This window comes from Cucurbita pepo, chromosome 16 (assembly GCF_057944985.1).
Source record: "Cucurbita pepo subsp. pepo isolate OVF chromosome 16, ASM5794498v1, whole genome shotgun sequence".
NCBI lineage: Eukaryota > Viridiplantae > Streptophyta > Magnoliopsida > Cucurbitales > Cucurbitaceae > Cucurbita > Cucurbita pepo.
In genome coordinates, this window is record NC_141813.1 from 1891826 (window position 1) to 2034621 (window position 142796).

The following is a 142796-nucleotide window of genomic DNA, read 5'->3' on the forward strand; positions in this document are numbered from 1 at the left end:
TTTGAGGCGTCATACGCCTTAGAATTACAAAAGGAAAAACACTAGAATGAAAAGACATGACAAGGGTTTGGCTTGTCATGGGCATGCGGCTATGGGCAACACGCCCTGGACAAGCATGACCGTGACAGCTGGCACTCGTTCCTTTCTCCAGTTGATGTGGGACCGCCACCAAATCTACCCCCTTTGGGGCCAACGTGTTTACTAGCACACAGCCTCGTGTCTACCCCCTTCGAAAAACAGCGAGAAGGTTGACACATCGTCCAGTGTCTGCCTCTGATACCATATGTAACAACACCGAAGTGAGGTGGATTGTAATGTTCCACATTGGTTAAGGAGGAGAACAAAACACTCTTTATAAGAGTGTGAAAACCTTCCGTAGCAGATGCATTTTAAATCCTTGAGAAGAGGCCCAAAGAGAACAATATCTACTAGCGATGGGTCGGGGTTTTTACAAAAACTTTTTAAAGTTTAAGAATACAACCGTCAAATGACTTCAAATTTTCTTACTTAACAAAAAAAATACATATTTTACTATTTTACCCTTATAATTTTGAAAATTTTACAAAGACAACATGAATTTAAAAATAATTGCAATATTTTGTTCCAATATTTATTTATTTATTTATTTGAAGAAAAAACACATTAATATTTGTTTGTTTTTTTTTTTTTTTTTTTGTAATAAAAATGGTTTTATTATTTATAAAAAAAAAAAAAAAAAAAAAAAAAAAAAAAAAAAAAGAAAAAAAAAAAGAGGGAAAATTGAATGGAGTTTTTATTGCTCTCAGGCGGAACTTAACAAAACCTTTCTTCTCCTCTCCAACTCTTTCTAGGGTTTTGCCGTGGGTTTTTCGCCGTCGGTATCTCCATCGAAGCCGGTCACCATGCACGCTCCAGTTCTCGTTCTCAGTTAATCCCTTTCCCGCATTTCTCTTTTCATTTCCTTGCATGATCTCGTCTTCTGTTTATTAGATCTCAGATCAAATGAGGATTTTACCTGATGTTTTCAATGTTCTCCCAACATTTCGTCTCTTCGATCCATCTGTTTTCTATTTTTCTGTCTAACTGTTTTGTATGTTCGTCAATTGAGCAGAAGATTCTTTAAAACGCGAGTCTGGAACCAAGGTTCACCATGCTAATATCCAGGCTTCCAAGGTTTGTGTTATTTGCTTCTTACGCTTTACTTTTCTCTCAAATTCTTACCACTTCATAGCATTTCCATTTCCACTTGTCCTGCAGGCTGTTGCTGATATTATTCGTACCACGTTGGGGCCGAGATCTATGTTGAAGATGTTACTTGACGCTAGTGGAGGTGTTTCTATTCTTTCCCTTTCTTTCGAGAAATCAGAACTTCATAGTCATATGAAAAAATGAAACTATTTTGATATTGCCGTCACAAGTTTATAATATTCTGTCACTTTTTAACTGTTTCAAGTAGCGTCAACACGGTTTTGTTCATTTTGTTTTCTGTACTTCGAGTCAGTTTCTGACTACTCTCTCGGGATTCAACAGGGATCGTTGTCACCAATGATGGAAATGCTATTCTCCGGGAATTGGATATTGCACATCCAGCGGCAAAAGCATGTTTTCTATCAATGTTCTTTTTCTCTATTTCTTACTATTTTCCTTTTGTATTCTTCTTTGAACCTGTTATTTCCCTCCTTTTTCACTTTGCTGTTTAATGCATTATCGATATGGCATGATATGACTTTTTGCTGCTGGCAGTCGATGATTGAACTTAGCCGGACACAAGATGAGGAAGTAGGAGATGGAACTACATCAGTTATTGTGCTTGGTATGTGTTGGACCAGTGTATAATGCTTTATTTTTGTAACAGAGCATCAACAATTAACCGTTGCCCTGAATTGGTTTCAAATTTGTTTTCTTGTATGAGGGATTATTTTGGAATGTCGGGTGGGAAGCTTTTCTTTATCATTTTTCTTTTTAAATTTTTTAGAACTTTACATTAGTGATCAAGTTGGTCCATTGAGTTGATTCTCTCTTTCTCACTTTCGTTCTTTTCTAAATTTTAATTCTTAATTCTCAACATTGAAGCTGGTGAGATGCTCCATGTTGCTGAGGCCTTCATTGAGAAAAATTATCACCCAACAGTCATTTGCCGAGGTACTTTACTTTTTCCAGCCAGCAGTTTCATCTTGGATATTGTTCATAATGTGATCCTTACGAACTTAAATGTGCTTTGTTATAGCCTACAATAAAGCTCTCGAAGATGCACTTGCTGTGCTTGATAAAATAGCAATGGACATCGATGTGAAGGATCGTAAGTTGAACTTAGACATCAGATGCCGTAGTTACTCAATATCAAAACCAGATAAAAGATTGTTGCTTCAATATATTTCCTCTAGAACAATTACTGTTTTTTCTTCGTCAAAGCTAATGTAATATTAATTGGAAAAATCTCTACCGTACTAATGAGTATCATGTGGCAGGCACTGCTATGTTGGGGCTGGTCAAAAGCTGCATAGGCACCAAGTTCACAAGTCAATTTGGAGATTTGATAGCTGTAAGAATCTTAACTCATCTACCTTCTTGACATTGTTTTGCAATTACATTTGTTTATATATTTTCTACCTTATATGTGACTCATGATTAGAAATCTGGATAATGCTTATAGGCCTTCGTGGATTAGTTGCAGTAGAAAACTTAAAATATTGATTGTTTGGTTGTTCCCTGTTCTTCTCATTCCATAAGGATACTAGATCTTTAGATTCAATGTTAAGATTTTTAGAAGGTAGTTTCAGAAGATGACTTGAATCACTGATTGTTTGGTCGTTCCTTGATGTACTTATTCTATAAGGATGCCCGATCTTTAGATTCAATGTTAAAAAATTTGTTGGGGGGATTTGTCTAGACCTGTTGCTTGATTTATTTTCATTTCGTGTTATATATATAGGCTAAAGGAAGTTAGAATCTTATTTGTAGATAGTGTAAGTTTTCTAGTGCATTTTAAACTTAGTTATTTCAAGGGTTTCCTTTTTAATGGTATTGAAGATTAAAGAACGTTTAGGCTGTTACTCATAGATAGTGTATAGGCTACAGGCAGTTAGAATCTTATTTATAGATAGTGTAAGTTTTCTAAGGCATTTCACATTTTATTATTTGAAGGGTTTATTTTTAGTAGTATTGAAGATTAAAGAATTTTTAAGCTGGTTGAGTTCATTCACCCACATAAGCTTACACTTATAACTAGTGGAATGCTGAGGTGTTGTATATTCAGCTATGTCATTGTTCAACTTCCAGGATTTAGCAATTGATGCCACTGCAATTGTCGGTGTTGATCTTGGCCAAGGCTTACGTGAAGTAGACATCAAGAAGTACATAAAGGTTGAGAAAGTTCCAGGTGGTCAGTTAGAAGATTCAAGGGTTCTTAAAGGAGTGATGTTTAACAAGGATGTCATTGCCCCCGGAAAAATGAGAAGAAAGATTGTCAATCCACGTATTATTCTTCTCGACTGCCCCCTAGAGTACAAAAAAGGTGAAAACCAGACAAATGCTGAGTTGGTCAAAGAAGAAGATTGGGGAGTTCTTCTGAAAATGGAAGAAGAATACATTGAGAATATCTGTGCACAAATAATCAAATTCAAACCTGACCTGGTTATCACCGAGAAGGGCCTCAGTGATTTGGCTTGTCATTACCTGAGCAAAGCTGGTATCAGTGCAATTAGAAGGTTGAGGAAGACTGACAATAACAGAATAGCCAAGGCATGTGGTGCTGTAATTGTGAATAGACCTGATGAGTTGCAGGAATCAGATGTTGGCACTGGTGCTGGATTATTTGAAGTTAAGAAGATAGGGGATGAATTTTTTGCATTTATAGTGGATTGCAAGGACCCAAAAGCTTGTACTGTGCTCCTAAGAGGTGCTAGTAAAGATCTTTTGAATGAAGTGGAAAGAAATTTGCAGGTAACTTAATGATATGATGTTGGGGAGGATCTTTTTCATGTTTTTCCCCATACTGAGCATGTCTGTTATTTTTTCGATTCAGGATGCCATGTCTGTAGCAAGGAACATAATAAAAAATCCAAAACTTGTTCCTGGAGGTGGTGCTACTGAGTTGACTGTATCTGCTACGCTGAAGCAAAAGAGTTCTTCGGTTGAAGGCATAGAAAAGGTAATCGTAAATTCTTCTGTCTTTTCATTTATTTTTTTTGAAATGTGGAATACTCATAATGTTCATTCTTGGTACCCTTATAATAGAAAACTGTCATTGATTGTTCGCTGTGGATTAATTTGGACCCACCCTCATACCAAGTGGGTTCATACTTCTGCCAAATTTAAGGAGTCGTTGTTCTTCACATGATTTATGGCATGCCCACCACAAGATTTTCTTGGTTAACTGCGATCTTGTTTGCTGCTGCCTTACGTTTTGCGGCTAAATTGAAAATTTTCCAATTATGTGATTGAAACAGTGGCCTTATGAAGCTGCTGCCATAGCTTTTGAAGCCATTCCCCGAACTTTGGCTCAGAATTGTGGGGTGAATGTAATAAGAACCATGACGGCATTGCAGGGAAAGGTATTGAAACTTTGAGTAAGATGCGATATGTTAGAAGCCTGGAGGCTTCATTTCTGAGAAGAATTGTGTTGATTTTTCCTATTTCCTGCCATTTTTATAGCACGCCAATGGTGAAAACGCATGGACAGGCATAGATGGAAACACCGGTGAAATCACCGACATGAAAGAGCGCAAGGTATGATTTTTTTTCCCCTGGCCTATAATTCTCCCTTTACCTAGAGTATAGCTTTTGTAATGTTATATAATCAAACCTCTCGATCGTCCTTTGTCCAAAAATTGGAACCAATTCACGAGGTTTGAAAATTGTAAATATAGTTAGTTGTCATTTCAACTTCTTTGGATGGAAATATATGCCTCTTTTTTTAGAGGTCGATGACCCGAACACTGCAACTAATGATATTTAGTAGTGTGACCAATGTTTTCTTGTGCTGTTGAGTTTGAGAAGTGTAAAAATATCTTGCTCGAGTTTAATAATAAATCCAGAAGATAAGTAATTCTAAAATAGTTCGATTTTTCTCATATATCTGTGCTGTTCTGATGATTACAGTTTTTGAATTGTTCTTCACTAGGACTGAGCTAACTTTACACTTAATCATGTTGCTTTATTCAGATTTGGGATGTGTATAATGTAAAGTCGCAAACTTTTAAGACGGCTATAGAAGCTTCCTGCATGCTGCTGAGAATTGACGACATTGTTAGCGGTATTAAGAAGAAACAGGCTCCGGGCGCAGGTCCATCAAAGCCACAAATCGAGACGGAGGCCGATGCCGATAATGAGCAAATGATCCCAGAGTAGATTTTTGGTTCAAGTGCAGTTTAACTTGAAGAGTTGTGCCATGTATTTTGAGGTTAGTTTTCTTCGCTCTCAATTGTGTTATCGAGCTAGCTAGGGCGTTCGTGTGGATTCGATTCTTCAGAACTTAAAAGGGATTCCCATGTGTTTTCTTAGGATATGGGACTTCGAAATATGGTTAGCAGATGAACACAATTTTGTTACCACCGTTTTGTTTTCAGGTTAATGTTTGAGTGTAGTGATTTAAATTTTCAATTTATACATGTGCTGATGATTCCTGAGATATCCTAACTTTTATTAATCTACTAGTTAGAGTACTTGCATGCATGTAGTGAAAATCCATTCTCTATCTTACTTATAAGACGATGAGTCGAATTTGATCACGTTTATAAAGTGTCATATTGATTATATTTAGCCATAACTCGAGATTACCCGTGTGTCGAATTTGGCATCATATAGAGCAGCTTCCTTCTGTGTTTAATATTGTTTTTTCTTTCATAGAACATAGGCTAAAAGAAAACTATTGATTAAGGACCAAAATTTTCAAAACATGTATATTTATTTGAACCAATTATATATATGCCCATTTATTTATGCGTCTCATCTCATCTGAATTTCAAGTAATTGATTTTAAATATATAATTAGGCTAACCCAATTATTATCATTATTATTTTTAATTTTGTCAATCTTTTAGAAGTTTCATTTTTCATCCTTTTTGAAGTGCTGATTTTCTGTTCTATCCAGTTAAGTCAGATTTAATTGATAAAAGAATGAAGTAATTTTGAATTACATTTTATTAATTTAGTTTAAAATACTTTGTTTCATTTTCATGAAATAAAATACCATTATTTCATATGACTTAAAGTATTAAAATTAGATGTAATTAAAACATGTAATTTAGCATGAACACAATACTCTCTATAGGACGGGTTTAAAGTATTAAAATTAGATTATTCTATTTCATATACCTCACGAATGTGAGATGTGTAAATGATATTTTGATCTGTGATGATCTCTTGAATCAAAGAATTCACAAATATAATATCCAACTCAACTAATTAAGATGTTATACTAATCAACTTTTAATTTTAATTTTATTTAAAGGTACAATTGGAATTTATTTTTTCAACCTATTTGAGTAATTTCATTTAAATTTATAATTATTTTAAAATTAAAATTAATTAATGAACAATTTATTATACTTATAAATATATATAAGAATAAGATAAATATGTTAAAGGAATGTAATAGACTTGAACAGGAAAATTTCAGGAATATTTATTTATACTTCGTGTTTCCTTTGGTAAAACATTAATTTCGTGTTTCGTTCGACAAAATATTAATTTCTTGGCATTGAAAGAAATAAGGGTGATATAATTTTATCGTATTTCGTATTTTAATAAATCATTAACTTTTATGTTAAGCATAAAGTTAAACTCCTACTCAAAATCAAAATTCAAGAACCTATTAGAAATTTTTAAAATCAAAGAAACCGATTAAAACTTAACATTGAACAGATGTATAATAGCAAATATGGATCCCAATTTCAACCAAAACACTATTAAGGGCAGAGTCGAATTACACACTCACAAAGTTGTTAAATATAACAAAACAAAAGGAAAAAGGCAGCAGTAATAACAATTGCTTGCTTGCAAGAATCAGGTGTAGCATTACATGACACTTCACACGTAACTGTCTATTAGCGACTTCCTCATTTCATCAACAATGGAGCTTGGTTGAGCCTCCCTCAATTTGAAAACGCTCTCGATCACCGATAACTCAGTGGCAGTCGTGTCTGAACCACAAAATGCAGTCCAGTCATTTGCTATCAATCCAGCAGCAATCACTTCACTTCCACGATTCACTGTTCCAGCAACTAAAGGGACCTGAAGAAGGGTTGATAGCTCATCCAAATCTTCAATGGACGTATGTGGATGAACCTGTTGAATATTTGCACAAGTCCCAACTTTCAGAGAATTTTTATGTACATGAAGTTGAAGGAAGGTTCAATATGGAGACTACACTTGGTTAAAAAGGAGCAAGGAAGGTGAACATTACCAAGCCACCCCTATTCGTGAAGCTACAGTAGCTTCCCACGAGAACGTTGCCCGCTACCGTCTGCCTAAAGACCTCTACTCCAAGAACATCAGCAATGAGCTCTTCAGTTTCCTGATCAATGAGAGAATAACATATTTCTTTTAGTAGACAAAGAGGAATGGATGAGAGAAATAAAGCAGTCTTGCGTTCCATAAGTACATTTGCAAAAAGTTAATTTTATTTAGAACACTCCAATCCAATCAACGAGTCCATATTCTGCACCATGTCCTGTAAGACTAATTTTGAGACTCCGTTCAAAAAAGATTACGAACACTGCTCAAAGAAGACATTGCTTCCTTGGCGGGTACGAGTTATTTCCTAGAACATTTTCTAGGAACTGGATTTGAAATTTCCAGATTGAAATGGGAGAACAAGATTGCAAGCTAAACAATCCGATGGTGATGTAGAAAGTGCCACTAGAAGCACAACATGAAGCAGGAAGGACAAGTAAAATACCCGGTCGAGATCAGTATGTGTGAGAGCAACATGATCATTACAAGAAATTGTATTCCCCAGAGCAGACAGTCTCTCTTGTATACGTTGGACAACAACTTGGTCAGGTAGGCTGTTTCTCAAGTGCTGAAGTTCTTCAAAAACGCAAAGAATTGGAACATAGTGTCAGTTAAGTAATTTGGCAATACACATCATTACATATTAACATAAATTAAAGAACATCAAGAAGAGTTTCGTGCAAGGATCAAACTTAATTTCATGATGCGTCCTCACTTGAAACTTGTATAGACACAAATTTAATAATGCTAGTGCCGACAGTTACAGGCATCACGTGCAAGACAATGAATTCATTATATGCATAATGGTGTAGTCTCTGAATTCATAAACTTATAGATGACTATTCGAATCCTTACTGCAAACAAAATTATTATTATTTTTATATAGAAAACAGTAACATTTTATTGACGAGATGAATTATAAAAAGGGGAATATCTTATCCAATGAATTGCAAAAAGAACAAAACAAAACAAAAGAAAAAATCTCTGATTTGGTAGGTAACAACTAAAATTACATAGAATACTCATACGCTTCATCGACAGCACAAAATAGAACTTCCAACTCGACATACGGAATTTAATAATTCGAACTCACAAAGCAATCATAAATGACAATAACCTGAGTCTCTTGTTGATCAAGGTGGTAACCATTTACAATTTTATCATGTAAATGGCAAGAGTTGGATATCATTAGTATAAAAAATAGAACAAACGACCATTTGAACAGAATTTTAACAGGAAGGCATATTGTTTTTAATTACATTAGCTTCAATTCAAAACTCTCTCACTTGATAAAGAGAGATACAAATATATTCAAAGAGATGTAGTACTGCAGGCATGCACCCCAACTATGAAACTAAAGATGTAATGTAACAAGAAGATAGAAAAGAAGCTTGCCTTGATCAGTAGTGGTGTGTGGTACAAGAAGCCCATTTTTGTTTCCTGCAGTAAGAAATATGAAAAAGAAATACAATGTTATGGAAACATGAACATAAGTTGTTTGGGCGTCACATCATTAATGGGTATTCATCATACTTTGAAGGTGCAGAAAATAATCAAACAAAAGAATAAAAGTTTTACAAACCAGCACATAGACGACCAATAATGCGCGTGCCATCGATGGATGTTTTAACGACCGGAATGACACCGCCTAATTCAGATTCAAAGGCACTAAAACATGGAAAATATTCATGAGAAATTGCTTCCAGTTCAAAACAAGGTCAGGAAACAGGAAAGGGAAATAAAGAACCTGTAGAAGTTCTCAGAGCCACCAATTGCAACCAAGCAATAAGCATTTGTGAGCTTGGAGAAAACCCCAATTTCACATGAGTTCTCAAACATAAGCCCTAAAGAATCGAAGCATGTGAGAAATATTGTAGTTGACACAAACCCAAAGAAAATCCTTAAGAAACATATATAACAAAAGTAAAATGAAGGAACACAAAAAATGGAGGGAAAGGCTTGGTGAGATGAGACTTACTGGTCGCCATGGTAGCACAAGATAACCTTCAATTAACAACTACCTTCCTCGACGATAAATTCAAAATCCCTTGCAACCCCTGCAGAGTAAAAGAAAGTTATATGTGCCTCCCTGAATTTTTTATGAGAAAAGAAAAACAAGAAATTACGAATCAGTTTGCAGTTCGAAATCTTGTGTTCTTTGTATGCCAATTGATTATGCTGTTCTTTTTTAAGAAAAGATTGATAACAACGCCAACAAGTTGTTCATTGCCAGCCTACAACCTCTGTTCATCTTTTAAAACAATTATTTCTTCTTTATTTATTGGATTCCGATAAGAATGATACATTTTTTGTTCTTATTTATCGACTCAATCTGTTCTTCATTTTTCTAATAAGAGATGGATACATTTCTAGTTTTATGTTTTCATTTACACAAGTTGAACAATTGTTGAAGAACTCAACAGTAAAAAGAACATACTCTTGAAGTTCCTCTCCATGAGTGAAAGAGAATAAACCAACATAACAAACGAACAAAACAAATAAAAAATTGGACCTAGGGGATCCGAAAATGAGCGGCAGCGGCAGCGGCAGCGGCAGGATCCTACGAATGGCGCGGATTAGGGGCTGAACCACCCTGTTTCTGAGAAAATAAACTAGAGAGAAGTAACTCCGATTGCTGGGAGAGGCTAGAGAATGGGAGAGGGATTGCAGCGTGCGGCGGCAGCCGCTGAGACGGCGTCCGGGGTGGGGTGGGGTGGGGGTGCAGCGACTGGTAATGGGAGGGAGGGAGGGCTCTGAACGTGAAATAGGGTTTAGAGAAAAAGGAAGCTTTGAATGATATGATTGCTACGTACGTAAGATGGGAAAAATGAGATATTTAATTTCAATTAATAATAATAATAATAATATATTTAACTCAATTTTAAATGAAAATGGGTACCGGTGAATCGTATACGGATGCCTTGTCTTTACCCGAAATATAAGAGTAACACAGGACTTGAGTATTTTAAAAAATACTTAGTAAGTGACCCCACTATTCACGTTAGGGAAGGAAATATACAATGTGAATGAGACCTATCGTTTAAAATCGTATTCTCCTAGGCAACTTTCTAATTCGGATAATTGGATGTGTATTTACTACTCTACACACGACCCACACGTGCGAGCACCCTCCAAGTGGTTTGCACAACTCCTGGGCATCCTGCTGGTCGGGCTAGCGTCTCTGGTGTTGTTGTCGGACACCCAGAAGGAATAACGACCGTAGTACCATGTTAAACATGATGATCATTTTTCTTTTCATAACGTACGTGTTTGTACTCATCATAATGGGAAGTATCTCGATGCAGATGAACATACATTTATGCATGAGGTCCCAACATTTTTCATGGTAAACAAATCATGCAAGATGACCTCATTTTTCAACTTCATTTCATTCATAGCATAATCTTTAAAACATATATCACGGATTTTACATCATAAATTTCCTTGTCTCAGACATTTCATCGCATGATACGACATTCATTCATATTTTAATGTTACTTGGCATACTTAGGCACACCATATCACAAACCATATCATATCATAATACATAACAAACGTATCAAACATATGACACGTACAGTGCCACTGGGCACGTGTCATTATACATAAGACGACTCTTCCAACCATACTAATAGTAGAGTCATTTATTTGGTTGGTCTACGCCGAAGCTACTATGACCCCGCTTTAAGGTTGTTCTCTCAAATTTAATTCTACCAAAAGAGTCCCACAATCATAAATTCGAATTCTAGCATGCGAATTGATTTAACTAATTTTGCATAAAATAATTTAAACTTAACTTTAAATAATTTAAATAGCTCTACTTAATTTTGTATAAAATAATTTAGACTTGACTTCAAATAATTTAAACTAGTTAAAAGGTAGTCATACTAACCTTAAACGCTTCTGAGAAGTTGAAACTAGTAAGAAAAGATTCGAGCATAGCAGACTCAAGTCAGGCCAAAATGTTAGCCTAAAGCCGTTAGAAAATATATTTTCCGACTGGATTCGAATCGTTCAAGTGGACTGAAAGAAAGTAAGAGACCTCCTTTTTGTAGTTGAACACAACTCCCACTTCCTCAACGTATCTAAGTGAACGAACTTCATCTTTTATTCGATGGGTGAGAGGGGTAGCTATCTTGAAGAAGTCCTTAACAAATCAATAGTAATAGCTTGCTAGGCCAAAGAAAGTCACCTACTCATGCCAAAACTCAAGCATGGAGACTTGGCATGCAATCCTTTTACTCTAATAGTAGTCGAACACTTTCTCAGACGCTCATCAAGTTCTTCGTCTATCTTAGAGTATACTAGGATATCGTTGATAAAAACTATTACAAATATATCTAAAAACTCCTTGAATACTCTATTCATCTGGATTATGAAGACGGTCAATGTGTTTGTTAACCCAAACAACATCATGTTGAACTTGTATTGTATGTACCTCATTCTAAATGTTGTCTTGGGAATGTTTTTCTCCTCTATCCTCAGCGGATGATTTCTTGATTATAGATGAATTTTAGAAGAATATTGTCGTTGCGTGTATGTTGAAGATTATTGAGAGTGAGTCCCACATTGGTTGATTTAATGGAAGATCGTAGGTTTATAAGTGAGGAATACTATCTCCATTGGTATGAGACGTTTTGGGGAAGGCACAAAGCAAAGCCATGAGAGCTTATGCTCAAAGTGGATAATATCATATGTAGAGATCCGTGATTCCTAACATGGTATTAGAGTCATGCCCTAAATTTAGCCATGTCAATAGAATTCTCAAATATCGAACAAAAGAATTGTGGGTCTCGAAGGTGTAGTCAAAAGTGACTAAAGTGTCGAACAAAAGGTATTGGGAGAGTTATAGTATACTTTGTTCGAGGGGAGGATTGTTGAGGATTATTGGGAGTGAGTCTCACATCGATTAATTTAGTAGAAGATCATGGGTTTATAAGTGAGGATTATGCTCAAAGTGGACAATATCATACCATTATGGAGATCCGTGATTCTTAGTGTAGTATTAAATAAGTAATCAATTTGTTGAAGTGGATACTTTATTTTTGTAGCTTCCTTATCCCGCTCGCTCCTGATAATATATGCATATATACATTGACTCATCTTTCTACTTAACAAACAGTATTGGTGCTCCCTACGATAGAACCCTCAAACGTATGAAGCCCTTGTTTGACAGTTCCTAGAGATGCATTTGTTAGTGTCATTCTATAAATTATCCCCAACTCAAGCTCAATATTAAATTCATCCTCACATGTTGGGGGTAACCCTATGAGGTCATCTGGGAACACATTAACGAATTTCCTAACTACCGACAACAAGGTTATGCCAGCCTCAATACATCATGTGTTGGTCATTCTAGCCAATATACCCCAAACGTTTTAGTGGATCGGCTTCATTATCTTCAACGATGAACATAATCTCCGTATGAAAACAATCTATACTGGTGTAGTTTTCAATTGATCAATCCACGCTCAAGATGAGATCAAAATCACCTATCTCCAACACAACCAATGTCACATCTATCATGTGATCTAGCACCAACACCTATCAAGCTTTCACCCACTCACGAGCCCACATGCTAAGCTACACAAAACAATCATAATAATGTTTGTAGTCCATAAAGTTTGAAAAAAGTAACCTTAAAGATAAGAATGCCAAGTTGCCAAATTTCAAGTATAAGAAACAGGATAAGAGAGACCAAAGACAGTGACATGGTGAGGGAGAGCCAAACAGAGACAAGGAATTGAATTTTCTACTCATTGTGGGGACACCAGCTGCTAGTGGAGGAGACGACTGATGACTGAGAACTTCAGCTACACTTTGTGGTCTAGGACAAGAACAATGGATAATGTTTTAAATTTAAAAAAAATAATATTATGTAGAAATGAAATATTATAGTCCGCACTCCTTTCTTTCTTCCTCCCGTCCTTGTTCCATTCCGAACATAATACTCAAAGGACAAAGGCAAGTAATGTGATGGAGCATTTTTGAGCAGGTTGTGAGAATCCACATAAGAGAATAACAAAACCGTGTGGAAACTTCTCCTTAGTAGATGCGTTTTAAAACCATAAGAGCGATACATAACGGCCTAAAACAGACAATATAAACTTGGGGTATTACAAATGGTACTAGAGTCAATCACGCCAATGTGCCAACAAAGATACTAGCCCCCAAGAGGTGGATTGTGAGATCCCACATTGATTGGAGAGGAGAACAAATCATGGGGTGTGAAAATCTTTCCCTAGTAGATGCATTTCAAAACTGTGAGACTATCGACGATACATAACGGACTAAAACAGACAATATCTATTAATGGCAGGTTCGAGCTGTTAAACAGGTAATGAATGGTTAGACGGTGGCAAAATACAAAGGGAAGATGGAAGAAGTACAATAAACATATTCCAAGTGTTTCACTTGGGTAGAGGAAGAGCAGCCCCCAAATTTAATGAACCTTGTTGAAAGCTGCACAAAGGATTTTTGAACAGCATCATATATTATTCAGAGCATAAACAAAAAGTGAAGCTGAAGGCTAAAGTGGCGTAACGAGAGGAAGGCACTGTTTCATTCTCATTTTACTCATCATATACATTTCTCATAAATAGAAGTCTTTGAGAAAAGAGCTAATTCAACAAAACTGACATAATATAGAGAGGTAAGAAAAAACGGCAATGGAAAACTTTGCATTTACTATTCTTCTTTACTTGTGAAAGAACAAAACTCTCTTTCTTCCTTTCCTTCTCTCGCCAGCCTGCAAAAAAGCACAGTACAACTTCAACCACATTCACAAGACTCTCCAGAAACGCAGAAGATAACGAAGCAGCTAAAGATTAAAGCGTGTCCGAAAATAGTGAACGCTCATACACTTTAAAGTAATTATGACAAAAAGAACGGGACTAAACCACATTGGGATAAACTGATATTCCGTTTTCGATAACGACGAGATTTAGTAGACACTAATGAAAAATTGGGTGTAAACTAGAAATTCCTAGTGTAATGTGTCCGTGATCGCATGCTCATCCCAAACCTTTTATCTTACTTTCTTTGTATGACTTTCCCTCTAAATAGTTATATACTTTTCTTGTAATTTTTTTGGTGTATGATTCCTATCCATTTTTTGATGTTTACACCGGCCAAAGGCAATATATCCAGAATGGGTTAGTGTAGACACTTGGGAAAGACTGAAATGAGAGCATCATTCACAATTTTTCCAGAATGCTGTTGGTGAGGAAAAAAATTAAGGGAATTGAAACACACGGTTAATATTCGAGGAAGACGAAGTTCTACTTTTTGCCGAAGAATTGAAGTAGGGCCAAAAAATTCTCTTCAATCTATGCTATAACCAGTAGCTTCAAAAGATAGCAACAAACACATTGATTTCCGGGATGAACAATCCTACCTTACATCAGTCGTCTATCACTATGAAAGTTGAATAAAAAACAACTCATCTTGTAAAGTTCAAGGTACAAATTAAATTTTCCTCCTATTTTTGGTTCAGTAACATTATACTAAATAGGGTGATTATTAGATTAACATATCCTCGGAAGAGAAAAAAGTAAAAGGACATGCTCATGAATGGGCTGCGGGATAGGTAGATGACTCGTTTAAAAGAGTGACAATGGCCATTACACGAAGGAGGGAAGATCCATGCGTGAAACATTGTAACCAACTAGAGAAACATGAAAGTATAGAACGGTTATAGAAAAAGTGAATTAAAGAGAACTCATATAAGGATCTTGGAGTTTTCTGGAGAAACTTAAGTAAGAAAAAAATGTGTCAAAAGAAGGCTAAACAAGAGGCAAAAGATAATCTAGGCTCTCTAGAAACTAGACTAAAATGCGTGAATAGCCCTCTAACTAGACCTAGTTTCTCAGGCTTGATTGCACATGGGGGAAGTTGATTCAGGGCAGAGGAAATAAAGAGCTATTGATCTTCCTTTGGTCGGTGATCAAGCAAAAAATTCGATCATAAAATGAATGTTCGGCAATAATTTACATTTCTAAAACTAAACCTTTAATGCACTTCCACAGATATTAATACGTCCAAATATAATGGTTCAAGTGGGTACCTATAATAAATAAAAGGTTTCACCAACAAAAAGAAAATAAAACAGAAGTTACATCCCGTTCTTTTTAAGCAAAGAATTGGATACAAAAAATGAGAAGACATACCCTTAGAATGAATAATCTCAAGGTTAGCACAATGGTATCTCTCAAACTGCAGTGAAAAGAAAGAAAGAAATAAATAAATAAATCACTGAAGACAATGAAATTGAAAATATTACATTATAAAATGAATTGCATTCTATAATCAGAGTCGGAACTTCATCTAATGAAGTCAAGATAACTTCCCTAGTTGATAATACAGTAAGGTCAATTCGAAGTCTAAATTTTCTTCACTCAAAAAAACTTTGGGTCACTAGTCCCAATTCAGCATGGTTCCGAACAGTGGTCGGTTCAAACTTTTGTAATATTGTCTTCATTTCATAATAATAAATCATGATATATGAACTAAAATGTAAGAAGCATTTCTTTTCAATCAAACGCATTTTATCAATTCCGAGAAGTTTCCAAAAAAAAAAAAAAAACACTCCAACTAGTATTAATCACAGCAGGTTACTTATTGAAAAGTACAAAATTTGCGTACACCTCTTTTTTTATCAGACTCGAGAAAAACCCATCTGATATTCACTAATCCTGATACAAGGCTCCAATAATTTCTGCTATGACCCGAATGTAAATATATATATGAATACATTCCTCCTTTTTCCAACAAAGAACACAACATGTAGGATTTGGTCTTCTGCATTCTATATGTAATATTCGGAGGTTAAAAAAAATGACTACAAGAAAATTGTAACAAACCATTTTCTCAGAATCAACTTAGTGGAAAATGTCCCATATATTCTAGTCTCCACACTCTTTTATAGGCTCATGCATAAAGAACTGTGGGTTACACTATGATGCTATTCAATAGAATAAATTCTCCTGGCGCAAGCAGCAAGACTTTGCATCTAACATCATGAACATCTAATTATAAGTAACAAAAATTTTGTATATTTATACTATGCGTGTAAGTTTACATTTCTCATAAAAAAACGCTTTTACGTGCAGTTACACATAAAAGGTGTAATGATCATGAAAATAGCATAATGATGGCTCCCCTTCTAAAGAAACTCGGCAACTTAAAATTTGTTCTTAAATATTAATGCAAAATTCCTCTTATTTTCTTTCCCCTTTTTCCTCCAGTGGGCAAAGGGTGGGGATCTAAAATCAAAGGAACAAAATAATTTGTGAGAAAATACATTCCGATTCCCTACTCACCAGGTAAAATCAGCAGGATTGTTGTCCACTCGCAACTGATGCTCAAAATTGTTACCAATTATTATAAACCCAGAAGTATTTCCAAATGGAATTGAAACCTACAAGGATGAAAATATACGTATATATCAATATAGGAAAGAATAATCAATGTGAAGTATATTATTTTGAGATCAGAAATAAAGGTGTTGACTAAAAGTGACTGTAAAGAAGAAAGAGGGATTAGATGACGACTCTATCACAAGGCAGTAAACCTACCCAAAAGAAAAGTAATAAAATCAAAATCTCTTGATCATAAAAGCTAAAAATAAATAAATTGAGGTACACGGCTGAAAACTTTCAGTCAAGAAATTATAATGAAGAACATGATTGTAACTTTCAGTTCCCGAGTGCAAATGAAAAAAGTTGGGGGAATTATGATCCACTAATCCTGCGTGACAACTGCTACACAGGCAGACTACCATTCCACCAATTCTTACTGTAATCTATTAGATGCCTTTATCATTGACAGGGATGCAGAATTACTGCAGCATAACAGTTTTCGACAACTGAATATGGCTTAGGTTTTCTTTATGGTCTATGAGAAATAGATGAAACAAACTACAGATACCGTACAACTGTATTTGGAGAAAACTTTTCCGTGATGACATCACCACTAGCCCCACTAAATTTTATACTGTATCCTTCCCTCTTGATGGACAGTGTAGCCGCTTCCCATATATCAAGAAATCCAGTCTGTCATGGAGAAAAAACATAGAACACAATCAGGACGGTTAAGATTCTTTATTAATTTGAGGCCATATGCATGCATGTGTGCACGCAGACATGCATTTACGAACACAAATAAAACAAGTATTGTAAATAACACCATGTTATTGATATTTTTTACATTTGAAGCATACCGACATGGATACTTTATATGATGCATGACCGCTGTAAAGAGTCTTCTCTATCTGGTTCAGCATTTCTGGATCTGTTGAGACGGAACGATAAGTAACAGTAATTGATATTACAAGGAAACTTATGAGCTATTACGAGAATCGCCGAAGGTTCTCAACAATCTTTATTTTCATAAAAAAAATGACAAATTTAATAGTTGTAAGAAATTAAAAGACAATTTTAATGATGGAAAAGAAAACACAGAATTTATGATAACTTTTCACACATCAATGAAAAGTTCTGTTCCTATATATACATACAGAGAACCAATGATCAAAAAGATAAAAACCTCTTTGACTAGAACAAGCATGTGCTGGGAAAGAACTACAGTGCCATAAAAAAAATCCAAGAGGCAATCTTTTTTTTTTTTTTTTTTTTTTTTTTTAAGGAGAAACAGAGGAGACAATCTTAGTTGATTTATGCTAGGAGTACTGGTGGAGATATGTCAGTCATGGCATATCTGCTATTACTAGATAAGGAGGTAAGCATTGAGTGTTTATAAATAGAGTTGAGTTCTCATGATTTGGGGTCATCATCTGCTTTGTGTATTTTGTTCTTCACGTCGTCTTTTTTTTTTTTTTTCTAGGGGTCTTGTTAAGGTCTCTGATGCCTAAGATGATAAAAAGCTTAACACCTCTAATTCTTATTACTTTTTACTATTTTATATGGAAAAAAAATGAGGGTTTCAGGATTTTCTTGTATTGGTTTTCTTTCAGAAGTGATGGAGGGTAATGATTTTTCATTTCCTATAAAATTTTTTTTGTAAACTTTGTACGTTTGTGAACTGATTGTAACTTTTCACATCTTCTGAGAAGCCCATTCCCTTTAAAAAAACAAAAGAACAGAAAGAGAGAGAGAGAGAGCCTAACACTGGGTAATTTCCGTTGATGTTGGAGAATATATTTTGATTCCCATTTCCACTCGCTAGTTCTGGTTCATAATACAATCCTATACTAAGTATAAGAAAACACATGGACGCCTATCCAAGATTAACCCAATACCTTGAAAACTATCTTAAAATCACTCACAACAATTTTCGAACACTACTAGTAAAATATACAAAATTTAGGTATAGAAAATCTGCATCGCTAGTTTTTTTTTTTTTTTTTTTTTTTTTTGGTGAAAAAAAAAATTAAGCATTTATCCAGATCTAAAGTCTGTCACCAACAAACTTACCACAAGTAATCTTTTGGTGGTCATTGGCAAAAACCTTTACAAGCTCTCCCTGCAATGGCAAAGAATGCAAGTTATTTATACATCAAAAGGTAAAATGTAGGCAGCCTCCAACTCATGGCTCCCTGACCATGCACATCTCTCTCATTGGCTTGGGCTACGCAAATGAAATATGATTTACTTCCATGCAGTTGAACTTAATAGCACGTTTACAGGTGAAAGAAATTTTTGTTGCATAAAAAACAGTATTGTGTTATCAATAAATTTGTATGAATTTTCTAAACAATCCAAAAGATCACTAGCCCCTCACCCACAATTGCTGACTGATTCTGGATCCTACCACGAAACAGAGAAATTGAGGTTCCTTCATACACATAAAATGAACTCAAGAACTAACATCCAAGTGTCTGCCCAAGGCCAGGAGTGGTAGAGGGAAGGACGTGTGGATTGGACAATGTATTTTGGTATTTTTTTTCTTTTTCCTTTTTTGGTAGAAATCAAGCTTTCATTCAGGAGAAATAAAAGAATACAAAAGGACAAACAAAAATATCCCCCATAAACGGAGCTAAAACAGAACCTAAAGATCTAACAAAATAAAAAAAGGGTTCAATCAAAAGCAATAAGATCGAGGTAATAATACCAACAGCCTTTCAAAACGGACGTCCAAATAGAAGAATTAAACTTGGCAAGAGCTCATACCACTTCCACGACCTCTTACCCCTATAAAAGATCTTTCATTTCTCTCTAGCCAAATGCTCCATTAAACTTGGTGGTACTTCAGATTTTTTTTTAGAAAGGGTGAACAAGACACTATAATTTCAACAAATTATATTTATTTTAAATCAGAATCAGATACAGCACCTTGCGCCTTCTGTTGTCCAAAGGCTGGACTTCAATAGCCAGATAGGTGTCAACATCATCCGCAGTAACACGATAGTTTGGTTGCTTCGCTCCTATTATTATTTAAAACACCATAAGATTTAGGGGGGAGGGGGCATTAGGAACAAAATGTAACACACACAGAAGCGATACCTTCAATGTAATTTACAGATCCATCTTCCAAGTGGCGTACCCACTGCAATTTGAAACAAGGACCAGTCGTTACAAAACAATAGTTAAGTAGCTCAGCCATAATTCTTGAGGTCTGCAGCCTCATATACTTCACGGGTTTTGACATTCCTAAATTGCAAAGTAACGAAAGTACATCCAGGAGAATATTGAAAAATCCCATGCATGGTAAGGAGACAGGGTGAGAACTTTGACTAGTTGATTCGAATTTTGAATTTAATATTTTTAAGACATGGAGGACATCTTGAACTCTTTTCTTTTTTTCTTTTTTCTTTTTTTTTTTTTTTTTTTTTTGAGATTAGAGTTACTATGTTGATAAGAAATGTAAAAAGGGTGGAATAGAGAAGATCATCTCAAACTCGCATCTCGTAAGACTAAGGATGTCACAAGTTTCTTGCTTGTAAAATTTCCCGTTTTGTAGTAAATTCAATTTCTGAAAATGATAAAAGTTAAATATTTTATGAAAAGAAAAGAAAAGAAACACCAGAAAAGTTACAAAAATATAGTAACATAATACAAGAAACTCCCTTACGAGAATAAGCACTAATTCTCTCTGAAAAGTCAGAAACTCTCCACCCAAAAAAGTTACAAAAATGCTTCCCAATTGAACGAATTCCGTTAAAATCATAACAGTAAATGAACTTGAAGTTTCACACCATAAGGAACCATGAATCTTAAATAGATCAACTCTTCATACCATTCTAAACATTTCCTTTCAAAGATTCTTGGATATCTTTAATTCCACATGCCCCACACTAAAGCTTGTTTGGCATTAACCCATAAACTCTTGCTATACATTCTAGTTTCACACCACAAAGAAGCTGGAAAATACTTCCCTCTGACTTTATTAAAATCCCAAGAACTGCTTGATCTGAATATCTCATCCCAAAATGTAGACAGGGAAAGGTTGTGCATTTAAATATTTTTAGTTACTCACAGAAGTCACTTTTCGTTACAGTGTAGTCACCAGAATTCCAGTTAACATGAGCAAAAATTGATTACAAAAAGATAGAATATTGAGCTCATGAAAATGGACCTCAAAATTACAGCTAGTTGTTCCATTAATCGAGTATCCACATGCTTGGAGTTCTTGTCCCGGAAAAGCTTCGCCAGATATTTGAAGGGCCTCGATAGCAGGTAATGGATCATCATCTGCAGCCAAGAGTGAACCCCGTTCAATATGAACTATTACTGACATGCTAACAACATAGACCGAATAAATATATTTGCCTTCAGAAAATGAAGGTGAAGGTTCCTCAAGGACTGGAGGCAAAGCTGGAGAATGAGAAGAGCTTGGCTCATCGAGAGTGGCGGGAGGAGGGGATTGCCCAGAACTCCAGTTGGTGATAGGTTCTCTCTCTGCTTGGTGGACCACATCCTGGTCATCAATCTCACTATTGCTCACAGGCTCACGAAATGTCACCTGTTTGTTTGTTCCTTCACTGTTTGAACCAAGTAAAGTATCAAAAGTAAGTTTGGGAGTAAGTGTGAAGAACATCACCAGGAACATAAGCAATGAAAAGCCATGTTATTAATAGCAACAAAGCATACAACAAATGTTGAAAGAGTAACTTGTATTATTTGTAGCAAAAGTAATTTGTATTATTCTCCTAGAAGTATATAGGCCTATTTATAATAAAGACAAGCTAACTAATCCTTTGGGGGTTAGGAAACATTATAAAATATGAAACCTAAATGAAAGCAAACAAATCCTCCAGGGAATAGAAGACAAAAAAAAAAAAAGATAAATAATCCTCTAGGGAATAGAAAACAATAGAAAAAAAGAAACCAAAAATAGGCTAATTCCCTTCTTAAGTAGGATTACACCAACCTTCCTCAAATTAAGGATATTCCTTCGACACTCCCCCTCAAGCTGAGGAATAGATATCATTCATTGTTTAACTTAGATACTAACTCATGAAAGTGAAGTCCTTTTGTTAGCACAACTATCAATTGAAGTCGTTGGCACATAACCCATGCATACTACCCCCTTCTTTTAACTTTTCCTTAACAAATGCCTAATGATTTCAATATGCTTTGTCCTATCATACTGGATAGAATTATGGTCAATATCGATAGCTGAATTATTGTCGTAGTACAACTTTATCGAGCCATTTCAAGTCACCAAGGCTTATCTTCAACCATAAAATCTCACATAGTCCTTATGCAATAGCTTGAAATTCGGCCATATACGTCGCTCGTATGTGTATTTTCCTTCAATTGTGACTTTAACCAACTTTCCTCTACTATGTCAAGTTCTAAGGCTCAACCTTGCCTCTAATCTAGGTCAAGATCCTTCAAGTTGCATCTCATTTCATCATCTAGGTTCTCAACAACATGATCCACTTGCTTCTACATCGATCCAGAACTCCATCAGGATGGTTCAGACCCTTTGTTGGCGCACAAGAACTTCTAGCTTCAATTTGGTTATCTTGCATCAAGTTATATAAAAAGTTATACAGGCCTCTGCCCAAGGGCTTTGAGGGTGTTAAGCCAGGACCTTCAAGGTGTCAACTTAAGTAAGAAGACCTTTAGTTTGGTGACAAACACAATAAACCGCTTGAATTACCCGGTTCAAAGAGAATGGATTTCCAAGATATCAATCAGACTTCTCTGTGAAATATAAGAAAAAATGAAACATTGTGTGCACAAATTAGATATCCTACCAAGAAACATTGTGGAGATCTTTTCTTTTGTTCATTGAGAAAAAAAAAAATGTAAGAATACAAGGACAAATAAAAATTGAGCCCACAAAAGGAAGCAGACTACAAGAAAGGCCTTCAATCAAATAAAATAAGACCAAACAGATAATTACAAAAATGCTCATCAACCAAAGTCCACAAAGAAACCTAGAATCTACCGAGGGACCAAACATCACTTGGAGATCTCTCAAGCCTACTAAAAAACTTGTTGTTCCTCTTCCCTCAAAGCTACAACAAAATATCACTTGCCCCACTTCCACAAAAACTTTCCTTTCTCGCTAAAAGGAGGGTGGAGACGGACCCAATCATCTCTATGCAACCCCTATGTCCAGTCCAACCAAGCCCGAACTTTTGTATGATGTGTTGTATTCTTTTGAGGAAGGTAACTGAGGAACTCGGTCATATTCTCTGGAGCTGTGATTAGGGGCCAAAGAAATCAAAATTTTTAACGGACAATATTTCTTGGGGCAGAAGGAGGTCATCTGAAAATATGGCCAAAGATGAAGTTGAATCCATAGGACCGTACTCTATTTTCCTTCTGACAAAAACTAATATCTTCATTTTTTTTCCATGAGAATTCAGTTCCCATGGCTAGAATGCTCTGTCTATGGAGTTAAGAATAAGTGGGGTCAGACAGTTTCAACCCTAAAGCTATGAAGGTACGAGAAAACATGTGAAGCTAATAGGCTAATGTAGTTTGTGCACTCTTATGGAAGCTGGGGCTTCAGTGAAATAATAATGTTTGTGGGAGAACCTAAAAAGGATGAACGTTTTTGGTTGTTCGTTGATTGTTGGCATATAACAGAAAGCATAAAATGTTAAAATACCTCATAACTGAATAAATACTAAAAATGGTGGTACTGTTGAAGTGAGAAAGATGACCCAAATCAATAATCAGAAATTAAGATCGCTACTCCTGAGAAAATTATTAGAATCAAACAAAAGATGATACGAGGGGTTCCAAAGCATAATGAAATATGTCATTCATGAGATAAGTAATGTTGTAAATCAACATTCATCTCCGGACAATACTAACACATTTGGCATGCAACATAAAATATGCAATGAAAGCAGAACGCACCAACAACGGGATGGTTGTTATTGTATTCAGTTCAGTAGCAGTCTTCATGTGACCAGGCTCACCTGCTTGCATGATGTGAATACCTCCCCAAATCATCTGGTTCCAACTTTTTTGCAACACCAACACCTAAACCAATCTGATGATGAGTTGGTAGATCCCAATCAGCTGTGGTCTGAGCATCAGAAGAAGAAACTGGCATCTTCCCGTTCCAGTATGGAGGTTGAGGAACCAGTTCGAGCCCATTTTTATTCTGGCATAAAATTTAGAAAATTAAGAGAAGGAGATTATTCAAAAATGAGGGTATAAGAGAGATGTGAGCATACTGAAGTGGTCAAGGTTGCACCAATTGAATGAACGGGTGACTGTGGTGCAAAACTTGAGTGGCTTGCATCAGAGCGCCAAGGTGTTAATTGATACTGGGACTCCTTCAATTTTGTCTATCAACACAAGGAAGTTACGAGAACAATGAAGAGAAGAAAAGAAAATGAATGTTTAAATTACAGTTTCCCTAGCTATCATTAATCTAATAAATTATCAGTACCTCAGTGAGAAGAAGCTTCTCCTGCAAGTGCTTAAATAGAATCTGCAAGAATACATAAACACCCAAGAGTTACCTTTCCATTTATTTTAACAGAACAGACTAAAATTGTTTTGAGATTATATTCATCACGTCTTTTTTGGATGCTCATCCAGTTTGAGATTTTCAACCTCATTGGGTATTTTCCAAAATTGTCAGAAGAAATATATCTCAATTACTCATTCATCCTCTTTTGAATTCCAAGGCAAAGTTGCTTTGGTTCAACACTGTGAGCTATATTTTCAGAATTGTGGCCAGAAAGAAACCAGATAACTTTTCAGGAAAAGAAATTTCCTTGGTTCGATAGTTTTGAATTAACTCGTTTGAAGGCTTCATCTTGGTGTTTCCTCTTAAAGCCTTTAGTGGAATTTTCTCTACAGGGAATTTGTCTCAATTGGAATGCCTTAATCTTCCTTTATAGTTTTTATATTTTATTTTTGTTATATTTTTGCTTTTATTGCTCCTTTGTAAAGCTGGTATCTTTTGAACATTAGTCTTGTTTCATTACATTGGAGAAGTCTCATTTCTTGTTTTAAAGAAAACAAATTAAAAGCTTATATAAGATTTATTAGAGTAATTACACAAGTCTGACAGGATTATGAAAGAAGAGAGCATACATTAGTCATTTATTAGTGCATTCATCTGAGTAAGGGCCATTATATAGAGTGATTCGGGGGTTTAAAAATAGGCAAATGTTTTTTTTGGTAAGAAAAATAGGCAACTTCAGGAAGTTATTTGGAAAAATAAAGTCCGTGAAATATTTAGCACATCATTGGTAATTTCTTCTTTTAGCCGTAATAATAAATTAATCTTTTTCCTTTATTCAATGAAAAGTTTCGTCTCATGTTAAAATAAATAAATTCATTAGATCAAGGATAATTATTTGGAACTTGAATTGAATTTTCATGGCATTAATATTGTATTAAAAATCGAATCTAGACAACAATGTTCATCTACTATAAATTTTAAAAAATGCACATCAGTAAGACAATTTTTTAGGAAAATCTCTCAGCTCTCACTTCGTCAAAGACCAAAAATCTATCAATGTGAGACAAAGTGGAAGCTTCTCTATTACAAGACCAGGTGAACCTGCCGTTTTGGAGAGGGATATCCCTAAGGCCAACGTTTTCAATGAATAAATTAAAGAGCTTCATATTCCGGTGGGCAAAGAGTAGGTAATTTTTTGCTAGGCCATCAAGTAACATTGAAATTACCCCTAGAATCCAAGGGTCACGGGATGAGAAGGATAAGATCTCAACAAAATTAGGCTCCATGTATAGTGATAGGGAGGGATCATTCCCAAGGATTAATACGCCACCAATACTCATAGGAAAAGTTTGAACAACCTTCAACAAAAGAAGACACGTAGTGGAAACCATCACAAGTGGATAGGTGTTAGATAACTCTCTCTAAGAAACTCAGCAAAATAGACCCTAACTCTGGAAGAAAAGGTGCCTCCTCTCACAAGAGTTGTAGCGACCAAGAGGAGCCAATAGTGTTGAGAGATTACCAACCAATGTTCCTAGAGATCCAATTTGACTTGATGAATCTAGTGTTGATAGAAGATAATTTAGTCTCATGAAGAATGAACAATGATAATAAATCTTTGATGAGGGTTCTCTTCTTTCAAGAGCCCACAACCCTAACATCCCAGGTTATGAAACTTATCAAGTGGTGATCAACATGTCCTTAACTAAGTCAGTCTTAGTTGACGATAGGGTGTAAATTTTGAAGCTCCCCAATGACTTTATGGTAGTTTATTTGTAATTGCACTCTTCTTCTATTGGATGGATTTGGCATGATGCAAAAGCCATGTGTTGGTGAGCCAAGTGAAGAAAAGGTGGAAATAAGTTGGGTTAATACCTGTTGAGTGGGGCAGAGACATAAATGCATAGGAGTCATAATGAGCAAATGAGTGAAGGTATTGTATGTTGGGGTTAAACGTAAGGATTTGAGTAAGAGGGGGCAAAGAGAGCATATTGAGCTAAAAAAAATGGGCCGAAATGAGATTGACCATGTTTTTCACAATAAAATTCTTTAAACCCTTCTCAAACTTTTAAAAATATTTTTCATTCTTCCTCCCTATTAACGCTCGTATTGTTCCTCTCTCTAAACTCTCCCTTTTCTTACTCCCTCTCCCACTCACGTGTTTAGTGTCGCCGCTCCCCTGCCTTCTTCCCCTGGTGATGGCGACCAGGATGATATTCTCTCTCAACAATGCATGAAGGCACAACCTGGTGGCAATATATGTGACACTAACAACGTGCAGCGTCTAACAAACCCACGTGCAAGGAGAGCATGAGAGAGCAAAAGCCACAAGTGGGAGGGAAAAACCATGAGTGAGAGCAAGAACTATAAGGGAAAAGAGAAGAAAAGATCCACAAAAAGGCTTGGTGACAGGCAACAAAAGGTTAAAAAACTTTGTTTCGAAAAAGTCAACCAAACCACAAATCTTTAGGTCATCCACACAAAAACTGGAGCAAGTTTAAGGACAACTTGTTCAGTGGGTTTGGTGCTCGATGGTATGATTTTATGGGAGTGCGCGTAGGATCTCCCAATACGATGAGCAAACGTGACTTTGCCCTTTCATAAACTTAGGCACACACTTGTACCTCTATTAATGAGGATTGGGGTTGATTGCCATGGACGTTGGTCAAGTAGCCGATAATAGTTTGACTTCAAAAAATGGATCGATTTGGACTATCAATGGCGAGGATGGAGGTATCGGAAGATGTAACACAGCTGATAGGAAGCTGAAAGCATTCTCCTCAACTTTAATACTAACTTCCATCATATTTGTTAAGGATAGTGCTTTCTTTGAGGTCTCCATATATCCTACATGCAAGGCTCCAACACTGGAAAAAGTTTCAATGCACCTCGATGGGGAAGTTCTTAACTCTGATTCAATCTCTATGATTTCACCTCCCTGCAGTATGCTTATAGAGCAAGGATTACTTGTCAGGATGCAATAAGCTAATTGAGCTGAAACCAAATGCTCCTTATTGAAGAGATCTTAGGGAAGTGTTGGCTAAGGATAATGATGATGAGCATAGGTTGAGAGATGCCAGCTTACAAGAAATCGTGAGCAATGCTTGGGTCTGTGTGAGATCTCACATCGGTTGAAGAGGGAAACGAAGCATTTCTTATAAGGGTGTGGAAACCTCTCCCTAGTAGAAGCGTTTAAAAACGAGGAGAAGCCCTTAAAGGGAAAGTCCAAAAAAGACAGTATCTACTAACGGTAGGCTTGGGATGTTACAAATGGTATTAAAGCCAAACACCGGGCGGTGTGCCAACGAGGACGTAGGCCCCCAAGGAGAGATGGATTGTGAGATCTCACATCAGTTGGAGAGGGAAACGAAGAATTCCTTATAAGGGTGTGGAAACCTCTCCCTAATAGACGCGTTTTAAAACCGAGAGGCTGACGGCGATAAATAACGTGCTAAAACGGACAATATCTACTAGCAGTGGGCTTGGGTTGTTGCAGTCAATCTATTGTTTCTTCGGTTGGTTGGTGTAAATAGGCTTTTTCCTTTGACTTTGGACATTGAAAGCTTCTTTATGTGATGGATTGGCATGAATGGGGATTTGTTATTGAGCCCTGGGTTTTTGAGAAGAAAGGGAATTGGTCCATCTGAATTCATCGACACCAACCGATAAACTGAGCTTATTAGGCCATCATTAACACCAAGCTTTACTATTTTCACAGTATCTTTTGCAATTCAAAAAATTGCTTTATCCATAAGACATTCATCCACTCTTGATTCCTTGAAAAAAAAATTGGTTGAGGGGCTTCTAGGAGGGAAGAGAAACTAGTAATCAACCATGAAACGGATCCCTGGTTTAGGGAGAGTGAAAAACCGATCACTTGAGTGTTCAATGATGCATATGTTTCTTCCTACTTCGACAGAGAAGGTTTTTTCTGTTGATGGAGAATGATTGATGGGATAGTCGACAGATCATTCAAAAAGTTGAATTCAAAATTCCAATGAGCTAACATAGGAGGCATGGACATCAAATATTGAGATGAATTGGTTTGCTTCATTGGATTGTTGATGAGCTTCAAAAGTCCTTTTCGGTTGTACTATTTTGCAACCATCAAAAAATCATTCCAGTGGTGGATGATTTCTTACTTCTTTCCACTTTCTATTTTGAACTCGAGAACAAATTTTTTAAGAGAGTGGGAATTGCCCGAGTAGTTAAGTCAATTCTTGGTTTAAGCTTTTTAGTTTTTTTTTTTTTTTTTTTAGTATTTTTAGAACATAGCTTGTTGTTAAATACCCTATAATAGAGGGTTTATATGTTGTACTAGACACTATGGAATCATACTAAAAATTGAAGGTTAAACGTCTAGGGGAGAGCTATCCTTTTATCCTCACTGTACCACTATCATAGTCATATCCCTCCAGTAAACTTGCAAAGTTCTAAGGTGATTCATACAAATCCACATACTTAAAAGGTTCACCTTGACATTGCTGATGATGGACTGAGCATCAGGCACAGGAGGCTGAAGTGAATATTCCGCAAGAAGAGGTAGTAGCGATGATACAAATGTGGTTCTCTCTTGTTGTGCTTCCTGATATAACCAGATTAGAGTCGAGGAGTTCATTAGAGTTCATATTAGGAAAGAAAATGCAATTTTCATTTTAATAGCTACTAGATTTATATCAAACTAGCTAACGGCAACAAAATTGAGCATTCTGAAAAAACCAGAAGCCACGTCAGAAATGGCATAGGAAGGAACGAACCTGCAATGCATATGTAAGACGAATATTTTCCTCAATTATTTCTTGTCTATACGAGAGAGCTTTAGAAGCAGCATCAACAAGATCTTGTTGTTGTTGATCAAAGGCCTAACGAAGAACACCAAGAAGGAAAAGAAGTCCAACCGCAGAGAACCAATCAGAATGGAAACGATGAAAATCATAAAATTAAGAAGTTTAAGGAAGGCAATTGAAATTGAATTCAAAATAAAACCCTGCTTACCAAACGCATATAGGCAATTCGTTTTTCCAGAACGTATTTTTCATTTCGTATTTGTGCCTCCTGTTACAATAAGAATTATCATCGTCTCCAAGTAAAATATTTCCTAACAAAAATGGATAGAACAATCAAATCAAAGTCATCAAAGCAATGGACTAAGATATTCCATACGATTCATTTTACCTTGATAGAATAATCAGCAAGATGCTTCCGCAACTGCACAATTTCATCTTCATGTTCCTGGACTTTAACAACAAGGTCCTAAATATGAAACATAGATCAGAGTGGCTTCATGGTAAATATATGGAAAAAAAATAGTGCTAGAACCAACAGATATGTACCTGCTTCCAGAGACTGTTGGGATTATTTGCATCAGACTTTGGCATCATGCCATGTCCAGACAACTTAATCCGTGGATCATATTCTACATCCACTGTAAACCTGAAAAGTCCCAAAATAGTTTACATGTTCAATATTTTATGCAAACAAATAACATAATATCATTTCACCAGTAAGGATGAATGACATCCTTTTTTACTTGCCTGCTAGCAGATAAAGATGTTGTAGATGGTGATGAGAACTGCGAGCAACCAGCATTATCAACTGGAGGCAGAACACTGGGAAGAGCTTTTACCATCCTGTCCGACTTGCTGTCCTCAAAGCGAGATTCTGTATCAACTTGCATGGAAACTTCATCTTTGTGCTCAACATCTTGATGGACAACTAGCGTTCCGTGTGAATCAACAACAGAAACATTATTCTTAAATCTATGCCTTTCGTAATCAACTGAACTATCTGATTGATGATCCCCATTAGATTCATGATGGACCTTCTCATTCCATTGGTTTGAGGAATGAAACCTTTGAGCCAAAGGTTCATCAACCTTCTGTCACATTCGATGAAAAAATGATAGCATGTCAAAAACAAATTATTAGATACAATTGAGAAATATGTTGTACGCAAACAATAACAAAGAGCAAGCTCAATATCCACGAAAGGGATATTCATAACACCTAACAATCATAGTACATCTATTTCATATTTCCAAGAAAAAGGTGTCTTGTTTCATATTAAAAACAAACAATCAAGTATGAGTAAGAAGAGATATTTCAAGTACCTGCATCGCATATAAAGATAACTTGGCGAGCTAATGAACCTAATTGCAAACGAGCAGCAATCGTAGATGACAATCAGCATAAAATGTATGGAAGAGATCCAACCCATTGCTGATACTGGGATACATCAAGAAGTTGCAAATGGTATCCATATTAACTTAAACCAAAAGCTATTTTGCGTTGGATAAATTTGCCTGATTGGGCATAATGGAAGACTACAGTCACCTTCTTATGGAATATAATAGGTTTTTAATTGAAAAAGTAATTGGAAAGAAAGGTTTAACTTAACAAAATGGTTTTTAGTTTCTTAGGACTCAAGGACACGGCAGCTTTAGGGGAAAAGAAAAAATCCTTTGGAGAAACGTTACAAGTGTTATTCTTTGAAATGTACATTGCATTTGCATATATTGTGTCCTCTACTACCTCGAGCCCCCTTAGGTTGTTACTTTTAGCTTCTCGTTGAATGTCACTTATCCAAATATATCTATACATGTATATATATATATACAGAGAGAGAGAGAGAGAGAGAGAGAGAGAGAGAGAGAGAGAGAGAGAGAGAGGCTTCTTCAATTTCTGTTGTATCCTTGAGAGTTTCATTGTTTGAAATCAACCTCAGCCGAGGACATGTACATCAATTTATGGTACGATGCCAAGACTAACAACAGAAACAACAACTAACCAACTAACTAGAACACATAAGGAAAAGCTACTAGTGGTCAAACCTTAACCAACCCAACGGCTAGTTAGGCCACATGAAAAAAGAAAGAATTTCTCCACCTCAAAAACAACTTGACCTTGAGTGAATAAGGAACCAAAGAGAACTCATCCCCAGCATGGTAATCATAAAGATTAACAATATTAAATGTTAAACTGATGTGTAAATGAGAATAGCTATCAACAAGGTACGCTCTGGTGACAAATTTAGCAAAGATGTTGAATGGCCCAACTTATTGTTGATTAGTTTGTTGAAGGAACCTGCCGGCAATCTTGATTGTTGGAGGAGGACCATAACTCAATCCCCAATCTTAAAGTTCTTCTCAGGCCTATGAGCATTTGTGGACTCCTTGTACGAAGTATTAGACTGCTCCATGTGATCCTTCACCTTGAGGTTCAATTACCTCAACCTCCAAACTTAAATCAATGGAAGAAAGTAAATTATTTAGATCAATAGGTAATCTACAAAGCTTAGTATAATCAATTTCGGAAGGAGGCTTCTATATTAACCAGTTTTTTCATGTGGTTGAATGCAGATCCCATTGAGTTAGCTAATCCCCACAAAGGCATCATGTAACGGCCCAGGTCCACCGCTAGTAGATAATGTCCTCTTAGGGCTTTCCCTTTCGGGCTTCCCCCTCAAGGCTTTAAAACGCGTCTATTTGGGAAAGGTTTCCACACCCTTATAAATGGTGTTTCGTTCTCCTCCCCAACCAATGTGGGATTGTGTCCCCAACCAATGTGGGTTCTCACAATCCACCCCCCTTCGGGGGCCCAGCGTCCTCGTTGGCACTCATTCTTTTCTGCGATCGATGTGGGACCCCCGCCAAAATCCACCCCCCTTTGGAGTCCAGTGTCCTTACTGGCACACCGTCTCGTGTCTACCCCTCTTCGGGGAACAGCGTCCTTGCTGGCAAATCGCCCGGTGTCTGGCTCTGATACCATTTGTAACGGCCCAAGTCCACTGCTAACAAATATTGTCCTCTTTGGACTTTCCCTTTCGGGCTTCTCCTCAAGGCTTTACAACACGTCTGCTAGGGAAAGGTTTCCACACCCTTATAAAGGGTGTTTCGTTCTCCTCCCCAACCAATGTGGGATTGTGTCCCCAACCAATGTGGGTTCTCACACATCATATAAGATTGCTAAGGATTTGACTAATAACCTCCATTGACCATCCATTTGGGGATAGCTTGAAGTGCACACAAGCTAGTACCAAATTGCCTCAAAAATTTCTTCCAAGCTCATGAACTTAATGCCAAGATATGATACTAGTCTTAAGAATCCCATATAGGCAAACAATTTTTTGGAAGAAAAAATTAGCAATAGTCAAAGCATTTGTGGTTTTCTTACAAGATGTGACATCTTACTAAATAAATCAACAACAACCAACACTGAATAACATCCATTTTTAGATCTATTGGTAAATCCTCCAATTCTTACTCATCCATTACGTGTTCCATTTCACTGTCTTCTTTAATAGCTAGGGTTCATGTGTGCGGACATTTGTTGGTTAAGTGAAAGGTGCATTAGAGTTTATCCTATAGTTACTATATGGTTAAACTTTACCCTTTTGTTGAAGTTAGACTTTTACCAAATGGTTAGTATTCGTTTTTTATTTTGTTGTGTTAAGTCTTACCTATGGGTTAGCTACGTTGTTGAACAAGCTCCCTATATAGAGCTTGTCTCTTAATATTGGCTTATTTTCTTCTTCATTAAATACTTCGACAAGAATTTATTTTACATCAACCTTGGTATCAGAACAATCTTCATTGGAAGGGGTTGAAATGGAGAGAAAGAAGAATCCCTCCACCACCATTGAAGGTGTCACTTCATCTAATCACAAATCTTCCAACCCTCTACTCACTCTTTTACCTTGAACCTTGTCGATCCAAGTAATTTCCATTGAAGAGCACATAATGGAAATGTGCCTGACAATGGGTGTTATAGCTTGGCAGCTTGAATAGTTGACCTCCCAATTCCAACTCCACAGCCACGATGCCTCAACAGGGACAAAAAACCCTACAAAAATTATCCTTGTAACAAAATCAATAGAAGCCTGTCAACATGGGTCAAAGAAGCTCCAAGATACACAATTGATCATTTAAGATCCTCCAAGAAACACTCCTCCTTAAGCCAAAAGACGTAACTTACGTTTTGATTTATCAAGACCACCCAAATGGGGCAGATCCAATGAAGAAGAAATGCCTGAATATCCTCCTTTCCAAGAAAACAAACGAATCAAAGCCTATCCTCGAGAGCTCAAGCACTACGGTAACATCAATGATTAAATGATGAAGGTGGATTGACCAACTTTAAGTGAGAAATTAGATCTTGAATTATTCTCAGATTGGGTCAAGGATGTCAAGAACTTTTGTGTGTATGTCAATACTCAAGAGGATAAGAAGGTGAAACTGATAACGTTTAAATTGAATGAAAGAGGTGTCGTAGCCTGGTGGGACCTGCTAAAAACCAATCACTGAAGGTATGGCAAGGGTCCAATCTACACATGGCCAAGATGTTGAGGCTGATAAAAAATTGGTTACTTCCCGTTGATTATGAACAACTTTTGACGAACAATCAATACCTACTCGGCCAACAAGAGGATTAGAAGGGAAACAAACCAACAACCAACAAACAATAATCTTTACAATTGGCCTACCTTGGGTAAATGATTTCATGTGGTCAGCAATGTCATTTGTCCAATGAATGTCCTTGGCAAAGCTCAATGGCAACTCTCGATGCTAACAATGATGAGGAACCGACAGAACAATTATTTTGAGTTGCAACAGCTCCTCTTAGCCCCCACAAATCATGTACATCTCCAGCAACATGCTCTTTTTTTAACCCAATATACTATTAACGCTGAAGTACAAGGGATAATAGAAGCAACATGCTTGTTTTAACCCAGTATACCATTAACAGAAAAGTAAGTGATAATAGATAGTGGTAGCAATGAAAACCTTGTGTTTAGGAAGTTGGTTTAGTCTCTTAAACTCAAGGTTGATCCCCATCCGTGAGTTGGATCAAAAACGTTGGGGAAGCCCAAATTCACGAAATTTGTACTGTCCCATTGCAATTGGCGATAATTACAAGGAACAAATAGTATGTGACATCCTATATATGGATACTTGTCACATATTATTGGGAAGGCCTTGGCAATACAATGTTCAAGCCTTGCACAACGGGCCCGATAATACGTATAAGTTTTATTACGCGGACAAAATTTATCTGGATGCCTATGAGTAGACAAGAAAATGTTGACAAAGGAAGTATCAAGAAGTCTAGTCCTCTTTTTACTATCCTTAGTGGAAAGGAACTACACCACAAATGAATTGTGAGGGTCATTGCCTATGTCTGATCCAGATCCACTTGACAATTAACATCACCAAGAAGCCTGACAAATTCTTCAAGAATTCCTTGAAATCACAAAAGAACCTCATGGATTACCTCATTCATGCAATATCCAATGCCACGTTGACCTAATTCTTGGTTCCAATTTATCAAACCTCCGACATTATAAAATGAACCCCAAAGATTATATCATACTCCAAAAACAATTGAATAAGGGCCACATAAGGCTGATTATATGCCCTCTTACAGTCCCTGCCCTCGTTACTCCAAAAAGGCCGTCTTCTGTTCATCGTGCATGAGTAGTAAGATGCTTCCACATCGGTGTTGGTTGAGCTACACCTAGACCCAACGCATCGAACTGGCTAGCTATCAAGCCCTTTCTCACGATGCTCTGATAACAATATGAGGTATCCTTTAATTTGGAGTTTTATTAAGTTTTTCAATCAATCCTCAACTGAGTACATGTAGATCAACTTACAAGCCTTGGCCGAGACTAACAACTAACCAACTAACCAAAGCAGAAAAGGAAAAGCTAGGTAAGAATTAAAACTTAACTAACCCAAATAGCTAGTTTGACCACAAGACAAAGGACATAAAAGTCTATTAAACCAATTTCTCCATTTTGAAATCATTTTGATGTGCTTCCCAGTTTTATGTCTTATCTCCTTGCCTCATTTTGCATCCCCTTGGTGAATGAAGTCTTTGGCCTCTCATGAAAAGAAAATATATAACATCAATAAAAAAAGAAAACTTAGGGCAAAATAACCAAGGAATTGTCTGTTTCTGAACCTTATCTTGCATGTTCAATTCTTATTAGACTAGGACCACAATGAAGAGTTTGGTCTTTTCAAGTTTTACCTTCACAAATAAACTTAGATGCATCCAATAGCTTAGGTTAGATGCAATTCCCCAACTGGGCCTTATCCCCTCAGTTTGCTGTCTTCGAAATAAGGATGAAAAATCTTTGGAGTGTCTTTTCCTTCATCATCCTTTTGCTTCTAAGGGCTGGTCTTTTCTTTTGAATGAATATGATCATTCTGCGTGTCTACCTAGAAAGATGATGATTGGCCAAGTCCTTGCAGATTGGAGGTTTAGAATCAAGGCTAAGATTTTATTGAACTTTCTTAATTGGCTTTTGTGAAAGGAAAACAAGGGGTTTCAAAGAATTTTTTGCAAATAGTATACAACACATCGTCAACCACAAGAATTTATTTTAAGTTACAGCTCTCTCTTGATTATTTACCGTTACAATGTTTATTCTTTTGTAGCTCCTTTGGTAGGAGATTCCTCTAGCCCAAACTCCTAGGCTGTTTTCTTGCCTTTTCTTTGTTCTTTATAGCACCATATCTCAATTCTTATCCCCCCCCCCCCCCCCCCCCAAAAAAAAAAAATGAATACACAAATAGGTTAGATGTTTTTTTAAGCTGAAACTTAATCTGCAAGAGAAGAGGCCTGAACTTCCATACAACCAACAAGCATCTAGGTTTGATAAATATTTTCCACCTTAAGAGTTAGCAAATCATTTCTTCAGGCTCCTAATCATTCAAGTTCTCACTAATCAAATTTCCAAAAGGGAAAAAAACATGAAGGGGTAATATATCTGATTTAACAGAAGCCTTTTTTAGAAAAAGAATCACTGATTTGATCTTTCACAGTCGGTGATTGAAAAAAATATATTTAGGAAGCAAGAATAAAAATCCATAACAAGTTCCAATTATTTTCAAACTGATATGCATACTGTATAACATCTGGACTGAATGCAAGAAGTGAAAATAATTAAAGAAGCGTGCAAAAATCAACCACAATCAATTTACATCCAAAAGAACACATAAGATTTTGGGTAAATTCAACTTATAGTACTTACACATTTCTCAAGTTCCTGAATCTTTTTCTGAAGTTCAATCCTCAGTCGATTATTTTCCTCCACCTAATAGTATTTAAATACACTCATATCAGCATATAACATTAAACTATGGAGGCTGAGCTGTAGCCACAATATTTATAGTATAATTTAGTCAAATGTTCGTGGCGTGATATGTAAAACGGTAATGGGTCATTAAAAATGCAAACTAGGATCAGGAACAAGCAGGTGAATTTTCTGGTATGGATAATTGCACAGAAAGGGTGAACAGATTTTCGATGAAGTAAAAACGTTCGGGTCCTGCAGCACGTCTCTCTACATTCCTACAACATTCTTAATGAAGGAAATAATACTCAATTAACGGTACATTATGTTGAAAATTGAAAACGTGAAATGGGTTTTAGAAAGAAAACGTGAGGAAGTAATAATGAAGTTGGGATGCTGGGAGAAAGGAAATGAGAGGGAGGAAGGACAATTCGTTGCACCTGTTGCTTGATGGTAGCCTCCGCTGCTTCAACAGCTTTCAAAACCTGAAACAAATTGCTATCGTTGTTGTTATCGTGATTGTTGGATGAGAGGGAGTTAGATTGCTCTGCTGGAGCAGCACTGACGCCCAACTCCGAGAATTTTTCAGCCAATGATCTCCCCTCGAAACCATTTTCCATCTTCTACTTCTAGCTCAAATTTAGCTCAAAACAACTAATAGAGGAATGATCCGAACCAGAATGGCCCTGCGTCTCAAACCGGCGTTAAATTCAGCAGCAGAATTGGGTCGTAGGCGTGCCACCTCCCACTTTTGGACATTTAAACAACTCAGAGGCAGTGAGAGTAAGATGGATGTATAAATATAGAGTGAAACCCAAAAGAAAAACGGAAAAGAAAACCCTAACCCAGTGGGGGCAGAAGAAAGATGACCTATAACTTAAATCCCAATTATCTATCTGTCCCGTAATGATTCACAGATGGATGATGGGGTCTCGATGATTTCTTCGAATAAACAAACAAGAAATGAAGATTACAGATAAAAGGAAGAACTCAACTCTTGCTTGAACTTTAGCTCGAACAAATCCACTCTTTCGAACCCGAATGAAAGAATGAATCAATCAATCAATCAATCATGGAAGCAATCAGTCAAATCCACAGTGCCGTGTGCAGATTGAAGTCGGTTCCTTCGCCCGTGCGCTTCAGTTCTCCGAAAGTCCGAGTGAGTGAATTACAGGACGCTCGTCGCCATTGTTTATTATGCATTTCAGGTCCCTTCCTCATTTGACCTTTTCTCGGATTTTCTTTGCTCAGTAACAGAAGCCTAACAACAATTTTAATTAATAAAAATATTATTAAATTTTATACTTTATTTCAAAAAAAAAAAAAAAAAAAAAAAAAAAAAAAGCCTTTAAAATTTTAAATATTTCAAAAATACAATTTCAAAAAAAATATTTTTACGGTTAATAATTTTTTAAAATATCCTTGAATTTTAAAATAAATTCTTTAATGTTATTTAACTTTTTTTTTAATTAAAAAAAAAATGTCTGGCTGTATTTAAAAAATACCCATAAAATTTTAAAAGTAAGTTAATTGCTGTCAATATATGGATAGGACTGTTTATCTACACCTCATAGCTCATTTCCTAACTTTTTAATTTTGATATTAATTTTAAAAGTTTAGAAAGTAATGTTTTTATTAATTTAACCTAAAAATTATATGTTTAATTTTTTTTTAATTGATGTGAGATATTTTAATCAATTAAATTATATGGGTCGACGTATATTTGAGTTGACAAGCGCTTTTAAAAAATATGTAATTTTGTAAAATATGAACATATTTGTGTATAAGATAATAAGCGGTTTTAATTGGCTGTACTGTTGAGAGATAAACGACTTTCTCCAAAATACATAATAAAATTATTTAACCATCGCAAACTTTTTGACGAGTGTAAGAGAGGGTATTAGATTACTGTGTTTTTTTTTTTTTTTTTTTTTTTTTTTTTTTTTTGCACGGTTTGATTTACGGAGAGGGTAAATTTGTAAATATATCTTGAATTGGTATGCATTTTTTTTTTATCTATGTTGGATGATGAAAGTCTCATTTAGGGAATGATCATGAGTTTATAATCCAATAATATTCTCTCCCTTGACATGAGGTATTTTGGGGAAGCTCAAAGAAAGCCATGAGAGAGCTTATACTCAAGGAGTCCAGCCTTGATTAAGGAGAGGTGTTGGATGATGGAAGTTTGGACAACACCTTTTACATACTTACGTATATCAACACCTTTTTGCAGCTTGCAAATGCAACTCAGTTGGACGTGCCATAAATCTGGTATTGAGACACATTACATACAAACACATCGGTATTTCGAGCTACCAAAGCAATTATTATTCTAATAGTATGTCACCTAGCCACAGGTGCAAACACATCGGTACAGTCTATACCATGTTGTTGTGCATACCCTTTTGTCACCAACCTTATACTTGTCAACTTCCGAGTCTCATATCTTTCGATGACTTATGTCTCCAAGTCCATTGCAGCTCTCTATTTTGAATTTTGAACCGTTTCTTCAAAGTTAGTTGGATCTGTAGTTGAGGTTAATAGAACTAAATTGTTGTATTCAACTTTACATTTACCTATAAAATACAAATGTAGCACGTGGCTTGAGTATTTTATAAAATACTCAGTAAGTCACTCTAATGTTGAAGTTAGTAATACAATCACACACAATACATAAATGAGTCCTATCTTTTAAAACCGTAACATGACCTTAGGCTCTTTCTAATTTCGGGCAGGGTTGGATGTATGATACTTCTCCACATACGGCCCACTTACGCGTACATGGACCCACCAGGCAGGCTCATATACGTACCTCTAGGCCTGACTTGGTCGTGCACAAAGCATTACACATCACCTGACGTCTCAGAAAAAGAAAAGACTCGCATGATATCACGGTAAACATAAATATCAAAGGTACACACCCTTACTAACATTGCATAATGGGGAAGTATCCCGATGCACAAGACATACATACATGCATGATTCACAACATAACATTTATATCATTTCCTTTCTCCTTTCCTCCGTAACGTATTTCATATATGCATCATGTACACATGATAAATATCACGTAATCCATCACATAACTTTACATGTAAGACATAACCTTTCATACATGACATTTCAATTCATTCGTAATAGTGTAATGGATATAACACGCATTCTTGATATACATCATATGACAATACAAAGAACACATAAGCATCACATAATCTAAGTATTACACATTTAATATGGTACATGCAGAAGCCACATGACATGTATCATCATACATCAATGAATTAGTTAACTCTAATAGCAATATCACGTACTTCGTTGGTCTTCGCCAAAGTTACTAATTACTTGTTAGCTGCTTCTAAACTATGCTTCCAACATTCAATTTTCACCTATATCAATTCACATGACATATACGAGACATCTAATATTTTAGCTTAACCAAATATGACGATTATTTCTAACATAAGTCCTAAAACTAACTAAACTTAGGTAAATATGAGTCATACTAACCTCAAATGTCTTAATAAAAAATGGCTTCAAGAGGGTTGGAGACCTAAGAAATGATACATTATTTGTATACCGAGCCGCCTAAGCCGAGAAGTCGAGCCGCCAAGTCGAGTCAGAGTAAGCCACAAAATTGAGTTGACGGAGACGTGAGCCAAGATGATTGAGCTATCACACACGCCAAAGCCAAGTCACAGTTAGAAAGATCACGTGTGCAGCCGAAGAAGGCGCGGGTCATCACGAGTACACAGGTTGTTTGGTTAGGCTGGACCAAGTGGACTCAGACTGCTTAGTTGGGCTGGGCTGTAAAGAACTCGGGTCATGAAGGTTGGGTAAAAATTTACCAACAACACAAATCAATCTATAATCATTAAAAAAATAAAATATTCATTAATAAACGAAAATTATTACATAGATTAATGTTGTCTTAGAACTAAAGACAACTAAATATCAGACAGTAATTATAAATATTTGACGGACTCTATTAAAACTAAAATTATAATTATTTCAAGGATGCCACGTAGGAAAAAAAATCCTAAAAAATATTATGAATATAATAAAATTAAAAAAATAAAAGAAAAAACTATTCGTTGAAAACGAAAAGAAAGCTTATATAAGTCGAAGATTTACTTTTAGAAGGGAATTTTGTGTAGAGAGTCCGAATCGCTATTTGTTCATACACCTGCCATTGCGGTGTTCATCAAAATCTCGAACAAGGAAGTAAGGAGAGGAAGCATGATGATGAGCCTGACGGTGGATGAATCCCGGACTCTCTACTCTTTGCTAGCAGGAGGAGATCACCGCTCATTTCTGGATATCATCTCCGATTTTAACTCCAAGATCCCTCGCACTCGTCACTTTGTTGCTTGTTATTCTCTCGTTATTCTGTTGGAGGTAATTCAATTTCTCTTCCCGTCAACTTTCTTTCTTTCTCTTAATTTCACTCTTGTATGATTTGTGCTGATTTATTTCTTTACGACCGGCTTTAGGGTTGTACTTCATTTGCAAATCTCGTAATTCAATCTTCTCGTAATTCAACCTGTAACTACATGCTTCCGTGGCACCGTGCTCGAATACACGCTAGGGATGTATAACCTGAATCGATGTGATTGTGACCGCATAAACTGTGTTGCAATTGTAATATGCACTTTTTTTTTTTTTTTTTTTCGTTGGGTCTATTTTGAGGCCACAGGAACTGTGTCGAAATAATTTTCCAATCTCCATCCGGTAAATTATAACAATTTCTTCAGTATTCAACCTCGGTCCATCTCTTTTATTCGAGTCATCTTGACAACGTCGGTTATTGTTTTGCACTAATGCAATTGTATAAAAGAAAATAGAACTTTTACAGCGTAGCAGAAGATTTTGTTCACTGAGTTTCATACAAGCGAGAGGTATCTTAAATCATCAATAGTTTTCACGCTGTGTAGGAATTTTTCTCATCTACTTATTTTGTCATTTTAGTTTAGTCTTAGATATTTTGGGTTTTCTTGGAAGTGGGGTTTTCGCTTATGCATGGTTTTAGTTTGCAGTTCTTTTTTAGACATAGATTGCTATGTTTGGTAGTAACCTTTTGTTTTCTTTGTAGTTTTATCATTATTATGGAGCCTTTCTTTTTCACTTGAAAGAGGAATGCTAGGATTTGTGTTCTTTTGTTTTTGTGCACATTGTTGTTCTTTATGTTAGTGTGAGCTGGTGAGACAATTAGAACACGAACTTCATCTCCCTGTGGATTTTGGACCGTTAGACCAAGTTACTTCATCTCCTTGTTCAGAATTCCTGTTGGGGTTAGTAAGAAAATTGAGAGCATGATGAGAGACTTCGCTTGGGAATAGACGGGTGAGATGGGGGTTGAAGGTAGTTTGTGAAGCCCTTATAAAAGCCTCTGGAAAGCTATCTCTTATGGGTTCCGTTCCCTCTATTTCTCAATTTCTCACTTATTCTGTTGGGAAAAGTTCATAGTTTATTCTTGGGAGGATTGATGGATGGGGAGGAGTCTCTTTATACCCTGGTTCCATAGTTGTACCGCCTCTCGAATAAGAGGTTATATTTGGTAGCCTCTATGTTACCTTCTCAAATCCTTCCTCCTCCATCTCCTTGGGTTTCCGAAGACCTTTGACGAATAGTGAGGTAGCGGACATGGCGCTTCTTTCCCTTTTTCAAGCTAAATTCACGTTCTTGGGAAAAGGGATGTTAGGTTTTGGGCCCCAGACCCTTTAGGGGCTTCTCTTGTCATTGCTTGTTTCATCTTCTATCTTCTTCTTTCCCCCCTACCGTTGATCCTTTTTTGCCTCTCTTTGAAAGGTTAAAATTCTAAAGAAGGTCAAGTTTTTTGTATTACAAATTTTACATGACAAAGTCAACACCATGAATCGTGTTCAAAGACACGCTTCCCTAGTGTTGTTCCCGTATTGGTGCATTCTCTATAGGTGGTATGAGGAGCATTTTGATAATATCTTGTGAGGGCTGTAAGTTTGCTCACTTTCTTTGGAGTTGTTGGTTGAGATTGTTTGGGGTTTGTCGGAGGTAGCATAGAGGTGACAGAAATCAGATGGAGGAGGAGGTGCTCTTGAACACTCCATTGAAGGAGAAGAGGTACAGTTTTGTGGCAGGACAACTTTTTTGGTATTTTGTGGTGCATTTGGAGCGAGAGGAATAATATAATTTTTAGAGAGATTCAGCGATGGAATGAGGATGTTTGGGGGTTGGCTAGATTTAATGCTTCCTTACGGGTGCCAGTTACTAAACTTCTTTTTCAATTATGAGCTTAATCTTGTTCTTCTAGATTGGAGTCCGTTTTAGTAGCTTGTGTCGAACTCTTCCCTTTTTGTCGGGCTTGGTTTTTTTGTATGCCCTTGTACATTCTTTCATTCATCTTAATGAAAGTGTGATTCTTACCAAAACAAAAAGAACAATTAGGATATAGTCTTGATTCCCGCTATAGAAACATGTTTGCATAGTGATGCTTGAATTCTTGCATCTTTGGTGTGTTTATTTCCATTTGTTTTTCTTATATTTTGCATGAAGTCATTAAATGTTGAAGGCTTGACTGCTTTCTCTTTATGGATTATTGGTTAATGGGTCTAAAATGCAGCGGAAGAAGTTGCTACATGCCACACACCGTTTGGTGGGATTTTCCATTCTTCACCAGACATATTCCTCGCAGAAATCATCTTCCAATCCGTTTATATCTTTTATTGTGAATGTAAGTATGCTTCCTTATGACTCGTCACAGCATGTTATTTTTGAGTTCCTTCTCTCTATACCTTTTGACTGAAAAAACTTAATGTCATTCAGTTTCAAATTGGTGTTTAACAATTTAATTCTTGTTAACTGTCAACAGCTTGACACCATTGTATATGTATGCTATTTTACACCTTGGGTAGGAAAACCTAAACAATTTAACATAGTTGTAAACTATGGACAAACTTACCTCTGAATTGGAACCCCTTTTGTAGATTTATAGTACTTATTAACCTTTTGAAACCCCTTTTGAATTGTTGCTTTCTTTTTTGTATTGACCTCATCAATTATTCTAAATAAAACTTAGTTTCTTTATTTTTAAAGAACCAGTTTCTTTTCATAGATTTCTATTTTGTGCTATGCACTTAAGCCATCAAGGACTAGTCCTTATTTTAGTGCAGCGTGGCTCGTGCTTTAAGGGAAAGACCGTGGATGAGGGTACTCCTTTTTCATTGGCCTCCATTGAGTAGGCCCTTGGTATTGAGTGCGACACTGGTTGCTTTCTACTATTTCGTATCTCAATGATTGTTCTGTTAGAAAGTAAGAACTACTCTTCTTTGTATCTCAGTGAGAAAGTTCTGACATATTGACGGCTGTGCAGGAGACATTTGAATTTTGCTGGTAAATCTTTGGGGGAGGATTGTTTGGGTGGAGTGAAGTAAGGGGATGTGTGGATGTGACTCGAATAGTTGTATTAGAAAAATTGTCAAAGGAAACATAAGGGGACGACTATGGATGAATATAGTAAAAAACATAGGTTGCCTCGTTAATTTCACTAAGCTTACAGTTAGAAACGACCAACAAGTCTTTTTTTTTTTTGGGGGAAGATGCGTGTGGATCGTGTTCCTCTACCTTGTTCCTTGATATTTACACCATAACTACAAAGAAAGAAGCAACCGTCGTTCTTTCTGGATTGTTGGGCGAAAAACTTGGGACATGGGGGTTAGAAGAAATTTGTTTGACTGAGAGATGGATAATTGGGCTACCCGCATTGGAAAATTGGATGAGGTACAACTACAAGTGGGAGAGGATCATCTTAAATGGATGCTGGAAGCTTACGGGTCCTTTATCTCCAAGCTAGCCTAGAGAAGAACCCTAGAAGAGTGGCTAGTTTTCATTGGGTGAAGAAAATCTAGAAACCATAAGTCCCCCAAAAGGGTGAAAATACTTTTGTGGTCCCTAACGTACATAAGTCTTTAACATTGCACATAGGAATGAAGATTTCAAAGTTGGATTTTCTCTCCTTTGACAATACAACCTTTGCAGAAAAGGGGTGGAATGTTTAGACCACCTATTCCTTCGTTCACTACCATTTCACCTTTAAGGAATGGATCTCTACTTTCAAAGAGCTTTGCCTCTTGTTTTGTTTACCAAATAGAGTGTAAATTTGGCTGATAGAAGCTTTGATGGGTGTGAGCTTTAAGGGTAAGGCTAAGACCCTTTGGGCATATATTGTGGGAGCCATCCTGGTTAATTTGGATGGAGAGGTCCTTACAAATTGGAGAGTCTTTTTCTGATAGTTTCCTGTTGAGAGGGGTTTCCTTTTACCCTCTCTGCCCTTAGGCTGGCCTCATTGTGTTTTTTTATCATTTTATAGGATGGAGTTTCATATAAAAAAAGAAGGGGATGTGGTGTTGCTGGGTACAGTGGAATGGTGAGGGATGCTTAGCAAGTGTGTTCATCTTTCAACATAGTGTGGCTGATCTTTTGGGGACAGTGCCTTCAGAGGCTCTAGTGTGGCAGGGGTGTGGTTTTAGGCTATGTAGGTGGTTTGTTTCCCTAAAATGTAGAATGTTGTTTTTCTTGATAAGGTGGGTAGAGACAATCAATTTGCCTCCACATTTGCGCGTTTCTTGATCAGGTGGGTAGAGACAAGAGTGGTTAACTGATAATTTATTTCTAGTGAAGCCAGTGGGTCAATTTTAGCATAGCCTAATGCAGCAGCCGCTTCACCGGTATCTTCTCCCTTAATTCCAGCAAAATTCTCTTTTCTTGTTGCAGCGTGTGGTCTTCAGATGCCAGTCAATTCCTACTCGATTTTTGGAAGTCACAGTTTAATTGTGTTTCCTGCGTTTACTTTGTTTGGTCAGAATTGGTAGCAATCTCATGGAATTTTTGTGGCTGTTTTTTTCGTTTGTATGTGGGGTATTGCCTTTTGGTTCTTTGATCTGCTCTGTGGTTTTCAAAAGGGGGTGTTACCCAGCCCATGTCTGATTATCATTCTTCTCATGATGCCAGTTTTAGAGTTTTATGGTCTACTGCAGTTAACGATCTCTTATTAGCTTTTTGGTTAGATGTTTTGCTACATTGGCTTGTTCGTTTTGGCATGACTTGTCTCATGGCTTCTTTATGATGCTCTCTTTCCAAGCTTTTGTTGGTCTTTTAGATTCAGATTTTCGTCTTATTTGGCTTGAGCTCACTTTCAGTTGTAATCATTTCTCATATCTTTCTTATTGTTATTTTCATCTTTTTTTCTTTTGAAATTTTGTATGTTTGAGAGCTTGTCTCTTTCCACTTTATCAATATCAATGAAAAGTTTAATTTCCTTTCCAAAAAAAAAAAAAAGAAAAGATTTTTCTCTTATCCTTTGCCTTCTGAGTAAGGTTAATTTTAGTAATTGTGAATTTTCCTGCTGTGCATTGGGTGTCAGGCTGCTTCAGATGAGGAAGCTGAAAAATATGAGAGGGCATTTGTTTTCCAGCTTTTAGCGACAGACAGCTCCAGTGGTGGCAAAGAGGTTCAACTTTTTATTTGAGTACATTGGTTTTAGTTGAATATTTAGCATATTCTTTATTGTTTAAAAGAATTTCCTTATGCCTTCTGGTTTGGAAGAAGATGTGATATTTTGGAAATCATAGGAAATGTGTTATTATGAGTAATCATCTGGATTAGAAATAGTAGAAGTTATTGGCAACATCATATTTTTTTCTATGCATTAGAGTTTTGTTTATTACTGGGAGCTGATTTCCCCAACCTTCGCATGAGGATTCGGAACTTAGTCGCTTTTCAGTTTGTTCTATCCCTAGATTTGGGGTTGAAATTTGGCTTTAGTTTTAGAGTTCTCATTGCTCATTAGGCCTTTTTCCTTCATCTTTGTGAGTTCACATGGTTTTTTCCCCCCAAGGATAGAGGATAAGTGTCCTTTTTTTATTTTAAATAAAAAGTTAAATATAAGTTTGTTGTAGATACTTTTTTTTAATTTTTTTATTTTTTATATAACAGTTTCGTTGAAAATTGCTTAATGGATACAAACTCCAAAGGAGTGAGAAAGGAAAAGTAAAGGAATACAAAGAAACTGCAACCCATAACGTATGATAAAACTTAAAAACCTCACAAAGAACTAATACATCAAATTGAATCAAGAGAGTTAATATCGAACTGCCTATAGAAGTTGGAATAGACTTCTGAAAACCCAATCAAGTACTGGCGAAGAATCTCCATCTTCCTTTTAACGATCTTTATTTAACAAAGAAGTTTCTCCTTCCAATCTAACTTCTCGTGGAGGTTAGCTATCCAAGCCGATATATTAGCACTAGATACCAGATTTGACTCCATAAGAAATGTTGAAAATAATTCTCAAAGAGAGACTTAGAAGAAAAAATTCCTCAATTGTGAGGGACATTGAAAAATATGAAAACATATGGGACTAAAATTGAACTGTTTAAACTGTGGGGCTAAGTTGAAAAAAATAACCAAACATTGGGACTAAAGTTTATATTTTGCTTAATTTTGTCATCAAATTATTTGTACAAACTCTTCCAAGAATGGCTTAAGATTTTTTGTATCATGATGCCTTCTAATTGATTTTGGGATTCTCTGTCAGTGAACAATATCTGCAAAAAAATAATTTTTTTTTTTATTTCATTATTTTCTTTATGCACAAAATGATTTGTTTTCTTGCAAGGAATAAAAGGTACCACCTACCATATCAATCTACAACAACAAAAGTGGAATCGTTCTGTAATTTGTGTTTGAGGCCCTGCCAAGGCAAAGGTGTCGAGAGTCTAATGTGTGAATCAAACCATTCCAATTCTAATTCATTTAAAATACCCTTTTTGCCGACTACAACTCAACGGGAAAAGTGCTTAAAACTGAAAAATACTAAAAGTAGTCTAGCTAACCCCTAATTTCAATTCCAAGATTAACAAGATCTTGAAAGATTACAAAAGAATCTTGAAAGATCACTTAGAATTACAAAAATACTTGCAGAAAATCTGGAAGATCCCAAAGATCTTTACATCAATTCCACCTGTCATAGAAAAGAAGTCGACCATGAGTTCAAGCAGTCAGGGGCATGGTAGTTAAAAAATATTGGCCATGTAAAAGTAAGGTGGATGTCATTGTTGGTGGAAGTGCTACATGAATAAGCAGTAGAACCAATCCATTGAAATTTGCAAATAGGACCATTCTTTTTGGGAGTGAGCTTGTTATGATGACCAGTAGGCAGTCAAAACTTCTTCAAATGGACCATGGCCAAATTTCCTAATGTATGTCTGCTGCCCGCTTATGAACAATGTTTGATCTTTCATGTTAGTCACGAGCATCCTTGGACAACTTGACGATTTTCTTAGCCACCTCTTCTGCTGCACCACTAAAATCCACATGAGAAGGAATATCAGTAACAAGATCAACAGGGAGAAGTGGAAGTTGTAGTATAGATAATCTCAAATGATGACCTCCCAGTGGATCAATGCTTGGTTGTGATCTTGTGGATTGTTCTGCTTTCAATGCCCATGTGCCAAGATCTATCTTTCTTAGGAGTTGGAAGGGCTGGGACAGCACAACAACTCAAGCGTGGTTGTATGTGTCCCTTTTCAGTGAGAGTTTGTACTTCTTGTATTACCTTGGACTCATTAGGATTGTGGTACATTTGATGCTGAATAGTTCTTAATGGGGTAGACCATTTGGTTCAGCTTGTAAATGCTCGAGTTCTTCCAAAAATATGCTGATGCTGCTGTCTAGTGGGATTGAATTCTCTGTTTTTTCCTCTGATTTGATAGCCATAGCTCATGTTTCTTTTGATTCTGACACTGAAAAATGTTTTCCCTTGATAGGCATAATTTTTCTATTTAAACTTAGTTGGATAAATCCCTATATTAATCATGATGACGATGTCTGTCTTGCAGTTCCTGAAACAGTCTGCTTCTGATTACATTAAAGGTTTCGACCCTTCATTGCATGTAAGACATGGAAACCAACATGAACACAATTTCCCTTTTAATTTGTCTATAGGAAAACCCACAAGAGTTCTGCCCATAAGTTCAATTGTGGGGAGAATCAAATTTGTAATATCTATTTGAGGCCAAAGGGTTTTTGTTTTTCAGGCTTTCCCTCAGCTAGAGCAACTGCAGCAACAGTTTTGTGATAAAGCTCAAGGTCAATCGTTTGATTACTTTTTGAAAGATTGTTCTGTGAGAAATGTGGTTCCAGACCCTGATGTCCCACTGGGTTGTGATGCAAACTCGGCAGAGTATGAGTTTTCCTCTCCTCCCTTGTTTGACTTCTGGCATCTTATTTATGTGTTTAAAACCTAACCTCTTCACTACCTTTTATTTTCATTTATTTATTTATATGATGTTGGGAATCTTAGGTTTGACCTGTTACCTGGAGTGGTTCCTAAATTGGGATCTGGAGATAGAGATGAGACATTGCTGGGGTTATTGTCCAATTTGTCACTTAAAGGATCAAGTCCCGAGTGGATTAGGCCTCTTCCACCAAGGCTTCCGATACAGAATGGAGAGGTGAGATGCATTTTAACTCTCTTTTTGAGCTAATATATGTCTTTAGAGCACACCTGATTTGTGCTTGGCAAAGTCCCTTTGCAGTTAGTGTGGTTGAACCTAGACGATCGTCATGAACTTTTATGGGACCATGGAATGTGTGTTGACACTAGTAGAGGCGCAGCTGTGAGGGACTTAATTGCAAAAGCTCTGAAAGGGCCTCTTATACCTTCTCAACAAGAGGTTCAAGTCCTTCTGCAGTTACTTTGTTAACTATCATATGAACTTTTTTCCTTGCATAATAAATTCCAAGGGATGAAATGACTCAACGTTTGTTCTTTGATTGAAACCAGCAAGTGGTGGTGGAGTTGGCAAACGACCCAAAGCTTGTATATCATTGTGGACTGACACCCCGAAAGCTTCCTGTATGTGTTTGGATGACCTTGTAGTTGATTTCATTAGAAAAGATGTTTTCCTGCCTCATCTTTTTAATTTTTTTTTCATATCGTTAGGAATTGGTGGAAAACAATCCTCTTATTGCAGTTGAAGTTCTAAAGAAATTGATTAATTCCCCTGAAATTGCAGAGTATGGATTTGAATCCATGTGTTGATTTGTTTTTTGGTTATGACCTGAGATACTTACTTTCTGGACTTCTATTTCCCCTGTATTCATCATCACAACTTTTTATGGCAGGTACTTTACTGTGCTTGTTAATATGGACATGAGTTTACACTCTATGGAAGTTGTCAACAGGCTAACGACAGCTGTTGAACTTCCCTCTGAGTTCATACACATGTACATCACTAATTGTATATCATCGTGTGAGGGCATTAAAGTATGTACTTTTACTACACTTTTGAGTTTTCAACATTTGAGGCTTTAAGTTTTTATCTTGCAAGTGTTGGCCCTTGAAGACATGTATACTTTTATGAACTCAAATCTCTTATTTGAATTATTATTTCTTATGTTTTTGGAGGTGAAAGCCGATAAGGATCTTAACAGTTCAAGGGACTATCCTCGTCCCTTGAACCTTTGCTTTGTTGGTTGCCTCTTGGGAAGAATTATGCTTGCGGATAGCCTCTTGTGTCTTTGGATCAAATTAATATGTTCTTTATCAGAGCAAATTCGATGACCTAAATCATTTATTGTAGTTGTGTCCTTTTATCATCATGAGTGTTGGAGTAGCCTTTGGTAGGGGTTCAATTTAGCCAATGTGTCAAGTGTATATGAGGTGCTGGAGTAGGTTTTTTGTTTTTTATGACCCCTTCTTAGGGGAGTGTTGCTGATCTTTGGCAGGCTGGTTTCTTTACTATTTTATGGTTTATTTCGCTGGAAAAGAAAAGGAAGTTGTATTTAAGGAGAGATCATCGAAGGATATGTTGAATTTAGTGCATTTTAATGCTTCCCTATGGCTCTTGATTCAAATTCATTTTCTAAATTTTCTGTTTTTTTTTGGGTACCAAAACTGGTTTTTTTTTTTTTTTTTTTTTTTTTTTTCAAATTATCTTTTTATAATAATATATATATATATTTTTTGTAAATGGCGAGTGATGTTCTTCCCTCCACTTTGTTGGACTCTTTTTTTTCTGTGGGGTGGGGGATCCTCTTTCTACTTGGTCCTTTAACTTAATAAAACGTTGGTTGCTCATAGAAAAATATGTATAGGGGGGCTAGTGCAAGCCAGGAGCTATCACCATAATACTTTCCAGTTGATGTTAATAAAAAAGCAAAACAAACAGAAGTGCTTAGAGACAGAACACCAGCAGAATTTCTGGAGTTTTGAATTCCTCAAACGCTCTACTGTGGCTGAAATGTTTCCTATTCATTCCCTTCCATATTTTTGCATGTGCACTGTACCTTGGATCGACCTGAAGAATATCATATTGGGGAAACTGTTGAGGGGACCCTATTATTGTATATAAGACTCCACTATGGGTGACAAGAGCAAGAGTTTAATTATTGTCATTATTATTATTATTTTCCTTTTTTTTTTTTTTATGTTTTCTTAAGTTTTTTTGTTGTTATGTAAGGGCATCTTTGTGGTTTTGGTTCTCAAACATCTTTTATATTTAACTGAGGGATGAGGAATTTTCGACTGCAATATGCTAGTTTTGGTTTACGAATTTTAGTTTAAACATCTTTAAGATACTAAACTTTTTTATTTCTTATTTTTCCACAGGATAAGTACATGCAGAACAGATTAGTTCGGCTTGTATGTGTTTTTCTACAGAGTTTAATTCGAAATAACATCATCAATGGTAAGTTCCGAGGAACTTAAGTCATTATATGCATTCTTCACTTCTAAGAATGTAGTTCATCCTATTCTATAGTAGTTGGTTTGTGATTACCTCTACAGCCTTAGTTTCCTTTGACATCTTTACGTCTATCTATGTATCTAATTAGAGATACAAACACTGGAATGTGATTGGAAAAGTCTAGAATTATGAAATAATAAGTATAATCTCCTGTGTGATGTGAGAATCGTAATGGATATGTGCCGCATGCTGGATCATATAGGTATTTTGATGTTTGCTACCTGTATCAAAATACAAATTGTCAGGCTAGTTCAGTTAACTAGTATTGTAGTCATGTTTTTCAATTGCTTGTCTAAATTGTGTTCAGACAACATGTGCTGCTTTACCTAAAACGGGTTAGAGTAGGGTTCGGAAGAGTGCAACGAGGTTGATTAAGTCGGTGGTCTTGGGTTTGAACCCAAATCCACGTTGTCCCTATGTAACCAATATCTTGGAGTTGTTAATACAACCCCGTAGGTTACAACAGTGTCTCAACCTCATGAGTTATTAATAACAGCTGCTTGCCGTAGACCACTGTTGACCACCATAAATGCGCTTTCATTAATCCTTTAGACATTTTTCTTTGTTAAAGAGGTGTCCGAGAGGATGTAAGCGAGAAAATCCTTCACGTCGAATGCTAGAACTATAGACCAGCCAGAGCAGTTTAAAATCTTCCTCAGAAAAAACCAAGCAAATGGGTAGTGAAGTTAAATGTGTCTCTGGGCATTTCAGCTGGGGGGATAGCCACGTAAGGCATACATTTGTGTAGAATATGTTCGGTCGATAGCAATAGCGTTGTGAGGGATTTCCCAGAGGAAGAATTTAGTGGTATTTGGATAACAGTCCTTCCATATAACATCTGCATAAGCTGTCAATAAGAGTGGATCTCTTTGGATAGCTTGGCTCAAAGCTCTTATTATATTCAAGCAGAGAGTAGGCTTTTTCAGTGTGCAAAAACGTGCAGTTTTTTGAATGACCTGTTAAGATTGTTATAATTTAGTTCTTGCCTTCCATTTCTTTTCATTTTAATGTCAATTCTACTTACCTTGGAATGTAAGACAAATTCGTATCAGCTTGTTAATCGTTTGATAAGCACCTCGATTTTTGTATTAGTTTAACCTCGATTTGGTTTTGGTTGGCAGTGAAAGATCTTTTCATCGAAGTTCAAGCTTTCTGCATCGAATTCTCTCGGATCAGAGAAGCGGCGGCGTTATTCAGGCTTCTTAAATCTTTGGAATGAGTGAGAGTAAACCAAAGGCATCCTTTTGTAAATAGCAATTGTTAGCCATTTTATTCTCAAAAGTCTTAGGCCCCTCTCTTCCCTTGTCTGTCTGTCTGTCTGTGGCTGTCTTATGGTTTAGCAGATGTTTGACTAAATATGTATTAGCCTTTTTTTACCAATTGTATTTTGTTATGGATTTTTTGTATGTTGCTTTTGCTGGCTATTGATTTGGAAACCCCTCAGAATGGTGGCTTCAGGTTTTTTGGCCTATGCCTTTCTCCAACTCATTGCTGCCTTTTGTCGCCAAAAGATTAGGGATCCAAATAGTTCTGTTGTATTTTTTTACGCAAGTAATGTCTCAATTAAGTGCCCATTTCTTTTAGTGTGATGCCTCCAAAATGATCCTTCCAACAATTTTCTGATACCAATTATAAGTATAATGAACTCATGTTTTGAACTGAAAAATATTATCGTCGCTCAGACTAATAGATTTTTGAGTGGAATAGGGGTGTATGATTTTTGAGTGGAATAGGGGTGTATATTGAAAATGTTCGATCATTAGAGATTACACACAATGTGGTTCATGACCTTATAAACCATGTGAGATCTAGAACATTTATTGGCTAAATAAATGTTTGAACTTGTGGGCATGTTGGTTACTGATTGCTGAACTCAATTGCAAGGGCTCATTACAAGTCAGATCTACTAGATACAAAATTACAAGTGTAGAGTTGCATCGGATTAAAATACTAATTACTTTGGTAATGGTAATTGGAATCATATTAACTCCCATTTATTTATTATCTATATGTTACGCCAGATGTTCTATGGATACAAACTTTTTAAATTTTTTATTTACTTTTATTTAGGACCACGAGAGTTGTTTGTTGCGATCTGCGATCTCTATCCTTATACCTGTCATAGGCATTGGTATTTATCTAGATTTTGTTATATCACTATCAGTTGACAAGTTCGAAACTTTTTTATCTAATTATTTTGCTAGATAGTTGTCGGGAAAAAAAATAAAACAATAATAATATAATAATTAACAATTTTTTTTAATCGTTCATTGCACAATAAAAAAAGAAGTCTTTTTTCTTAATCTTCAAGTTAAATAAAAAAATGAATTGGACTTCCTCATACATTTACATTTGAGTTTTGTGAGAACCATTTGAATCAATAGTGATTTGAACCAACTTATATTTAATTTATCAATTAATTTTTTGATATAAGATAAAAAACTCAAAATCTTGACACTGAAAATGGTTGAAAATTGATGGATTAAATAGATACAAATTTCAAAATTTAGGAACCGAACATATAATTTAGTCCATAATCTTTGTGTCAAATGGTTGAAAATTGATGGATTAAATAGATACAAATTTCAAAATTTAGGAACAGAACATATAATTTAGTCCATAATCTTTGTGTCAAATGGTTGAAAATTGATGGATTAAATAGATATAAATTTCAAAATTTAGGAACCGAACATATAATTTAGTCCATAATCTTTTAGCTGTACCCATGTGGTGCTCCTTGCCTAGGTTTGATATCAAAGGGTCAATTTAAAATGAGTTATCTTATTGTGAAGCATAATTGATTAATTGTAAAAATAACACGAGAGTTATAGTTCAAGAACGGGAAAGACAACCATTATTGCAGAGAAGAATTAGGCAAATTAGATTAACATAATTGTATCACATTCATGAAATCAAGAAGTTACTTTTGGAACAAACCATTGTTTAAACTCACTACTATTTTATTCAAGCCTCATCATTAAAGTAAAACTTAGACAAGTGCCGAGTGTATCTAAATGATTTTCCTAGTACTGATGAAGAGTATGATAGAGTATTGATATGATGATTCCGGAAGCGGATGATTATTCATCTGCTTCTCACGTTCCGTGAATAGCCGGGACATTGAGGAATATCCAGAAAAGCAGATGCAAGATCAAAGAATCAAGTTTTCACCTCCAATATAATAATATCAACTAGAAAAGAATCAGCACTATTGTGATAGCATCCCACCTACTACTCTGAAATATGATTATGAAATATATATACTCTCATACATCTAAAAGTAACAAGATCGATGCTAAAAATGCAACTAATTCATGGATAGGAAATGCACACGAGCAAGTACATATTCTTTCCCAGCTATCCAAACGCCAGTCTGTGACCACCGTACATCTTCCCAGTCCAAATTATCCTCAAGTACCTAAAAACAAGACAGATGTCTAGTAATTCAATCAGATGCTTATAGTAAATATTGGAGTCGAGATTCGAAGCTCCGACCACAGGGAAAGTTGGCAATTCAATTTTATCCATAAAGATGAAAATGCTCAAAGCCATGGTGTATTATTTATCTTAGTCAATATATTTGTAACAGCTAGCTTTGATATTGTATTCTTTAGACTTTCCCGTCTGGGCTTTCCCTCAAAGTTTTAAAACGTGTTAGCAAGAGAGAGGTTTCTACACCCTTATAAGGAATGCTTCGTTCCCCTTTCCCAACCGATGTGGGATCTCACAATCTACCCCTCTTAGGGACTCAGCGTCCTCGCTGGCACACCTCCTGATGACTGTACTATTGATCTTTGCCAATCTCTTCTATGAAATGACCTTAATATGTAACCAATATAGGTCGTGAAAAATAAATGAAATCATCACAGAAAGAGAAGTTTCATCCTCTTTCTCTCTAAGGGTCTATTACAGCGTGCCATTAGACTACAGTTAAAAGACTGGGCATAGCAACCCCATATTAACTCCTAGGATTTGACGAGATATAACATGCCGCTAACTGGAAACGTGAAAGTGAAGTCATGGCAACTTTAGGCAGAAAAATGTACTCAAATAGGCACCAGAAAGCCCACTACACAGCAATCTTTGAAGTAAATAAATCAATGAAGATGCAAGACATTCTGATAGAATTTAACTTTGAAAGATTGAAAGAAAGCTGGAGAAAAGTACCTCCATGTGTTCAGAAGGCAGTGGAATCCCAATAGAACGCATAACCTTCTGAGGCAGTGGCTTCTTACAGCGAGACCACCGAAACACATCGATCAAAGTATTATCACTATCAGTTCTTTCACCGTTTGGGCAGTGCATAATGTGATTCTGAGATTTCTCAGCTTCAGATTCATGCCCCTGAGATGCTGCAATGGCTTTCACCATTTTCTCCCCGGAAAAGCAGAGTTCATACCTTCACAAAGTAGTTCTTTCAGACAAATTATTTTATATGAAAAAAATTTCATTGATGCCTGAAATATTCTAAAGGAAGTTTTTTCTTCTTAATGAGGCTTTCACAATGTAGCTCATGAAATATCCACATCATGTGTTTCAGAAATCAACTTATTTGAAGTTTGTTTATGAGAGGTAAGGAAAACACCATGGGACTTGACATACCTGCATGAATGCGTTTCTAGATATAAAACTTCTCCCTTCTTCAACCGCGCAGATGTGTAGAGAGGTTTCTTTAGACCTTTATCCGCAACAATACTAATACTGTATTTAATCCTGCAGAGTTTTGTAGATGGAACATTTAATACGAACATTGTGCAACCATCTAGAGTAAATCCAGGGGCAATATGCATCTGTGATTTAATTAACACTACAAAGTGAATTTTTTATGTTATGCAGTGTACAAGAAACATAAGAAAGCACACAATGGAAAATTCAAATATGGGTATGTTATGTAATGTTCAAGAAACATAGGATATCACACTAAGCAAGATTCAATTATGGCTATGTTTTGTATTGTACAAGGACATATGAAATATGTCATGACAATGCCAGTGACTGCCAAAAAAATTCTTAAAAGCAAGGCACTAATGTATCCTACTTTCCTGTTTTTGGATAAACATGGAAATCCAAACTATCTCATAGATATATGCTATTTACTAATCACTTGTGACATTTGTTGAATCCTACAAACAACATCTAGAAAACATCCAAGTGTTTACTACTACTTGACCTGGCCTCTCTCGACCACTAAGATCCCCCATGGTGATAGACGTTCTTTCCAAATCATCAAAATAACATTGTAAATGAGCTTGCATATTAGTGTTGTAACAACCCGAGCCCACTGCTAACAAATATTGTCCTCTTTGGGTTTTCCCTTTCGGGCTTCCCCTCAAAGTTTTTAAAATGTGTCTGCTAGAGAGAGGTTTCCCCACCCTTATAAAGAATGATTCGTTCTCCTCTCCGACCGATGTGGGAGCCCAAAAAGGACAATATCTACTAGCAGTGAGCTTGGGCTGTTACAAATGGTATCAGAGCCAGACACCGGGCGATGTGTCAGTGAGGAAGCCGAGCCCCGAAAGGGGGTGGACATGAGGCGGTGTGCTAGTATGGACGTTGGGCCTCGAAGGAGAGTGGATTGAGGGTCCCACATCGATTGGAGAAGGGAACGAGGGCCAGCGAGGACACTGGGCCCTGAAGGTGAGTGGATTGTGCGATCTCACATCGGTCAGGGAGGTGAACAAATCATTCATTCTTTACAAGAGTGTGGAAACCTCTCCCTAGAAGACACGTTTTAAAAACCTTGAGAGGAAGTCCGAAAGGGAAAGCCCAAATAGGACAATATTTACTGGTGGTGAGCTTGTGCAAGTCTCATCAAGTATTGAGCCTTGACTTGATGCAAGGAAAAAGCTTGAAAAGTCTTTTTAAGAACATTGATAATAATTGGATAAGGTTTAGGAGTTCGGAGGATTCATTGATCAAACTGTATGAAGGATAAACTATCTCATATATCAGCGCTATGGGATGCGTATGCATTCCAACAAACTACAAATATAATTTATGCGTATGGAGTATTGTGTTAGATCGAAATAATAATAGAAAATATATAGGTTACTCTTAGGTAAACAGAAAATATATAGATCTAGTATGACATGCATAAAAGCCAAGGTAAACAGAAAAACAAGATAAAACAAAACAAAGCATGATAGTAAGTTAACGTTCTGGCAAAAAACCTGCAGATGCAGTATTAATAGAGAGGGTTTGAAGTATACCATGGTTCGTTGCAAAGGTTGTACTGAATTGTAACTTCTCTAACAAACCTCTGTTGACGCAATGCATTCTGAAAAATATAGCATAACATGGTAAATCCCCATCAGTTCATTTAAAATAAAAACAGATTACAGCGAAAATAAAAAATCATAACAATGGTAGATATGTTATTCATTTGAAGTGCCTAATAATATGTTCAGTTTTGAAATTTTTAAATGAGTTAAGAGAATAGTGAGTATATACTATGAAACAGACAGTAAGCAGGGCATTATCTTTATATCTTTGAATTAATCAAATATCATCAGCCAAATTTGTATTCATTTCCTAAATACCGAAAAGGAAGCAATCTTACCGTATGAACAGGAAAATACTTCTATTATTGTATTATAAGATAGAAAGAAAAAATCTCAGGAAGTTAACATAAAAAGAAAAGGGGATAAATATTATGTCAAGTAATTACAGAAGCTGCAGCTCTAGTAGTCATTGTCCGCTCAACAGCCACAGGAGCAAGGGTCGGCTCAACTGCAGATGTATGTGTAAGACACGGCTCCAGGTCAATGGATCCACCTCCTTTCTGAAGAGAGAAGAAAATAACAAAGTTGGAAAAAGCCTTCAAAATACAAGGATCAATATGTTGCAATTGGCTCTAAAATCAATATATTCACTTTTTTTCTGTAAGGAAAGATGACCTCTAATTGCACACGAAAATTCTCTTATAAAAAAAAAAAAAAAAAAAAAAAGAAACCACATGAAGATTGAAAAAAGTGGGGGGGGGGGGGGGGGGGGGGATTCCCGAAATCAAGAGAATCCACCAAAAGACACTCCAAATGACATAAAACATAGAATAATCATTGGACCAGTCATCACTCTCTAGCCCTCACTTGGATGGGACCTTCCTACCATCCGCCCATAGTAGCGACTTCATTACAATCCCCTGAATATATTGCCAAAATCGATTGAAACTCAACAAAAAGTACTCTGTTATTACAAGAAGATTCTGATAATGATTTTGTATACAAGAAGATTCTGATAATGATTTTGTATACAAGAACTTTTCGACAATGTTATTTATCAAGCTATATTTTGGTATAAACTGTCTACTAATTTTACTTCCTATAGTTATACTTCCCAAATTACAAATTGAGGTCTCTTGTAAACACCATGGATTATACATCCATTTTGTAAATTTAAATCATCCATGAAATTGTTTTTTATAAAAAAATAATAATAATAATAATGATTTTGTATATGCGTAGTTAGGATCACGGATCTATGATATTTGACTACATACCCATGATTTTTCTCACATCTGAGGAAGTATTACCCTTGACTAACGGCAAGTGGTTTCCATCTACTCTTTCCATTTATTCTTTCCACAAGATATATAAATATACTAAAACTTAAATATTAGTGTAGGATTTAATGTATGTACATATAAATATATAAATCCTACACTACTATTTAAGTTTTAGAACCCATCTCCAAAAAATTTGAAGTTTCATTACCTTCACAATGCAGCATCTCTCAACACAATAGCTACAACCAATAGCAGCTCCCCAAGCTCGAGATCGAACATTATTTCGAAGAGTAGAAATGTAACCTAATACACACAATTAGAAGAAACATCAACAAATAAAGATAATTACAATAAAAATTGATGGAAAAAAACAAGAAATCATGCATTTAAAAGAAGAGCATTGCAGGTCAAAGATATGGGGAAAAAAAGGAGAGAAAAATTAATGTTTTTCAACATAAAGAAGAAATGAGTAATCCAAACCAAGTAAAATTAAGAATTTTGGAATTTTCTAAGAGAAACTATTAGAAACTATCTATAGCTAAAGAGTGAAGTTCTATATATTTTCAAAAATTTCCCTTCCTATGATTACAAATAATTTGCATTTTTTTTTTTACTTCAACAACAAATGGAGGCAAGGATTTGAACCCATGCCTAAACCAATTTGACATAATTTACAAATATTTTTGGAGACCAGTGTTGTTTAAAGTTCAAGGTGCAATAAAGTGCAATAGTCTTCAAGGGCTTAAGCGCAAGGCACAAAGAAAAACATTGCCTTTTTTGTGGGGCACACTATAAATATGTATGTATATATAAATATACATAAAGAAGAGAGCATAATTGAAGTGGGAATATGAAAAAAAAACCCTAACACAATTTTTTGCATTTAGAGTTAATAAATTTTATTTCTCTTCAATTAATAAAGAAGAAAAAAAAAAACCGATTATTTTCTTTTTAAATACTGACCATAAGGCGTCAGAAGGTCTTTTTGTACATTTATTCCTCTTAGCAGGTGCATTAGCATGGAAAAAAGGCATTTAATTGGGGTGCTTTTATAGACTTAAGTCAAGTCAGAATTAAAATTTTCATTGAAATAATGAAAAGAGACTAAAATGCTCAAAAGTTACAAATCTCCACATTGAAAATAAACAACTAAGAAGAATTACAAAGAGAATATAGACAACAATCCAAATAATATTAAATCCTTTTCAACAAAAAGCCTAAAATAAATAACTAATCAAAACACCGAAATAAAGGCCAAGAACAGTAGGCTCTGAACAAAAACGACTAATAGAGGATGGAAGAGATCTGAAAATTGAGAACAATCCTTTTTGCACATTATATTCAAAGTCAAATTCCTAAAATGAGAAAAGAGATCTGACAATTGAGAAACAATTCGAATACGCTTAACCGCACAACTCCAAACCACCAAATTAAACATACTTGTAATCTTCCAAAATATGCTTCATAAGAACAACCAACAACCTTGGAACTCCAAAATGAATAAAAATTGAACCTAAAAAATGATCTTCAAGGAAACACCAAAAAAAAAGCCCCTAAAACCTCTCGATTATCAATAATTAATTCTCATTGCTCGATAATCAAAACAAATGAGTGAAACACAAATAGATCTTAATTTGTGGTGAGTGTGGAGTGATTTCTTTCATGTGTAATCCACGAACTTCAAATAAGGAATGAAATTTTGGAGGAATTGAAGTATATTTTGCTAATGATGTTTTTCAGTACGAAACTTCAATTCAATTCCTTTTATCAACAAACGAACACTGTTGAATGCTTATGAAAAAAGAGTCCTTGTCAAAAAACTCATCGACCTCTACATCAATTAAATGTGCTTCAAATTCTTCACTGCTCATATTAACATCAGATGCTTCATTAGGTTCAATATTGTGAACAATTGGAGCGGAGATAGGATACTTAGTGGTGGAAGAGCTAACGATACCTTTGGTTAAAGTGACATTTGAACTTGGGGGAGTGATCACTCAAAGAATAAAAGAGTTAGTAGGTTGTGAAGGGGGTTGTGTAACTTTGGAAAGGAAGTGAGGAGCAAAACATAAACTTATTCCAAAATGTTTAATTAATTCTGCATTAGTAGGGATACCAAAGTAGTCTTTCTTTTTACTAAGTTTATTTTTCATTTTAGAGACATGAAGCGTAAGTTTGGAAATGATGGGAACTTGAAGTGATGGTTGCGCCTTTATTCATCCTAACTTGATTTATTCTCTTTAGATCTACTGAATTTGTAAAATTAAGAATTGACAAGTCCCCATAGTCAGTGCTTGGAGGATCTAAAGGAGATATATCCCCAAAATGAGGAGAGAGACTTTCAAATTCATCTGTTACCTTAATCTTAGCCTGAATGGAACCATAAATATTTTTCCTAACTTCAATTCTAGAAGTTGGGCGATCAATAAAATTAAGAGTCTGGGAGGAGATATTGACTAAACCTCCAAAATGTGGACCAATTGCTTCAAAACAAGAACATTTCCAATACAGTTTCGTAATTTCTTCAAAAAAATCCAATCACCATATCCCTCAATTAGCTTTGGATGAGAGGATTCTTCTTGGGACCATTTCTTAATTCTTCGTTGAAAATTTCCAATTTTCCTCCACTTATCATCAAACTACAACTCAGAAAAATCAACACTCTATTTCAACGTCGTTTTATTTTCCATGAAGGGATTAAAAGAAATCTTGGATTGAAAATAAACCTCTAAAGCATTATGAATGTCTTTTCAAGAGTTGTTGGCTCGCAGAAAACACCCAGATTAATTCGAAATTCATTTCCATCACTTCCTTTTCTTTCCTCACCCAAAACGTTGGTCTACAAGAGAGTATGAACAAACGGCGCCAGATAGAACCGACAAGGAGGAGGAGTGACTAAGGTTAAAAGAAAACAAAGGGATGATGAAACCGAGAGGGAAATGGCCCGCACATGCGATAGACAAAATCAACGAGGAGTGACAACCAAAGATGGCCCAGTTTGAGGCTAAACAGTGAGGTAATTAGGGTTTTGGAAGAGGAAAGGTTAGGAGGAGAGAGGAGAAGGCTTCTCAAACTTCTTTTACATTTTCCTATGATACCTTAAGTAGCTCATTTCTTTTTTATTCTTCGTATGATTGTTTGAACTCATGTAGTTTTTCATTTCATCAATAAAAAATCTATCTTAGAAAATAAAAATAAAAAAACTTGGTGATAACCGAAAAAAATCAGAATGAGTTTGCTGATTTGGCAAGATTTATTAGTTCAGGTTGATGTTCCTTTCTTCTTTTTGCAATGAAACCCACTTGATTTTCTATAAGTTCTAAGGGTGCAGGTGTCAAAGATTGCTTTTGGAATTTTCCTTTCGTTAACACAATGAAAGTGTTTGTTTCTCAAAGATATACAACTACTAAGTTGTGGACTCCTTTTTTTATTGGGCTTGATTTTTTGTAACCCCATCATAAAACTTAGCCATCTATCAAACAAGATAAAGATAAACAGGCTTACAATCTTGCGGAGGTAATACTTTGATGGTTGCACGCAACTCCTGGATCGCAGGTGGAGGTGGAGAAGCTGTTAGTCGACAGTAGCCTGTATGCATGAGAACTAGAAAACAAAACATAACAACCTGTGTTATTTCTCATAGATCCACATCAATTCAATTAACTAGAAAACAGTGGGACATTACATACCAGCAACAAGATCTGAATCATATGTATACACATCTGTTCCCCACAGCTGTCCACCCCTGACCTGCACACATTACTTTAAGACCTTAATAGTATTACTTTTTTTCTTTGCTTTTTAGAAATAGAAGCAGCCTCAAATGGTATTAAAAACACCAGCGAAGAAGAAATAACAGACAACACACCTAGGGTTACAATACAGGATCACAGTTTGTATCAACAAAGAAGAAGCAAAATTGGAGTTCCAGCTTTAGATAAATAAACTACAAGAAAAAAGAAAAAGGGTGTTTTTCTCCTGCTACTTTTTCTTTAAGGAGAAGTGATGAAAGATATATATTATCAACAAAAAGGATGAAGAGTCCCTGCGCCAAAATGGAGGAATTAAACAAAAGGCCTCACATCTAAGTTGATCAACAAAAGAGGTGAGGTTACAAAGGAATTGTGAAGGGCACTCCATTTTGATGCCGACTACTGTAAGTGGTCTGAAAAATTGATAAAAGAATCATACCCATTAGAGAAAGTTTAGAATTTCTTTCTTTCCAAATATACCAAAGACTGACTGCGTTGGACCGAATCACTTTGAATCTTCCTTCGAACCACCAGCAGTAGAGTAATTCAATAAGGCCATCTTCTATATTCTTTGGAATATACCACACAATATCAAAACGATTGAGGATGAAATTCAATCCTTTATAAGTGAATGGGTAGATGACTACTAGCTATACATTAAAAAAATATATATTCAAGGATGAAATCAAGTTAGGATTTCTCTTTTGCACTCTGTCCATGGCATTTAGGCTGGCATGGGTCGTGGACCACAAAAAAAATTATACTTTCTTGAAGCTGTTGCCTTCCCAAGTCTGTTTAGTAGATAAGTGTCCAGAAAAGATGGCCTGAATGGAGGGCCTTGGTGGCTGATTTAGCAAAAAGGCTCCAGAGGAGTTAAATTTCAAGCAATAGAGTTCATGGAATGGTTCGGGTGAATACCATCAATGGTCATAGTGAGTGAGAGTTAATCATTCATCCTATTCTGTCTTAAAGACCTCTCCAAAAATGAAAATTCCAAGCTTTGTTAGATTGGACCAGCAGTCCTTACAGACAGAAAATCTGGAGTTTGCAATTGTACAGAGGGAGTGGAACATGGTGCTCAGGGGTCTCGAATTGACGCACCTATCCTCCCAAAAATCTTATTTCTCTCCCATTTCCAAACTTAATCTTTTGTTTTTCTCAAAGGAGTCTCAAGTTTTGCTGATTTCTTTCCATAGGTTGCATTTGCCTCTACATCTTTGACCGTTTTTGTCTTTTGTTTTTTTTTTTTTTTTTTGATAAGAGACCATTTTTTAACAAGAACAGGACTTTTCATTAGAGATAGAAAAGCAAAAAGAGAATACAAGAAGATGAAGTCTAAAAAGATTATACTTGGGAAACGAAAAATTCAGCAAGCGATGCCCAATAAAGAAACAACAAAAAGATAATCCTCAAAAGGATCCCTTTACCCTTTGCAAGAATGCCCCATTTGAAACAGATCACTAGGAGAATATCTGGCAAAGATATGATAATGAGCTGTAAACACCAGCAGAAAGCTTTGATCTTGATAATCTCCAGATGATCCACCCAATCAAGAGACTTATACTCAAAGATTCTTTAATCATCTAGAAGCCAACTGTTGTCTGTTTGACCATCCTTGATCCTTACAGTTGTTTTCCACATAGCTGGCTCCTTTTGAGTGTATCTCCAACGCCATTTAGCTAGAAGAGCAGCATTCCTCCTAAAATTTCCAGTGCCAAGGCCACCCGAAGATAAGGGTGCTACTTTCAACCAGTTCACTAGATGGCTGTTAAGTTCCCAATTCCTAGACCCCCAGCTCCACAGCCTTAACAACCACCTCCCACTTGACCAGATAGGACTCACCCCCTCATGAACCTCTTCCCACATAAAATTTCTCATAGCCCTCTCAAAATCCCCCTAACCTGGAATTCCATTGAAAACCTATTGTATAGGAGTGAGTCTTCTTCCTTTATATGAGTGAATCTTCCTCTTTAAGAGAAAAAAAAAACTTTCCTCCAAGAAGACAAACGGTTTTGAATCTTAGCCTAGATCGGGTTCCAAAAGACCTTACTCCTTGGGTTACCACCCAACGAAAGGCCAAGCTACTAAGAGAAGAGATGATTAACCTCACACCCAATCAGAGACACTCAAGAGCAAAAAGGCAACCGTTGAAGAAAGATGGAACACTTACCCCTATTGAACTTAAGGCCAAGAAACTTCAAATAAAAACAAAAAGAAAACCATTAAGATTCACAAAGGAGCACTCTTTCTCCAAACATAAACTGAGGGCGTCATCAGCAAATTTAAGATTAAACAAGTGAACTCCTTATCCACATTTGACCCCTTAATCACCCCCTTCTCCACACCTAGCAACAAATCTACTTAGAACATCCATCACCTAGATGGACAGGAAGGGTGAAAAGCGTCCCCTTGCGTAAGACACCTTGAGGCAAAATCTTCCATCTATACTTCCCACCCACAAATCATCCAAAGACCTCTCCTAACCCTCTAAAGATCTTACTGTTCCTCTCGAAACAAACCGCATAAGATAGAAAAAGGCAAGCTTACCACAACACTTCTCCTTTATTTCGAAAGGGAGAGTACAACCACTGTTACAATCCTATGCAATCCTAAACACGTCAAAACACTGGCTTCAAAAGAAATGAGCAAACTGATAATTTTGGTTGGTTGAAAACCAGCCATTTTTAAGATTTGTATAAATTGACTGATCGTTTATTGGTGTGGTGGGTCAATTTTGGCCAAACTCAAGATTGAGAGCGAGTGAAGTCGAGCAAGGCTCTGATGGACGTTGGAGGTAGACAAATGTACAGGGTGCTAACTACTGCGTTATTGAAAGGGTTGAGGTGCTATGAGTAGGGGAAAAATGAAAGATGGAGAGAGTTGGAAGGAAAAAAAAAAAGTGATGAGGGGAAAATGATACATGGGCTACGTTTTGAGCATTAGTCTCTTTTTTTAATTTTATTTTAAAATTAAAGAATATCCTTCATTCTTTTCAACCTAGCGGGCAGAAAGATTATTCTTTTTATTGGAAATAGATATATTCGTGGGGGGATCCTTGGGGACAGGTAGAGGGACACCGCCCAAAGGGCTACAAGAAAGAGCTTTCTATCTGCTAATAATCATTATAAGGTTTTGTTACTACAAAATTATTTCCTATGGTTTGAAAGAAGATTATGATTATAGAACTATTTTCTTTTTTTGCATAGATCGGTAGTGCTTTTAAATGCTTTTATGATAAAATAATGAAGAAATATGCTTTTTACCTGCCTATTTGTAGCAATAACGTGTTCAGCTGGTATTCGAATTTCTAGAGTGGGCATATTCTGTGAGCTTTCACCATTTTTCTCTATCTGTGACGATTCATGTTCCTTCCACAACTTTATTAGTTCTTGCATGCACTCACCAACTTTATAAACCACAGATGAGACTTCCGGTTTTCCTGAAAAGACATTTTGCATGTAATACAGGCGCTAAGATTTAGTAGATAAGACATGCTTATCTTAAAGTATCAAGCATCAGCAATACATACACATAGCATCATCAAGACAAGATGGGTTTCATTAAGCTGGTTGTTCCCCTTAAAAGATAACTAACGCCATGAATCTGTTTTTTTATAACTCATAAAATGCACCGAGGTACAATTCTTCTTTAAAGTTGAAGCACATGCTGTAAAAAAACACGTATGGGAAACTAATAGATACATACATACATGCATATATATATGAAGAACAAACTTATCTTTAATTGAAGTTACAAATAGAAACAATTATAGAGCATAATTGTATTTACAAAAAATAATATAATAATGCATGAAACAATATTATTTTAGTGAAAAAACAACTTATAAAAGAAAGAAATAATGAAGAAAGGAATAGACCAGAGCAATAAAATAAGTAGATAAATAAATAAAACCCAGACCAATAAGGGTGATTAGTTTACTTTGTGGATCTATCATTAAAATGAAAGCTGGGGTTATTATTGCTCAATACAACAGAGCTATTTAATGAACATTTCTGTAACTACTCTCCTAGCATTAACTCTAAATTTTCTCCCTTCTACAAATATCAGACATCAAAGAAATGTGTTTTTAAAATAAAAATCCTTATTCCCAAACTGTTCTTCCTTGTCTTTTTGTTCCCTAAAGAGCTGTTAAGAACTGCCCTAAATTGAAAATGCAAGAGTAATAAATCCAAGTTAAAAAGATACTTCTATGTCAAAACAGATTGATAAAGCATGATAAAAAAAAAAAATAAATAAATAATAATAAAAAAAAGTAGCTTCAAAGCCTTTGGAGAGAGTGAAAACTAGAATAATCCAGCAACGGTCGCATGATCGCAGCAGTCACAGTTGAGAAGAATTTTACACCAAGGAGAACAGAGTAACAAGACAGCATACCTTGTAATCTGCAAGAGACAGGAGGAGGATCATTACGTGACACAACCATTCTTCAATTGAAAAAGATATATTACTGTGAATAAAGTTATGGATAGAAAAAAAAGTCTCAAAGCATTTTTCTGAGTCAATATGATGCGGTACCAGGGAGAATAAAGTTGTATGCCTTTGTGCATTCTTTCATATTTCCTGATGAAAACTTAGTTTCTTATTTAAAAAATAATTCTCATTTGTTGTTGATAGCTAACTACAATGAAAGACTATTCCCATGGGGACCTGAAGCACTTATGAGAATACAGATAATCTTATTCCAACATTCACCGGGCCTTGGGAAGTTATACTCCTAGATCTCTTTTGTGTCACTTATGGCTCTAATGAAATAATAGATCTTTTCAAGATAAGACTCTTTATTTGACTTTTTTGTAATTTCATAAAAATATGGCTTCTTGGTGAGCCTCTTCACGATCTAAATTCTTTTGTAACTACAGGCCCTCATGATTATCAGACTCGAAGCTAGTCAAGTAGCTTTTGGGAGGGAGTTTCCTCTACCTCAGCCTCCATCCTTAGGCTGTTATTTCGCTCATCTTTTATGTAATATCTAGGGCCTACAGCCAAAAAAATAAAATAATAATGGTATCATCTTCAAAATGAAAATGAGTACCGTAAACTTTATCTCTTCCAACTCTAGAACTCCCCAGAGTTCAAACTCATCCCCTTTCACCAGCATTCAGGTCAACACATCAGAAATAATGCCAAAGAGAAGAGAAGACAAAAAATTTCCTACCTAGAACCTTTTGGTTAACAAATCCTCCCCGCCTCTTTTTAATTGGATAGGAAGAGTTTCCCCTCAATTTGTTATCAAACAAACCAAGTAGTTGAGACGTGTGAACATTTTATCACACGAAATCACATACCAGCAGGCAATTAAACTCATCATATCAGCATAAATAAATAGGATATAACTTAATCAGATTCATGTATCCATTTGATAGATTAGATGTCTTTTTTATCGAGTTCAAACTTCCCATCATATAGGCATAGCAAATGTGAGTTCAAACGGAATGACTCTCCCTCATCATGCATAGTCCATTGAATTACCTCACAGGGAGATACCAGTCCAAGTCCATAAAGTGAACATAAATCAGGAAATGCAACTGAATTGCCCAACAATACATACATAATGAAATGATCGGATGAAATAAAATCCCTTAATTCACTCTGAAAAAGCAACACCTAGAAACACATGGTACCAGGGGGGGGGGAGAACCACCAACAATGAACGCTATTTGAAAACAATAATTTAGGTAGCAAGGGAAAATGAAAACTGCAAAGAAAATCATATGGTGTACCCTTCATTATCTTGAGCACGAGACCTGAAGCGAGGTTCTCTATTTGCCACTTGAGGGCTTCCCCTTGAACGTTGCATCCTTCTCCGATGCTGAACACCATAACTATAAACTTCTCTCTCTCTGTCTAAAGTCCCTTCAACATCTACACATCCCTCATCTGACTCTTTTTCATGACATCTACTACGCTTTTCTGGTCGATCTCCCTCAATGTCTGTATCTCTTTCTTTCTTCCTGTCTCTACCCTCTCTATCAGCATTTTTCCAGCTATCAAAATCCTTTTGCTTTTTTTGCTCTGAAATTGGGTTGTCCTGCTCTAACATTCTCGCAGACACTTCACCTGACTCCTTTTCAAGGTGTGCAGTCTCCTTATCCATCCCATTCCATGATTCTCTCTTCACATGGTCTTTTTCCCTTTCACGAGGCCTTTCCTTGTCTTTCGAGGTATCTTTCCGGTCCCTCTCCCACCTTTCCGAATCTCTCTCTTCCTTTGACAAGTCTTTGGGCTCAACATTGCTGTTCGTTGCTTGAGTACTGCTCCTATGATCATTTCTTTCCTTATCTTTATCTCCCCAATCCCTCTGCTTTGTATCTTTCCTTTTCCTGTCCTTCTCTTTAAATTTATCCTCCCCTTTTGAATCTATTTTATTCTCTCCAACAGCCTCCCTTGTTTCAACATAGTCTTTCTCCTCAGTAGTTAGGGCTTCTTTTACAGCCTCGGCTGCACTCTGTGAACTGGTGCGTGAAACATGCCAGGGTTCCAAGCTTCCAACAGAAGCTTCAGGATATCTTTTCCCTCTATGGTAATCTTTTGATTCTTTCCAGTTTAAGTGATTGGTTGCTGATCCATACATCTCTTTTTCTGACTTCAATTCACCCTTGTAATCGTGATAACCATCTCTATCATATTTCATTTCCTTGATATCATCCAATCTGCCTTCGTATCTCATTTCCTTCTCCAACTTCACAGCTTGAGAATCCCTCCTTTCATCACCAAACAGCTCTCGAGCCTCCACTCTTGAATCTCGATTCTCAAATCTATTGTCCCCACCGTCCTTGGAGTCCCGCAGCTCTGGCCTGCTTTCCGAAGCAACAGAGTGATCTACATGAGGATCATTAGAGGACGAAGGCATTCGAAAAATCGAGTGCAGGGGGGATCTCCTATCTCCCTCACGGGATTCCGTGCGGGGTATCTTCGACATTGGGGCGTCTTGACCCATCTCAAACGAAGGACGATACTGGATTGGAAGTGACGAAGAAAGCTTGCGATAGGGACTGGAATCATCGTGTGGATATTTGGAAGATGAGGAGTGACCCCCATCCTCATGGGACCTCTTCGCGGCGCCACTCATCGGCGAATAACGCAGTTCAGCCGATTAAATCAAACAAACAGCAGCAGCAACACAACACAACACAACACAACACAACACAACAAAAATGTTTCTAAAATTCAACCCAGTGGTCCAAATCAACCTGCTAGAAAGAACAAAGATCAAAACCTTCAAAAGCAAGAACAAATTCCACACGGGAATTATCGCAAACAGATTGCAGGCAAAGAACAAGCAGAAATAGATTGGAAAAGGCAAGAAAAACCATCACCTTGGACTCCAATAGATGCCACAAACTCCGAGTGGCCGAACGAAGGAAAATGAAATTCCTTATGAAGATTTGGGTCGTGGAACATGGAGCCCTGGCGGGGGGTGTTGGTGTGGGGTTTGCGTGGGAATATGCATAGAATTGGTTGAGAGTCGAAAGGGAAGTAGGCAAAATTGGGAACCCAAATTCAGTGAGTGGGCCAATCAACAGTGGAAGGAGAAACGGCGACACTCACTGCCGCTGAACAATGAAGATGTGGGACTCTCAAATCTCTCCACCCTCGTATGGATTGTTACAGGGATGTTGTTGTATTTTGTTATGCATATTGATCATGAAAATAATTGTTTTAGGACTGCATTTATGCATGTTATGATTTTTTAATGAAATAAATGTGGTAAGGGTTACACGGTATGTGTATTGGGTAACCATTGATCACATGGGTGATTGCTGAAATTTATAAATATGGTAAGGGTTACATGTTGTGTGTATCGGGAACCAAATGAGTGATTGCTGAAAACTATTTTATGTGAGTAGATTACGCGCGGTGTGTTACGAGTAATCAACCACCAAACTCCCTTGATTTTGATTGATGAAATATGTTATAGTTTGCATGTTTATTTATTCCATTGGCGTTGACGTTGGGATTTATGCCCAAGACTCGTAATTAATTATTTAGTTCATAACAATAATTTTTATTATTTTATTTGTAATTTAATTATTATCCATGATAAGAAAATTCAAGGTTATTAATGTAATCTTGAACAATATCTGGTTCACATACAAAATGATCGTGTTCAAGTAATAACCTAAAAAGTTTATAGTATATGGATAAGGTTGAGTGCCTTATCCTGGTAACACTATTGATACGCCCCACTTTGTAATCGTGACAAATGATTTGATCCAAATTATTTATGTGGAGACATGTAAGTGTGGGTATCATATACAATGAGTTTGTATAAGACTGGACCAAGAAATATTTAATCACTCCTTATAAATCCGTAAATTGAGAAGAGAAATATTTCACATGATGATCATATGCGACTCAATCTTAATCTTGAGTGAGTTATAAACTTCTACTTGTGGGTTTGTCCTTTAATTTACATGGGTGAGAATGACTCTTTTAGCCGATTCAATATGCCTACCATTTTGGGAACTTGACCAAATAGGGAGTTGGAAACATAATATAATGGGATAGAATTCACTCCTTCCCATATAAGGGGAGCAGACGATTTGCTCTCTTAAGTAGTGATTGAACTTCAATAATGGGCCCCACCCTCTCATTGACCGACTTTGTTTATGATTGTTCATCCGATATACTTAGTGAAAGATGTAATTGCAGGGGTAAAACAGACTTTTAACCCAGCTGTAATTATGAATAACTCGTGAAGGATCGGCTTGTTTATAATGATTATATCAATGAACATAACTTGTCATATAGTGCATAAGAGTGCAACTCTAAGTCTATGGTGGAGTGACCTATGGTTAATGAATGAAAATTAATTAATTAATTAATTTTATATTATTCTAGTTTATAATCTGTAGGTCCATAAAATTCCTTGCTAGTTCATAATAGTAACACTAATTAATTAATTTTATATTATTTGAGTTTATAATGTTTAGGTCCATAAAGTTTTTTACTAGCTCATACTAACCCAAGGTTCAATTTATTTAAAAGAAAATTTGAAATGTTCAAATTAATATTTAATATATTAGATATATTAAATAAATAGAGAAAATATATTTAATTTGAAGAGTTATTTTTAATATTTAAATATGTTAAATATAAATAGAGAAAAATATATTAATGTGAAGAATTTAAATTAATATTTAATATATTAGATATATTAAAAGAAAAATAAATTTATTGTATTTGATCACAATTAAATATTGTTTTTATTTGAACATATATTAGATATGTTCAAGTCATAGCAAGGAATCTTGTGGGACGTGAAAGAACTTTTGCATGGTTGGAATAATTCAAGCAGTCTTGTAAGCTAGGGTTTCTACAAGGTAAAGTTCTTGCAAGCTAGGGTTTCTACAAAGTCGCTTTATTTAATTTTTAACAAAATCAAAACGGTTCCCAATGCTTCCGCTACGTAGATGAAGAGCTGTTCCCAATGCTTCCGCTATGTGGATAAAGAGTTCATTCCCTTCAGTCGTTCCCATGGGGACTTGCCCCAAATGGGGGAGGGAATGAGAAGAGATTTTTTTCTCGTTAAATAAACACCACCTGTAGACGGGAAATGAAAAGGGGGCGGGGATAGGAATGGGGTAGTTTCCTGTCTCCACCCCGCCCCGTGGATATTTAACTATATTAGAAATTAACGAAATTACTTATACCTTCATCCCATAGCCGATCTTGAGCACACATCAGTAAAACAACATGTGTTAAAGATCTTCACTAGTCCAATAAGGTAAAATTCAATAATTGTATAAGTCTTTTATCTCGGTTTTTTTAGGAATACAGATATCTAGTATTAATAAAAAATGTGAGTGTTTCCCACGAAAGTGTTGTCTTCAACAATCTAGTATTAGAGCAAGATGGGTATAGACTGTCTAATCTTTTGAAATTGTTAGTATCCTCTGTGGTTGTAGTTGTGTCTCATCTCCCACATCATAAACGCATCTTTAAAATTGCTAGCGAGTGAGTTTCTTCTTATCGTGAGTAATCCATGACTTTGTAAGTTCTGTGTCGAAAATGTTGTTTGGTATTATTAGGTATTGTCAACACGATGGGTAATCTCAAAGTTGTTGGACGAATCAAGAAACTCAATAGCAACAATTTCAACACGTGGGCAACATGCATGATTTCTCATTCACAAGGACAAGATCTTTGGGAGGTCGTTGACAGAAGTGAAATTACGTTGCCAAAGATTCTAATGACGCCTTGTGCAATGGAGAATCAAAGCGAGCAAAACAATGTTTGCCTTGAAGACCACAATCGAAGAAAAGATGTTGGAGCACATTCAGGATGACAAGTTACTGAAAGATGCATGAGACAATTTTGTGATATTTTTTTAAAAGAAGAACGATACGAGGCTACAACTTACGGATAATGAATTGTTATCAATCTCACAATGAGATATGACAATTGCTTAGTACTTCTATAAGGTCATGTCGATTTGTTGAAAGATTATTGGACTAGATTCTGAGTCCGTCATTGAAGAAACTCGAATGAAGAGGATCATCACCATAGATTGCAACCCGAATATAGAAGTTTTGTTATTGTTGTAAAAGGATGACCTGCTCAACCATCACTTGTAAAGTTTGAACATTTGCTAGCTCGTAAAAAAGCTATGACTATGCAAATGGGAGACAGTAGTTAAGAAGAAGTGCTCTATACAAGTGACAGTTGGAGCAACAATAATCTGTTTGATAATGAGGGTAATGATAGGAGGGGGTGTTCTCAATTACTCCACGTTCAATAGAACTCAACGAATCCATCCATTTCCCAACCGTTATAAACACGATTGTTTTTGTTAAAAGTGCTTAGAAATCTCATTGGGGAAGTATTCAATTAAGTGCATTCTCTACAAGGGATGGAAGGCTTCCTATGGTCCAAGTCCCAGGGTCAAACCACGAGGTCTATCGCTCATAGATTGGGAACTCTTAACTACACGGGAGGACTAGCTCCGTTGTGCCAATTCCAGCCAGGCATACTTGATTAATCCCCTTTAGGATAAACCAGAGGATAATTAGTAGAGCTAGCTTCGACTAGAGACAAGACGGCAGACTGTGATTGTGGAATCCCGTATGCCAGTACGGTAACTGTTTATCATCACTCTCCTTTAAGTAGCCGTCTTAACTCAGCTGGTAGAGCGCATAGCTTTTAACCATGTGGTCGTGGGTTTGATTCCCACAGACGGCGAATGTACTATAAATCCAATTCGAGGATGATGAGCTACAACAAAATTTAGTATAATTTAGTATTTCGGGTCGGGTGAGTCTGACGATAATTAAGCTCAAAGAATGGCCCCCTAAGAGATAATCAAATGCTATGAAACTCAACGGAATGGTGTAGAATGACCATAATGCCCCTAGAACTACTTATGACCTGACGATAATCAAGCTAAAAGAATTCAGACGGAACTGCAACGGAACGGTGTATTATGACCATAATACCCCTAAGATAATCAAATGCTATGAAACTCTGTAGCAAAACCAAGAATTAGGAGTAAAATGACCAAAATGCCCCTAGAACTACTTATGATATGATATTTGATGTTGTGAAGTTTGAAAGCCATATATGCCCGATGTTGTGAAGTTTGAAAGCCATTAAAATACGTTAAGTAGCAAAACCAAGAATTAGGAGTAAAATGACCAAAATGCCCCTAGAACTACTTATGATATTTGAAAGTGAACTACTTATGATATTTGAAAGTCTAGACGTGCTCCAAATGACCTACTATTTTCTATAAGACCTATTCTAAAGAACATAAGGATAATTTCAAGAGATCAAGTTGATTAGATCATTAGGAATCTATGACTTTCTAGAATAACTCGTGCTAGATTTTATGATGGGTTCATATAATTATGAATGCATGTTACCGCTTATGCTCCAAGGAATTTAGAATCCTAGAAATTCACAAGATTGGAACCAAGAACAATTACATACAAGCTCTACAACTACCCAAATAAGAAGAATACTAGGTACCACTCAAGAACAAGGGACCAAGGTCCTCAAACACATAAATTCAAGAATGCTAGGTAATATTCTAGTCATGTCCAAAGTGACCCATCACCTCCCACCACGTGCTTTTAGAGGCACAAGTTTTCCTCTTCCAGGTGAGATGTCCTGCACCATGTTTCCTTTGCAGGATGTCATGTTTGTTATGTTTCCCTCACCTAGATGAGATGCTCTGTACCACGTTATGGGTACCCAAAGATTTGCAGGATGCCATGTTCATGTATGCACCGAGCATGTGACCTTTATGGTTTATCATGGGGAGTAATCTAGGGCCACGATGAAACAAGAAGAGAGTAAGTTACCTTAGCCATGAATCAAGAACCTCCTAAGAGCTCCCACGGTCCAACATGCTTATGACTTAGACTATACTGCTTGGAACGCATGAAGACTTGAGCTTAGGTATTCAGACTATGCTGCTTGAAACGCATGAAGCATTGGGCATTGTATTCAGGCTGTATCGTTGGGCAAGCTCTAGATGCAGGATTTGACTACATCACTTGGAACGTAAGAAGCCTAAGATGTAGGTTATCAGACTATGCCGCTTAGAACACATGAAGCCTTGAGCATAGGTTTTCGGACTGTATCGAAGGGCAAACCCTAAGATGCGGGTTTAGAATACATCACTTTGAACGCACAAAGCCTTGGACGTAGGTTAAGACTATGTCGCTTGGAACACATGAAGCTTGGACACAGATTGTCAAGTTCATGTCTGATACCGTAAATTCTAACTTGAGTGTTTTAGAGAAAGAATCAAGAACAGAACAAGACTCTAGAAAGTACCAAGAACAAGAGAAAGATCAAGGACTAGAACATGGGTCAAGATCCAAGTTATAAGGATAAAAACCAAGAACCAAGAACCATAGTACTAAAGCCCTTAGAGGATAACCAAGGTTTCATAATCCAAGGATCAAGGTCCTCAAGATAGATCATGATAAGAATCCCAAGTCAAGAACAAAAACTAGAGGGTCAAAGTACTTATGACAAAAACAATAACAAGAAAAGAAAGAGTGTGGTACCCTAACATATCAAGGACACGATTAAGAGCCTACAAGTAGGCTACTTACTGAGTCTTGTACTCATTCCTTATGCTCCATTTTTTTTTTTTCAGGTAATAAGGAGCTGGTCGAGGTCAGGAGAGGACTCTCGAGCAGGTGCCATAGACAAGCCTCACCCGTCGTCCTCAACCCTTTTGTTTTAAAACAAATACTACTTAATTAAATCACGGTACATATCTCGAGACATCAAATACTACTTAATTAAATCACGGTACATATATCGAAACATCAAATTTCACATTGTGCATTCTCTGCAACATTAATGGTTATCTTCACCCTCCTTAAACCAGCCGTCTTAGCTCAGTTGGTAGAGCGCATGGCTTTTAACCATGTGGTCGTGGGTTCGATTCCCACAGACGGCGAACATCTTACAATCAAATAAATAATGCTATTAAGTACTATAAAATGACTCTCTACTATCATAAAGTTGGTACTATCGGTATGATATGACTATTAAGTGCCGAAGCATTCATCTATACACGGGTGTCTTTCTGAAAAAAAATGAGAGTAACACGTGCTTAAGTATTAGTGTCTGGTCTCCGTGGCTTGCATGTGTCATATGTCAGTATATGCAAATTGTTATGAATTGATATGTTTATAATATGTTATGGTATGTTGAAGGCATGCTCGGGATATGTTATGGTATATGATATGATATGTACATGATGTGAATTGTTACATCTGAAAGTATGAAAACGTTATGAAAAAATGTGCCGACATCAACAGCTACCCGAAAATGCTTGCCCGACCAAAAAGAAGTCTAGCACGTTGTGCCGACATCAACAGCTACCCGAAAATGCTTGCCCGACTAAAAAGAAGTCTAGCACGTTGTGCCGACATCAACAGCTACCCGAAAATGCTTGCCCGACCAAAAAGAAGTCTAGCACGTGTGGATCATGTGTAGGAAAATTAAGTACACATCCAATTGCCCATTTAGGATAGCCACCAAAGGAAAATAGAATGTTATGATAGGTCCCACTCATGAAATTGTATGTGATTGTATTTAACCCTGATAGGGGGGTCGCTTACTGAGTATTTCTTGAAATACTCAAGTCATGTGCTACTCTCATTTTTTCAGGTAAAGGGAAGACTCCCTGTACTGACGATGACATCACAATTCAAAACCATGAAACATGCATAGAGTTAATTCAAAACCATGAAACATGCATAGAGTTGTTGCACTTGTCTCCTTAAACTTAGGTTAGGATAGGATATGATGTTTTAAATTTTAATTTTAATGTTTTAAAGTTGTTTTCGAAACAGGTAAGTCCATGACAGTGTTTTAAGATGAAGTTTATGTTTTATGATAAAGTTTAAACGCTTATTTCTGCACAAAATGATTACGTTATGATGACGGTACCGACTCTAAGTAAGTCGAAATCTAGGGTCGTTACATGGTGAGACATATAGGGTCGTTACATGCTCATGTTGGTTATAAAGGTTGCTGTTTTGTTGTGAAAACTGCTTAGAAATTACAATGGGGAAGTATTCAATTAAGTGCATTCTCTCTTATGGTTATCTCGACTCTCTTTCAATGAGCCATCTTAGCTCAGCTGGTAGAGCGCATGGCTTTTAACCATGTGGTCGTGGGTTCGATTCCCACAGATGGCGTATGACCAAGTTAAGAAATAAATCAATGTTCTAATTTGATTTTCTACGTCATGTCTATAAGTTGAAAAAATCTCGTGCAAATATATATACGTGGATGAGAAAGCTTTTTTTTAAAAACAAATGTTTGGATGTTAAATATTGATTAGATCTTACTTTATTTAACCGTTACTAGACCCGATATTATGTTTAGTGTATGTCTTTGTATCTCTACTTTATTTAACCGTTACTAGACCCGATATTATATTATGTTTAGTCTATGTCTTTGTGCTAGATTTTAATATTTAAATTTTTACTTGATGGTAGGATATATGAAATTTGATAAATTAGTTAAATATATATTTAGATACCTTATAATATTTAAATATGATTTAAATAAGATATTACATCATAAAATATTAGACGTTCAAATATATTATTAAGTAAAAATTCACCCAAACTCTCTATAAACAAGACATTTTCGGAATACAAAAGTATCTCACGGAGCTCTACCTCTCTAACGAATTTTTCATACAAGAGGTTTTTACACGTTTTGACCTTATGTTCGAGCATAGCAATAAAGACTTTACGAGAATTTAGAGTAAATAAATTAAAACTTCTTCATATTTGTTCACTATAAATTTGCTTAATATTAATTTGAACAACTTGAAATTAAATTAATTTTTTGAATGTTTGTATGCGTTTTAAAACCGTGAGAGTGACGGTCATACGCAACGGACCAAAGCAAACACTATTACTACGATCTTGTCAAAGAAAAAAAGAAAGTAACAGAGAATTTTACCAATGTTCAATGTTAATTTATCAACTCATTCCATATGTTAGGCAGCCAACCTTAGCTCATCACCAAGGCTTATAATGTTGTTTAAAGCACATATTGAACACTCCCATAAAGAAATTAGTCTGAGTGAGACATAAACAAGGCCTAAAAAACACATAATACAACAAAGTTCGACAGTGCCCCGTGTCATGCATGTAGCAATGTCGAGCGTCAATGTTGCACCACGAGAACCCAGTATGACCGACACGTTGATCTCGGAGTCTACTGCTAAAACTCAGTATCCAAACAAGCTACCATAACCCTTGATACCATCGTCCTTGCGAAAGGGATGTAGCTTAAGCTATACCTATATAAATGAAAAGAGGAAAATGACCATAAATCCATACTATCCCATCATAAGAAATTAGCTCAATGCATTTCATTTGAAATTAACAATCAATCATCCAGAACAAGAACCCAGCCCCTAGTGAAGAGGTTCTTGTAGTGAGTTAGAAATGATTCGCTTCATTTCGCAAAACTATTTCCTTCGAAGTAATGTGCATTCTCATTAAACAGATAGGGGTCACCTTAGCGATCTGCTTTCTGAGGGTACACCATGGCTCCAACTAGGGTGGTTCATGGTTCATGACTGAGCTAATAAAAATCGGTCTCAAGCAAGGAAACGAGGATCAAAGAGGTTTTTGAGTCTTTCAAGATATTGCGTGATATAGAAAGCACCGTACCCGAAAAATCCCAAGTAAATAAGGAGGACAACATAAGCTGAAAATCAGCTGCAGTCAAATAAAACACCCTAGAAGATGCAAGACGACTATCTATGCAATAACAAGACGGTAAGGCAATTGTTACACATAACTCAAGATTCTTGCTCTAAACGATACTAATGACATCTGCTCCAGATTTTTACGAGAATTTGATAGATGTTAAAATGAGTCGGATAAAAGAGTAAGAGAATAAAAGAAATAACTCCGACTCACCAAACTAGGGCGCCGAATTCTAAAATGAGCGCAAGAAGTGTCAACAGCTTGTTGTGGACCTGCATTGTAAGTATATGAAAGTAGGATGAGAAATTAAGGAGACAAGGATTCTGTTTAAGATTTTGAGGGAACCACAGCACAACTTACATAGAGAGCACAAAAAAGAGCGAAGATCATGCTAGCAAGGTATATGGCTGTCGCATAAATCCGAACAGGATCAAGCATCATTGTCACTTGCCTTTTAGGGCCTACGAGAAATGCTGTGCTGCCATAAAAGCAATCAAACTATGTTGAAATAGAAATGAACAGGAACTGATGTTCATATAAGAAACAAAAATAACATGTTCTCAAGCGCGTTTCGAGAGCGCTTGGACTCTCCTAGAACCCAATCTAATAAGGCATATACCCCTTCAACCTTTTGTATTTCTGACCACTTTTGGGACAAACTCCTCTATTGATGACTAATAAACCCTTAATATGCAAAGAGTGTAACGACCCAAGCTCACCGCTAATAGATTTTGTCCTCTTTGGACTTTCCCTTTCGGGCTTCCCCTCAAGGCTTTAAAATGCATCTGGTAGGGAAAGGTTTCCACACCCTTATCAAAGGGTGTTTCGTTCTCCTCTCCAACCAATGTGGGATATCACATCGACAAGGTCTATGAAGGTGGAGGCTAAGGGAATAGCATCTGAATGGCACCAGCTCATGTCCCTTGTGGGGTAGCAAATAGTCTACCCAAACTCAGACACATGAGTAGTATGAGTGCATCCAGAAACACAATCATAACATATCGATGTCTACAAGTGATAGCTCTTTTTCTACAATTTTGGAGCCAAGACATAAGCCTCAGAATCATCATCCTGTGAGGCCTCAGTCACAAAAGACTATTTTACAAGGGGTAGTAATAAATTCCCTCCCAAGTAAAGGTAATTAACTCCAATAAGAATAAGTCGTCTGGATAAGATCCAAAAGATCCTAGGAAAGAAATTAAGGATTTAAGTACGGAGAAGAGTCTTAAGCAAGTCACTTAAAGTAAATTTAAGGATTTAAGGCCTTTGGAAAAGGATTGGGAAGGAAAAAGTAAGCCAAAGGACAAAAAGGTCATTTTATTAATTTTTAAGGAACTTTCCGGACTTTTAATTCCTTATATAGAAGGAATTTTAAGATGCACAATAAGGAAAAAATGACCAGCAAATGATGAAGAATTGTTAGAAAAATTTTAATACAATCGGAAAAAATGTCAAATAACCAAATGTCCCTAAAGTTCCACTTAATTACGAAACTGCCCTTGAAAAAAATCTGCAAGCAGATTTGGATTCGAACTGTCCTTTATTATGATGATAGCATCCGTATCTTCACATCCAACCGTTGGATTGAACTGAAATTTGAACAGGTTCAAGAATACTCAACATTCTTTAGATCCAACGGTTCAAATCTAAAACCAATGTTGGTAGCACCCTCATCGGAGCAGATATTTCTGACACGAATTTCAGAAACGTTTAAAATAAAAAGAGAAAATTTACCATGATTCTGGAACCATCAATGGCAGTGCAAGCTTCATCTATAAATAAGAAGTTCCGGGCAATGTTTTAAGACAAGAATCGAGTGGAGAGTATTCCTAAAACTCGAGTTTGAAGCTTTTATATGGGTTTTTCTTCCTCAAATTTCTTCTAAATTCGAAAGCTATGGTTAATCATTTTCCCTCCCCCATATAGGATTTCTAATGAGTTTCGTGAGGAATTGGGCTTTTAAAAGCTCTAGAATCGGCTGCCCAACAAAAAGTTTCTAGATTTATTCCGGCGAGAAACAAGTTTTCCAGCAAACTTTGGAAGGTTATAACTCAAGCTACAAACCACAAAACGGTATGAAATTGGTCTCTACCTCTTCTTTGAAACTTCATCTAAACGTTGTGTGAAAAAATTGAGTCCATTCAGAGTCTATATAGACCTGTACAAGGACAAAACCAAAGGTATATGATAAGTCATGATTTTCCAACCACCAAAGAAGAAAATGAAACCCAAAATCAACTTGACCAATTTGGACCCCTTCCAAACCGGTTCTCAATAATTACTCTATAGTTCTTGAAATTAGACTCAAAGATGAATCTAATAGAGAAAATTTGGAATAATTCGGATCCGGAAGCTCGAGAACGGAGATCCTAAACGTTGACAACAAGGTAAGTGGTTACCTTATACTTTTCTTAATAAATACTTTTAGAAATCGCTTGGATTTCTGTATGAACCTTAAACCAAGTATGAATTAAGGAAATAGGAAAGAAAAACCCAAAGAATTGAGAGTTATGGCCCTGAACCGATCAAATTGCTCGGAATATAAGTAACGTTAAAATAACCTACTAGATAAACTTCGTTGCCTATGAAATTTTAATTCTGAGCTTATTATGGGATGTTAAAGATTATATATGAAATTTCGTGTCATTGGATATGGATAAGTAGTTTAAACTAAGTAACCGTCTAACATGACCATAATTGATGATATTTGATGATGTTGTGAAGTTTGAAAGTTATTAAAAGTTTGAAAGTAGCTAAACCAAGAATTAAGGGTAAAATGACCAAAATGCCCCTAAGACTCCTTATGATAATTTAAGGTTTAGGCACGCTCCAAATGTCTTGCTACTTCTTATAAGGCCTATTCCTAAGTACATGTAAGTATGTTCAAGATTTCAAGTTGATTAGAGCAAATTTGGAACCTAAACAAAGTTAGGACCTAAGAAACACATAAAGGAAACACCGCAAATAACCCTTTATCCAAGATACGAGACTCTTCTAGAATTCTCTAAGAAATTCATTATGACTTTATGATTCTTTAGAATAACTCAGGCTTGTTACTATGATTGGTTCATATGTTTATGAATGCATGTTACAACTTACGCCTCAAGGAATCATGAACCACTCAAGGATAAGGGACCAACGTCCTCAGACACAGAAACTCAAGAATGCTAGGTAATACTCTAATCATGTCCAATGTGACCCATGGTCTCGATGACCCATGGCCTCCTACCACGAGATGCTTCCAGAGGCCCATGCTAGGTGGGATACTCTGCCCCATGTTTTCCTAGCAGGATGTCAAGTTTGGCTTTGTGTTCCCTCATCTAGATGAGATGCCCTGCACCATGTTATGGGTATCCTATTTACGATTACAGGATGTTATGTTCATGTTTTGCACCGATCACGTGACCTTTATGGTCTTTCATGGGGAGTAATCTAGGGTCACAATGGAACAAGAAAAGAGTAAATTACTTTAGCCATGAATCTAGAACCTCCTAGATGTCCCACGGTACATGATCATGATTCAGACTACATCACTTGGAACGCATGAAGCCTTGGACGTAGGTTTAGACTATGCCACTTGGATCGTATGAAGTGATCATGATTCAGACTACATCACTTGGAACACATGAAGCCTTGGACGTAGGTTTAGACTATGCCACTTGGATCGTATGAAGTCTTGGACACAGGTTGTCAGGTTCGTGACTAGTACCGTACATCCTAGGGAGAGTGTCTTGGAGAACGACCAAGAACAAAACAAGAACCTAGAAAGTAACCAAGAACAAGACAACGATCAAGGTCTAGTTGTAGTCTCCTAATCATGTCCTGCTAGGGTACCACACTCTTTCTTTTCTTGTTCTAGTTCTTGTTGTAAGTACTTAGGCCCTTTAGATTTGTTCTTGACTTGTGGGTTCTCATCGTGATCTTACCCGAGGATCTTGGGCCTGGGATTTTGAAACCTTGGTTTTGGACTAAGGGCCTTAGTATTAAGATTCTAAGTTCTTGTTCTTAGAACCTAGATCTTGATCCATGTTCTAGTCCTGGATCATTGTCTTGTTCTTGGTCACTTACTAAGTTATTATTCTGTTCTCCAAGACACTCCCCTCGGATTTACGGTACTAGTCATGAACCTGACAACTTGTGTACAAGGCCTCATGTGTTCCAAGGAACATGGTCTAAACCCGTATCTAGGGCGCCCAGCGATACGGTCTGAAAACCTACATCCTAGACTTCTTACTCTCCAAGCGATGTAGTGTGATTCTACATCCAGGGCTTGCCCTGCGATGTAGATTGAATACCTATGTCCAAGGCTTCATGCGTTTCAAGCGGCATAGTCCGAATACCTACGCTCAAAGCTTCATACGTTCCAAGCAGCGTAGTCTGAGTCATGAAGATGTTGTACCGTTGGAGGTCTTAGGAGGTTCTTGATTCGTGGCTAAAGTAACTTACTCTCTTCTTGTTCCTAACATGGCCTTAGATTACTCCCCATGAAAGAGCAAAAAGGTCACGTGATCGATGCAAAACATGAACACGACATCTTGCAATCGTGAATAAGGTACCCATAACATGGTGCAGGGCATCTCATCTAGGTGAGGGAAATATGAGGCCAATCATGATATCCTGCTAAGAAAACATGGGCTCTGAAAGCACCGCATGGTAGGTCATGGGTCACATTAGACATGATTAAAGTATTACCTAGCATTCTTGAGTTTATGTGTTTGAGAACTTATCCCTTATCCTTGGGTGGTACCTAGCATTCTTCTTACTTTGGTAGTAAGTTGTGTAGTATTGTTCTTGGTTCTCAATGTTGTAAGTTTGTTAAGGTTCATAATTCCTTAAGGCATAAATTGTAACATACTTCATAAACATATGAAGATAAACATATGAGTTCATAGTAACAAGCATGAGTTATTCTAAAGTGTTGTAAAGTCATAATGAATTCCTTAGAGAGTTCTAGAAGAGTCTTGAATCTTGGATAAGCGAGATGTTTCTTAGGTTCTAACTTAGTCTAGATTTCGAACTTGTTTTAATCAACTTGAAATCTTGAACATACCTTCACCTATAAGGAGTAGCAAATCATCATTTGGAGTGTGTCTAAGCCTTAAAATATCATACGGAGTCCAAGGGGTAATTTGGTCATTTTACACCCCCTAATTCTTGGTTTGGTTACTTAACCTTATCCAATAACTTTCAAACTTCACAGCATCATCCAATTGAAATCTTGAACATACCTTCGTGTCCTTAAAAATAGGCACCTTCGTGTCCTTAAAAATAGGCCTTAGAAATAGGCTTCATGTCCTTAGAAATAGGCAGTAGCAAGTCATAGTCCAAGGGGTATTTTGGTCATTTTACACCCCTAATTCTTGGTTTGGCTACTTAACCTTATCCAATAGCTTTTAAACTTCACAGCATCATCAAACATCATAAACTAAAATCTACTACAAAGCTTCATTGCATTGGGAGGTCATGAACCGTAGGTATCTAGATTACCTTAGAGGCATTATGGTCATTTATCCGTTACTTAGTTTAGCTACTTATCCTTATCCAATTACCATCAAATTGCATATATAATCTTAAAATCCCATAATATGCTCAGAATTAAAATTTCATAGGCAGTGAAGTTCATCTAGTGGGTTATTTTAACGTTACTTAAATTCCGAGCAATTTGATCGGTTCAGAGACTTTAATCTCGGTTCTTTTGTTTTTCTTTCATATATCCTTAATTCATACTTGGTTTAAGGTTCATACAGAAATCCAAACGATTCCTACAAGTATTTCTTAAGAAAAGTCAAATGTGGCTACTTACCTCGTCGTCGACGTTCGAGACCTCCGTTCTCGAGCTTCCGGTATCCGAATTATTCCAAATTTTCTTTATTAGATTCATCTTTGAGTTTAATTTTAAGAACCATAAAGAAATTCATGAGAACCAGTCTGGAAGGGGTCCAAATTGATCAAAGTGTAGAAAGGTCAACATATGGCTACTTTTGACTTTTATGGGTCAGACCTTTTACTTTGGGCTTCATTTTCTTCCTTGATTGCGCTGACAAATCACAATTTTTCTTGTCATATACCTTTAGTTTTGCCCTTGTACCACCCTCTATAGATCTTGATTCTTCCTGCTTTGTGGTTTGTAGCTCGAGTTATAACCTTTCAAAGTTCGCCAGAAAACATGTTTCTCACCGGAATAAATCTAGAAACTTTTTGTTGAGAAGCGAATTCTAGAGCTTTTCAGGGCCCGAATCTTTCACAAAACTTTTTGCAAATCCCATATGGAATGTGTAGGAGTTGGTAGGGGGAAAATAATTAACCATACCCCTCAAATTTAGAAGAAATCCAAGGAAGAAAAACCCATAATATAAAGGTTCACTCGATTCTTTTCTTAAAACGTTGCCCATAACTTCTTATTTATAGATGAAGCTTGCACTGTCATTGATTGTTCCAAAATTGTGGTGAATTTTCTCTTTTTTATTTTAAACGTTTTTGAAATTCGTGTCGAAAATATCTACTCCGATAAGGGTGTTGCCGACATTGGTTTCAGATTAGAACGGTTGGATCAATATCGAGTATTCTTGAACCTATTCAAATTTCAGCTTTGGTTGAATGTGAAGATACAAATCATATCGTAATAATGGACGGTTTTGGAATCCAAATATGCTTGCAGATTTTTCTCAATGGCAATTTCGTAATTAAGTGGAACTTTAAGGGGTACTTTTGTAATTTGCAACTTTTTATTATTTTATTATTAATTTTTTTAAAAATTCCAAAACTTTTCAGAAAATTATTCATCTTTTGGCGGTCATTTTCATTGAGCATCTTGAATCTTCTTTTAGATAAGGAATTAAAAAATCGGTAAGTACGAAATTGAAAAAAAAAAAAGACATTTTCGGTTACTTTTCCTTTCGAATCCTTCTCTAAAGGTTAACTCCTTAGAATTACTTATTAAAACCCTCCATTATTACAAAATCATTTGTATCTTCCCATCCAACCGTTGGATTGGGCTGAAATTTGAATATCCAACGGTTGAAATTCAAAACCAATGTTGGCTGATCGGAGTAGATATTTCCAACTAATTCTAGAAACATTTAAAATAGGAGGAGAAAATTCCCCACGATTCTGGAACAATCAATGGAAGTGCAAGCTTCGTCTATAAATAAGAAGTTTTGGGCAATGTTTTAAAGACAAGAATCTGAGGATTCCTAAAACTTTTTGAAGCTTTCATATTATGAGTTTTTCTTCCTTGCATTTCTTCTCAACTTCTACACATTTCATATGGGATTCTAACAAGTTTCGTGAAGGAATCGGGCCTTGAAAAGCTCTAGAATCGGCTGCCCAACAAAAAGTTTCTAGATTTATTCCGGCGAGAAGAATGTTTTTTGGCGAACTTTGGAAGGTTATAACTCGAGCTCCAAACCAAGAAACGGTATGAAATTGGTCTCTACCTCTTCTTTGAAACTTCATCTAAACATTGTGTGAAAAAATCGAGTCCATTTGAACTCTATATAGGGCTGTACAAGGGCAAAACAGAGTATATGATAAGGGAAAATTGTAATTTTCCAGCAACAAGGAAGAAAATGAATCCCAAAGACAATGGGATCAATTTGGACCTCTTCCAGACCGGTTCTCATAAATTTCTTTATGGTTCCTAAAACTAGACTCAAAGATAAATCTAATAGAGAAAAATTAGAGTAATTCAAATACCGGAAGCTCGAGAACGGAGGTCCCGAACATCAACGATGAGGTAAGTAGCCATCTGGACTTTTCTTAAGAAATACTTGTAGGAATCGCTTGGATTTCCATATAGATTTTAAACCAAGAATGAATTAAGAATATATGAAAGAAAATCACAAAGAATCGAGAGTTAAAGCCTTGAACCGATCAAATTGCTCAAGATTTAAGTAACGTTAAAATAACACACTAAATGAACTCCGCTGCCTATGAAATTTTAATTCTGAGCAAATTATGGAATATTAAGATTATAATGAAATTTGGTGGTCATTGGATAAAGATGAGTAAGCTAAACCAAGTAACAGTGTAAAATGACCATAATACCCCTAAGATAATCTACCTACGGTTCATGATCTAGATGATCTTCAAATGCTATAAAACTTTGTATTAGACCTTATTGTATGATGTTCGATAATGTTGTGAAGTTTGAAAGTCATTGGAATACATTAAGTAGCTAAACCAAGAATTAGGAGTAAAATGACCAAAATACCCCTAGGACTCCTTATAATTTAAGGTTTAGACATGCTCCAAATAACGTGTACTTATAATTTAAGGTTTAGACATGCTCCAAATAACGTGTACTTCTAAGGCATATTCCTAAGGACATGAAGGTATGTTCAAGATTTCAAGTGGATTAAAACAAGTTTGGAACCTAAACCAAGTTAGGACCCAAGAAACACATAAAAGAAACCCCTCAAGTAGCCCTTATCCAAGTTACAAGACTCTTCTAGAACTCTCTAGAGAATTTACTATAATGGGTTCATAGGTTTATGAATGCATGTTACAACTTACACCTCAAGGAATTATGAACCTTAGACTTGTAAGATTGAGAACCAAGAACAATACCATACAAGCTCTACAAACCAAGGTAAGAAGAATGCTAGGTACCACTCAAGGATAAGGGACCAAGGTCCTCAGATACAGAAACTCAAGAATGCTAGGTAATACTCTAGTCATGTCCAATGTAACCCATGACCTCCCACCACACAATGCTTTTAGAAGCCCATGTTTTCCTCTTCTAGATAGGATACCCTGCACCATGTTTTCTCAACATGATGTCAAGTTCGGCCTCATGTTCCCTCACCTAGATGAGATACCCTGTGTCATGTTATGAGTACCCTATTTACGATTGTAAGATGTTATGTTCATGTTTTGCATCGATCACGTGACTTTTATGGTCTTTCATGGGGAGTAATCTAGGGCCACGATGGAACAAGAAGAGAGTAAATTACCTTAGCCACGAATCAAGAACCTCCCAAGACCTCCAACGGTACAGCATGTTCATGACTCAGACTATGCTGCTTGGAACGTATGAAGCCTTGAGCGTAGTATTCAGACTATGCCGCTTGGAATGCATGAAGCCTTGGACGTAGGTTCAGACTGTGTCGCTTGGAATGTATGAAGTTTTGGACACAGGTTCTTAGGTTCATGACTCGTACCGTAAATCCTATGGGAAGTGTCTTGCAGAAGGAACCAAAAACAAAACAAGAACCTAGAAAGTAACCAAGAACAAGACAACGATCAAGGACTAGAACATGAATCAAGATCCAAGTTCGAAAGACAAGAACCCAGAACCTCAGTACTAAGGCCCTTAGATCAAAACCAAGGTTGAGACTTCAGAATCCAAGGACCAAGATCCTCAGGATAGATCATGATAAGAACTCACAAGCCAAGAACGGAACCAAAGGGCCTAAGCACTTACAACAAGAACCAAAACAAGAACAGAAAGAGTGTGGTACTCTAGCATATCAAGGACACAATTAAGAGCCTACAAGGCTACTTATTGAGTCTTTGTACTCATCCTTATATTGCATGTTTTTCAGGTAAACAAGGAGCTGGTCGAAGTCGGTAGCGGACTCTAAAATAGGTGTCATAGAAAAGCCTCACCCATCGTCCTCAACCCTTTTATTTTAAAATATTTTATGAGGCTTTCTAGGATTAATGGGGTATTATAGACATTTTGTGGCAAATTATGGAAAGATAGTTGCTTCGTCCCAATTGTTGAAAGAAAGGCTTACAAATGAAATGATCAAGCAATTGAAGCATTCAAGAATTTGAAGAAAGCCATGATTACATCGTCAGATCTTGCTTTGCCCGACTTTAATCAAGTGTTCATTATGGAGACGGACGCTTCTAGAACGGGGTTAGGAGAATTCCTATCATAGAACAGATGACCAATTTTTTATATACACATTTTGTCTGCTGATGGCTATTGTCTATGAAAGAGAGCTAATGCTATTGCCTTCGCCATTCAAAGATGGCGTTCTTATTTGCTAGCTAGGAAGTTCATTGTCTGAATAGACCAGCATGCGATGAAGTTCTATTGGAGCAGAGAAGGATTAAGCCTCAGCTATTGGGTTATGGTTTTACAATCGAGTACAAGTCGGGTTTAGAAACAAAGCAGTTGATGCTTTATCTCAATTACCAGTAGTTGCACACATTGCCCACTCACCTACCCTCACCTTGTTGGATGTATAAATGATTTGAGATGAAGTACACAATGATCCACACTGGCAACAAATCATCCAAAAACTGGGAGAAGATCTAGATGTCGTGTCCAAATTCTAACTCCAACAAGGAATGTTAAAGTATAAGGAATGTTAGTACTTTCTAAATCTGGGACCTTAATCCCAGCTCTACTTCTTCTCTACCATGATTCCATAATGCGGGTTATTAGGAACAGAGGCATCCACCAAATCTTCCATGAGGGGTGTGACTGTAAAGTTGTTGGATAGATCAAGGGAGTAAACCCTTTCCCTTACCACTAATAAGCATATAAAGTTCAAGCATAAAAGTTCCACCAACGTTCCTGAGAGTGCCATACTCATCAATTACATGAACCAACGATAAAAACCTATTAGCAACGCCACCCACCCAACCAATTACAAAACAACAGGGACTGTGAAATCTAACCAGACCAACGAAGCATATTAACCAGACGAATAGGATTCAACACAGCAATATTGAACAGCATTTTTTAAGATATGAAATAACTTTCAATCAAGAGCAAAAACTAGTTACAAAAATGGAAGATATGATACCTGCCATAGGCCAAGTAAAACAAAAAAATCTCAATAAACATGAATTAGAATGTAGAACATATAAACACAAACCTTCCAAGCGATAGCATGTTGCCCAATGTGAAAGCTATTCCAAATTTGATTGGATTGAAGAAAACGAGCATCGACTGTTGCATGTAAATAAACAAGATGCAAATTAGTGTTTGAATGTATCAAACTTTGGAACTCAAGGAAGTAAGTGTTGAATATATCAAACTTAAAGATGCTTTTCCTTGACCTGAAACTTAGACGAGGAATAGATTTCCGACCCTCTACAATTGTGTGAGCATCTTTTTTTTTTTTTTTTCCTAACAAGAAACAAACTCCTCATTGATATAATGGAAGACACATCAAATGTTCAAACAAAACAAACTCCTAGAAGGACTTATGATGTAGGAAATCTAGAGTGTGTTTCTTGAGTCATTGTATCTGTTTCTTGGCGGGTTTTTTTAATTTCTTCAGCCTAGGTTAAATGTTGTTTTACCGTGGTTAATGTTTAGATCTTAGGGTTTGACCACTTGGCTGGTTATTGCTTTGTAAAGGCTGCTGTCCAGCCAATAAATATGTGTATTCACAAGTTTTAGCTAATTGCAAATCAATATAGAAATGTCTTGGATGTTTTAGATCAATTGGTATAAGAGCGCCACGATCCAAGGGCCAGGATTTTTTCAAATTTGGATCACAATTCAATGGAGATGGAAGCTTCTTTGAGTACTCACCAAGATTTTGAGCAACACTTGCAGTGGATCGGAGGCTCATTAGAGGAAATCAAGAAAGGAATGTTTGACGTGCAGCATGCAATAGGGCAAGTATCTTGCCAAATGATTCATCTCACAAAAATCAACAAGTTCTCAAAGATGCAAGAATGACGGATAATGCAAGAACAGTTCAAGAAAACCAAGAACATGAGGAAAGATTCCCAAGAAGACATCAATATGGCTCAATCGGTCAAGAAAAATAAGAATTTCATATAAACATTGAACTACCAAGTTTTATTGAGAGGATGGACATGGAGAAGTTTTTAGATTGGGTAAAAAAGCATGGAGAATTTCTTTGAATATGCCAACACACCCGAATAAAAGAAGGTCAAATTGGTGGCTTTCAAGCTTCAAACTGGAGCTTTGGTTTGGTGGAACCAACTTCAAAAAAATTGGAGATATTATGGCAAACAACCCATCAAGGACTGCCCAAAAATGCCTCGGTTGATGATGAAATGTTTTCTTCCCTTCAATTATCATCAAATTTTAAACAACCATTATCAAGAAAATACAGTTAGAAGGCCTCTAGAATATAGTTTTCAATATTCAATCAAGATTATGAATGTTCGAGCAAAGAAGATTTCTATCAAGGAGATATACACCAAAGACGTGCAGATAAAAATGAAAAAATGTTCCAACAGAAAGCCAACCTTACAAAAAAAATTTAGGAACCTTTTATATCATGATAAACTCAAATAATGCAGAAATGAAGGTTTCTTGGTTCTAAATTCAAATTGTTCCAGCAAAGAAGAGAAAACTATTCAAGGATTGAGGATAGAGATTCTCGTTTTTTCAGCAATGAGGAGCATTTTCTAAAATTTGAAAATCATCTTGATGAAGAAGATGAAGTTGACGAAGAAATGAATGGTTGATGATTCTCCATTTTATTTGGCTCAATTGTTCTTTGAAGTTGAAGAGCAAGACCATAGTGGGCATAGTTCTTTAATCTTTCAAGAAAATATACAAACAGAACAAGAAATTGAGGAGGAGAAAGCCAAATCAATTTCTCACCATTCAGATGAAATTTACCCATTTAGACCTATTAACATTCTATTTCACGATTCATTCTTCGCTGGACAACCAAACCAAGCCCTAAACTCTTCTTCAATTGACGATAGTGAGCTAGATGCGATGAAGACAGAGAAGAATTTGGAACATACCATTTATAGGTCCTTTATGCTACTTCAAGGATTTGTTTTGACGAACTCGAGAAAAAAAAAGTTCTGTGGGAGTTTTTTCTAATCATCAAAAGAAGTGCCATTGGAACAATTTTTTGAAAATGTCAGGAGACAGAGCTTTATTGGAACAATTTATTGGAAGATGTTTCTTGAAGCAAGATTTCAAAGTTTTCTTTAATAACCTCGAGTGCAAGTTTTTTTGGGAGGGAAAGAATTGATGTAAGAAGTCTCAAGTGTATTTCTTGTGAGGTTTATTGGGTCTTAAAGTTCTTTAGGCTTGGTTAAATGTTGTTTTACCGTGGTTGAAGTTAAGATCTTAGGATTTGAACATTTGGCTTGTTATTGCTCCTTAAAGGCTGCTGTCCAGCCCATAAATATGTGCATTCGCAAGTTGTTTTGGATATTTGCAAATCAATATAGAAGTGAGATGGATGTTTTACATTAACTTAGTTGTAATGTGTGAGCATATCAATACAAGGAATTTATAAGTGTGGACTGAGTTTAGAACCTTCTTTGCAGAAAAATATACATGCAGATGAAATGATATATCTGCATTGGATTGCTAAATAATCGCAGATTTTGTCCAACAGTAGAAGGTCATTCAGACAAAAATCTTGTCTAACAGTATAAGAACATGGAGTATCTTTATCCACTGCAATTCTTCAAACAGATTATATATATATATATACGAGACAGAATATGTATATTCATATCGACAAAAAAGGATGACAACTTAAGGACAAACGGTAGAGAGAACCCCTTCCCAATGCAAAAGAGCTAACACAAAAAAAGCCTTCCCATTTCTAATAATCGAGGCGAAGGCACACCAAAAATCTTTGTGACTTGAACTCCACCAAAGAATCCAAGTGTGGTGTACTATGGACAAAAGAATATTCAAACTTCTCCAATCTTCAAAGATTCTAAGATTTTGGTCCTTCCAAGTCTACCATAGAATGGCTTTAATGGCACAGCTCCAAAGAACCTTTGCTTTTTCCCAAAATGAGTCTCCACCAAGGCCTCAAGCAGCCAATCATCAACCTATTAGGGGAGGCAAATGAAGAGCCCAAACTCTTCTAAAATAAAGGACCAACCCTTGAGCACAAAAGGGCAATGAAGCAGAAAGTGAATAAGTGATAAATGGTTTCTTCCCCATTAAAACGCAGAGAGCAGGTTCAAACAGAATATAGAATGTTGTTCTCATGAAGTTCAGCTTAAATTGGGGTAACCCCGTCAAAGTTCAACAATTTCTTCTATTCCTTTCAGCCACAGGTCGAAAGAAAGCAAAAATCTTGTAGTCAAATCAAGTGATTACTATAGCTTGGATGTTATGTATGAAAGAAGCAGCCATGACTTTGAAGAGTTCTCCAAGAGTGGATGAAATCCATAAATGTTTCCCTTAACCTCGAAATGAAGTTCTGTCAAAAAATCCTTTGTAATATTACTTCTTTTTTAATTAAGCCAATTGAGGAATCATTTGTAGCTCTCTTTGGCTCACACTTATTCATAACCAACAATAACCACTCTTCATCAAAACCTTAAGGATGGCAGGAAACATGGATCAGCGAGTTGTCATATAAATACATGACCTCTTACACACACTTTCAGTTGCATTACAAATGAAAAGATCACTTTCTATTACGAAGTCAACATTGCACTTAAGAGATAGTATGAGTAAATGAATAGTCTGAATTCAGAATGACTTTGTAACCAGAAAGGTGAGATCATGAATATTAGTTTCAGGGATACTTACCATCAACGTACACGTTAAGCCAGAAACAAAGCAAATGGCAAAGCCATATAATCGCTGTTAAATTGAGAGAGGGAGAAGGATGAATTAGTATGATAAAATTTTCCAAAAGTTGAACAATATTAAAAACACAACATTGGATTCAGAAAGATAATCGGAAAGAGCATTAATTGGCATATGCTGAAAAAGTCAGATTGTAGATCAATCAGTCCAAAGGACTGGTTTATTGGGCTTGCTCTTACTTATAATTGAATGGCCATGGACATCTTTGTGTTTGTTTAGGAAAATTAAAAAATAAAATAAAATATTTCATCATGATAATGAATACTTTCGTCATTTTCTCTATGAAAGTATGCCTTTTCATTTAAGAATTAATAAATTATGGTGAAGTTACTTGAAGGTCATTCAAAAAGACAAAGGCACTCACAAAATGAAGGAGCCTCCAAAATATAATAAATACAACTAGAACAATTGGGTTGGATCTAAAATACCAAAAACCCAACCCAACCCGACCCATGACCCCCCCCCCCCCTCGTTAATTGGGCCTTTCCCGCTTGTCTACAGTCATAAAAATCTCAAAGATGGTTCAAAGTTGGCTGCCCTGCCCTCTAGTTCAGTGGATTTTCTTTTGTTGGAGGTATTTTAGAATTTGTTTGGTCTCAGAATGAGTTTTCATAGAATTCTTTTCTCATTGCACTACTATTTCAACAATTAAATATGTTTTTAAAGGTGTATGGCCACACACTTAAAAGTGTTAAGTATATGGATAACAGTTTTCCATTCTTTTTCTTCTTGATTATAGAAAGTTACGATTCATCTGTGAGACTTAAAGTTTTATAGGGAACAAATTTTCATTGAAAGAATGAAAAACTGCAAAGGAGAAAAGGCCAAACTCCTACCCAATGGTGATGACAAAAAAGAAATCCAACTGACCAAAAGATCATTAATTGTTAAAGGGAGTAACATATGCACCATGATAAAGCAGTCACAATTCAAGGAAACTATCAAACGGATTCCCTTTGTTATTAAGGTTCTCCTTTTTCTTTTGAGCCAAATACTCCATAGGAATGTTCTATTGATCTATAACCAGAGAATCTCCCTTTCCTTTTCCGGTGGACGGCGATTAAGATGGAGGATAAAATCTCTTAAACGATGCCAAGAGCATTACATAGCTGTTATTTGCCAGATACTTTCAATTTAACATAACTGAAATTTTACTTCTTCGTGATGAGTATTCAGTTTTAATCTAACATATACAAGGTTTTGCTTCTTCGTGGCGTTCAGTTGTGGCAATAGAAACTCAGTTACAGTCCCATTTCGTTGTGTTAGATCATCTTTCAGAAATCAAAGTCCGCAATGAAAAATGTATATCAAAGTTGCAATACCGCGAATTTACATAATACAAATAAAATATCAAAACGCTACTTAGGTGCGCTAAATTCAGCAATGGAAGAATCAAAATTAGAATCTAAAAGAAGAAAACCTGTTTGGTGGATAGCGTGCAATTGCGGTTGAAATCGTCCATAAACCAGGAAGAGTTATCGTCATTAATGGTAGCAGTAGAAGCTTCGTCGTCCACCTCAACTCCTACCAACATTTTCATTTTCTCAAACGCCTGATTCATCTTCTCCATGACTCCGCCACCGACGCTTCAAATTCTGCTGCAAATTATGGCGAGAGGGAGGGAAAGCGGAGAAGAACAGAGGAAATTCAGAGAGATCTAAAGCAAAGGCATGTACAGAATGGATACTTCGGCTGATTGAAGCACAAAATTGCCACCAGCAATCTCCCAATTCACCAGCAACCCATTCCCCCGTCGCCGTCAAGGTCCACCGCGGTCGTTCACAGATTTAGACTCGTGGGAGATAATAAAATTACCTTCTTAACCTTTGAAATTTTACTATAATTATTTTTTATTTTTTTAATTGTGGGTGGATATTCTAACTATTACCCTCGGTACCTAAACTTCTTCACATTTGATCAATTGAGCTATGCCCAAGTTGATGTGAATTAACTTAGTTGAAAGTTTATAATCTTTTATTCTTAACTGTCATCTCGGTATATTATCAGCTAAACGCTCTCCGACTGTGACCAACAGTCAGTGAACACCGGGAAAAGAAATGAGGCATGGGGTAAATATAAATTACTCAGTAAGCAACCTACTGGTCCAATTCCTAGGAAGTTCGGGCCTAATTATATAGCTATCTAAGCTTCCAAAAAAACTTTGAAGTTTCAGATTCTCTTACACGTTAGAAACCCTATTAGAGTTTAGAAGCTATTCACTAGGTTCTAGTGTCGCATACCTACTAAACTACAAATCTCATCTCAAGATAACCAACTTTTCAATTCTCATACTTAGTAAGCTTGCATAGCCACAACAGTGAATGGCCAGTATCTTGGGTTTAGGCTCGACCTCATCATATTTGTTTGGACCATATGACATCATCTGTGTAAGGTTAGTTGGCGACCCTTAACATAGGACTATAGCACCCAATGAATCTAAGAGAGCGACCTCACAAGCAAACCCACGACTAAGTTTAATCATGTGGTTTTGTTAGGATCGATACCAGTTGTTAGGATCGCACAACAACGCACAAGCTCGATCTAGATGAACACAAAGAAAAAAATGATAGAGAAAAGTTGCAAGGAGAACTCTGGCTAAAAGGATTTTGTATTGATGACTTCAGGTATGTACAACAAGAGAGAGTACAGAGAATAGAAAAGTACATTTTCAAAGCTCTACCGGACCAGATATATATATATATATATATAATTTACTATATATAGCTTTATCAGATTTAGCCATCTACTATATATAGCTATTTACCATATATAGCTTTACCGGATATAGCTTTACTAAATATAGCTTTACCGGATATAACCGTTGACCAAGCTATAAATAAGTATCAGGCTCCATAAGCCTAACAATTCTCCCACTTGGAGACTGATCTAGTCAACCAAGAATTTCACCCTCAAACGACCATGAGCATCTTCACTGCACCATACCAATTGAGGTTTTGCACAACCTCAATATTCCAACATCAACACATTTTGTCAACATGTTTGCTGGATTCTTTGCACCCTCTATCTTCTCAAAACACATCACCATCTTCAACTAACCTCCGAGTGAAATGGTATCGCCTTCTGTGTTTTGAATGATAGACCGAGTTCCTCGCCAACAGCATGAGTCTCAGGAGTTTCTTGAGTATCTGCTACAACATCACTATGTGAATCTTTTAGCAACTCAACCTCAACTCCCACTTGCTTCCCTCTGGTTTCTCAGCAAGAGTCTCAGGAGTTTCATGAGTATCTGCTACAACATCACTCTGTGAATCTTTGAGCAACTCAACCTCAACTCCCACTTGCTTCACCTCTGGTTTCTCAGCAAGAGTCTCAGGAGTTTCATGAGTATCCGCTACAACATCACTCTGTGATTCTTTGAGCAACTCAACCTCAACTCCCACTTGCTTCACCTCTGGTTTCTCAGCAAGAGTCTCAGGAGTTTCATGAGCTTCTGTTGTACCATCACTGTGTGAATTTTCTTGCCACTCAAATTCAACTCCCACTTGCTTCGTAGTCTCAGAGTTTATCTTCTCTCTGTCCTTGTACATGACATTTTCATCAAAGGTCACATCACAGTGTCTTAGGAGCTTAATATTTTTCTCATCCCAAAACCTATACCTGAGCATGTCAGAACCATAGCCTATGAAGTAGCATTTCACAGCCTTAGCATCAAGCTTATCTCTCTTCTCTGGATCAACATGAACATACGCAGTACAGCCAAAGGTTCTCAAGTGAGAGTACTTGAGTTCTTTTCCTGTCCATACTTCTTCGGGCAATTTGAACTTCAAGGGTACTGACGGCCCTCTATTAATCAAATATGCTGCTGTGTTCACAGCATCAGCCCAGAATGTCTTTGGCAATCCAGAATGAATCCTCATGCTTCTTGCTCGCTCATTCAAGGTTCTGTTCATCCTTTCTGCAATACCATTTTGTCTTGCCTTACCGGGAATTGTTCTTATTAATCTAATTCCCTCAGCTGCACAAAATGTTATAAACTCTGATTTGTTGTACTTCTCCTCCATTGTCAGACCTCAGGCATTTGATCTTCAAGCCGGTCTGATTTTCAACTTCAGCTTTCCACTTCTTGAAGGTGGTAAACACATCTGACTTGTGTTTCAGAAAGTAAACCCATACCTTCCTGCTGAAGTCCTCGATGAAGGTGACGTAGTACCTTGATCCACCAAGTGATGGAACTGGAGATGATCCCCAGACGTCTGTATGGACCATTTCCAACCGCACTTTCTTCGGTTCTCTGGCAGCCTTTGTGAAACTAACTCGTTTCTGTTTGCCCATAACGCAGCTCTCACAAAGACCCATATCAACAGATTTTAAGCCTTCTAAAGCTCCTTTCGCAGTCAGCATCTTCATTCCTTTGACGCTCATATGTCCAAGTCTATTGTGCCATAGACTTGAATTGGAAGCACTCTCAGCAGCAGCAGTCATGTTTATACACTCTGCAGTAGTGTATAAGGTTCCGGATTTTGTGCCACGCGCAACAACCATGGCGCCCTTCACAATCTTCCAGGAACTCTTTCCAAACTCTGCTGCATAGCCTGTGCTATCCAACTGACCAATAGAGATCAGGTTCTTCTTGAGACTAGGAATGTATCTGACATCTTGTAATGTCCATTGATTTCCTGCTGGAGTTTGTATGGAGACATCTCCCTTTCCTTCAATCTCCAAGGTTTTATTGTCGGCAAGATACACCTTCCCGAAATTTCCTGATTTGAAATTTCGAAACAATTCCTTACTTGGAGACGAATGGAACGATGCACCTGAATCCAAAATCCAGGATTCAGCTGGGCTATCCACACTAAGGATTAAAACGTCCTCAGCATCTTCTGTTGTGTATATAGAATCATCATCATCTTCAGATTTATGATTCTGCTTCTTCTTTAGCTTTGTACAATCTGTCCGAAAGTGTTCTTTTCCCCCACAGCTCCAACACGTTACGTTGGGTTTGTTTGGAGATTTTCCCCGGTTCTTTGATTTTGAACGCCCATGTTTGTTTGAGCTCTTTGATTTGCTTCTTCCCCTTCGATCAACACTGAGAGCATTGCCTGATGAATCTCCAGTTTCTCGTTTGCGAATACTTTCACTGAGAACTACATCTCGAATTTCATCAAACTTCAGTTTATCAGATCCTCGGGAACTGCTGATTGCGGCAACAACAGTATCCCATGACTCGGGTAAGGATGACATCAAAATCAACGCTTTAATTTCATCTTCGAAATTAATTTCCACCGAACCCAGTTGACTTATGATCATATTGAATTCATTTATATGATCCGCAACACGTCCACCTTCAGACATCTGTAGATTGAACAATCTACGCATCAAATACACCTTGTTCATAGCCGACGGTTTTTCATACATATTTGACAGCGCCTTCATCAGATCTGACGTTGTCTTCTCCTTGATGATGTTAAACGCCACGTTTCTGGATAGCGTCAACCGGATCATTCCTAAGGCTTGTCGATCCTTGAGCTTCCACTGTTCCGTGGTCATGGTATCCGGCTTCACCCCCAACAGAGGTTCGTGAAGATCTTTCTGGTACAGATAATCTTCAATCTGCATCTTCCAGAAACCGAAATCGGATCCATCGAACTTCTCAATTCCAATCTTTGAACTTTCCATCTTCACAGATCGTGGTGAATTTTGCCTGGCTCTGACTTCCGCCTGGCTCTGACACCGCCTGGCTCTGATACCAGTTGTTAGGATCGCACAACAACGCACACGCTCGATCTAGATGAACACAAAGAAAAAAAGGATAGAGAAAAGTTGCAAGGAGAACTCTGGCTAAAAGGATTTTGTATTGATGACTTCAGGTATGTACAACAAGAGAGAGTACAGAGAATAGAAAAGTACATTTTCAAAGCTCTACCGGACCAGATATATATATATGGTATAGTTTACTATATATAGCTTTACCAGATTTAGCCATCTACTATATATAGCTATTTACCATATATAGCTTTACCGGATATAGCTTTACTAAATATAGCTTTACCGGATATAACCGTTGACCAAGCTATAAATAAGTATCAGGCTCCATAAGCCTAACAGGTTTCACGTCCCGCTCAAACGAATTTATGATGTTGTGACCTTGCTCAGGAGGCCCAGAGTCGTTTCCATACTCACTAGGGGCACCCATCATGAGTCAACCACCTGTGTAGTCCTAAGTCCTTCTTAGGACTGGTTTCTGAATTGCAGCCTCAGCCTTCGTCCCATTTCTACACTCGATAGAATCACTTACCTTAACTACCAGTGTAGTTCAAGTCTCTTCTCAAGACCAACTTACGAAATTGCTCCCTTAGCCTCGACCAGTTCTACACTCAATAGAAGTACTCGTCTAGAGCTAACTACCTATGTAGTCCCAAGTCCCTCCTTAATATCAATTTACGGAATCACGGTCTCACCCTTGACAACCTCTACACTCAATAGTAACTTAAGTGGCCTAAGAGGTTATAGTGACACCATTCACACTACTATTGAGCTCGTTAGCCTTATTTATTCGTCATTATTGTGGAGGTTTACTAGGTTAATAGGGGTGTCTAGGTGGTTTAACCTCATCTCAATCTCCAAAACACTCGGGACTAGCTTCGAAGGGCTAATCTAAATTCTAGAAGCACTCAAGTTTAGACCTTTGACCGCCAGTCACAATCCTAGGATGCTCGATCTACTGGAAATATACTAACCTAGGTCAATGTGAAAACCGCGCTAGCTCTAGCACCCTAGTCTTAACGTAGTACATTCTTGCATGCTTATTAAAGGAGATATTCCTATCAATCACCTAAAGCACAGAAACACATCCTCTAAACGTTCATGCAACCTCAATGTGGATATAAAGTTCATCAATTATCTGGAATACAGATCACAATATCTCTTCTTTCATTCTAGCTCAATGGAAAACGTTCATGCAAGTTCGAGCTCCTTCTTCTCAATCTCACAGTTTCACTCCCCTCCCTTACTTCACAGTCAAGTAATTTAATTGTCTAAACCGGTCGGTAAAGCATCTTTGATGTATGCAGACCCATCGAATTTTTCGAAGAGTAGATATATAATTGGTATATAAGTTAAGGAAATAAATTACTTGTATGACTAATAATTTCTTAATATTGAAAAATGTTTCCGATGTGATTTAGTCTATCACTATTTATTATGATAACAGTGATGTAATGACGGAATCATATTGATATAGAAAAAATATCATGATAGTTGCTAACATTATTGTAATGCCAATCGTTTTGATCTATATAAAACGGTTCTTCAAGTTAAAGTGTTTGAGGATCATTTAGAATGTCTCAATTTATGAGACATGTCTCAATTTCTACAAGGTAAATGGGAGAACATGTTGGGTATAATTCAGCATTCATCGTCATCCGTGTAGGGCCGCTTTACCCTTACCTGAAAAATATAAGGGTAGCACGTGACTTGAGTATTTTAAAAAAATTCAGTAAATCACCCCACTATTGATATTAGTAATGCAATCACACACATAAAAATATGGCACCTATCCTTTAAAACTGTAACATAGCCTTGGACTCTTTCAAGTTTCGGGCAGGGTTGGATGTGTGGTACTTCCCCACATATGGTCCACGCACGTGTACATGGACCCACCAGGTGGGCTCGTATACGTACCCCCTAGATCTGGCTTGGTCGGGCATAATACATTACACACCGTCAAACGCCACAGAAAAGGAAAGACACATGATATCATGACGAATATAAATATCAGAGGTACTCATCCGTACTAACATAACAAATGGGGAAGTATCTCGATGCACATGACATGTATACATGCATGAGGTCCCCATGATTTACATTCATAGCATAACATTAACATCATTCCATTTCTCCTTTCATCCATGACTTATTACATATATGCATCATGTATACATGGCAATCATCACATAATCCATCACATAGCTTTACATGACAAGACATAACATGACATACATAACATTTTGTTTCGTTCACATCATTGCGTAATGGATATCACATGTATATATAGCATAGCATAACATCATGTTTAAGGTCTTGAAAACATCTCAGAATTCTCATAAGGGTATTTTGGACATTTACCACTCCAAATCTTTGTTTAAATTCTCAACATATTCCAATGTCCTTGTAACTTTGTATAATCCCTTTAAACCATGAAATAATGCTCCTCATCAAATTTAATGCCATTTTGAGATAATTTTGGTCATAAGCCAGCGGTACATAACTATAGGGGCATTTTAGTCATTTTACACCTATCTTTGTAATCCTCGTGGATCCTCCCCCAAGTCCATCTTAAATCATGGTTTCCTAAATTTAAGACATCTTGACAATCTCATACAGTAGTCCGTATATAGTGTTTTAACTTTTACAGTGTTAGCTAATAATTATTGTTAGGTTATGGAGCCTGCTGCTTATTTATAGCTTAGTCAACGGTTATACGCAGTAAAGCTATATTTGGTAAATGACATATAAAGTAAAATGTCATAAATAGAAAATAGCTATGTATAGTAAAAAGCTATATGTGGTAGAGCTATATGTGGGAGATAGTTATTATATCTGGTAAAGCTATATATAGTAAGCTAAACTATATATATATCCCCTAAGGCAGAGCTTTGAAAATGTACTTTCTATATTCTCTGTATTCTCTGTATTCTCTCTTACGTACATATATGTAGTCATCAATACAAAACTTTTAGCCAATATATTTTCTTGCATTTTCTCTATCATGTTCTTTGTGTTCATCTAGATCGAGTGTGTACGTTGTTGTGCGATCCTAACAACTGGTATCAGAGTTAAGTAGAAGTCACCACGATTTGTGAAGATGGAAAGTTCAAAGATTGGAATTGAGAAGTTCAATGGATCCGATTTCGGGTTCTGGAAAATGCAGATTGAAGATTATCTGTATCAGAAAGGTCTTCACGAACCCCTGTTGGGGGTGAAGCCGGATACCATGACCACGGAACAGTGGAAGCTCAAGGATCGACAAGCCTTAGGGCTGATCCAGTTAACGCTATCCAAAAATGTGGCGTTCAACATCATTAAGGAGAAGACAACGTCAGATCTATTGAAGGCGTTGTTGAATATGTACGAAAAACCGTCGGCTAAACAAGGTGTATTTGATGCAGAGATTGTTCAATCTACAGATGTCAGAAGGTGGATCTGTTGTTGATCATATAAATGGATTCAATATGATCGTAAGTCAACTGAGTTCGGTGGAAATTAATTTTGATGATGAAATTAAAGCATTGATTTTGATGTCATCTTTACCCGAGTCGTGGGATACTATTGTTGCCGCAATCAGCAGTTCCCGAGGATCTGATAAACTGAAGTTTGATGAAATTTGAGATGTAGTTCTCAGCGAAAGTATTCGCAAACGAGAAATTGGAAATTCATCTGGTAGTGTTCTCAGTGTTGACCAACGGGGAAGAAGTAAACCAAAGGGCCCAAACAAAGGGCGATCAAAATCAAAGAACCGAGAAAAATCTTCAAATAGACCAAACGTAACGTGTTGGAATTGTGGAGAAAAAAATCACTTTCGGACAGATTGTACAAGACCAAAGAGGAAGCAGAATCACAAATCTGGAGATGATGATGATTCTATAAATTCAGCAGAAGACATTGGGGATGCTCTAATCCTCAGCGTGGACAGTTCGATTGAATCTTGGATTTTGCATTCAGGTACATCTTTTCATTCGTCTCCAAATAAAGAGTTGTTCCGAAATTTCAAGTTTGGAAATTTCGAGAAGGTGTATCTTGCCGACAACAAAGATTTGGAGATTAAAGCCAAAGGGGATGTCTGCATAAAAACTCTAGCAGGAAATCAATGGACATTAAAGAATGTTAGATATATTCCTGGTCTCAAGAAGAACTTGATCTCTATTGGTCAGTTGGACAATACAGATTATGCAACAAAGTTAGGGAAGAGTTCATGGAAGATTATGAAGGGTGCTATGGTGGTAGCACGTGGCATAAACTTTGGAACTTTATACACCACTGCAGGGTGTATAAACATGACTGCTGTTGCTGAGAGTGCTTCAAATTCAAGTCTATGGCACAATAGACTTGGACCTATGAGCATGAAAGGAATGAAGAAGCTGGCTGCGAAAGAAGTTTTAGAAGGTCTGAAATATGTGTGATGTGGGTCCTTGTGAGAACTGTGTTATGAGCAAGCATAAACGAGTTAGCTTCACAAGGACTTTCAGAGAATTGAAGAAAGTGCGGTTGGAAATGGTCCATATAGATATGGAGCAAGGTTCCAAGACCACGAAGCAAGTTGGAGTTGAGCTTGAGTTGCAGGAAAACTCACTTAGTGATGTTGCAGCAGATACTCATGAAACTTCTGAGACTACTGCTGAGGAACCAGATGTGGTGCAAGGTTCCAAGACCACGAAGCAAGTGAGAGTTGAGCTTGAGTTGTAGGGAAACTCACCTAGTGATGTTGTAGCAGATACTCATGAAACTCCTGAGACTACTACTGAGGAACTAGATGTGAAGCAAGGTTTTAAGACCATGGAGCAAGTGAGAGTTGAGCTTGAGTTGCAAGGAAACTCACCTAGTGATGTTGTAGCAGATACTCATGAAACTCCTAAGACTACTGTTGAGGAACTAGATATGAAGCAAGGTTTTAAGACCATGGAGCAAGTGAGAGTTGAGCTTGAGTTGCAGGAAAACTCACCTAGTGATGTTGTAGCAGATACTCATGAAACTCCTGAGACTACTGCTGAGGACCCATATGTGGAGCAAGGTTTCAAGACCACGGAGCAAGTGAAAGTTGAGCTTAAGTTGTAGGGAAACTCACCTAGTGATGTTGTAGCAGATACTCATGAAACTCTTGAGACTACGGCTGAGGAACCAGATGTGGAGCAAGGTTCTAAGACAACAAAACAAGTGGGGGTTGAGGTTGAGTTGCGGAAAAAATCACCCAGTGATGTTGTAGCAGATACTCAAGAAACTCTTGAGACTGTTGCAGAGGAACTAGCGGTAGAGCAAGTGACACCTAAACCGGTGTTGAGAAGATCATCCAATACTATCAGAGTATCAAATATGTATGTACCTTCATTACACTATCTGTACTGTGAAAGGGAACCAGAGCCCTTTGATGAGGCCCTACAGTTGGAGGATACAACCAAGTAGGAGCAAGCAATGGGAGATGTCTAGTTGTACTGAGGCTGAGTACGTGGCAATAACTGAAGCTGAAAAGGAGACAATATGGATGCATCTGGAAGAATTTGGCAAGAAGCAGCACGAAAAGATTTTTTATAAAGATAGTCAGAGTGTCATACAGTTGGTGAAGAACCCGACCTATCATTTAAAGATAAAACACGGAAGGCGATACCATTTCACTTGCAGGTTAGTGGAAGATGGTGATGTGTTTTGAGAAGATAGAGAGTGCAAAGAATCCAGCAAACATGTTGACAGAATGTGTTCATGTTGGAATATTTAGGTTGTGTAAAGCCTCAATTGGTATGATGCCGTGAAAATGCTCATGGTCATTTGAGAATGAAATTCTTGGTTGATTAGATCAGTATCCAAGTGGGAGAATTGTTAGGTTATGGAGTCGGCTCCTTATTTATAGTTTAGTCAATGGTTATATATAGTAAAACTATATTTGGTAAATGACATATAAAGTAAAATGTCATAAATAGTAAATAACTATGTATAGTAAAAGAATATACGTAGATAGTTATATATAGTAGATGATTATATCTGGTAAATCTATATATAGTAAGCTAAACCATATATATATCCTCTCGGTACAACTTTGAAAATGTACATTCTATATTCTCTGTGTTACGGTACATATATGTAGTCATCAGTACAAAACTTTTAGCCAATATTCTCCTTCCATTTTCTCTATCCTGTTCTTTGTGTTCATCTAGATCAAGTGTGTGCATTGTTGTGTGATCCTAACAATTATATATATATATATATATATTTGTTCATACTAATTCTTTAATTTCATATTTACAAACTTCGTAGTGACGAAATTTTTTTTCGACATTCGTCACTACTACTTCTAATATCTATAGTAGACTATAAGATATTTTCGTCTACTAAGCTTCCTTGGTAATTTTTATATCATTGGTATATATGGATACAAGTTCTGTGGTCGAAATGTTCAGATTAATATTTAATATAATTTATATATTCATTATATAAAAGAAAAATATTTATAATTGGAAGGATTCAAATTAATATTTTTGTTATAATTAAAACGAATAGACTCGACTTTCTTAACTCAGTTTAACTACAATTGGGTTGATTGACTCGTTTTCGAACGTTCCAGAAGCATTTTGACTCGATTGATTACAGAAAATGTTATATCATCGTGTAACATGATAATAAAGGGACAAGGATAGTACAATGAAGTCCCCTCGATCATCCGACTTGTGAAATGTCGATAATGCCATCTCCCCCATCATTAGATCCAGCGTTGAGCGAGGGTAAATGGGTAATTGCATGGGGGAATTATTAGCAACCCCTAAGAGACAAAACTCAAAAAAGGATTGTAGCAGTGAAAGCCACACGTAACCGTTTCATAGTTTTGCATTATCTAAATTACCAATTTACCCTTCTCCCACACCCTAATCTACCAAATTCTTTTCTTGCAACTCCCAGGGTCAAAAACGTCCTTAAAATTTTTGTTTAAATTTTATTTTTTTTATTAATTAAATAATTTTTTATTAAGAGGAGAAAAATGGGATAATGAGTCAACAAAATAATCAAAATTATTATTAAAAATTAAATAATTAATCACGGGACTTTAGGCCATAAATTCCAGCCGTACCATGTATGATAAACATGTAAGCACGTCTCATAGAAATTCATGTCACGATGAGTATAAAAGTACCATGTGCACTATGATACTGAACCATAAGTTTAAATGTGGGACCTCATGGATGTTATATCTCACACGAGAATAAACTTCTCCAGTATGTTACGTACGGATGCGTACATCACGAAAGAAACAATCATGAAAAGTAGGTCCCACCAGTCACGAACCATGTTGCATATGACTGCATTTTTTTTACTTCAATAATGGGATCACTTGCCAAGTATCTTCAGATACGCATTCTATGTCGAACAATTTTTTCAAGTAAACGTAAATGCCCGTGTACGGATAATAGCGTCAACAGAGGAGACCATGAAATTGGATGATTGCAATAATTTATTTACAAAATCATTAATTAATTAATTCACAATATCTTAATTACAATTAATTAATTTTCAATAATTATATTTGTTTATTTATTTATTGGGACAAATTTTGATTAGCACATACAATTGGTTCAAATTAAAATTGTAATTAATAATAAAAAATTATAATTAATAAAAATTAATTAAGTAATCTTTTGAATTACTTTTATTATTTTATTAATAAATTATTATAATTATATAAGATTTATAAATATATATCTCATTAATTATAATTTAAAAATATTAATTGTACTAAATATTTATAAATGATAGGATTATTAAGAAATAAACTTAAAATTTAATTAATTAAAATTATTTTAATAATTTAACTTTAACAAAAATATTATCTAAAATTAATTAATAATAAATGGTAAATATTACAATCTAGTCCCGATTTATGCGTTGTATTTAATAATTAATTAGAGTCCGGACCCGTAAGAGACGAGTTTAAAAGCGTCGCTGTTCTCGTTTCATTCGGTTCACTCTTGCGGGTCACTGATCAGTCAGTCGCTCTCGCTTATCTATGCGCCATTTCTGGAGACGAACTTTCCATTGGCACGAATCTTTCTTCTCAACTCCATTTTTTCCGGCATTGGATTCCGTTTCCGGCGACGATCTTCAAGATCTTAGTGTACTCTCTCTCTTTCTCTCTCGCTCGTGCATGGTTTGGGATTTTTCTGCTATGGTTTCGGTTTCTTGGTTATCTTGATCATGGAAGTATCTGGCATTTCAATGTTAATGTGGATTTCTTTGGAGTCTAGTGTGTTTCGATTAGATTTCTTTAGAACCTGAGGCGGAAGAGAGCAAAATCTTGTACGTTGCGGAAGTCTGTATGTGATTTTTGTGTTGTTCTGAGAATTTTATCTCGTTGTACGAGCTGCATGGCTTTCGATTCTTGCATCATATTCTCTATTTGTTTTGTTTTCCGTCGTTTTATGTCTCTGATAATGGATTACCTCTCCCTGTTCTACATTAACATTGGAAATCCGAAATGCATTTTGCTCGACATTTATTATTCAAATTATTCAACTCTAAAATCCTTGTCCTCTAGCGTTTTCAACACCAGAATGTGTTCATGTTTCGGGATGTTTATCGTTCTTTGTTTGTTTTGTCTGATTTGATATCTGCTTCGTCTTATTATGGCTGGAGGATTTGTTTTGGGTCAAGGATCGCGTAGTTTCCAATGTGTATTTTGCTCTCGCTTCTTTTATAAACTTTAGTTATTTATATATATAATGAGCAGGTTATTTAAAAATGAGTTCAACCAGAGGGCGTGGGAAGCCTTCGAGCTCAGGCACCAACAGTGAGAAGTCACCCAAGGAGAGCAATGCTTCTGGAATTTCTACCACTACGCTGGGCCATTTGAGTCAGGGTGTTGTGGATGTTAGCCTGGAATCAGGTCACGCAGATGGCGATTGGGAAGTTTATGCCAAAAAGTCCAGGAACAAAGCTGGGACCAATGCAAATAAACAATGGGGTGCCCAGAATTTCAGTCCTAAATCAACAGATATGGTTCAAACGTCAGGCACACTTAATGGTGGTGGGCGAGGAAAGGCATCTGGTAAGAATTGGCAACCTCAACACCCTGATGCAAGGATAATGGCTACACCAGCATTAATACGCCCTCCCCTGGAGCATGGCTGGAATTGGCGCTCTAGGGCAGGTTCCAGTCAAAGTAGGGTGTTGGAAGATGCCCAACATGAAGAGGAATTTAACTCAAACTCATATCCAAGTAACGAGAATGAAGAAAATGACAATGTTGATGAATCCGATGATGATCTGGAGGATAGTGATGATGATTTCGTAAGTGACGACTGTGATTCTGACGCAAGTCAAAAGAGCTATGAGACTCGAAAGAAGAGTAGATGGTTTAAGAAATTCTTTGAGATTTTGGATCGTTTGACTGTTGATGAGATTAGTGATCCTGCTAGGCAGTGGCATTGTCCAGCATGCCAAGGAGGCCCTGGTGCCATTGACTGGTATCGTGGCCTGCAACCCTTGATGGCACATGCCAGAACGAAAGGATGTAGAAGGGTGAAGCTGCACAGAGAGCTAGCAGCACTGTTGGAGGAGGATTTGCGGTGTAAAGGAGCATCCATTATTCCTGCTGGTGAACAATTTGGCAAATGGGAAGGTCTGAAAAATGAAGACAAAGATCATGAGATTGTGTGGCCTCCTATGGTTGTTATTATGAATACAAAGCTTGAGCAGGATGAAAATGACAGGGTAAGTTTTCAATTCAGCTGCTTGAAAAGTGGACAGATTGGTCTATTATGTTTGTATTTTTGTAATGCAATTGTGTTCTTATATGCATATTTGATGTCTGACTGAATTATACTTTCCTGTTGGGATGATGGCAGTGGATTGGCATGGGAAATCAGGAACTCCTTGAATACTTCAGTCCATATGTTCCTGTCAAGGCACGACATTCGTATGGCCCGCAGGGGCATCGTGGGATGAGTGTTTTAATTTTTGAGCCCTCAGCAAAGGGTTATTTAGATGCTGAACGCTTGCATAAGCATTTCATTGAACAAAGAACAGGTAGAGATGCTTGGGATCGTAAGGGGAGGATTCTGTTTTATCCTGGTGGGAAGCGCCAACTCTATGGTTTCATGCCTCTAAAAGAAGACCTCGACCTTTTTAACCATCACATGCAAGGTTTCATCACTCTCTCATCTTTGTTGGTGTCTGACATGTATCTAACTTTATATCCTTTTCATGGAATATGCCATTATGATTATGATGTGAAGTTTTATTTTCTTTATGATATTTAAAACTATGAAATAGGTAAATCTAAGATGAAATTTGAGATGAAATCATACCAAGAGATGGTCGTTGATCAGATAAGGAAAATGAGCGAGGACAACCAGAAGCTTAGCTGGTTGAAGAACAGGGTGGTAAAAGAACGAAGTAAGGTTAAGGCCTATGAAGAATCTCTTGGTAAAGTGTGTGAAAAGCTTAGGAAAACCAAGGAAGAGAATAGAATTGTTAGACAAAGAACCCTTATGCAACACAGAGAGACTAAAGAAGAGGTATGCCTTTTCAACTGGAAGTTTTAGAGATTAATGATGTCACTTAGTAATCAATTTACCCCCTTTTTGTTTTGAAGATGCAATTGCAAGAACAATTTTTCAATGATCAAATCAAACTATTGCACGAAATGAGGGACGAAAAGGAAGAGAATTTTGAAAGGTTGCAGCAGGAGGAACGTGAGAAGATGAAACAAACTGATGGAAGCCATTCAAATACACATAATTATAGAAACAGGTAATTGAGATATGTTGTTTGTCTAAATCTGTGGTAAGTCATTCATACAACGGCGGATATTGGGAAAACGATGCTGCGACATGTTACAAATTTCTCGTAGTTTTACTTAATACTGTTTCGGTAACATCCCAAGCTCATCACTAGTAGATATTGTCCTCTTTGGGTTTCCCTTTCGTGCTTTCCCTCAAGGTTTTTAAAACGTGTCTGGCATGGAGAGGTTTTCACACCTTTATAAAGAATGTTTTGTTCTCCTCTCCAACGGATGTGGGATCTCACAATTCACCCCCTGACACTCGTTCTCTTCTCTAATCGATGTGGGATCTCACAGTTTCATTTTTTTTTGCTTAGGGCGGAGGACGTTGCAAGGTTCATAAAGTTTCAAGAGAAGGAGATAGAAGACTTTGTAGCAGAAAGGGAGGAGCTGATAAAAGCTCATGAGGAACGGATGGCAGCAATGAAACGAAGACATTGGAACGAAGAAGTTGAGCTCGAGAAAGGATTCAATGCAGAACTAGCTCGGCTGATGGAAAAGTATTCCCCTCAGAGTTCAAAAGATGCAGAAGCGCCACAGTCGAGCTGAGGGTCGAGTCGAGACCACAGCAAAGGTAAGCAAATGGAGTATTGCAATCCATTTTATGTTCTCTAACGTTGATACAGGAAGGATAACAAAAAAAACAATGATATAGGAAAGTTGCAAATTTTCATATTCATTTCTTGATTTGAGGTGTAACTAATTGTTTAGTCTTTCACTAAATGCCTTATTTAAAAATATATTTCAATTCATAGTATGTTTCTAAAAAATTAGAGTTAGGCCATGAAAAAAGTTGGCAAAAGTAATGCTAGAACTGACACAATGTTAATAGTCTTCATTAAACACCATTGTTTCCTGTTTGACCAAATTATATGGGCTGCAAACTACATGATAGGGTTCACTAAAGTGAGTGTTGTTTGGTCGACCCATATCGATAGATATTGATAGCTCTTCGTACAAGTTGAATGACGACCTATTGAGTTTTGTCCTAGTTATTTGAATTTTATAAGGGCGAGGTTGATAAGAAATCATCCCAAAGTGGATTACTTTATTATATATTTGTTTGAGATTTGAATCATTCTACAAATCATTCTACGAAGTTACATATTGGCTTAAAATGCTCTTTTAAATGCTCTTTTAACTATATTTTACGAATTGTAATTTTTAAATTTTTTTTAATGACTATAATAGCCTCGGTGTAAATAAATAGATATCATTAAAATAAATAAAGTCTTAAAATACATGAACGGCAATAATTAGAACTTTTTTTTCACATCTTTTTTAATTAATTTATTTTTTTACATCTTTTTTAATTTATTATTATTATTATTTTTTACATGATTGATGTCTTGATTCATATTAAAGGTGACGGTGTTTGGTGGTTGGCAAACTTATCAATTAATATTGGATGCAAGCCTGATTCCATTATGAACGGAAATAGATTATAAAATTGTATAGAAACTCGTAGGGATCAAGATCATGATTACAACAAAATTGAACCCTAGTTAATAATATCAAGCATACGTCGAGTTAAAAAAATATTAGTTAGGGTATGCACGAGTTGGGTTGGGTTAGAAAAGTCTTTTTAGATAAATCTAAAATTTAAAATTGGTTGGGTTGGCTAATCGAATAAATTGAATAGAGTTCACAACTTAATCCTACTCTCTATTTTATGGTAGGGTTAGGTTGCGTTGGTCGAGTTGGCTATTCTAGTGAGCTGAATAGAGCTCACAACTGAGCCCAAGAACCATTTTAAAATAGAGTTAGGTTTGGTGTGAACTCAATTTTAATTTTTTCACCAATGCGAACTCACTCCGAAAAAAAAAAAAAATTGGGATCGTTGGATTATACAATTGAGATTTATTTATTTTAAAGAAAAAATTTGACGAAAAGATTAGATTATTTATTGCATACTTTGATTAAATGATTTTCCATAAATTGTTACTTTTTAATTTAATTAATAAATATTAAATATAAAAACTCATTCTCGGAGTTTGGGAAATTTCGGAAATGAGATAATCTTACAGAGTGAGCGATGGAGAAGACGAAGAGATACCTGGAGAAGCATGATGATGATGATGATGATCGGAAGCTTGCGTCCACCATTGATGCCCTTCCTTTCAGATTTTACGAAAACTTTGTGATGACTGATCTTCGCGTTGATCTCATCGAACCTGGTCGGATCGTTTGCTCTCTCAAAGTCCCCGCTCGTTTGCTCGTATGCTTTTCTTCTTCTTCCTCTTCTTCTTCTTTGTTCATCTGCATGATTCACTTGATAATTAGATTTGTACATGATCTTTTGCCTATTTCTCACTTCAATTCGGATTTCTCTGTTTTCTGCTTGATGTTTCGTTATTAAGAACGAGAATAATTCCTTGCACGGAGGAGCCTCGGCGTCACTCGTCGACTGTATTGGTTCTGTAGCGTTAAAGACTTTGGGCGCTAACACCACTGGAGTCTCCCTTGAAATTAACCTCTCCTATCTGGATGCTGCTTATCTCGACGTGAGTTCCACTTTCCACTTTTTCTACCTTTCACTTTTCCGTTACTGTTGATCACATTACCCGGTCTCTCTAATTTTCATTTTGACCTAATAGCAGATACGGAATTTGAAATTTCTGGTCCAATTACTGTCAATCTGAATTTCAACTCTTAGTAAGAAGCTTAATGTTCAGATTCCTACCCGATGATATATTGCACAATACACATTTTTTCCAGTGATGTAAATAGTGTAAGGATCCCCTCTGCCCTCACTGCCACTGGGAAAAGGGAAAGGAATAGACTAGGTTTTTCTCGTAGAGAGCAATTCATGGGCAAATAGTTGAAGAATCTGAGTTATAAGGGTATGGAAGATTGGATTAAGTGACTTGGAAACACAGAACACAAGACGTGAGGAATGAATTACACGAAAGGAATGTGTGGATTCAGTTAAAGTGAAACTTAACCTGACGCTTAGATTCAGTTTCCCAAGACACAAACGCAAGTTAACAGAAATATATTTGTATATTTTGATATTACTTTTAATTATTGTCGGATTAAAAACTTCAAGCTATTAGAATCAGCTCTCAAGCTATGAAGACAAATAATTCTTCCACTACCACTATTAGCAGAGTTGTCTGAAGTTCTTAGAGCTAGGAATACCTATATTATGACAGGTAAAGACTTCCTTGGATCTTTTAAGAATCATGTTCTTGGATTTTTGATCTGCTACACATAGCTAATCCGGGGCAGATGGTGATTCTAGGCGAGTTTATGGAGAAAAGGAGATGATTTTTTAAGAATTTTAACCAGAAGGTAAAGTTGGAGGATGACTATGATGTCCCACATTGGTTGGGGAGGAGAACCAACCACCATTTATAAGGGTGTGGAAACCTTCCCCTAGCAGACGCGTTTTAAAGTCTTGAGGGGAAGCTCGAAAGGGAAAGCCTAAAGAGAACAATATCTGCTAGCGGTGGATCTATGGCGTTACAAATGATATCAGAGCCAGACATCGGACAATATGTCAGCCTTCTCGCTGTTCCCCGAACGGGGGTAGACACGAGATGGTGTGCTAGTAAGGACGCTGGGTGCCAAAGGAGGGTGTATTTGGGGGTGGTCCTACATCTATTGGAGGAAGGAAAGAGTGCCAGCGAAGACGCTGGGCCTCGATGAGGGGTGGATTGTGATGTCCCACGTTGGTTGGGGAGGAGAACAAACCTCCATTTATAAGGGTGTGTAGAAACCTTCCCCTAGCAGACGCGTTTTAAAGCCTTGAGGGGAAGCCCGAAAGAGAAAGCTCAAAGAGGACAATATTGGCTAGCGAGTGGATCTGGGGGGCGTTAGGGGGCGTTACAATGGCTAATTAAGTACTTAATTGATTAAGTAATTGTATCATATATTAGAAGGCACTATACTGACTGCATTTGTTGTTTTTCCTGTGTTGGCCAGCCATATTTTTGCATGTCTCGATTTTGGTGCTTTCATTTGTTTAATAAACGCTTATTTCTTTGTGTACAAATGGAAATTTTAAGCTTTCATAATCATTTGAGTTTTTGAAATTGTGCTTTTCTTTTCTCAATTTCTTTAGAAAAGATTTGAATTCTAATCTACAAATATAAAAAATATAGACAATTGGATCTAAGAACCCTCATGGAACCCATGAATATGCAAACCCGTGGATCACAAATGCTAAAACTCCAAACTTAAGATGATTTTATCCCAAACGATCGTAACTCTTGGAAGTTCGATCTAATTACCTCATTAAAGAACAATACCTTTTAGATCTAAACATCCAAAAACTCCAAAATGATAAGAAATCACCCCAAGAAAAAAATAATATTTAGATTAAGCTTAATTGAGATTCAAATCACTTTAAAAGTAAGATAAATCATGCCAACAAATTTGAATGATTCTAAACCTGAGATCTAAACTATATAAAATTATAAAGAAACTCAGACCGTAGTTAAAAGAAAGCACAAACCTTAGTTAAGAGAAAGCACAAACCTTAGTTGAAAGAAAGCACAAACCTTGGCAAGTTTGTCTTGCTTCCACTATAGAAATGGTAACCCTGTTATGGTAGCCACGGTAGAAATGTAACTTTAAAATAAATAAAAAATCATGAAATACAGTCATGAAACACGCCATCCACCCATATTTTGTAACCCTCCAAGAATAAATAAAGTTTCGTTCTTCAATGTGACAGTAGTTGGAACTTGAGTTTATCTTGGGATAATTTTGACAACATTTTTCTATATCTTCCTTGAATACGAATGGAATCGAGATGTCTTAGTTTATATTAGCAGATACTGAAATAAAAAAAAACTCATAGCCGAAAATAGTGTTAATAAAACTAATACATAAACGCCTTTAGCGAGCACATCCACCGTCATCAAAATGTGTTATGTAAGGCTTCGTTGCTGTAATAATTCTTATAATCTGTTTTCGTCTACTGTTTTAGGAGGAAATCGAGATCGACGCAAAGGTTTTGCGATTGGGAAAGACCATTGCAGTAATTAATGTTGAATTGAGGAGAAAAGGCAATGGTAAAATTATTGCTCAGGGTCGCCACACCAAGTACCTTGCCATCTCAAGCAAATTGTAGTTATAAACTTGTTTCCACATTAGAGTACCACCAACAATTCCCCTGCTTCATGAACTGACATGGCATCTTACGTTCTATACCTTCATCTGAAAGAACTGTAACGACAATAACCTTTTCCAAGACTTTGTTGCTGATATAATTCTTATAATCTGTTGCTATTGCTGAAATATAATTTCATCTGATGCCTTCTATTTAAATATCTGTTCCTCAAATGAGAATAGCAAGGTAAGGGCGTTTAGTTTTTGTTTTATCGAAACGTTCTTGGAACTAAAATAGGATTCATACAGGTAATATGTAAGCATCTTAGGTAGGATTATCAATAGATTGGTTGTTGGCACTTGTTGACAGGCCGAGAGCTTCTCCTAAATTCATCGGTCCTCTCATCGTCCTCCTTCCAACTCCTCCGTTGCCTTTTCTCATCATTGCTGCAAATTCGCCATAGTCTATACGCCCGTCCTGGCATGAACCCCAAACAGAACCAAAGAAGTTTCATCAATACATAGGAACAGAGATAGTTGATGAACATTTAAACAGATATCAGGGAATACATAGGAACAGAGAGACAATACATAGGAACAGAGAGACAGTTGATGAACATTTAAACAGATATCAGGGAATGCATAGGAACAGAGACAGAATATTTAAACAGATATCAGGGAATACATAGGAACAGAGACAGTTGATGAACATTTGATATCTACAGATATCAGGGGAAAGCAAAAACAATTGACATCAAAATTTAGGGAATCATTATTGATTCATTTGTATAATCGAAAGTAGAGAGGAGAGAAGGAGGGGAAAAATGTGAGATCCCACGTCGTTTAGAAGGGAAAGCTTAAAGAGGACAATATCGGCTAGCAAGGAAAGCCTAAAGAGGATAATATCTGCTAGCGGTGGACTTGGGCTGTTATAAATGGTATTAGAGCCAAACACCGGACAATGTGTCAAGTAGGAGGCTAAGCCCCAAAGGGGTGTGAACACGAGGCAGTGTACCAGAAAGGACGCTGTGTCCCGAAGGGAGTGGATTGTGGGATCCCACATCGATGGGAGAAGGGAACAAGTGCCAACGAGGACACTGGACGCCAAGGGGGTGGGGGAATTGTGAGATCCCACATCGGTTGGGGAGGAGAACGAAACATTCTTTATAAGGGTATGGAAACCTCTCCCTAGTAGACACATTTTAAAATCGTGAAGCTGACAGCAATACGTAGCGAGCTAAAGCGGACAATATCTATTAGTGGTGTGCTTGAGCCGTTACAGAAAATGAGGGAGATGTAAGAGTAACTAACATTGTCTTCGTCGATTTCACTGATCATGTCGTCGAGATGCAGATCGCTCAAGCCAAACTCTTTGCAGGCTAGTTGAAGTTCATCAATGGTTATGAAACCACTACCATCCTTGTCAAAATATGAGAAGGCCGACAACAAGTTCTCTTCCCTTTCTAGTTTATTCAGATGGATTGTAGCCGCAAGAAATTCACCATAGTCGATGGTTCCACTGTTGTCAATGTCTGCCTGCCAAACAAAACATCATCAGTTTGCGTCGAAAGTAAGGATTCATAAGTAGAAGAAAGCTTTATTTCTTACTGCATCCATCAAATCCTTAATCTCCGACTCCATAAGTTCCGAGCCGACTCGTTTCAAGCCTTCTTTTAGTTCGTCGAAGGTTATCGTCCCACTGTTGTCCGTGTCTATCATCTTGAACAACTCTTTCAGACCCCCAATTTCTTCTTCAGAAAGCCTTTCAGCGATTACCTACAATACAATCCGTCATAAGATTTCAAAGTTTAGCTCACCGCTAATAGATATCGTCCACTTTGACCCGTTACATATCGTCATTAGCCTCACAGTTTTAAAACGTGTCTGCTAGGGAGAGGTTTCCACCCTTATAAAGAATGCTTCATTCCTCTCTCCAACCGATGTGGGATCTCACAATCCATCCCCCTTAGGGGCCCAGCGTCCTCACTAGCACACCGCCCGGTGTCTGGCTCTGATACCATTTGAAACAGCCCAACCCCACCGCTAGTAGATATTGTCCACTTTAGCTCGTTACGTATCGTCATCAGGCTCACGGTTTTAAAACGCATATGCTAGGGAAAGGTCTACACACCCTTATAAGGAATGCTTCGTTCCCCTCTCTAATCAATGTGGGATCTCACAATCCACCCCCTCTAGGGGGCCAGCATCCTCGCTGGCACACCGCCCAGTGTCTGACTCTGATACCATTTGTTACAGCCCAACCCCACCACTAACAAATATTGTCTGTTTTGGCTCGTTACATATTGTCATCAGTCTCACAGTTTTAAAACGTGTCTGCTAGGGAGAGGTTTCCACACCCTTATAAGAAATGCTTTGTTCCCCTCTCCAACCGTTGTGAGATCTCACAATCCATCCCCCTTGGGGGTCCAACCTCCTCGCTAGCACACCGCCCGGTGTCTGGCTCAAATATCATTTATAACAGCCCAACCCCACCGCTAGCAGATATTATCCGCTTTGGCCCGTTACGTATCGTCGTCAGCTTCACGGTTTTAAAACTCGTTTGTTAGGGAGAGGTTTCCACACTTTTATAAGGAATGCTTCATTCCCCTCTCTAACCGATATGAGATCTCACAGTCCACCCCCATTGGGGGCCCAGCGTCCCCGCTGGCACACCGCTCGGTGTCTGGCTCTAATACCAATTGTAACAGCCCAATCCCACTGCTTGGCCCATTACGTATCTCCATCAGCCTCACAATTTTAAAACGTGTTTGTTAGGGAGTGGTTTCCACACCCTTATAAGGAATGCTTCGTTCCCCTCCCCAACTGATATGACATCTCACATGTTCAACAATTACCTAGATGCTAAGCACTCTGATATTCAATATCATCATCAACTTTTTGATGATGCCGTAACTAATCATGTTAAAACCTAGCAGATTCGACAAGTGACACGATGTACGTCGTATATCATACGGTTTCAAATTATTCCTTCAGTAGTTTAGAAGAACTTACTCTTAGAGCCATTTTCTTTAGCTTATTCATAGCCGAGAACTGCTTCAACCGTGATAATACCGCCGAGTCGAGAGGTTTATCTGGTGCAACTTTGTCATCTACAATCCATGGATGACCTGATACACAAAGGTTTTGGAACTTATAAACACAACATATCATCCTGACTCGCCAGTCATATAGCTCAATGCTAGGAACCTAAACTTACATAGGACTTCATGAGCAGTGAGCCTTCTCTTTGGATTTCTGTCAAGCATTTTCTGTATAAGATCCTTTGCACTTGCTGAAATGCCAGGCCACGGTTCCGATTCGAAATCCAGTCGTCCTTGTAATATCTGTCGGAAGATCCCTATTTCAGTTTCTGTTGTACAAAGAACGGAGAAAATTATCGGTAACGAAACTATGTCGAAAGCGTTACTCATCCAAAACTTTCCAGGAAATGTCATTTATGCATACACCTAAGGATTTCTAGTAGCTACCTGCCCAAAATGGAGGTACCCCACTTAATAGGATATATAAGATAACCCCTGCACTCCAAACATCAGCTTCCGGTCCATAATGCTTGCGTAACACGTCTGGTGCGACGTAGTATGGACTACCGACCACATCCGAAAACGTTTCCCCTGCAAACAGTTTAAGATCTAAGAACACAGAACGTTCAAGAAAATGTAAAGAATAAGGTTGAGTAGTAGCTTAGCACAGCTACATTATGAATGTTGAATGTACGTTGAGGATCGTTGGGAGAGGAGTCCCATATCGGTTAATTAAGAGATTGATCATGGGCTTATAAGTAAGGAATACATCTCCATTGGTATGAGGCATTTTGGGGAAGCACAAAGCAAACCCATGAGAGCTTATGCTCAAAGTAGACAATATCATACCATTGTGGAGAGTCGTGATTCCTAACCGTGTAGATACAATCCATTGACCTTTTACCTATTTGTTATTATGCACACTACATATTCAATGTCGGGGACCGGCCCAACACGATGATAGAACTTATATGAAATAAGGTAATCTTCCTCATTTTGATACAAATCTTCCTCATTTTGAGTCAACACGTAATTTGTGTTAGGAATCTTGAATCTCTACAATGGTATGATATTATCCACTTCGAGCATAAGCTCTCATGGCTTTGCTTTTAGTTTTCCAAAAGGCATCATATCAATGGAGATGCATTCCTTACTTATAAATCCATGGTCATTCCCTAAATTAGTCAATGTGGGACTCCCTCGTAACAATCCTCTCCTTGAACAAAGTACACCATAGAGCCTCTCCTGAGGCCTATGGAGCCCTCGATCAACCTCCCCTTAATCGAGGCTCAACTCCTCTAGAGTCCTCGAACAAAGTACACTCTTTGTTTGACACTTGAGTCACTTTTGACTACACTTTTGAGGATCCCAACTTCTTTGTTCGACATTTGATGATTCTATTGACATAACCAAGTTAAGGACATGGCTATGACACCATGTGTTAGGAATCACGAATCACCACAATGGTATGATATTATCCACTTCGAGCGTAACCTCTCATGGCTTTACTTTTAGTTTTCCAAAAGGCATCATATCAATGGAGATGATTCCTTACTTATAAATCCATGATCATTCCCTAAATTAGTCAACGTGGGACTCCCTCCCAACAATTCTCAACAATCTTCTCCTCGAACAAAGTACACCATAGAGCCTCTCCGAAGGCCTATGATGCCCTCAAACAACCTCCCCTTAATCGAGACTCGACTCCTCTAGAGTCATCAAACAAAGTACACTCTTTGTTCGACACTTGAGTCACTTTTGACTACATTTTTTAGGATCCCAACTTCTTTGTTCGACATTTGAGGATTCTATTGAAATAGCTAAGTATGTTAGGAATCACGAATCACCACAATGGTATGATATTGTCCACTTTGAGCATAAGCTCTCATGGGTTTGCTTTGGACTTCTCCAAAAACCCTCATACCAATCGAGATGTATTCGTTACTTATAAACCCATGACCATTCCCTTAATTAGCCAATACGAGACTCTCCCAACAATCCTCAACAATTTACTGAAAAGATCGACAGTAAGAGACCTCTATCTTGGCAATGGCTATCGATTTTCGTAGAGAAAAAAAGTGGAAATGGTCGATATAGAACAGATATAGAACAGATCAATGAAGCCTGAAACACTAATTTCATATCCAAAATGCAGAGAAATAGATTTGAGATTTACAGAAGAAAAAATGAACCCAAAAGGGTAAAAGAAACCTGGCTTGTAGAAGACAGAGAGCCCAAAATCAGTAGCCTTAAGAGCAGCATCTTCATCCACACTTAGAAACAGGAAGTTCTCAGGTTTAAGATCTCTATGCATAACTCCAAGCGAATGACAAGACTCCAAAACACTCACAATAACCCCAATAAGCTTAGCCGCCTCACGCTCACTGTAATGACCCTTTTGAACGATCCTATCAAACAGCTCCCCACCCGCACAAAGCTCCATTACCAAATGAACAGAGACCGGATCCTCATAAGTCCCCTTGATCCTAACGATGTTGGGATGTTCAGATAAATGATGCATTATCTGAATCTCCCTCCAAACATCGTCATAGTCCTCTTTGCACAGAAGCTTCCGCTTAGGGATGGTCTTACAGGCGTAGCTGAACCCTGTTTGGTTGTGGGTGCATAGAAAAGTGGTGCCAAATTGGCCTTGGCCGAGCTTCTTGCCAAGGGTGTAGAAATCGGTGAGGGGTTGGGTCCGATAAGGGAGGACCCATGAGGGTTTTGCCGATGGGGGTGGAGTTGCAGAGCTTGATTTACTCATTAATGGCGATCGGATTAGAGGAAATGGGCAAAACGGGGTGGACCCAAACCCTCAAAGAAGCAGATTCCTGGACCAGACTAGACCAAACAAACCAGGCCTCTCTCCCTCCTTCCCTCTTCCTTGTTGAAATAAAATATGGATTGAAAACAGACACACTTTTGGCCTAAGATTCTGTGTATGCTGGTTCAATTCATTATCTCTCTCAATTATTTTTTTTATACATATATAACTTGTAAGACCCGTTCATCGAAAATTCTCTTCACGGGAGTTACCACTGACATCGATTATTTACTTTGGAAACCAGTCATAGAACCAAAACATTTTCATATATGACGAGTAAAACATGTGAAACCAGGATTTTTTACACCACAAAAATAGTTAGGGTAAGTTTTCAACTGGAGAACATGTGTACACAAAATAGACTCAGAAATAGATTTTTTTGTAGTCTCTAGCCAACTCAGGTCTCCTCCTCTGTTGGCTTGCATCATCTATATTTGGAAAGAAAAGTTAAAATAGATTCACTAAAGTCTTTGGGTCACTCCTCTTGTCCTCATTGGTCTGTATCATCTATATCTGGATAGAAAAGTTAAAATAGATTTGCTCTAGTCTTTAGCTCGCCGATCTCATCCTCGGTTGACCTGCATTATCTATATCTGGAAAGAAAAGTTAAAATAGACTCTCGGTTGACCTGCATTATCTATATCTGGAAAGAAAAGTTAAAATAGACTCATTGTAGTCTCTTGCTCGCTGATCTCGTCCTCGGTTGGCCTGCATTATCTATATCTGAAAAAAAAAAAAAAAAAACTTAAAATAGATTCACTGTAGTCTCTAGCTCTCTAATCTTGTCCTTGGTTGGTCTGCATTATCTATATCTGGACAAAAAAAAAAAAAAAAAAAAAAAAAAAAAAAAAAAAAAGATTCACGGTAGTCTTTAGCTCGCTGGTCTCGTCCTCGGTTGGCTTGCATTATCTATATCTGGAAAGAAAAGTTAAAATAGACTCATTGTAGTCTCTAGCTCGCTGATCTCGTCCTCGGTTGACCAGCATCATCTATATCTGAAAAGAAAAGTTAAAATAGATTTCATGTAGTCTCTAGCTCGTCAATCTCGTCATCGGTTGGCCTGCATCATCTATACCTGGAAAGAAAAGTTAAAATAGATTCACTGTAGTCTCTAGCTTGTCGATCTCGTCCACGATTGGCCTACATCATCTATATTTGGAAATAAAAGTTTAGATTCACTGTAGTCTCTAGCTTGCTGATCTCATTATCGGTTGCCCTGCATCATCTATATCTAGAAAGAAAAGTTAAAATAGATTCCCTGTAGACTCTGGCTCGCTTGATCCCATCCTCAGTTGGCCTGCATCATCTATATCTATACAGAAAAGTTAAAATAGATTCCCTGTAGACTCTAGCTCGCTTTAATCTCGTCCTCAGTTGGCCAGCATCAACTATATCTAGAAAGAAAAGTTAAAATAGATTCACGGTAATCTCTAGCTCGCTAATCTCGTCCTCAGTTGACCTGCATCATCTATACCTAAAAAGAAAAGTTAAAATAGATTCACTGTAGTCTCTAGCTCGCTCGTCTCGTCCTCGCTTAGCATACATCATCTCTATCTAGAAAAAAAAAAAAAATTAAAATAATTTTGAAAAGTAATTAGTTCGGTCTTGTCACAAGCATCACTTATCTTTTTATATATATATATATATATATATATATATATATATATATATATATATATATATATATATATATAGTTTTGCATGTGGGTAGTGTCTTTGGAGTGGTGAAGGGTAAAGTTGGAAGAGGGCAGAGTGTTTCCTATTGGTGGGTTCCATTTCTCCCAACAACTTTTTGATTTTGGCATTGCAGTGAATATAATTTTAATAAAATATAATATTTTATATTTTATTTTATTTAAAATTAAAAAAAAAAAAAAGTGCTGTTTTGAATAGTCAAAGTCAAACCAGGCAGGCTCCTTCCTAGAATATATATAATTCAACTTGGATGGGATGGAATCATTTATTTATTTATTTTTATATATATAAAATAAATTTTACGTTCAAATATAATATTTGAAGAATATATTGTTTATGGAATATATCTTAGATATTATATTTTAATATTTTTTCTTCCTAATTTAATTTATAGTATATTTTATTTTATTTTTAATATTTAATTAATTTATATTTTCCTTATTGGTAGGTATTAGTGGCTAGCTTGTATTCTATTTAAAGCTGGATGAAAACGGGCCTTCGATTCCAATTCTATTTCTATTTCTCATCCTTTAACGTTTTAGTATCTAATAATTTAGTTTTTTAATTTTAAATTGAAGTTTAAATCGCTTTAAAGAATATTTTATTTTAGTTTTTAATTTTTTTAAAATTTATTGTTTGAATTTTCCTTTTAATTTAAAATTAAGGTTTAAATCTCGATCTCGGACTTTAAATTTTAAAGAATATTCTATTTTTCATTCATTCCGTCTTATTTACTAATATTCAGAAAAGGAAGTTACAATCGTGATTTTGCTGTTCACTTCTCGTAAAAGCATAAAGCATTGTTGGAACCAACGTATACATATATGTGCGTGTGTATGTATATATATATATATGCCCTAATTATTTAAAAAATTACAATATTACCCTTAACTTCTAGAAAAGTTTCTAGGTTCGTACTAGAATTGAAATCTTTTAAAATTGTAAATAAAAATCGAGGAGTTGAAAATAAGCGTAGTTTCGGAGATTCTCGAATAGGTCAACTATTAAAACTGCTACTGAATTTATGGGTAGGTAAGAGACAACATAGCGAACTGAAGCATATTAGTAGCTAGAAGAAAAGAAAGCAAAATGGATTCTCGTAGTAGCCGCGAGCGAAATGGAAATAGCCTAAACCGTGAAAACGTGGTTGTGGGAGAGCAATACAAGTGTCGTGTTGCACCTTAGATGACGAGAGTCTAGTAGCCAAAAGCATATCTAAATTACGCTCGGACGAGAGTCTAGTACTTTCTTTTTTTCTTTTAACAAAAATAAATGAATTATATATACATACATACATGTGTGTATATATATATATACACTTTGTTCGTTGTTTAAAAAATGCCCTAATTATTTAAAAAATTACAATATTACCCTTTAACTTCTATAAAAGTTTCTATGTTCGTGCTAGAATTGAAATCTTTTAAAATTGTAAATGAAAATCGAGGAGTTGAAAATAAGCGTAATTTCGGAGATTCCCGAATAGGTCAACTTTTTAAACTGCTACTGAATCCATATGTAGGTAAGAGACAACATGGCGAACTGAAGCGTATAAGTAGCTAGAAGAAAATAAAGCAAAAGGGATTCTCGTGGTAGCAGCGAGCGAAATGGGAGCAACCTAACCGTGAAAACGTGGTTGTGGGAGAGTAATACAAGTGTCGTGTTGCACCTTAGATGACGAGAGTCTAGTAGCCAAAAGCATCACTAAATTATGCTCTGACCCGAATGTCACATCATCACATGATGTTTTAAGTTATAATATAAAAACATATGAATATGTGTTGAGATGGTGGGACATATGGGGAAAGGAATAGTATGGTATAAGATAAGATTCCGTAGATATTAATTAAAAAAGCTATGCATTTGTAGCATCCCATATTGTATGCATTATTATTCATATATAATAAGATCGAGAATGAATGCATGCATGCACCTTTATTTAATGCCAAAAACAACAAACTTTAACATTCATTTATGCCCCACTCTCCCTTGCATTTGCATTTCAAGATCATGATCATATATATTTTTTTCTTAGTGGAGTTTGCTTTTTTGAACTTACCGATCCAACGTTGTGGGTGGTTTAGTGTGAGATTTCATCTCGGTTGTAGAGGGGAACGAACATTTCTTATAAGGGTATGAAAATCTCGTCCTCGCGGACACATTTTAAAATGTTGAGAGTAAGTTTAGGAGGAAAAACCAAAATAGGATAATATCTGCTAGCAGTGGACTTGAGCGGTTACAAATAATATCAGAGTTAGTCACTGAGTAGTGTGTCAGCGAGAACACTGGGCCCCCAAGGGAGGTGAATTGTGAGATCTCACATCGGTTGGAGAGGGGAAAGAAACATCCCTTATAAGGGTGTGAAAACCTATCCCCATACGCATTTTAAAACCTTGAGGGTAAGTCCAGAAGTGAAAGCCCAAAGAGGATAATATCTACTAGCGGTGGGTTGCGCTGTTACAAATGATATCTGCTAGTAGTGGGCTTGAGTTGTTACAAATGATATTAGAGTTAGTCATTGGACAGTGTGTCAGCGAGGACACTGGGCCCCCAAAGGAGGTCAATTGTGAGATCTCACATCGATTGGAGAGGGGAAAGAAACATTCCTTATAAGGGTGTGGAAACTTGTCCCCATACGCATTTTAAAACATTGAGGGTAAGCCTAGAAGTGAAAGCCCAAAGAGGACAATATCTACTAGCGGTGGGTTGCGCTGTTACAAATGATATCAAAGTTAGTCACCGAACAGTGTGTCGAGGCGTTGGCTCCCAAGGGGGTGGATTGTGAGATCTCACATTGGTTGAAGAGGGAACGAATCATTCCTTGTAAGGGTATGAAAACTTCTTCTTACCGGACACATTTAAAAACCTTGAGGGGAAGCCCAGAAGTGAGAGCCCAAAGAGAACAATATCTACTAGCGGTGGGCTTAGGCTGTTACAAATGATATCAGAGCCAGTCATCGGATGGTGTGTCAGCGATGATATTGGGCCCTCAAGGGTGGTGGATTGTGAGATTTCATATGGGTTGGAGATGGAAGCAAAACATTTGTTCAATGGTGTGGAAACTTTTCCCTAGAAGACAAATTTTAAAACCTTGAGGGGAAGCCCATAGGGAAAGCTCAAAAAGGACAAATATCTACTCGTGGTGGGCTTGAACTTTTATAAATGGTATCAGAGCCAGCCACCGGGTGATGTGACAGTGAGAATTGAACCTTCAAGGGGTGGATTGTGAGATCTCACATTGGTTGGAGAGCGGAACAAAACATTTCTTATAAGAATGTGGAAAACTCTCCCCAAGAAACCCATTTTAAAACTTTGAGGGGAAGCCCAGGGCGAGGGTGGCGGCCTTGATTGGGTGCCCCCTAAGATCCCTGGTAAACTCGGGCTCGGGGGGTCTTTGCCTGAAGGGAAACTCCAAACAGGACAATATTTGCTAGTGGTGGACTTGGGTTGTTACATTTAGTTTGGTTCAAACTAACTCCTTTAGATTCAAATCGAGTTATTTGGTAAGACGTATATTTATAAACATGTCTGCTTTGCTCTACACATAATAGTAATCGATGGTTTCCGAAAGGCAGTAGTGGTCGCTCGTGGCAACGAGCTAATGTGTGGCACTGTCATTGTCTCACGATAGCCAGCAATGGTCACCAACCGTGACAATGAAAGTGGATAGAAATGGTGATTAATGGTAGCTGATATTAGTGGTCAACGAGGTAGATAACAGAATGGTAAAAGTAAAAGTAGATAGATTTAAGAAGAGTAATACGAGGATATTTTAGTAATTTTCACGAATGCAACGATCAAATCATTCTACCTTATCTAGATTAGACAAATTGTAATACCAAAACTCGATCAATACACTATCAACAATTCACTGATGTTAACTATTCTAAAAGCGACTATTATTAAACACTATAAACTAATAAGATTAAATTTGTACATAAAACACTATGTTTGACTTTCAGCTAATACACTATGTTTGACTTTAAGCTAATTCCAGTAGTCAATGACCAGTATGGACAGATTCATACCCTCTACTTTAGTCTCTAACTTATCGTTGACTTTGACTACAAATTTATAGTTGAAAATGAACTTTGACCTCGAAAATAGAAATACGTATCAATTAACCCTTTCATAAGTCATAAAACTTATATTCCACGTTATAAAAACTCTTTTTACCAAGGTAATTTTTATACGGTTCATTTTAATACTTTAACCAAGGGTAATTATGGGCAATTTTAAATTACTATAAATTTAAAATAATTTGTCACTTTTATATATATATATATAAAGAATATGTGAAGTGTGAGGGGACCACTTGTATGTTTGATTTGAGAGGCCACACCATTTTGTCTCTCTCATGATTAAGGGAGAAAGGAGAATATGAGGTCGAGAAGTTGATACGATGAGACTTGTCTTTTATCGTTTTCGCTATCTATTTCATTCACCGTTCTTATAAATATTTTTATTTATTTTTACGAAAGTTTTTATTTATTTTTATGAAAATTTAATAGAGATTAGATTAGATGGGAAATTTTTTTCTTGTTTTTTGAATATCTTTTTAAAAATTATTTAATGAATGATTTTCATTTTTTAATATAGTTTATATTAAAAAAAAAGGTAAATGTAAAGTCCGAGCAGGAACGAGGATTAATATCTGATTTCTATGTAGCTTAGAAAAAATATAAATATAAACGAAAATAGTGAAGAATTGAAAAAATTTGTCAAATCAATTTTGGAGGGGTATTTTGGTCATTTTCATGACTCCGATGGTTTACTCCCCATCCGAGACAGGATGAAAAAGTAACAAAGGGGGAGAGACCTTATGGTCACTTATGGTTCGATTATAATAAAAAACTTCCTTCACAAAACTTACTAAGAACCATGAAGACATTCAATCTCGACATTTGAATTGTCCAAAATGGTCAAGAAATGAGAGGTAAGACTTTTGACTTTTTAGTTTCGTTTTTTCTCCACATCGGTAAGATTTATGAGGAATTAGGTCATGAAATTTTAATGTGTTATTTCAAATATAATTTTGCATACTTTTCATGAAGAAACCTCGTGTCGAATCAGACCGTAAAGAGGAGTTTTGGTAAACATCAAGAACAGTGAGTTTTATAGTTTTGAGTAGGGGTGTACATTTAACCCAACAACCCGACAACCCGGACCAACCCAACTCGAACTATAAGGGTTGAGTTGGGTTGGATTAGCTTTTTGGGTTGGTTTGGGTTCATTTTTCTGAACCCGAAATGTCTCGGTTCGATTTCGGGTTTTCGAGTTTTCGGGTTCATGGGACAAAACCCTCGAGTTCACCCGAGCAAAATAAAAATATATAAAATATATTAAGAAGTTTATATCAATGATAAGTTTGCAGAAGTGGTACTTTGTCTAATTGTTATTGGCGCTCTAACTTTTATCATCTCTCACTTCATAGCTATTTCAATTATAATATTTTTTATTTTTGTTATATATAATATTTTAAACTAATATTTTTATTACTTTTTTAATTTCATGTTCTATCCTTACATTTTTCTTATTTTAACCAATTTTCAACTAGTGTCGATATTTTAGTTGTCTTTTGATTTTATGACAATGTTGAACTATGTTAATATGTTACAATTTTCGTTCGTTGTTCTTGATTTATTTTTATTTTTATTTTTATTTTTATTTTTGTGAATAATTATACATTGATTTGTGTTTGTTTGTGAACTTTTAATTATGTTTTATCTAACACTATATCCAAATAATTATAAATTGTGGATAAATAATTTTTTTTTAACAACCTGAACCGAACCCAACCCGAAAATAGAGGGTTTGGTTGGGTTGGGTCATGCAAATTTTCATGTTGGATTGTGCAAATTTTCATGTTGGGTTGGGTTACCAATCTAACAAACCCGAACTTTCCGGTTGTGTCAAAAAATTCCTCAACTCAACTTAACTTGGACCATGTACCCCCTAGTTTTGAGCTATAACTTTGGTGAAGGAACCAAGTTGATTCGAGTTAGGTAAAAAAAAGATACAAAATTCCAAAGAATATGAAAAGAATGGGAAAACTTAAGAAATATGGAATTTAAGAATATAGAAAACACGTGTCTCAAGGAGAAAGACACGCTTTAGGCGTGAATAGGGCCATGTATCAAGCGAGGAGAATAGCTGTGCATTTGGGGCGAAAGGAGGACATGCGTCGCGCTATTAGTGGGATGCCCGATTTGACCTGACTCGATGTGCCTACGTCCAAACTGCTACACCTCAACCCTAGAACCACGACTCGAATCGCAACCCGCTATGACCTTACTTTGACGTGTCTATTCATGCGCGACATGTGTCGCCACGAGAATAATTAGAGGAAGTCCTTCATGCTACTTAGGCTTGAATGTGGGAGAGGCTGATGACTATGCGAACAATTGCCGGGTGGTAGACGTGCATGGAGGCACGTGAGCGTGTGTGGTGAGCTCCTTTTCGTCCCATTGGATTGTTTTTCACTCCAATTTGATACTAACGTTAATTTCACTTGAATTAGAACCTAGTAGTGAATTTGCCGGAAATTAGAAGCTTCTAACCAGTGGAAAAACAAGTTTGAATAGACATGCTTCATCCAAGAAATTTACTCCAGTTTCGATATTGATAAGTAGTTGTCTTGAAGAGCTACTATTTTGTGTAGAAACAGGTCGAGAGCCCACAAACTAGCTTTGAGAGGGGACAAGGAACTACATAACTAGTTTAGCTCATAATAGATGTCATTATCTCACGGAATCCCTGAACGAGGCCTGAACTTCCTAGAATCCAAAGAAAAGCATGTGGTAACTTATTAGGTAAAGGATGCGATGTGAACCTACCGATAAGTTTCTTACTAAGTATTTTTATACTCACCCCTTTCTACATTTTCTTTGTTAGGTGCATGACGCTGTTGGTCGAAGTGGGGAAGTGCTCGAAAGCTTTGCTGTCATAAAGAGATATCGACTCGAGACGTTAGTACAACAAGTTAATTCTTTCTTCCATGTAGTTGGTGAACAAGAATATCTTTGTAATATTTGTATACGTGAACATAGGAAAAGGAAATAAAATAAAGTTATTTGTATATAAATAAATGAATAAGTAAATAATAGTAATAATAATTATTATAATAATAATAAATAAAAATGAATAAGTAAATAATTGTAATAATAATTGTATACGAGTATTTTTAGTTCACTAATTCCTGTGAAATTCATGACGGAAGTACTCCGTGCTAAGTTAGGAACATTGAGAATTTATGACCATTAGATTCTATGATGTTACAGGCTGCTAGAGAGTTTTGTAGATGGGTCGTATTTGACTAAGAGCGAACCTTACGTACGTGTTCGAAAACTGAGATAAGCATACATAGAGACAATAATCTAAGCTTGATGTAGATCGTTGCCTATTTTTTTAGTACATTCGTGATTCGGCATTCTGATGAGCGGGTGTTACAAGTTGGTATCAGAGCTCATGTTATAGGTTTTGTAGACAATCTAAGATAGACAGTATGCATCTCGCCTCGGTCATGCAAGTGGTATATGCGTAGGTTATGTGAAGTATTGTGTAAATTAAAAAATTTGGTTGTGACCTATAATTTATTTGATTATGGTATTATTAAGGAATAAGAAACCCGATATGTCTAGAGTGGACAAGAAGAGTGAGGAACAACCTCTGGAGGGGACTTCTCTAGTAAAGGCGGGTCTAGAGCCAACTATACTAGTTGTATCCAGGGATTAGCCGACTGCTTATTACCTTAGAGGCATTACAATCATTGATTTAGAGCAAGAATGATTAGGCAGTGCAGGCGACTCTTGCTGGTTGTAGGAGTCGGACAGCTCCAATTGCAGTCATATCCCCCGTGGTGAATCAAGCAAGTTCGTTTGTTGAAGTACCTGAAATAGGTGGTCATACATTAGAACCCCCACCAAATCAGTCGGTGCAATTAAATCCAGTGGCCTTGTCGGAGACACCAACTTGAATAGTACCCTATGACCGACGTTTCATGACTGAGGAGAGTGGGTACTTGCGTGATTTTAAGAGACTTGATCTACCTATTTTTTAAGGTAGGGTTGTAGATCCTAAGGCTACTGAATGGTGGTTTGAGTCTATTGAAATGAAGTTTAGATAGCGAACTGCCCGAAAAGACATAAAGTTTAATGTGCCACGTACATGTTAGCAGGACTGACTTATTTCTAGTGGATATCAAATAAGCCAAATATGGATACTAGTGGAGGTACAATTTTTTAGATTTAAACAAGAGTTTTGTGAGAAAAAAAATATATTATCCTGCTTTGGCACGGTTTCTGATCAGACAGTAGTTTTGGAACTGAAACAATGTACTCGATCAATGGAGGAGTACGAGATAGAGTTTACACGATTATCTAAATTTGCTTCTCATTTGATCAGTATCAGAGAAGAGAAGATAGAGTTCTTTATCAAAGGTTTGAGACCGAAAATACAGGGCTCCGTGTCGGCACATGCATCTTAAGATTTTGCCACAACTTTCAAAGCTGCCATTAGATTGGATATGAATACTTCGAGAGGTGACTATAGTATTGGTAGTTAGATACGAGTGGGGAGTAAACGAAAGTATGCTCAAACTTCTTCTGGACCCCAGCAGCAGGCGGTACAACGATATGTTGATCGTCGATGTCCAGTTGATGATGGAGAGCAGTTGTAGAAGATGTGGTTTGACTCATGAAGAACTCTGTACAACAATAAATAGAACTTATTTTAATTTTGGAAAGAGTGATCATCCGGTGAGAATGTGCCAAAATGTGAGGAATTCTAACATGACACGAACGAAGAAACCTAACCCAGGAGGTGAAGGTGGTCAAATGAGTGCTGGTGGACAGTCTCAATATTGTCAGTATCGTGGTGACGGATACTTTACCTATATGTGGTTATTATGTTTATACTGTATGTGATTCAGACTCTACATATTATCTTAGTGCGCTTGTATTTGTTCGTCAAGCTCAGCTTGAAATAGAGTCTTTAGGATATGAGTTATTGGTATCTATACCATCAAGAGCGATATTGATGACTTGTGATAAAGTGAAAGTTGAAAAAGTTGTAGTGTCTAGCGACACTGAGATGTTTTATTAGTGATATTGAATATGCATGACTATGATATAATTTTGGACCTGGATTTGCTATCTACTCATCATGCCACTATTTACTCTGCTCTAACCTGGACAAGACTAACAAGTTTCAACACGTGAACCTTTAACAAAACTTTATGTACAACTTATTTAACTTGATTCAACCCTTGTCGAGGAGAATCGAGTTGTAACAATCCTAGACTTGCACATGAATTGAATGAACACAAGGTCAATTCAATAACTTAATGTTTTCTTCCATGTGTTCGTTGCCATGTTATACACGACCTCTAAGGACCGGATGTTTTGTTGAACTTGGTGTGCAAAATTTTGTCAAATGTGTCTTTGGATCACGAGTAGAATTGCAATTGCTAAGATAGCTAAAAATATGTGCAGAAATAACTTGGGTTTAGAAGCTCGATAATACTTATAAACGAGAATTATCTACTAGATATTTGACAAATTATTTGTTGGTTTTGACCACGATCGAAATATGCCAAAATAAACAAATGAAACAGAAAGAACAACGTGAGGGAAGAGTTTCTTCAAATAGAGAAAACTAAACTTACTCACTATGTTTTTCAATTCTTTTTGTTGTTGTGAATAAATCGTACATCTGAAGACTATCATTTCAAGTGCACGTTGAAAGTGACCTGTTGATAAACTATTCACATAGTGAGTTTTTCCTTTTGAACATCAATCAAGATTCTCTGTGACAAGAAACACGTCTTCCTAATATGATACAAGCTTGTGAACTTTGACTAGAACATCTTTAATTTTTCCTATGGGACGAGCTATGGAGCGATCTGGCCAATTATAACGTAATTGTTGTTGGTCTTGCCTCACATATTCCAAATTGCTTGAAAATTGATAAGGGCATTGAGTTCATACTCGCTCCCAAGTCATATAGTGCTCGTCCTACATCTCTTCCTCGTGTGGTGCATTGGATGATAAGGCTATTAGGATCCTCTAACTTTGGTGACACTTTTTAATAAATCACTACAATTTTCGTGCTATTGTTCAAGTTAACCTAAAATTTTCTCCTTTGTGATTGTACCTTTAAAATACTCTATGTGGTTGGACACTTGTTTAAGAGCTTCCACTAATGAAAAATTGATGTCTAGCTGCTTGAGAATATCCAAGAACCTACTAAATTGTTCGTCCTAGTTCATCGGATATAGATCGACGGGCTTTTTGCTAGCGTAGACATTTTTTTTTTCGTTCTAAGTGCTTTGTGGGCGGATCTTTGGCTCCATGCGTGTGTCATAGGGAAGACAAGTGTTTTGAGACAAGTGTCTTAGGTGAATTTCTTTAAAATGGGGTTTTCAAGAATAGTATCAGGCGGCACGGGTGTGTTGATATTGCATCCCAGCCCATATGTAGGAGGTTGAATTATACACCCGCTATTCGGTATGGTATATGTAAATGACATGGCATGGGCACAAGAGGGCCAATGCCTCGATAGAACTCAGATAAATGGATGTTCGGGATGTCTAGATGAGATGAGTGACACGTGAGCCCGTTCTCAATGGCATGACTGAGTAAACTACATCCAACGTATTCAAGTTCATGTTCATCTATCTGGATGCTTTGTGGGCTCGAACATGACTATACCATCTCATTTTTCTTCATTACTTTTATCCGGCTTTTTTTTTTCTCCATTTTTATTCTTAATCCTTCGAGTTCTTCTAGTGCTACCAACATCATTTCTATAAATTCAAATTTTAATATTATAATATAGTCTTTAACAATTAAAAGAATCTACACCAATCCATTTAAAGAAATTCCGAAAAATTCGTAGTTAGAATGACGGGAAGGAAACAAAGAAAAGGATTAAGATGCCCGGAGGCGTAAGTAAAGGTTTGAAAAGGAAAAAGTACGCATTAAGGGTAAAAATGTAATTTTATTCGGCTATTACTATGTTGTGTTGAAACCACCATTTGGGAGGGTCATTGTGTGAGTTGTTATTCACCTATAAATGTTAATATTGTAGCTAGGGTACCAAAGTTGGAGGTTTGACGTTCTAACCAACAAAGTTTAATACTTTTAGAGAAAAATGTAGTTGGACCCAACCTTTACCCAAGAGGGCGGTAAATAATAAAACCTCGGAGTTTTGGAATCATTGTATCACGTGAAGTTAGGTTGATTTGTTAGATGTTTGAATGTAAGGAGCGAAGTCTCGAGGTAAAGGACATTTTTGTTGAAATTAAATCGTTTTATTTTTTAAAATATGGTTGGATAGGTATGTTGTTGTATGGATGTTTGTTGTTTTCTGTCATTGCCTATTGATCATGATAAATAAATGTTTTGAGATAGCAAATTTTTTAATGTAATAGATATGGTAAAGGTTTCACGTTGTGTGTATCGAGTAACCAGCTATTAATTGTTATATGAGGTGATTTCTAAAAATTATTTTATGGCAAGGGTTACACATTGTATGTATCGGGTAACCAACAACCCGTGGTTACTGAGGAGTGATTGTTGAAAAATGTTTTAAATGAGTAGATTACACGTTGTGTGTTTTGGAAAATCAACCACGAAGGTCCGTTTATTTTGATTGATGAACTATGTGATGGTGTTGCATATTTGACCCAATAGAAAGTGCTTTACTGAGCATTTTTAATACTCAACTTGTTTTTAAAATGAATTTCTAAGTCAGAGCAAGACTATGTTAAAATATCCCAATAGGGTTAAGCCCAACCATTGGATGAGTAGTGATTATAATTATGTTATGAAAATGATTTAGGGATTTTAGGAATAAATTTAGGAAAATGATTTAGGTATTTTAGGAAAAAGTTATAAATTTTAGGAATAGATTGTCTACTATCTAGTATAAATACCCTCCACTAGTTCATCATCCAAAGAAATAACAAGCAATACAAAGAAGTAGTATTCTACAAAGTGTCTTGTATTCTTTTTTCGATTGGTCTTAATAAAGTGTGCAAGTGTTTCCCACATAGAGTTGTGTTCAACAATCTGACATCAGAGCGAGGTTAGTGTAGGTTATCTGATCTCTTGGAATTCTTAATATGCTTTGTGGTTGCAGCTTTGTCTGATCTTCCACATCTGAAACAATTTCTTGAGATTAGTAGTGAGTGAGTTTCTTTTGTGTCATGAGTAGTCTGACTCTTCAAGTCTTGTGTCGAAAGAGCTTGTTTGGTATTAATGAGGTATAGCCAACACGATGAGTGATTTCCAAATCGTTGGAGGAATCAAGATTCTCAACAACAACAACTACAACACGTGGGCATGATGTCCTATTTACAAGGACATGATCTTTGGGAGATCATTGACAGGTGTGAAACTACGCTGCCAGAGGATGATTCTATGGTGCCTTGCACAAATGGAGAATCAAAGCAGGCAAAACAATGTTTACCCTGAAGACCACAATCGAAAAAGGGATGTTAGAGCATATTTGGGATGACAAGACACCAAAAGAAGCATGAGACACGTTCGTGATGTTGCTCTCAAAGAAGAACGATACAAAACTACAACTTCTGGAGAACGAGTTGTTATCAATTTCACAACGTGACATGACGATTGCTCAGTACTTCCACAGGGTCAAGTTGATCTGTTGGGAGATTACTGAACTACACCCAAAGTCTGCAATTGGAGAAGATCGAATGAAGAGGATCATTATCCACAGATTGCGACCAGAATTTGTTAGCCAGTCAAGAAGCCATGGCTAAACAAATGGGAGACATTAGATTGAAGGGTGAAGAAGAAGCACTCTATACACGTGAAAGCAAATGTGGATACAATGGTTATAAAATAAAAAAAGTCACCAAGGTACTGCACAACCAAGGAGAGCTCAGAAGAATGATAACAATAACTCTCAAGGGAAGAGATTTGAAGGCATCTGCTACAATTACGGGAATAAGGGCCACATGTCCAAAGATTTTTGGTCTAAGAAAAAATCTATCGAAAGCAATGTGGCATCCTCCAACATGGAGATGGAGGAAGAATGGGATGTAGAGGTACTGTATGTCATAGAAGAAGATGAGCTAGCACTCATGGCGATGATGAGAGACCATATCAATTATGAGAATGATTGGATCATTGATTCAGGATGCTCAAACCACATGATTGACGATCAAAGTGGTGCAATGGAAGCGGGGTGGCCCTTAGAGAAGGAAGCATTACTAAGCCTCGAGCAAATTGAAGAAATTCTTCTAGCGGGAGAGCAAATTGAAGAAATTATTCCACAAAAGATGGGAGAGCAAATTGAAGAAATTCTTCTACAGAAGATGGAGGAGCAAATTGAAGAAATTCTTCCACAAAAGACGGGAGAGCAAACGGAAGAAATTCATCCACAGAGTATGGGGAGCAAATTGTAAACATTTGCCTAAGTGCTGATGTGGTTGGAGATTTGAGTGACACTAATGTTAGTGAACAAGAAGTGACTCAGTCACGTGAACTCGGTGAAAGGAAAATGACACCTCAACAACTAAGACAATTAGAAATAATTTTAAAGCCAAATCCAGAGTATGCCAACGCACTAGAAGACGAAGTTAATGAGCCGGAGATATATGAAGAAGCATCACAAAACTCAGCTTGACAGAAAACAATGGAGGAAGAAATTATAGCCTTGGAGAAAAACCAAACTTGGGAACTAGTACCAAGACCAGAAGATGTCAAATCCATCTCTTGCAAGTGAACTTATGAAATAATGTATCTCTCGAATGGATCAATCGAAAGATACAAGACTAGATATGTAGCTCAAGGGTTCTCTCAAGGATATGGACTAGACTATGATGAAACGTTTAGTCCAATGGCGAAGATAACTATTATACAGGTTTCTCTCGTACTTGTGGTAAATAAAGATTGGAAATTGTGGAAGATGTATATGAAGAATGCTTTCCTGAACAATGAGTTAAACAGAGAGTTCTACATGAACCAAAAGAAGAAATTTGAAAATGAAGTTGGAGCCATTAGTCAATATATGCAAAGTCCAAAGAAGCCTCATTTGGATCCGGCTCGATGGACCTTAAGATATGTCAAAGGTACAATCAATTACGATCGTTTGTACAAAAGAAGCGAAGACTGTAAGCCAGCTGGATATAGTGATGTTGACTATGCAAGAGACCATGATACCCGAAGATCAATCATTGGGTTTGTGTTTAATCTCGGTTCGAGAACAATTTCTTGGTGTAACAAAAGACAACCAATTGTATCATTGCCAACTAGAGAATCAGAGTACAGAGCAGCGGCGGGAGCAGCTCAGGAATGTACATGGCTGAAACTTATGATGAAAGATTAACACCAGAAAGTTGACTATTCGATACCACTTCAATGCGACAACCAATCTATGATTCGTCTAGTAGAAAATTCGATGTTTCATGGCAGAACAAAGCATGTGGAGGTGTACTGCCATTTTATTAGAGACAAAGTCTTGAAGGAAGAATACGGATGACCAAGTGGCAGACTTGTCTACAAAAGAGCTGGATACTTGCACACATGCAAATGAAGACCAGTGTTGAGAGGAGTGTTAAAATATCATCATTAGCCCGTTAAGCCCAACCATTATATGAATCATTATATTTATGTTAAGAAAATGATTTAGGGACTCTATGAATAAATTTAGGAAAATGATTTAGGGATTATAGGAATAAATTTAGAAAATGATTTAAGTATTTTAGAAAAAATAGTTGAGAAATTTTAGGAATAGATTGCCTACCATCGTGTATAAATACCTCTCCACCCTACTCAGTTCATCATCCCAACAAATCCAAGCAATACAAAATAGTAGTATTCTATGTCTTGTATTTTTTTTTGATTGTTCTTAATAAAATGTGCGAGTGTTTCTCACAGAGAGTTGTGTTCAACAGACTAAAGCATGAGAGTGACGAGTAGAGTAGTTTTAACTATTTAAAATTTTGATTAGAACACTCTTAGTTTATGGGAACTAGAAAATTTTGAAAGGATGTCATTTTCTTTTATATCGTTATGTTGTTGAACTATTTTGTTAAATGACATGTTTTTAAATTTCTTTAGAAAGGATACCCCAAGCATACTTTTTTGAAATGTCTTTAGCATATTTTCATGTATTTTAAGTTATAAAGTTTTAGTTAAGTGACGTATCCGACTGGCATGTGTGCGAAACGTCAAGTCGTTATTAAGGGAATAGACGTTGTAGATGCCTATAGTGCATAGACCGGTTGAAGAAAGAATGAGCACCAATAAGAGGCGAGCGGACAAGAGAATTGTCATGAGATTGGTGGTGATTGGTCTAAGTGGACCGATCGAACCCGATTTTATTGGATGGCCTGTCCAATCAAGTCGAACGGGTTCCTTTTTTTTTTTTTTTTTTTTTTTGGTTCAAGCATTTTTATGGGGACGATTAGTTGGCCAACAAGCCCCGAATCGTGAACTTCACAGAGTCATCGATGGTCTGGATAATATTATAGAGGTTACTATAATTTATGTGTACTTTGTGGAGACTATAAATGGGCTTACATGTTAAATTTTTTTTTTTAGTAAAATAGCCTGATCGGTAGGGGTATGCTGCATTACTTTTACGAGTTGGTAGAACTAGGGTTGAGCCTTAAAAAGACATGAACCGAATAAGAATTTTGTGAGCGTCTTGTGGGGCGGTTAGGGGGTCTCCAACCATTGTCTAATCATGATCTAGTTCCGAAGAGAGTGAGGGACCACATAGGTAAATGAATCTTGGCTTGATTGAGGAGCATAACCTCCTTTGTAGTACTGCTTATATTATGGGGCCTACTCGGGGATGCTAACTAAACCCCATTAAAGAATTTGAGAACAACGTCTTTAAACAGTATGATGAGAGTTATGGGTTGACACACAAATGTTAAGATCGCGCCTCGAGAGCCTACCGGCAATAGTAACGTATTCTACGAAATCAAGTTTATTAGCTCACACACGAAGATTTGTACTCGAAGAAGGTCTAAGTTAGGCAAATATAGACAACATAATCAATGTATATCCCACAAATGAGTGAAACAAAATCTTAGAAGTTTCAAAACCAAATCCAATTAACATGGGTTTCAATCAAATCCATACATTTAGAATGAACAAGACCGTGATCACGTAATCAGATTTTGTGTTTGTGTGTTTTTTTATCCGACATTTTTCCAAAAAGTACACACAACACGAAGCTAAGCGTTTCACGTTGCATGCCTCATATATCTATATATCTATATATATATATATATATATATGTTTCATTTACCCTTTCACGTGCAATCTCTTTCCTTTCCTTTCCTTAAATTGAGGATTTCTTAACCAAATCCCACACTCTCTGTCTCTGTCTATGTCTTTATTAAATGTTTTGTCGGTCCGTACAACACAATGAACAGTGACAGAAAGTAGAACAGACCAAATCATTCGCTATCCCTATGGATATTGACCTTTCTTTGTTCTTCTCTCTCTGTGAGTGTTGCGTGTAGCTGTTCAATCTAACTACCAAATCCTACTTTCAGTTCTTTAGTTCATAGAGATATTGCAACCATTTTTAAACCAAATACTGTTCTTCTTTTTATCATTCTTATCCTTTGTGTTATATGCCTCGGTAAAGAGCGACCCATCTCACCCCATTTTTACTGCAGTTACTAATGTTACTTTGTGATTATTTGTGTTCATTTGTGAATGAATCTAGTTGGTTAGTCCGGTTGGTTCGGATCGACTACAAATGATCTTGACGACCTATATGGCTGTACGATAGATCTTGCTAATTAGTGTGGTGTTTCACTCAACGTACTTTGATATATAAGTTAGTGTGAGATCCTACGTCAGTTGGAGAGGGGAATGAAGCAGTCTTTATAAATGTGTGAAAATCTCTCCCTAGAAGGCGTGTTTTACAACGGTGAGGTTGATGGAATACATAATGGGCCAAAGTGGACAATATCTGCTAGCGGTGGGCTTGAGTTGTTACAAATGGTATCAGAGCTAGAAACTGAGTGGTGTGCTAGTGAGGATGCTTGGCCTCTAAGGAGGCCTCTAAGGAGGGTGAATTGTGAGATCCCACTTCGGTTGGAGAAGGGAATGTGATATTCCTTAGAAGGGTGTGGAAACTTCTTCCTAGAAGATGCGTTTTAAAATTGTGAGGTGAATGACGATACGTAAACAGGCCAACGCGGCTAATATTTATTAGCGGTGGTTTTGAGCTGTTACAGTTAGTATTGATAATATATTGATATCGAGCTGAGAGTAGTTAAGTCATATCTTGGGTATGGAGTGGGTTCCTTTGTGTTGGCTCTGACCTTCGATCAAAACATACTAAAACGATTCTTCTCCTAGAAATACTCCACAATAAATAACTTCTTATACAAATGCTCTATGATTAGCAACTTCTTAATGAAATGATTGTCACATCCCATGATTTTAATGTAATTCTTAATGCTCGATTTTGAACAAATCGAGCTTATTGACTCACATATTGCTTCCACCCGACACTGGTAGAAGGCCCATAAAATGGACCAATGTTGTTAGCGAGAGTGTTTGATAAGATAAAGAATCACTACAATGGGAGTAAGATTCGGATTACCTTGTTGATCGAATATCTCAAGGGGCAAGAACATTGTTTGAGATTTGAATAACTCCACAAGTAAGATCGATCATGTTTAGCTTAAATGATTTTTGTTGATCAAATATCTCAACACAAGAACACTTGTTTGAGATTCGAATCACTCCACAAGCAAGATTGATCATGTCGAGCTTGAATGATTCTACATGCAACCTAAACTACATAGAATTGCAAAGAAACTTAGTCATTGGCTAAAGGAAAGCACAAATGCTTCTTTTACTATATTTTCCAAGTCTGCTTACAAATACAACGTACATAGCTTTATATAGTCTCAAAATGAAATTATGAAAGATATTCCAAGAGTTGTAACATTCATACTTTATGGTCATAATTAATCATGATGTAAATGTAACCTAAAGTAAATAAAGTCTTAAAAAAATACAATAACTCTAAATTGTAATCACCCAAAATTTATAACAATGAAACTTCATTCTTCTTCAATGTTGCATGAATTGAAATATCTTGTGATAGTTTCAGCAATATTTTCTTCACATCTTTATTGAAGTATATTATTTGATTGATGATGTCTCTTGATTCATATCAGTGTTGTTGAACAACTTGGCTAGTCGGTCAACGTCTAGTGGTCAATAGGGCTTCCCCTTCTTTTTATATTTGTTGATGTGTAGTGAGTGTAGCATTTGACCCAATATACTCTCTAATACATGAGTTAGTATCGAAGACAAAGTGATGTTAAGTTAAACACAATGAAGTGTATATCTTGAACAGAGAGTGGACTCCTATACTTATATTGCTCCAACCCTACAACGATGATAGCCCCACACAATGAACAAACGATGTCAACACGAACACCTTCGCTCGACCTAAAGACTTTTCTCACGATTCTATTCCCTTCCCTTTTATGTAAGCCTAGGTCTAATAAACTTGGGACCATGGGGTCATCAAATTGGCCCACCGATAACAATATGAATACTACTCTCATTTAACGACAATGGGTCGATGTTAGGAAGATACGAAGCACAATTATATATCGATAAATCATCGATTAACTCAAAAGTTATTTAAAAAAGGGAAATAATCAGAAAAAATAATAAAAAATTGGTAATGATTACACTACCTCTCTCTCCCTATATATATATATATATATATATATATATATCTAAAATTAAAGCTTGATATAGGCATCTCCTTTGGAAAGGTTTGGCAAAATGGGTTCCCATGGTTCGAAGGAGTGGCTAGAGCTGAGCTTGGGATTGAGAGGCACAAAGAAGAAGCAAGAAGAAGCAGAGAAAGAAGAAGATGAAATGAGTTTGGATGATGAAGGTGAGGGTAGGAGTTTGAGTTTAAGGCTACAAATTGGGCCCAATTGTTTTGATACCAACATGGGAATAATGGGTTTTATGAGTACTCAAAACAACCAAAAATGGGCGTTTCATAGCCATTCACTCACCAATTTTCCCCATTTTCATGGCCTTTCTTCACCACCTCCTCCTCCTCCTCCTAACCCTGCTGGCTTGTGGTTCTCTCTACGATCTTCGCCCAACAGGTGACTTCGTAAACCCGGTGTTGATTTTGATGTTCTTTTATTTGTTGAATTTAACCCACGATCGAAATATATCGAAACAAAAAGAACGAAGTTCTCAAGTTCTTATGAGAATTGCATTTGGAATATGACAGGAAAGGTGGAGCACCATTGCCTCAGATACCCAAAGCCTACATTAGAGTCAAGTAAGTGAGACAAAATCTCTCTTTTCCTTCTTATATATTATGAACTTTTGATAGACATGGCTAACCGAGTTTAGCTTAGTTGACGGGTATACTTTTGATCAAAAAGTTGAAAAAATGTGATTTTAGTTGTGTTTAATCTATTGACACGTGGGTAAATGGAGTTTAGTTTAATTAACATGTGTACATTTTAGCTCAGTTGACGAGTATACCTTCAAAAAGTCAAAAAACACGTTATTTCAATTGTGTTCTATCGATTGATATGCGGGTAAGCTAAGTTTAGCTCAATTAACATGTATACCTTCGATCAAAAAGTCAAAATTTCAATCCAAATAGAGTCGAAATTCTTCTAGCTAACTGAGCTTAGCTCAGTTGACGAGTATACCTTCCATCAAAAAGTCGAAATGACGTGGTTTTAATTGTGTTTAATCTATTGACACGTGGGTAAGCTTAGTTTAGCTCAATTAACATGTAACCTTCGATCAAAAAGTCGAAAATTTCAATCCAAATAGAGTTGAAGTTCTTCTAGCTAACCGAGCTTAGCTTAGTTGACGAGTATACCTTCGATCAAAAAGTCAAAAACACGTGACTTTAACTGTGTTTAACCTATTGACAAGTGGGTAAATTGAGTTTAGTTCAATTAACATGTATATACCTCGGTCGAAAATTTCAATCCAAATAGAGTCAAAGTTCTTCTAGCTAACCGAGCTTAGCTCAGTTGCCAAGTATACCTTCTATCAAAAAGTCAAAAACACGTAACTTTAACTGTGTTTAATCTATTGACACGTGGGTAAGCTGAGTTTAGCTCGATTAACATGTATACCTCCGATCAAAAGATCGATAATTTCAATCCATATAGACTCAAAGCTCTTCTAACTCATCAAGCTAAACTCAGTTGAGAAGTATACATTCGATCAAAAAGTCGAAAAGACGTGATTTCAATTATATTTCATCTATTAACACGTGGGTAAGTTGAGTTTAGCTCAATTAACACGTATACCTTCGATCGTTTCGATCTAATCACAAAGATCTAAGGGTTTGGGTTATGGATTTTGGTGAACAAACTATTTAGGGATGAGAAGATGACAGTGTTAATGGTGAAGAAGTACCTGCTCACAAAGTTGGGGCTCTCCCATCAAGCTGAGGTAACTACTCCTAATTTTCAACCCTTTCTTTCAAAGTCATTATTTTGTTCTCTCTCTCTCTAATAATTA

At 36.7% G+C, this 142796-nt stretch overlaps 10 protein-coding genes, 1 long non-coding RNA gene and 3 other non-coding genes across 17 annotated transcripts in view; 8 read left to right on the plus strand and 6 right to left on the minus strand.

The window, feature by feature from the left end:
* The first annotated feature begins 749 nt into the window (after positions 1-749).
* On the plus strand, positions 750-5580 carry LOC111777119 (T-complex protein 1 subunit gamma). Its single transcript, XM_023656572.2, has 13 exons — positions 750-906; positions 1091-1152; positions 1237-1309; positions 1510-1577; positions 1723-1792; positions 2053-2121; positions 2207-2278; positions 2448-2521; positions 3259-3921; positions 4004-4129; positions 4428-4532; positions 4633-4707; positions 5143-5580. The coding sequence occupies exons 1-13, from the start codon at positions 882-884 to the stop codon at positions 5326-5328; spliced, it is 1668 nt and encodes a 555-aa protein (XP_023512340.1). The 5' UTR covers positions 750-881; the 3' UTR covers positions 5329-5580.
* Positions 5581-6848: 1268 nt separating this feature from the next.
* Positions 6849-10224, minus strand: LOC111777155 (eukaryotic translation initiation factor 6-2). The gene is made up of 8 exons (XM_023656619.2): positions 9947-10224; positions 9413-9491; positions 9182-9278; positions 9017-9102; positions 8830-8874; positions 7880-8010; positions 7385-7495; positions 6849-7266 (listed from the first exon to the last, which is right to left on the minus strand). The coding sequence occupies exons 2-8, from the start codon at positions 9420-9422 to the stop codon at positions 7009-7011; spliced, it is 738 nt and encodes a 245-aa protein (XP_023512387.1). The 5' UTR covers positions 9423-9491; positions 9947-10224; the 3' UTR covers positions 6849-7008.
* Positions 10225-13964: 3740 nt separating this feature from the next.
* On the minus strand, positions 13965-37600 carry LOC111777114 (uncharacterized). The gene is made up of 21 exons (XM_023656560.2): positions 36798-37600; positions 36316-36378; positions 29814-30157; positions 29613-29712; positions 29455-29532; positions 29275-29334; positions 29037-29141; positions 28754-28864; positions 24256-24297; positions 24038-24151; positions 23777-23964; positions 21162-21373; positions 20968-21083; positions 19896-19938; positions 19725-19816; positions 18867-18915; positions 17654-17724; positions 17367-17486; positions 16755-16852; positions 15603-15648; positions 13965-14182 (listed from the first exon to the last, which is right to left on the minus strand). The coding sequence occupies exons 1-21, from the start codon at positions 36975-36977 to the stop codon at positions 14132-14134; spliced, it is 2283 nt and encodes a 760-aa protein (XP_023512328.2). The 5' UTR covers positions 36978-37600; the 3' UTR covers positions 13965-14131.
* On the minus strand, positions 34862-35814 carry LOC147787721 (uncharacterized). Its single transcript, XR_015412073.1, has 2 exons — positions 35310-35814; positions 34862-35151 (listed from the first exon to the last, which is right to left on the minus strand). It is a non-coding gene; the product is annotated as an uncharacterized LOC147787721 (long non-coding RNA).
* Positions 37601-40490: 2890 nt separating the features above from the next.
* On the plus strand, positions 40491-52720 carry LOC111777126 (uncharacterized). Its single transcript, XM_087118594.1, has 12 exons — positions 40491-40752; positions 42953-43063; positions 45752-45838; positions 48228-48281; positions 48426-48571; positions 48692-48842; positions 48927-49064; positions 49175-49246; positions 49334-49407; positions 49516-49657; positions 51002-51080; positions 52259-52720. Exons 1-12 carry the CDS (start codon positions 40594-40596, stop codon positions 52354-52356), a joined length of 1311 nt encoding a protein of 436 aa, XP_086974720.1. The 5' UTR covers positions 40491-40593; the 3' UTR covers positions 52357-52720.
* A 1568-nt stretch (positions 52721-54288) lies between these two features.
* Positions 54289-70008, minus strand: LOC111777113 (uncharacterized). Its single transcript, XM_087118542.1, has 12 exons — positions 69731-70008; positions 68135-69604; positions 66769-66796; positions 65657-65863; positions 62331-62391; positions 62146-62244; positions 58850-58944; positions 57805-57918; positions 57347-57414; positions 55740-55850; positions 55305-55536; positions 54289-54555 (listed from the first exon to the last, which is right to left on the minus strand). Exons 2-12 carry the CDS (start codon positions 69481-69483, stop codon positions 54445-54447), a joined length of 2475 nt encoding a protein of 824 aa, XP_086974668.1. The 5' UTR covers positions 69484-69604; positions 69731-70008; the 3' UTR covers positions 54289-54444.
* A 3514-nt stretch (positions 70009-73522) lies between these two features.
* Positions 73523-73595, plus strand: TRNAK-UUU (transfer RNA lysine (anticodon UUU)). Its single transcript has one exon. It is a non-coding gene; the product is annotated as a tRNA-Lys (tRNA).
* A 2163-nt stretch (positions 73596-75758) lies between these two features.
* On the plus strand, positions 75759-75831 carry TRNAK-UUU (transfer RNA lysine (anticodon UUU)). The gene has a single exon. It is a non-coding gene; the product is annotated as a tRNA-Lys (tRNA).
* Positions 75832-77007: 1176 nt separating this feature from the next.
* On the plus strand, positions 77008-77080 carry TRNAK-UUU (transfer RNA lysine (anticodon UUU)). The gene has a single exon. It is a non-coding gene; the product is annotated as a tRNA-Lys (tRNA).
* A 757-nt stretch (positions 77081-77837) lies between these two features.
* Positions 77838-94944, minus strand: LOC111777163 (Got1/Sft2-like vescicle transport protein family). 4 transcript variants are annotated; one of them, XM_087118642.1, is made up of 7 exons: positions 94564-94944; positions 93084-93137; positions 89452-89525; positions 78977-79094; positions 78830-78888; positions 78422-78483; positions 77838-78201 (listed from the first exon to the last, which is right to left on the minus strand). In XM_087118642.1, the coding sequence occupies exons 1-6, from the start codon at positions 94711-94713 to the stop codon at positions 78471-78473; spliced, it is 468 nt and encodes a 155-aa protein (XP_086974768.1). In that variant the 5' UTR covers positions 94714-94944; the 3' UTR covers positions 77838-78201; positions 78422-78470. The 4 variants fall into 4 exon arrangements, with proteins under 4 accessions (XP_086974768.1, XP_086974767.1, XP_023512397.2 ...); XM_087118641.1 differs by having other exon boundaries at positions 78422-78488; XM_023656629.2 differs by lacking the exon at positions 78422-78483 and having other exon boundaries at positions 94564-94943.
* Positions 94945-106821: 11877 nt separating this feature from the next.
* On the plus strand, positions 106822-110288 carry LOC111777529 (protein SUPPRESSOR OF GENE SILENCING 3). Its single transcript, XM_023657172.2, has 6 exons — positions 106822-106974; positions 107587-108569; positions 108704-109001; positions 109131-109375; positions 109453-109610; positions 109959-110288. The coding sequence occupies exons 2-6, from the start codon at positions 107598-107600 to the stop codon at positions 110188-110190; spliced, it is 1905 nt and encodes a 634-aa protein (XP_023512940.2). The 5' UTR covers positions 106822-106974; positions 107587-107597; the 3' UTR covers positions 110191-110288.
* Positions 110289-111632: 1344 nt separating this feature from the next.
* LOC111777324 (uncharacterized) lies at positions 111633-114918 on the plus strand. The gene is made up of 3 exons (XM_023656865.2): positions 111633-111859; positions 112002-112145; positions 114578-114918. Exons 1-3 carry the CDS (start codon positions 111677-111679, stop codon positions 114719-114721), a joined length of 471 nt encoding a protein of 156 aa, XP_023512633.2. The 5' UTR covers positions 111633-111676; the 3' UTR covers positions 114722-114918.
* Positions 114884-120702, minus strand: CDPK9 (calmodulin-like domain protein kinase 9). Its single transcript, XM_023656864.2, has 7 exons — positions 119952-120702; positions 118188-118331; positions 117917-118069; positions 117712-117827; positions 116308-116475; positions 116011-116235; positions 114884-115177 (listed from the first exon to the last, which is right to left on the minus strand). The coding sequence occupies exons 1-7, from the start codon at positions 120502-120504 to the stop codon at positions 115025-115027; spliced, it is 1512 nt and encodes a 503-aa protein (XP_023512632.2). The 5' UTR covers positions 120505-120702; the 3' UTR covers positions 114884-115024.
* A 20343-nt stretch (positions 120703-141045) lies between these two features.
* The window catches only part of LOC147787724 (protein LAX PANICLE 2-like), a 2085-nt gene continuing 334 nt past the window's right edge, over positions 141046-142796 (plus strand). Inside the window, exons 1-3 of the mRNA XM_087118781.1 lie at positions 141046-141403; positions 141535-141585; positions 142655-142727. Coding sequence (XP_086974907.1) covers positions 141066-141403; positions 141535-141585; positions 142655-142727 — 462 coding nt within the window. The 5' untranslated portion in view covers positions 141046-141065. The remainder of the gene's footprint in view (positions 141404-141534; positions 141586-142654; positions 142728-142796) is intronic.

Excerpts from the sequence above, each read along its gene's own strand:
- LOC111777119 (XM_023656572.2), top strand. The coding sequence starts at position 882 with ATGCACGCTCCAGTTCTCGTTCTCA. Across the intron at positions 907-1,090 it reads CGCTCCAGTTCTCGTTCTCA|AAGATTCTTTAAAACGCGAG; the intron begins GTTAATCCCTTT and ends TCAATTGAGCAG. Across the intron at positions 4,130-4,427 it reads CGGTTGAAGGCATAGAAAAG|TGGCCTTATGAAGCTGCTGC; the intron begins GTAATCGTAAAT and ends TGATTGAAACAG.
- LOC111777155 (XM_023656619.2), bottom strand. Across the intron at positions 9,103-9,181 it reads GGCTCTGAGAACTTCTACAG|TGCCTTTGAATCTGAATTAG; the intron begins GTTCTTTATTTC and ends TCCATGTTTTAG. Across the intron at positions 8,011-8,829 it reads ACACACCACTACTGATCAAG|AACTTCAGCACTTGAGAAAC; the intron begins GCAAGCTTCTTT and ends GCGTTTTTGAAG.
- LOC111777114 (XM_023656560.2), bottom strand. The coding sequence starts at position 36,977 with ATGGAAAATGGTTTCGAGGGGAGATCATTGGCTGAAAAATTCTCGGAG. Across the intron at positions 21,084-21,161 it reads TTCACCTTCATTTTCTGAAG|ATGATGATCCATTACCTGCT; the intron begins GCAAATATATTT and ends TCTTGGCTGCAG. Across the intron at positions 18,916-19,724 it reads TGGACAACAGAAGGCGCAAG|GGAGAGCTTGTAAAGGTTTT; the intron begins GTGCTGTATCTG and ends TTGCCATTGCAG.
- LOC111777126 (XM_087118594.1), top strand. The coding sequence starts at position 40,594 with ATGATGATGAGCCTGACGGTGGATGAATCCCGGACTCTCTACTCTTTG. Across the intron at positions 40,753-42,952 it reads CTCTCGTTATTCTGTTGGAG|CGGAAGAAGTTGCTACATGC; the intron begins GTAATTCAATTT and ends TCTAAAATGCAG. Across the intron at positions 49,658-51,001 it reads CATCGTGTGAGGGCATTAAA|GATAAGTACATGCAGAACAG; the intron begins GTATGTACTTTT and ends ATTTTTCCACAG.
- LOC111777113 (XM_087118542.1), bottom strand. The coding sequence starts at position 69,483 with ATGAGTGGCGCCGCGAAGAGGTCCCATGAGGATGGGGGTCACTCCTCA. Across the intron at positions 62,245-62,330 it reads TGATTCAGATCTTGTTGCTG|TTCTCATGCATACAGGCTAC; the intron begins GTATGTAATGTC and ends TTTGTTTTCTAG. Across the intron at positions 55,851-57,346 it reads AACCTTTGCAACGAACCATG|GATTAAATACAGTATTAGTA; the intron begins GTATACTTCAAA and ends AAAACTCTGCAG.
- LOC111777163 (XM_023656629.2), bottom strand. The coding sequence starts at position 94,713 with ATGGAGAAGATGAATCAGGCGTTTGAGAAAATGAAAATGTTGGTAGGA. Across the intron at positions 93,138-94,563 it reads GCACGCTATCCACCAAACAG|CGATTATATGGCTTTGCCAT; the intron begins GTTTTCTTCTTT and ends TCAATTTAACAG. Across the intron at positions 89,526-93,083 it reads GCTTAACGTGTACGTTGATG|TCGATGCTCGTTTTCTTCAA; the intron begins GTAAGTATCCCT and ends TACATGCAACAG.
- LOC111777529 (XM_023657172.2), top strand. The coding sequence starts at position 107,598 with ATGAGTTCAACCAGAGGGCGTGGGAAGCCTTCGAGCTCAGGCACCAAC. Across the intron at positions 109,002-109,130 it reads TTTTAACCATCACATGCAAG|GTAAATCTAAGATGAAATTT; the intron begins GTTTCATCACTC and ends ACTATGAAATAG. Across the intron at positions 109,611-109,958 it reads ACACATAATTATAGAAACAG|GGCGGAGGACGTTGCAAGGT; the intron begins GTAATTGAGATA and ends TTTTTTGCTTAG.
- LOC111777324 (XM_023656865.2), top strand. The coding sequence starts at position 111,677 with ATGGAGAAGACGAAGAGATACCTGGAGAAGCATGATGATGATGATGAT. Across the intron at positions 111,860-112,001 it reads AAGTCCCCGCTCGTTTGCTC|AACGAGAATAATTCCTTGCA; the intron begins GTATGCTTTTCT and ends TTCGTTATTAAG. Across the intron at positions 112,146-114,577 it reads TGGATGCTGCTTATCTCGAC|GAGGAAATCGAGATCGACGC; the intron begins GTGAGTTCCACT and ends CTACTGTTTTAG.
- CDPK9 (XM_023656864.2), bottom strand. The coding sequence starts at position 120,504 with ATGAGTAAATCAAGCTCTGCAACTCCACCCCCATCGGCAAAACCCTCA. Across the intron at positions 117,828-117,916 it reads CACTGCTCATGAAGTCCTAT|GTCATCCATGGATTGTAGAT; the intron begins GTAAGTTTAGGT and ends TTTGTGTATCAG. Across the intron at positions 115,178-116,010 it reads GTGAAATCGACGAAGACAAT|GACGGGCGTATAGACTATGG; the intron begins GTTAGTTACTCT and ends GGTTCATGCCAG.